The sequence below is a fragment of the Papio anubis genome, chromosome 1 (genome assembly GCF_008728515.1).
Source record: "Papio anubis isolate 15944 chromosome 1, Panubis1.0, whole genome shotgun sequence".
In the NCBI taxonomy this organism is placed as follows: domain Eukaryota; kingdom Metazoa; phylum Chordata; class Mammalia; order Primates; family Cercopithecidae; genus Papio; species Papio anubis.
In genome coordinates, this window is record NC_044976.1 from 118,741,058 (window position 1) to 118,885,236 (window position 144,179).

A 144,179-nucleotide genomic window follows, 5' to 3' on the forward strand; every position below is an offset into this window, starting at 1 on the left:
AAAATAAATAAGAATAGTACTTAGAGCATCATAAAAGTGGGAGGAACTATTTAATGCCTCCATTCTGTGTGCTATATTTTCACTTTCTTGATGGTGTCCTTTAAAGCACGTAAGTTTTTAATTTTGATAATGCCCAGTTTATTTTTTCTTTTGTTTTAACTTTTGGTGTCATATCTATGAAATATATATATATATATAGTTTTATACAATTGCTTTTTCAATCATTTAATAAAGGAGAAGAAATACACTGTCTTTTATAATTACATAATTACCTTCACTGGTACTCTTTGCTTTTTCATTTGAATCTGAATTACCATATAGGGTCAGTTGCTTTCAGTTTGGAGAACTTTCTTTAGCATGTCTCATAAGGCAGGTCTACTAGTGAAAAATTATCTCATCTTTCTTTATTCCACCTTCATTTCTGAAAGATACTTTTGCTGGATATAACTTCCTTATTGACAGATTTTTTTAATTTTGGTACTTTGAATATATCATCCACTGTTTTCTAATGTCTTTTTTTTTTTTTTTTGAGACAGGGTCTCACTCTGTCACCCAGACTGGAGTTCAGTGGTGTGATCACAGCTCACTGCAGGCTCAACATCCCAAGCTCAAGCAATCCTCTCACCTCAGGCTCTGGAATAGCTGGGACAACAGGTTGCACCACCACACTGGGCTAATTTTTTTATATTTCATAGAGACAAAGTCTCACTACGTTTCCCAGGGCAATCTCGAACTCCTGGGCTCAAGTGACCCTCGTGCCAAAGCCTCTGAAAATGCTGGGATTACAGGTGTGAGCCACCATGCCTGGCCAGTTATTTCTTGTAAGGAGTCATCTGCTGATCTTACTGAGGTTCTCTTGTATGTGATAAGTCATTTGCTCTTGCTACTTTCACAATTAATCTTTGTCTTTCAGCGTTTTTGCCACGATATATAAGTGTGCACCTCTTTGTTTTTATCCTACTTGGAATTCATTCCAAGTATATGAATGAATTCCATGAAGATCAATATTTTTCATTCAATTTGGGAAGCTTTCAGCTATTATTTCTTCAAACCTTTTTTTCTGTTCCTTTCTCTCTTCTCCATTTTTGTTTTTGTTATTGTTGTTGGTTGCTTGCTTGTTTGTTTGTTTTTAGATGGAGTCTTGCTTTGTTTCTTTGTTTGTTTTAGGATGGAGTCTTGCTCTGTTACCCAGGCAGGAGTGCAGTGGCACGATCTCATCTCACTGCAACCTCTGCTTCCCGGGTTCAAGCAATTCTCCTGCCTCAGCCTCCTGACTAGCTGGGACTACAGACATGCGCCACCATGCCTGGCTAATTTTTGTGTTTTTAGTAGAGACAGGGTTTCACCATGTTGGCCAGGCTAGCCTTGAACTCCTGACCTCAAATGATCCACCCGCCTCAGCCTCCCAAAGTGCTGGGATTACATGTGTGAGCCACTGCACCTGGCCATCTCTTCTCCTTTTGAAACTACCATCACTTAATGGTGACCCCACATTCTCTGAGGCTGTTCATTTTTTTATTCTTCTTTCTCTCTGTTCTTCAGATTGCATAATCTCTACTGATCTATCTTCAGGTTTGCTGATTCTTTCTCCTGCCAGTTTAGACTGTTATGCCCAGACCGTTTATTCCCCGAAGAAGACCACCAGAGTCCAGAGTCAAAGCTAAGCAGCAAGGATCTTTATTACAGGTTCAAACCTGGAACTCTCCCTCGCTCGCGAAACGAGACGGGCAGGAGAGCTCCCCCACTGAGCTCCGAGCAGTGTTATATAGTCTAAGAAAAGTGGGCATAGAGTTATCATACAAATCAGATATATGATTGGCTAGTGTTTGAACAAGGCGATTTGGCTAACTATGATTGGTTCCCGCCATTTCTGATATTTTGGTTCAACCTTTGAGGTGGGAGAGCAGGTTTATGGCAGCAAGAGTTTATCTTACTTAAACATGTCTTGTGACCTTGCCTCAGAACTTACAAAATCTCTGGTATGTGCAAAACAAAATCTCTGGTACGTGCAGAAAAACAGGTGCTCACAGAACTTACGAAATCTCTGGTATGTGCAAAGATTAGAGAGCAGAACAAAGGTGTAGCGGGGGGCGGGTACACATCTATCTTTGTGTCCTTTCATTTCCCCCTTCTCATAAGTAACTGGATGTCCAATCTTGGATTTCCAGAGTCTTATAATATAGCCTCACTTTCTGGGTGCAGGAGAGGCTGGTGATGGCTACGGAGGACCATTAGTTGGATGGTATCAAACCTTTCTCTGACAAATTGTAAAATTTTATTTACCACACAGGGGCCTATAGTGAATAGAAGCAGTAAAGACATTAGGGGGCCTAAAAGGGGTGCCAGAAGGGAAAACACTGAAGAGCTCCACCAATTGTTAGCGGCTGTAGTGAATTGTTGCTTTTTCATTTCTAAGCTTAGTTTGTGTAGGTGTTGGACTCTTTCCTCAACTAACCCTGACTCATTTATATAGAAACAGCATTCTTCTTTGAGGAACATACAGGTACCTCCTTTCTCAGCCGTGAGTAAGTCTAAGGCTCTGCGGTTTTGAAGGGTGACCTGTGCTAGGGAGGTGAGCTGCCGCTGAAGGGAGGCTAGGGAATAGGCGGAGTCTTCCATAGCAACAGAGAATTGTTGTAACAGCTTGTCGTTTTCTATCATGGAGTGTTGTAGGGCCCCTCCTGCTAACCCCACTGCGACGACAGAGGTGGTTAAGGATATTCCGGCAATTAGTGGTAGAAAAACTGCTCGTCTATGTCGCGCAGTTTTAGTTGGGGCGGTCCCTGCCCAGCCTATGAACTCTGCCGGGGTTAGCAGTGTCAGTCGGGGAACTAGGGTAACAGGGATACACAACTGTCCGTCAGAGATGCTTTTGGACAGAGTCTTTAACAGAGTCATATTACACCAGAAGAACACACCAGGGGGAGCATATATGGGACTATTAGGGTATGTAGCCGATTGGTTACAGAGGCTGTTGCTAAATGCCGAATAACAATAGGGGTATTTCTCTTGGTATGGGTCACGGTACAGGGCCACATCGGGTATCATGACTATTGACGAGTTAAAACCTGTATAGTTTGTGGGAGGGGAGGATAGAGGAACAGCCGTTAATGGTGGTCTTCCTAGGGTTGCACACATAAAGCAAGAGGACAGGTCGCCTAAACCGGTGAGGTTGGCGAATGCTAGCCCTTCCTGTAGTAGGGTTAGCCAGGAGAAGGGCTGCAAGTCTTGTGATAGCTTGGTTTCTTGCCTGTGGATTTGTGTATGGATTAAGGGTTGAATCTGGACTAGACTTCTCCACAGATATAAATGGCTACTGGGCCAGGTACTAGTTGATGAGTAATATACTCCCCCATGTTGTGGGGTTGTCCACCGAGAGTCCCATGGGTCTCTAATTATCCAAGTGTAAGTGACGGGAGACTCAGTTTGGTAAAAATACCACCCTTGTCGTTCTCTCCAGTATCGGACAGAGTGTGTCTTACAGTAGCTATATGGGCAACCTGCACTCTGGTGCCACCAATAATTTTTACAATTATATTCAGTTTGATCATATTCAAAACAGATCATGGGTATTGCTGGTTGGGCAATCTGGAACCTAGTGAAATTGAGGTAAACTATAGTATTACACCCTGAGGGGGGGCAGTCTGCACTAGCCAGCAGTTTACCCACCTGGGGGGTTTCCCCAGGATGAGTTTTGTTTTCATAGAGCCAGAACCTCCAGACATAGGGATTAGACGGCGCAGCAGTGAGGAGAGTCAGATGCATAAGGCATAAAAGCATAGGTGAGCTAAACATGGTTACGGCCATGGGGATGACGGCGCAGGGTTAGCTTTAAGGGATTGTTCTTAGCTTTGTCCACAGTCCATGTAACTGGTGCTCCAGACGGCTCGAGAAGGTCGGATGATGGGTCCACCGGTTTGACGTGTGTGTAGTGGATCCACGAAGTGATGCCTTCTACTTTGAGAGTGGTGGGAGTAGTCAGGAGTACTTGCAGTGGTCCTTTCCACCTGGGTTGGAGAGTTTCTTGCTGGTGGCGCTTGACCAGGACCCAGTCTCCTGGCTGGAATGGATGAGGCGTCGGCGGAGGTCCTGCCTCGTACAGTTCTCGTAGTCTGGGCCAAATTTCCTGGTGAATTTTCTGTAAGGCTTGTAAGGAGAACAAGAGCTCAGAGACATTTTCAGTTTCAGGTTTGAGTAAGTCATCTTTTAGACTGGGGACCAGGGGTGGGGGCCTGCCATACATGATTTCATATGGTGTGAGGCCCAGTCTGTAAGGGGTATTTTGGGCCCGGAACAGAGCGTAGGGGAGAAGTACTACCCAATTAGCGCCAGTCTCCATGGTCAATTTAGTTAAGGTCTCCTTTAGAGTCCGATTCATCCTTTCTACCTGTCCTGAGCTTTGGGGCCTATAAGCACAATGTAATTTCCAATTTGCCCCAAGAATGGAAGCCAAATCCTGACTTACCTTAGCAACGAAGGCTGGTCCATTGTCTGACCCTATTTGGACGGGAAAGCCATACCTGGGGAGGATTTCTTCCAAAATTTTCTTTGCTACAACCTGAGCAGTTTCTCTCTTAGTTGGGAACGCTTCTGTCCATCCTGAAAAAGTATCTACAAAGACAAGTAAGTACTGATACCCATATTTTCCAGGCTTTATCTCAGTAAAGTCTATTTCCCAATAGACACCAGGCCTAGTTCCTCTACACCTAATTCCTGCGGCGGTCTGGGTTTGGGGGCAAGCGTTGTTCAGTTGGCAGGCTTTGCAATTTGTTGTGACATCGCTGGCCAGTTCAGCTATGCGCCTGATTCTGAACTTGGCGTGCCTGATTAAGTCTATCATTCGCCGGGCACCCAGGTGGGTTGTCCGGTGGATATGTTCCAACACCTGCCGTCCTAATTTTTCTGGTAGGATGGTTTGGTCATTTACATCAGTCCACCACCCATTTTGAACCTGTTTTAGGGGAAGCGTGTCCATCCATTCGCGATCCTGTTCGGTATAGTCGGGAAAACTTGGCAAATTTCGCGGGCCAGGATCAGGGAGCTGGAGCGCGAGGAGCTGACTGGGAGCTTTTGCTATGCTCCTTGCGGTTTGGTCGGCTAAGAAGTTGCCTCGAGCAATTGGCGTAGTTGGTTTCTGGTGCCCAGGGCAATGTACGATAGCCAATTTCTTTGGTTTCCACAGAGCAGTTAATAGAGCTAGGATCTCTTGCTTGTTTTTTATTTCTTTGCCTTCAGCTGTTAATAGTCCCCTCTCTCTGTAGATGGCCCCATGTATGTGCGCAGTAGCGAAAGCATAGCGGCTATCCGTGTATACTGTCAGTTTTTTCTCTGCCCCTAGGGTGAGGGCCTGTGTGAGTGCTATCAGCTCGGCTCTTTGGGCCGATGTCCCTGGAGGCAAGGGTTCCGCCCAGATTACCTCAGTCTCTGACGTTACAGCCACTCCTGCATACTGCTGGCCTTGGTGGACGTAGCTGCTGCCATCAGTGAACCAGATGAGTTCTGTGTCGGGGAGCGGACGATCTTGCAGGTCCTCCCGCACCCCATGCACCTGAGCCAGTATCTCAGTGCACTCATGGGACGGGGCATCCAAGTCTGGATTTGGCAGCAGTGAAGCAGGGTTTAAAGAGGTTGGGGGCAGAAAAGTCATTCTGAGGGGGTTTAACAGCAGTCCTTGATAGTGGGTGAGCTGGGCGTTACTCATCCATCGGTCCGGCGGCTGCCGGAGGATGCCTTCAATGGCATGCGGGGTTATAACGCGCAACTCTTGCCCCATGATAAGTTTATCAGCGTCTCGGACCATTAGGGCGGTCGCCGCGATTATCCGGAGGCAGGGTGGCCAGCCAGCAGCCACTGAATCTAATTTTTTTGACAAATAGGCAACTGGCCTCTGCCAGGGGCCTAGGTACTGTGTTAACACGGCTTTTGCAACACCCTTACTTTCATCCACGTATAAGTGGAAGGGCTTGGAGACATCAGGGAGCCCCAGCGCGGGGGCTGATAATAAGGCAGTTTTGATTTGCTGAAAGGCCAGCTCAGCCTCTTCCGTCCAATTGAAGGGCTGCCGTTCCTTTGTTGCCTGGTATAGGGGCTTGGCTAACTCAGCAAATCCGGGTATCCATAACCTACAGAACCCTGCCAACCCCAGGAATTCTCTCACTTGCCGTGTCGACTGGGGTCTAGGGATGCGTAGGACTGTTTCCTTTCGGGCTTTGGTTAGCCAGCGTTGCCCCCCTTTTAATAGGTACCCCAGATAAGTTACCTCCGACTTGCAGATCTGAGCCTTTGTTGCGAGGCTCGGTAGCCTAGCTCCCCCAGAGTCTTCAAGAGGTCCTCAGTCCCTTGAACACAAGTTTCCGGGGACCTGGCCGCTATTAAGAGATCATCAACATATTGCAAAAGAGTTATTTCAGGGTGTTGCCACCGGTACTCACCTAGATCTTCATGAAGGGCTTCATCAAACAGGGTTGGCGAGTTCTTGAACCCTTGTGGCAGCCTGGTCCATGTTAGCTGACCGTTGATGCCCCTCTCAGGATCCGTCCATTGAAATGCAAAGAGCTCTTGACTTTTGGGAGCCAGAGGAAGGCTGAAGAAAGCATCTTTTAGATCAAGAATGGTATACCACTGTTTCTCGGGATGTAAAGCACTCAGAAGGGTGTATGGATTGGGCACAGTGGGATGTATGTCCATGACCCTTTTATTAACTTCTCTTAAATCCTGTACTGGCCTGTAGTCCGTACTATTGGGTTTACGAACAGGTAACAGTGGAGTATTCCAGGATGAGTGGCAAGCCCGTAGGACTCCCTGGTCTAGGAGTCGGCGGATATGGGGCGTAATTCCTTCTCTTGCCTCCAGGGGCATAGGATATTGCCGAACCCGAACCGGGTCCATCCCTGGCTTAACTTCCACAAATATGGCAGGTCGATGTTTAGCTAGCCCTAAGCCCCCAGTTTCTGCCCACGCTTCAGGGAAACGCTGGAGCCAAGAGTCAATTTCCTGATCGGGGGGCTTTTGCTCTTGATGGAGTCTGTACTCATCTTCTAAGGTGACAGTCAGGATAGATATTGGCCTATTTTGGGAATCAGTTATCTTGGGCCCTTCTGGCTCAAAGTGGATTTGGGCCCCCCTTTTTGTCAGCAAGTCCCTCCCTAGTAGAGGGCAGGGGCTCTCTGGGATGACTAGGAAGGAATGGGAGACTTTTCCCGTTCCTAAGTCTACAGTCCTCTGGGTTGTCCAGGGGTATTTTTTGATGCCTCTGGCCCCATGCACCCAGGATGTTTTCTTAGACATTTTTCCAATTGGTTTGGTTAGGACTGAGCGTTCCGCCCCAGTATCGACCAAGAAGCGAACTGGGGACCCCTCCACTTGCAAAGTTACCCTGGGTTCGGGGAGGGGGTCCGAACCCCATCCCCCCTAGTCAGAGTCCTGGGTAACGAGTGCGGAGGTAGGGTTAGCTGGTCTCCGTTTCTTTGGGCAGTCTTTAATCCAGTGACCACGTTCCTTGCAATAAGCACACTGATCCTTTTCTAATACTTGCCTAGAGCCTTGCTTTTTCTGCTTTCTGCTTTGGCCATTCCCTGCCTGGGGAAAAGCTGCTACTAAGACTTTGGTCATTTCTTTGGTTGCCTTGAACTGTTTTTCTTCTGGAGTATCCCTATTATTATAAACTCGCTGGGCCATCTGAAGGAGGTCCTGAATCTGCTTTCCCTCTAAACCTTCTAATTTCTGGAGTTTTCTTTTAATATCTGGTGTTGCCTGGTTTACAAAGGACATTACTACCGCTGCCTGATTTTCCGGTGCTTCTGGGTCCATAGGGGTAAACTGTCTGAAGGCTTCCATTAATCTCTCTAAATACACAGCAGGGCTTTCTGTCTTACCTTGTAACACAGAATATACTTTAGCCAAATTGGTGGGCTTGCGAGCTGCAGCCCGGAGACCTGCCATTAGAGTCTGGCGATAAATGAGCAGTCGTCCCCTACCTTCTGCCGTGTTGTAGTCCCATCTGGGCCGGGTCAAAGGAAAAGCCGCGTTAATGAGGTCAGGATTTGCAGTTGGCTGGCCGTCATCTCCTGGAACCAGCTTTCTGGCCTCAACTTGGATTCTTTCCCGCTCCTCCGTTGTGAACAGGATTCGGAGGAGCTGTTGACAGTCATCCCAGGTCGGCTGGTGAGTAAACATGACACTGTCTAACAACGAGGTTAGATCTTTGGGATTATCTGAGAACCGAGCATTTTGGGACTTCCAATTGTATAAATCACTGGTGGAAAAAGGCCAATACATGAGACGGGAGAGCCCGGTATCATCGAGCGATCCTATTTCTCTGAGAGGCAGGGCTACAGTGGAGTCAGGGAGTCGGGAAGCTTGGTCCCGCTGTACGCGGCCTCGCGTTCGGCCGGCCGGCCCCCCCGGGTTACTTTCGCTCTCGGCTGCTTCCGCTTCTCGGTTTCCCTCTATGGAAGCACCACCCTGGGGGACTGGGTCCTGCGGGATAAGGTGCGGATATGGTGGGGGTAATGTGGGTTCTAACGTTAGGGGGTCCTGGCTGTCCGGCAGCACAGGGGCCGAGGGAGCAGAGGGAGTCCTTTGTCTTGTAGGTCGCGTTACTAGGACCTTGCAAGGCTCAAGGATGAATGGAGTTATCCAGGGCGGTGGGTCTTCCACAAGATTTTGCCACACTAGAATATAAGGAATTTGATCAGGATGTCCTGACTGCCCTGGCAGGAAAATCTTAGTTTTTACCTTAGTAATAATAGAGAGACAGAAAGTTCCTTCGGAGGGCCACCCTACACCGAAAGAGGGCCACTCCGAACGGCAGAAAGTAACTAGCTTTCCCTTCTTTAGTTCTATGCTTAAGTTACGCCCCGGAGCCTTCACATCCTTAAAATTGGTAACAAGGAGTGAGAGCGGCGTGCTCTGGTTGTTGCCCATCTTTGGACTGCTCCTACAAAGAGAAGGAGGAATGAAAATGAGTGTGAAGCAGAGGGGAGTATCCGACAGGTCCGGTCCTGGAAGGGGAAGAAAAGGTTTTATGTTTCGTTTTGGACTTACACTTAACACTTAACAATAACGGACAGACAGTGAGAAACGATGAGCCTTCGCGAGCGCGTGTCGGACTTCCGACCTGAGTCAGATGGGGCAACCAAGGATGGAGGCCCCCAGATGGGCATTGGGGGATGTCTCCCACCATTCCCGAGTGGCTGTCTTTTAGCGCGTCCGCCAAGACCGTGCCACTTACAAAACAGACCAATACAGATTACAGATTACGGATTTCGCGAAATTTCAGGGAGACAGACAGAGACAAAGACAGAGACAGTGACAAAGCCGGCTTACCTACAGATTAAGATCCATTGACTTGGGGGTCTGGTGGGCTTGGGGGAAATCCCGGACGAGCCCCCATTTGTTCTGCCCAGACCGTTTATTCCCCGAAGAAGACCACCAGAGTCCAGAGTCAAAGCTAAGCAGCAAGGATCTTTATTACAGGTTCGAACCTGGAACTCTCACTCGCTAGCGAAACGAGACGGGCAGGAGAGCTCCCCCACTGAGCTCCGAGCAGTGTTATATAGTCTAAGAAAAGTGGGCATAGAGTTATTATACAAATCAGATATATGATTGGCTAGTGTTTGAACAAGGCGATTTGGCTAACTATGATTGGTTCCCACCATTTCTGATATTTCGGTTCAACCTTTGAGGTGGGAGAGCAGGTTTATGGCAGCAAGAGTTTATCTTACTTAAACACGTCTTGTGACCTTGCCTCAGAACTTACAAAATCTCTGGTATGTGCAAAACAAAATCTCTGGTACGTGCAGAAAAACAGGTGCTCACAGAACTTACGAAATCTCTGGTATGTGCAAAGATTAGAGAGCAGAACAAAGGTGTAGCGGGGGGGGGGGAGCGGGTACACATCTATCTTTGTGTCCTTTCATAACAGAACCCAGAACAGGTATGCTCATTTTTCAAACCTAAAACCCAGGCTTTGTAGGATTAGGGCAAAAAAAAATGGCTTTGGATTCTTGTCAATCAGAGGAAGAAGAAGGTCATAGAGAGTTCTTAGGGTCATAATTTTACATTGCCTAAAAATATTTTAGAGTAGGCTGAATCATGAGAAACATTTTGGCTTGATATGGTTATATTATGGAGACAACCTGTCCCCTACAAGGAAATATTGTCCCGGGATTCTTGGGGTGTTGCCTTGCCAGACAGAAACCTCTGTGGCCATTGGGGCACAAGTTTTGCTCGAGCCTGTTGGGCTTGTTGGGTCCATTCAGCCTGGCAGGCTGTACTTTGCTTGTGCTACCAGCCTGGATCTCATGCCTGCCAAGGGCCAGCCAGATGCAGAGCAGAGAGGGGTATTTGAGCAAACGTGGGGTCCAGCTACTGTGCACAGCCAGGCATGCCAGCTGTGGTAAGGTGGGCAGCTCCAGGTGCCAGTATGGGCACTGACTCCCTGTGAGGCTGCAGCTGGACCAGACGTACCATAAGCAGCTTTCATGGCTGGCACTGGGGAATGCAGTGGTGCCTGGAAGCTTGGAGATGCCAGGAGAACCCCAAAGAGGGTGTCACAGCCCTGGCTTGGTGAGTTCCTAGGTCTGGGCTTCCCAAAGGGCTGCAGCTCCTCTCTCCTCTCTTCTGTCCTTCTTGTTGCCCACAAGGTGGCAAACAATGGGCATGTTTCATCCCTGTTTGTGTTACAACTCTTTTCAGGTCCTGAGTTCTTGTCCTACGTCCAGGTAGAATGACGTAAGTGGACAAGTGGAGGGTGAGCAAGGTGAAGAAGAACTTTATTGAGTGACAGATGTGGGGAAAAGAAAGAAAGATCAGCCTGTTACTGTGTCTTATAGAAAGAAGTAGATATAAGAGACTCCATTTTGTTCTGTATTTGAGATGCTGTTAATCTGTGACCTACCCCCCAAATCTCAAGTCCCTGCAAGACATGTGCTGTGGTGACTCAAGGTTTAATGGATTTTGGCCAGCAGGATGTGTCTTTGTTAAACAAGTGCCTGAAGGCAGCTTGCCAAAAGTCATCACCATTCTCTGAATTTCAACTACCCAGGGATGCATACATGGCCAAAGGTCACAGGGACCTCTGCCCAGGCATTAGCTAGGTATTGTCCAAGGTTTCTCCCCATGTGATAGGCTGAAACAATGCTATGCTAAAGGTTTATGGATGATGCCTGCATATGCATCTTGCTAACAGCATTTTCTCTTTAAACTTATTCATGTCACAGAGGTTTTTTTGTGGTTCATATGTCTTATCACGATTTCTCCTCTACAATGATCCTATTGTCTCATCATACCCCTTTATCTTGGTGATGGTAAAGATAATTATCAATAAATACTAAGGGAACTCAGAGACCAGGGCCATGTATCCTCTGTGTTGAGCACCGTCCCCTGGGGCCCAATTTTCTTCTCTATACTTTGTCTCTATGTCTCATTTCTTTTCTCAAGTCTCTCTGTTCCACCTAATGAGAAACACCCACAGGTGGAGGGGCAGGCCACCTTATCTGGTGCCCAACGCGGGAAGCTCTACAGAAGGTACGCTGGAGTGTGTGGCTTCATTGAGTACAAGTCCACCAGAGACTCCTGGCACGCTCTAGAGTCAGCCTCATGTAAGCTTGTGTGCTCGAAGAACCTAGGTAACAATGGGCAAACTAAAAGTAACATGCCTCTTTATCTAGCTTTATTGCAATTCTTTAAAAAAGGGGAGTTAAACCACCAAAATCTAATTGATTATTTCAAACAATAGAACAGCGTTTTGTCTATGGCTCGAACAGGGAACTTTAGATCTAAAAGACTGGGAAAAAATTGGCAAAGAATTAAAACAAGCAAGTAGGGAAGGTAAAATCATTCCACTCACAGTATGGAATGATTGGGTCATTATTAAAGTAGCTTTAGAACCATTTCAAACAGAAGAAGATAGCGTTCCAATTTCTGATGTCCCTAAAAGCTGTGCAGTAGATTGTGAAAAAGAGGCAGGGATAGAATCCCGAAAAGGAAAAGAAAGTTCACACTGTAAATGTGTAGCAGAGCCGGTAATGGCTTAGTCAACGCAAAATGTTGACGATAATCAATTACAGGAGGTAGTATATCCTGAAACGTTAAAATTAGAAGAAAAAGGTCCAGAATTAGCAGAGCCATCAGAGTCTAAACCACGATGGCCAACTCCTTTTACAGCAGCTCAGATGCCTGTAACTTTACAACCTCAAATGCAGGTTAAACAAGTACAAACTCCAAAAGAAGATCAAATAGAAAAAGATAGAGTCTCTGTCATGGCAATGCCAATCCAAATACAGTGTCCACAATATCAGCCGGTAGAAGATAAGACCCAGCCGCCAGTAGCCTATCAATACTGGCCGCCAGCCGAACTGCAGTATCGGCAGCCCCCAGAAAATCCGCATGGACAGCCAGGAACATTTCCAGTGCCACAGGGCAGGGCGCCATATCCTCAGCTGCCCACCATGAGACTTAATCCTACAGCACTGCCTAGTACACAGGGTAGTGCGTTACGTAAAATTACTGATGAGGCAAGAAAACAAGGAGATATTGAGGCGTGGCAATTCCCAGTAATATTAGAAGCAAGACCACCTGGAGAAGGGGCCCAAGAGGGAGAGCTTCCCGTAGCTGAAGCCAGATATAAGTCTTTTTCTATAAAAATGCTAAAAGAAATGAAAGAGGGAGTAAAACAGTATGGACCCAACTCTCCTTACATGAGAACATTATTAGATTCCATTGCTCATGGACATAGACTCATTCCTTATGATTGGGAGTGTTTGGGTGAGGGAGAAGGGACAAGATGGAGGAAGGTGAACAAGATGGAGCAGTCCCTGTTGTTTCCGGGTTCTTCATCACAGATTTTCCCGTGCCCGGGAAAAATTCCCGTGCCCAGGAAAAGAACCAAATCAACTGAGCATGTGCAGAGTGACGTCAAGCCAGGGACACCGAAATTCAAGAAGCCACTCCTACACACACGCCCCAAACTCCTCCCCCTCCAGCTCCCAGGCATAAAAGTCCGCTGCCGGTAAGCACCAGTGTGACTTCTTCGGTCCCCGCATTCGTGGACTGGGGAACCTCACCCGAGAGCGCCGGCGCGACTTCCCTGGCCCCCCACACCTGAGGACCAGAGAACTTCACCCGAGAGTGTGTGTATATTTGCAATAAAAGACTGCCACTTTCTTATGTACTTTGGCCTCATGTTTAATTATTTACCTCTCCTAAATTAAATTAAATTAAACAAAACACAATTTTGATAAATTAAAGGAAATTATCGAACACCCAGATGAGAACCCAGCTTCCTTCCTAAATCGCCTTACAGAGGCACTGGCCCAATTTACTTGGCTAGACCCCACCTCCCCAACCAGAGCAGCTGTCCTAGCCTCCTATTTTATCTCCCAGTCAGCCTCAGATATTCGAAAAAAGCTAAAAAAGGTTGAAGATGGGCCTCAAACCCCCATACAGGACTTAGTAAAATCGGCCTTTAAAGTTTTTAACTCCAGAGAAGAAGCAGCTGAGGCCGCAGAGCTAGACAAGGAGAAAAGAAGGGCTGTGCTTCAGGCGCAAGCTCTAGTGGCTGCCCTCCAACCAGCATTGCCCACTCTGCTGGTAGGGAAGACACAGGGCAAGTCTCCCAAGGGCTCCTGCTATAAATGCAGAGACCCAGGACACTGGGCAAACCAGTGTCCCCAGGCCAAGCCGGTCACTCCATCTGGCCCATGCTTTAAGTGTGGCACAACTGGGCATTAGGCAAAACAGTGTCCAAATCCTCACCTGCCTACCACGCCGTGCCCAACCTGCCAACAGGAAGGACACTGGAAGTCTGATTGCCCCGCCAGCAGGGCAGGCATTGCGCCTCAACGTGGTGCCTCTCCTGAAAGGCCGGAAGGTTCCTTCCAGCTCCTACACCTGGATGACGACTGACGGTGCCCACACTCGGAGACCCCGGTCACCCTCGCCGAGCCTAGGGTAACTCTACAGATAGCGGGTAAGCCAATTTCTTTTCTCATCAATACAGAGGCTACCTATTCTGTTTTGCCAACCTATGGAGGTCCTAGCCAGCCATCCACTATCTCAGTAGTTAGGGTAGACGGTAAACCTCGCCAGACCCCAATGTTAAATTACTGCCTGGACTATGCATATTTTGCCCACTCTTTCCTCATCATGCCCTCTTGTCCCACCCCCTTCTTGGGACAAGACATCTTAACCTAACTCAAAACATCTATTCCCCTCCCCTTTCTCCAGGTGACCAGGTTCTACTCAAGGATCAACACCCTCCTCAAATTTTCCCGCTTCCTCACCATTCTTCATCTTAACTTAACTGACTTTTCCCTCATAAACCCCATAGACACCCTCCTTCCCGACCCATCCCCCAACCAGTAGGTTTCCCAACTTTTTACTCTCATAGAAGACCTGGCTTGGCAAGGTGCCCTTTGTGATTTCCTAATTCCCATACTAATCCTCTGCCTTATGTTATGTCTTGCTCCCATTCTAATAAAATTTCTCCGAGCCAGGGTCCAAGAGATCACCCGAGTCACCTTCAACCAAATGCTCCTGCATCCCTACACCCAACTGCCAACCTCAGACCCTAATTACGCCCCTTAACAGCATGAAGCAGCCAGCCAGACAACGGCGACCCAAATTCTTATAATCAATAAGAGGTTGGACTGTTTGGGTGAGGGAGAAGGGACAAGATGGAGGAAGGTGAACAAGTTGGAGCAGTCCCTGTTGTTTCCGGGTTCTTCATCACAGATTTTCCCGCGCCCGGGAAAAGAACCAAATCAACTGAGCATGCGCAGAGTGACATCAAGCCGGGGACACCGAAATTCAAGAAGCCACTCCTACACACACGCCCCAAACTCCTCCCCCTCCAGCTCCCAGGCATAAAAGTCCGCTGCTGGTAAGCGCCGGTGTGACTTCTTCGGCCCCCGCATTTGTGGACCAGGGAACCTCACCCGAGAGCGCCGGCGCGACTTCCCTGGCCCCCCACACCTGAGGACCAGAGAACTTCGCCCGAGAGTGTGTGTATATTTGCAATAAAAGACTGCCACTTTCTTATGTACTTTGGCCTCATGTTTAATTATTTACCTCTCCTAAATTAAATTAAATTAAACAAAACAGGGAGATTCCGACAAAATCATCACTCTCACCCTCTCAGTTTTTACAATTTAAGACTTGGTGGATTGATGGGGCACAAGAACAGGTCCGAAGAAATAGGACTGCCAATCCTCCTATTAACATAGATGCAGATCAACTATTAGGAATAGGTCAAAATTGGAGCACTGTTGACCAACAAGTAATAATGCCAAATGAGGCTATTGAGCAAATCAGGGCTATCTGCCTTAGGGCCTGGGAGAAAATCCAAGACCCAGGAACCGCCTGCCCCTCCTTTAATACAATAAGACAAGGCTCTAAAGAGCCCTACCCTGATTTTGTAGCAAGACTTCAAGATGCTGCTCAAAAGTCAATTACCTATGAAAATGCCCATAAGGTCATAGTGGAGTTGATGGCATATGAAAACGCCAATCCTGATTGTCAATCAGCCATTAAGCCATTAAAAGGAAGGGTTCCTGCAGGATCAGATGTAATCTCAGAGTACGTTAAAGTCTGCGATGGACTTGGAGGAGCTATGCATAAAGCTATGCTTATGGCTCAAGTAATCACAGGAGTTGCTTTAGGAGGACAAGTTAGAACATTTGGGGGAAGACGTTATAATTGTGGTCAAATTGGTCATCTAAAAAAGAATTGCCTAGTTTCAAATGAACAAAATGTAACAACTCAAGCTACTTCAACAACAGATAAAGAGCCACCTGGCCTATGTCCAAGATGTAAAAAGGGAAAACATTGGGGTCATCAATGTCATTCTAAATTTGATAAAAATGGGCAACCACTGTCGGGAAACGAGAGGTGGGGCCAGCCTCAGGCCCTGCAACAAACTGGGGCATTCCAAATACAGCCCTTTGTTCCTCAGGGTTTTCAGGAACAACAACCCCCACTGCCACAAGTGTCTCAGGGAATAAGCCATTTACCACAATACAGCAATTGTCCCCTCTCACAAGCGGCAGTGCAGCAGTAGATTTATGCACCATACAAGCAGTCTCTCTGCTTCCAGGGGAGCCCCCACAAAAAATCCCCACAGGGGTATACGGCCCACTGCCGGAGGGGACTGTAGGACCAATCTTAGGAAGATCAAGTTTAAATCTAAAGGGAGTTCAAATTCATACTGGTGTGGTTGATTCAGACTATAAAGGCGAAATTCAATTGGTTATTAGTTCCTCAATTCCTTGGAGTTCCAGTCCAGGAGACAGGATTGCTCAATTATTACTCTTACCTTATATTAAAGTTGGAAACAGTGGGATAAAAAGAACAGGAGGGTTCGGAAGCACTGATCCGGCAGGAAAGGCTGCATATTGGGCAAGTCAGGTCTCTAAGAGCAGACCTGTGTGTAAGGCCATTATTCAAGGAAAACAGTTTGAAGGGTTGGTAGACACTGGAGCAGATATCTCTGTCATTGCTTTAAATCAGTGGCCAAAAACTTGGCCTAAACAAAAGGCTGTTACAAGACTTGTCGGTGTAGGCACAGCTTCAGAAGTGTATGAAAGTACAATGATTTTACATTGTTTAGGACCAGATAATCAAGAAAGTACTGTTCAGCCAATGATTACTTCAATTCCTGTTAATCTATGGGGTCGAGATTTATTACAACAATGGGGTGTGGAAATCATTATGCCCGCTCCATTATACAGCCCCACAAGTCAAAAAATCATGATTAAGATGGGATATATACCAGGAAAGGGATTAGGAAAAAATGAAAATGGCATTAAAGTCCCAATTGAGACTGAGAAAAATCAAGAAAGAAAAGGAATAGGGTATTCTTTTTAAGGGCGGCCACTGTAGAGCCTCCTGAACCCATTCCATTAACTTGGAAAACAGAAAAACCGGTATAGGTAAATCAGTGGCCGCTACCGAAGCAAAAACTGGAGGCTTTACATTTATTAGCAAAAGAACAATTAGAAAAGGGACACACTGAGCCTTCATTCTCACCCTGGAATTCTCCTGTATTTGTAATTCAAAAAAAATCAGGCAAATGGCATACGTTAATGGACTTAAGAGCAGTAAATGCTGTAATTCAACCCATGGGGCCTCTTCAACCCGGATTGCCGTCTCCGGCCATGATCCCAAAAGACTGGCCTTTAATTATAATTGATCTTAAGGATTGCTTTTTTACCATTCCTCTGGCAGAGCAAGATGGTGAAAAATTTGCCTTTACTATACCAGCCATAAATAATAAAGAACCAGCCACCAGGTTTCAGTGGAAAGTGTTACCTCAGGGAATGCTTAATAGTCCAACTATTTGTCAAACTTTCGTAGGTCAAGTCCTTCAACCAGTTAAACAAAAAGAAGGGGGAGACAGTAAGGAGTATACCACTCCTCAGATGCAGCTTAATCTAGCACTCTATACTTTAAATTTTTTAAACATTTATAGAAATCAGAGTACTACTTCTGCAGAACAACATCTTACTGGTAAAAAGAACAGTCCACATGAAGGAAAACTGATTTGGTGGAAAGACAACAAAAATAAGACATGGGAAATAGGGAAGGTGATAACCTGGGGAAGAGGTTTTGCTTGTGTTTCACCAGGAGAAAATCAGCTTCCTGTTTGGATACCCACTAAACATTTGAAGTTCTACAATGAACCCATCGGAGATGCAAAGAAAAGCGCCTCCACGGAGACGGAAACACCGCAATCGAGCACCATTGACTCGCATGATGAACCAAGTGATGATATCAGAAGAACAGATGAAGTCACCACTCACCAAGAAGGCGGAGCTGCCGACCTGGGCACAGTTAAAGAAGCTGACACCGTTAGCTGGAAAAAGCCTAGCTAGCACAAAGGTGACACAAACCCCAGAAAAATGCTGCTTACAGCTTTAATGATTGTATCAACGGTGGTAAGTCTCCCCACGCCTGCAGGAGCAGCTGCAGCTAATTATACCTACTGGGCCTATGTGCCTTTCCCACCCTTAATTCGGGCAGTCACATGGATGGAGAATCCTATTGAAGTATATGTTAATAATGGTGTGTGGGTACCTGGTCCCACAGATGATTGTTGCCCTGCCAAACCGGAGGAAGAAGGAATGATGATAAATATTTCCACTGGGTATCGTTATCCTCCTATTTGCCTAGGGAGAGCACCAGGATGTTTAATGCCTGCTATTCAAAATTGGTTGGTAGAAGTACCTACTGTCAGTCCCACCAGTAGATTACTTATCACATGGTAAGAAGAGAAGATGATCTCACTTTAGACATTTCTAAATTACAAGAACAAATTTTTGAAGCCTCTCAAAGTCACTTAAATATTGTGCCTGGAGCTGAGGCGTTAGATCAAGTGGCAAAAAATCTTTATGGATTAAACCCCACGACTTGGATTAAGTCTATTGAGAACTCTACTGCAGTAAATTTTGGAATTATGTGTCTCTGTTTAATCGGCTTGGTTTTAGTGTGCCGGACCAGTCGAAGAATCCTGCGTCAAAATCGAGAGAATGAACAAGCCTTCATCGCCACGGCACATTTATATAGAGAAAAAGGGAGAAAGAATGTTGTGGGAAGTCAGGGACCTTGAACGCAGGGACCAGCTGAAGCCACAGCAGAAAAACATAAAATGTGAAGGTTTCATGGACATTTATTAGTTCTCCAAAATTAATACTTTTGTAATTTCTTATGTCTGTCTTTACTTTAATCTCTTAATCCCATCATCTTCTTTGTAAACTGAGGAGGATATATGTCACCTCAGGACCCTGTAATGATTGCCTTAACTGCACAAATTGTTTGTGGAGCATGTGTGTTTGAACAATATGAAATCTGGGCATCTTGAAGAAAGAATAAGATAACAGCAATGTTCAGGGAACAAGGGAGGCAACCTTGAACTGGCCGCCAGTGAGCCGGACGGAACAGAGCCATATTTCTTCTCTTTTCTTATGCAAATAGGAGAAATATCGCTGAATTCTTTTTCTCAGCAAGGAACATCCCTGAGAAAGAGAATGCGCTCTAAGGGTAGGCCTATAAACGACCCCCTTGGAAGCGTGCCGCCTTTTACGGTTGAAGCCGAAGGGAAGAAATAAGCCCCGGCCTCCTGTAGCGCTCCCAGGCTTATTAGGACGAGGAAATTCCCACCTAATAAATTTTGGTCAGACAGGTTGTCTGCTCTCAAACCCTGTTTCCTGATAAGATGTTATCAATGACAATGCATGCTCAAAATTTCATTTTTAATTTTAATTGTAACACCATCCTGTGATCTCATCCTGCCTCCACTTGCTTTGTGATATTCTATTACTTTGTGAAGTATGTAATCTCGGTGTCATGATGACAATGGTGGTTTTGTTGAAAAGAAAAGGGGGAAATGTGGGGAAAAGAAAGAAAGATCAGCCTGTTACTGTGTCTATATAGAAAGAAGTAGACATAAGAGACTCCATTTTGTTCTGTATTTGAGATGCTGTTAATCTGTGACCCTACCCCCAACCTTGTCCTTGCAAGAGACATGTGCTGTGGTGACTCAAGGTTTAATGGATTTTGGGCTGTGCAGGTGTCTTTGTTAAACAAGTGCCTGAGGGCAGCTTGCTGGTTAAAAGTCATCACCATTCTCTGAATTTCAACTACCCAGGGACACTTACACCGCCAAAGGTCGCAGGGACCTCTGCCTAGGAAATCTAGGTATTATCCAAGGTTTCTCCCCATGTGATACGCTGAAACAAAGCTGCTAAAAGGTTTATGGAGATGTTTGCATATGCATCTCAAGGCACAGCATTTTCCTTTAAACTTATTCATGTCACAGAGGTTTTTTTGTTCATATGTCTTACTGCTTCATTTCCTCCCTAATGATCCTATTGTCCTACTAATTCTTATCTTTAAGATGGTAAAGATAATTATCAATAAATACTACAGGAATCAGAGACCGGCCAGTGTGTGGGTCTGTAAGCTGAGTGCCGGTCCCCTGGGCCCACTTTCTTCTCTATACTTTGTCTCTATGTCTCATTTCTTTTCTCAAGTCTCTGCTCCACCTAATGAGAAACACCCACAGGTGTGGAGGGGCAGGCCACCCCTTCAACAGAACAGCTCAGAGGAGACCCACATTGGGTAGCTCCTCTCCACATGGTGGTTATCCCATTGAGTGTTCAGTTCTCAGCAAAGACGAGACCCTGGAGTGGATAGCTCCTCTCTGCAGCTGGTAGTCCCAGCGTCTACTCAGCTCTCACAGAGAGGAGACTGGAGTAAGCAGCTGCTTTCCTCAGCTGGTAGGTCATCATCATCTCCTCAGCTCTCAGCAGAGAGGAGACCCTGGGTTGGGTAGCTCCTCTCCGTGGCCGGTCATCCCATTGTCTCAAGTCTGACTGAGTCTGGGGCCTTTGCAGGCCTCAGAGGAGAGGAAGTGCACACCTACTGGTCCATAGGCACTCAGATAAAACACCACAAGTTCTCACTCTTGTCTTTGGGACCAGCATCCCAGCCTCCAGGTTTCAGGCCCCACCCAGCTTGAGGGTACATCTTCACCAGTGACCTGCTCCCTTCCTGCCTCCTGCTGCCATTCATGGCACCCAGACTGTTCGTGCAAAGGGGCACCTGCAGGCAAGCACAGAGGCTGAGCTGCCCTCAGCACCCCCTCGCCCTCCCTCCCATGCTGGCACCCAAAGTCCAGAGGGGGCTTAAGCCACATGTCAGTGCTGCCTGGATGGGCGCACACCCAGCCAGGCTGCGACAGCACCCAGCCTCAGCTCCAACCTTGCTCTGGGAATGGAGAGGGTGCTGGGAGCATGGAGAGGCCAGCAATGGGAGCAGACACCTCTTAGCCTGCAGGAACAGGAGGGGCCTTCCAGGGCCCCCAAGAGTGCAGAGATGACCAGGTCTGCAGCTGTGGCTTGAGCAGCTATAGCTGCACCCAGGAGGGTGGAGCTCCTGCCTGCTCCAGGACCCCAAAAGCACAGGGAGGCCCAGTTGGTGGACATGACTTGGGCAGCTGCAGCTGTGCCTGAGAGGGTAGGGCTCCTGCCTGCTCTCAGCCCCAAAGAGCACAGGGATGCCCAGGTCTGCAGCTGCAGCTGGGCAGCCACAGCTGCGCCTGGGGAGCAGGGAGCTCCTGCCCTGCCAGCTCAGAAGGAGGCAGGGCTTCCACCTGCTCCTGGCTCCCCCTGGCTCCATGGAGCTGGCAGCCCTGGTGTGCCACCCCCATTGCAGCTGGCTTCATGAGAGCAGTTGCTCTAGACAGGCCATCACTGCCATCAATATGTCACAAAAGTTAAATTTCCAGAGTTGGCAAACTCAAAAGCTTTCAGGGACTAGACAGGTAGATTGCATAAATGTTGTGCTGCTGGCTAGAGAACATAAAGAATGAAATTCTATGTGACCAATGTGATGGCACGGCATGACAGTCAAAAGGCATCTGGTTAAAAAGGGAAACACCATCCTTTCAAACAAAAAGACTGTGGGCAAATTTTGATGACTACAATTTCTAAACAATGTTCTCGAAGATTTACTTGATAATATTCCTGTTTTACAACCTTACCTTTGATAGTAAAAGGGAGTGGCAATTCTCTGAGGTGACTGGGCAAGAGTCCTATGAAACCAACTTACTTTTTTTCTATACTTCTATACTCTGGTATATTTTCCCTGGCTTTCTGGGTTCTAAATTTATTACATGTTATTTCATGACAAAGAGGTATACTGGCATTAAAAGTCAAAATACAGTTTTTCATTTCTTGCAAGAAAGAAAACCCAAGTGTTTTTCATCCCAGCACAAACATTTTCCACCCATGGGCACACTGATGTAATTCTAACATAAGCCCAAAGTTCCAAGTTCATTTACTCAAGAGGTCTGAATAAACGTTCACTTTGCTCACAGCTTTTATCCGATTTCCATATCTGACTCACTAGGTGCTTCCAACTGGTGCCCTGATGTTACCTAACAGAGCAAGGACATAACGAACAGCAAACATAACTTGTTTCTTAATCTGTGCTTAATCCATGTTTGTTTTGGTAATGTTTGCACATGCTAAGTTAGCATTAATCTCATGGAGTTGCTGTTGCCAAAGGACATATCCTTTCTGTGGAGGAATAAAACAAAGAATTAACAAAAACAGCATGATTGTATAACCTGAACAATGAATGAAAAATGAGTTGAGACTAAATTTTATTCTGGCAGTTAATGATGACTCATTAGAAAACACTGGACCAACTTCCTAAACTTCCTGTGCCTTGATTTGCCCATCTGTGAAATGCACTCTCTGTACCTCAAAGTTATAACAATCATATGCCCTAGACTTTAAAATTGTCCCACAGGCACCTCATTCAAACATTCAACAATATTTATTGAGTGCATACTATGTGCCCAACACTGTTGGTACAAATCCAACACACGCCACCAGTTGCTTGGGCCACATCCCTGAAACCAATCATTGCTCTTCCATTTCTACCAGACGCTCAATCAGTGAATCCTATAGGCTCTATCTTTTCAATATCTAGTATCAGACCACTACTCACCACCCCACTATCACCATGCTGGCCCCAAAACTATCAACTTGTTGCCCAGAGTACTGCAATAGTTTCCAAACTGCCTCCTTGCTTCTATCCTGATCATCTACAGATCTCTTCATGCAGTATTCAGAGCTAAACCTTTCTATGTGTCACCTCACTGGCAGACCTGGAGTCTCTCAGTTACCTTTCTTAGCTGTATTTTAGGTACCAGACTCAGTATACCAACAGTCTACTTAGCTTATAACTAGGACTGTATCATCTGGTATTCTGTTACAACAAACGTACTTTAAGTTAAAAATAATAAACAGGCTTGTATTTAAGTGGCAAGTGATTGATATGGCTGCTTTAGCAGATAAGTCTACTGGTAGAATCTAGAGGGGAGGAGATAAGTCAAACATGGAGACCAAGATGCAAAAACCACTCATGAGCAGCCGCATAGGACAGAGGTCCCTCTGGAGAAGCCACCAAAGGATATAAATCTGTCTTCAGGTTTGTTTTGAGAAAACACCCAAGCAGGAAAGCTGCTGTACAAAATTACTGTTGCCCCATTATGTGACTCTGTTTTACTTTTCTCTTAGCATTAATCCTACCTGATTTTTATTTATTGCTCTTCTCCTCCTTTTAAAATATAAGCTCCAGGAGATTAGTGGCCTCTATCTTCAGTACCATAAAGAGTGCTTGGCACATAGTACATGATTCAGACAGTATTTATGAATGACTCAAGACACAAAAACAGCTTCATAAAACAGTGCTTTGCTTGAGTTTTTATGAATAAACCAAACTGAAGTCATCCCTTTTGTAGCTCAGAACGAATTTCTCCCTTTTGTTTTAGGGGAAGATGAGAATAATGGAGGGTGCAACTTTAACATGAGTTTACTGAAGAAGGAAGCACTAAGATTAACCTAAATGAGAATACTATTCTAATGACATTAGCCAGAGAATAATATCATTCCTGTACCAGTACTGCCAATTACCATTACAAGTCACAATATCTTCATTTACAATGTGAGGACAATTATAACACCTAATTATTGGTTATTGTGAGGGTTAAATAAGAAAACATACTTAATGCCCTTAGGACACCACCTAGAACTTCATCAATAAATGCAGCTATTTTGTTATTATCATATTTATATTAGTGATGTAGTACATGATAAATCCACTCAAAGCTGATGTTGAGTCACTGAACACATTGTCTCAATCTGCTCGCCATAATGCACTCGACATACCCACTGCAACAATGACGTCTTTGGTGATTTTAATTTACTACTATTCAGAGGTTCCCAGTTTTGGCCTACAGGTCACAGGCAGTAAGAAATGGATTTCAGGGACTAAACCAACTTATCACTACGTAAACCGATCAAGGACAGTTTGATCTTGTCATGAATCACTGGAGGGCATGGAACAAGTCCTTCTCACTTCTACAACCCCCAGGGCCCAGCGGAGTATCTGACACATGATAGTCGATATTGATTAAATAATAAATGAATGAAGAGCATATGCCACCTCCTTGACGGGCAGTTCAGGCAACCAGACGCCCTGCGCGTGATCAGACGCCTAGCGCTTCAGAAGCATAACTAGTGAGAACTGGGCGGCCCTTCCACTCCGCACTGCAAAAACTGCCTAAGCCGGAGGGTAACTGCACAGCTCCGCTCCGGAAATCGTGGCAGGACGCGCCCTCTGGCGGCGCCTCGCTCGCAGGTGGACCCCAGCGCGCCGCCGCTCGCCCCCGCGCGTTGGGAGGTTGGGAGGGAACTGCACGCTGGGGCGCGCGGGGCGGGGCGTCTATTGGCTTGATGGAGCGCGCGGGCGCTGCCAGCCGCGGGGGCCAAGCGCCTGGCTTCTTAATGCGGCTTCAAGCTGAGGGCCGAGCCGAGGCGGCGCGGGCGCGGGTGCAGGAGCAGGACTTACGGCAATGGGGGCTGACAGGTGAGCGGGCTCCGGGCGGACTTCGCCCAGGCGGGCCAACCTGTTGGGACTGCCTCTTGCGGGCCGGAGGCGCAGCGGGTGGGCCGCCCGGTGGGCTGTTTACCCGCCGGCGCCAGGGCCTTCCTTCGCTCCTGCCGTGGGCGGAGAGAAACCGCGCCCGGGCCTGCTGGCCACGTCCCCCGCCTGCGCGGCGCGCGGGGCGGCGGACGCGGGATGAATGAGGTCGCAGTCCCGGGAGCCAGGCCCGGCCCCCGGCCTGTGGAGGGGAAACATGGTGAGATCAGCGCCACCTGCAGGCCTCCGATGAAGAGTTGGACGGCCTGGTGCACCAAGGATGTAGGCTTCCCGTTGCTGTTACAGTGGGTTTGGGTCCTGGCCTGGGGAGTTTATTGGTTGTTTCTGTAAAACGATCAACTCATCTCCCAGCTTCAGCTTCTCCGTTTACTGTGTGCGCGCAGTTATTGGAGAATTCGCCACTGATTAATTCTCCGAATCGAGTTACGTGCGGTAGTGAGCGGACAGACTCAAGCAAAGCACTGTTTTATGAAGCTATTTTTGTGTCTTGAGTCGTTCATAAATACTGACTGAACCACGCACTATATGCCAACTTAGCTTGTCCGCTCACTACCGCACGTAACTCGATTTATTGACACTAGCCCTTGCGGAGAGTCTGCAAAGCGCGAACCTTGCAGGCCCCGCAGCCCTGCAGCTGCACTGCTGACGGTACTTACTGCAGCCCCAGACCCCGCTCTCTTCCCAGGTCTGCGCTGACTCGCCGCTGAACCCCCAGCCTCGTTTTCCTTATTTACAAGTGGGGAACGTAGTGCGTGCTTTGTATTAACAGAATCGTGCATCAGTAATAATAATACAGTCGTTTATTCATTACTGATTAAATGCTACTGGGAGCGTATTCTTAGGCATTGGCTACAGAGATGAGCTAAACAAATATGGACCCTTCCTACCTAGAGTTTTAGACTAGTGAGAGTGCATTTAAAAGTATAAACAATAACTTAAGTGCTCAATACCATGAAAGAGTGAGGTTTGTCATTCTAGGAATGAAACAAAAGGTGCAGTTCTGTGTTCAGCTTAGAAGAGAGAAGGATGAAGTTGAATGGAGAGGATGCAGATGGGAAAGAGAAAGACCTCTCCTTGATTCCCTGAGTCTGTAAGAATTTGTGGCTGTAAGGAGTATGTATCCAGTTTAAGTACGAGCTTGTCGACTGGTCTTTTTATGTTTGACTTTATCTTAAGTTGATGTTTGTGGTGTTTGCCTATTTCCTTTCAAGTGTTGGGAATGGTTCTTTAAGAACTTGTGTGAGAGAGGGCTCAGAAAGGTGTGCCAGTTGATACTTAGCTGGGGATAATATGCCGGGAGAAACGTACATATGGGCAAGTGTTTTAGTGAAAATGAGGAGACAAGAGGTTGCAAGTTTGAGTGGATGGAATGGAGTGAGTAAATTCAGAATTAAGTAGGCAAATGTGGCAGCTTGGATAAATTGGTAGTGGAGAGAAGGAAAACAAAAAAGCAGGGTCAAAGGAATAGGTACTGAATATTATAACTTGAAATTTCTATTTCTATTTACCAGAATAAACTAGTATTATGAGAAACTATTCTTCATGAGTTGGTTAAAAAAATTCTTACTGCTTTTTTTTTCTTTTGGTTACAGAAGTAGTACATATTTTCAGTAAAACATTCAGGGAAATAGCCTATGCATAAAGAAATAAATATTATTCTCCATAATCTCCTTACTGTTAACATGTTCTCTATCCTGTATAATTTCCTTTACTTTCTGGTGGAGGGGGAAGGTGCAAAAATGGAGTTTGATGTACATGCTTTTGGGAAATCATAACTTTTTTTCTTTATCATTCAGTCTTCTTCAACGTCATTTTTAATGGTTACAGTGTTTCAGTATATGGAGGTACCATAGTTTAGACAGTCCTTCTTCTTGGTATTTATTTAGGTTCTTTTTTTTTTTTTTTTTGGCTATTGTAAGTAACACTAATAAATATCCTTGTAACCAAATATTTATTATAGCTATGGACGTTTAATTCCTGAAAAGTACTATTTCTAGAATAAAGAATATGCAAAATTTTTGCTTATTTCTCCATACTCTCAGTAACACTAGTATTTTCTAATTTCAGAAGTTAACATGTTATTGTATTGTTTAATTTAATGTTTATTTGGTTACCAATATTGATGGACATTTGGATATTCATCTTTGGATCATGAAATTACCTTAGGACCTTTTTGTTTCTGGAATATGCAGACCTGTTACTTCTTGCTGTTTTGCTTGCTGTTTCACTACTTGCCATCTCCCTGACAGAAGGGCAAAAGAATCTACATCTGGAGGTTAAAAAACTAAAGACTACCTTTCCCAAACCCCACCGTAGTTTGGTTGTAAATGTGACTTGGCTTTAGCCAGGCACATGACTGTGGGAGATTTGGAAGGGGAAAGTGAGGGAAAGGACCCAGAGGGGTTTGGGTTTTCTGCTTCCCTCTTGCCTACTACCTCATGGGTCTCTGGGTGGGTACAGAGCATTCATTTTGTTATCACGGTTGATAGGTTCCTGGAGCTGACGGTACGGTGGCCTCCTGGTTGGTTCCTGGCTTCCAGGTCATGGAGGTAGATACTTCCTTGGTGTGCCTGTTCTGTGGTGCTTGATTTAGCAGTTGCACCCAGAAGATCAGCCTGGATGTTACTCCTCCAGCCCTTTCGACAATTTTGTGGTTATCTAATTCCCTGTATTACATCCTTTTCTGCCTAACCTACCAAGAGTAATTTCTGTTTTTTTGCTGTTGACTCCTAAGTGTTAAGTATTGTTATCTTTGTGGATGTAATTCCATATTATTTTTGAAAATTCAACTTTTTTTTTTTTTGAGACAGGGTCTCACTCTGTCGCCCAGACTGGAGTGCCGTAGCCCACTGCAGCCTTGACCTGCTGGGCTTAAGTGATCTTCCCACCTCAGCCTTCTGAGTAGCTGGGACTACAGGCATGAGTCACCAGTTGTAAGAAATAATACAGAAAGATCCCATGTAACCTTTACCCAGTTTCCCCTCATGGTCACATCTTGCAGTGTGGTACACTATCACATTGTGTATGCTTGCACCGATGGTACGCTATCACAACAGGATATTGACATTGGGACAGTCAAATCCAGAACATTTTCCATCTCCACAAGGATCCCTCAACTTGCACTTTGATAGCTATACTCACCTCCCTTCTACCTCACCACTTACTTAACCCCTGGCAGCCGCTAATCTGTTCTCCATTTCTATAATTTTGTCATTTTGAAAATGATATGTGAGTAAAATCATACAACATGTAGCCTTTGGGGACTGGCTTTTTTCACTCAGCATAATTCTCTGGAGATTGATCCAGGTCGTTGCATGTATCAATAGTTTCTTTTTATTGCTGAGTAGTACTCCACAGCACAGTATACCACAGTTTGTTTTACCACTCACCCACTGAAGGATATCTGAGTTGTTTATAGTTTGTGACTATTGCCAAAAAAGAAAAGAAAGATACTGTAAACATTTGTGGATAGATTTTGTATGAAAATAAATCTTCATTTCTCTGTAATAAATGCCTAGGAGTTCTGTGAGTGGGTCATATGGTAGTTGCATGTTTAGGTTTTAAAGAAATTGCCAGACCTTTTCCAAAGTAGCTGTACTATTTTACATTCCCACCAGCAATGTATGAGTGATTGAGTTTAGATTCTCTGCATCCTTGCCAGCATTTGATATTGCCACTTTTTTATATTGACTATTCTAATATATGTGTAATGGTATCTCATTGTGGCTTAGATATGAATTTCCCTATTGGCTAATGAAATATGTAACCTCTTTGATAAAATGTCTTCTTCTGTCTTTTGCCCATTTTAAAATAGGATCCTTTGTTGTTGTTTTTTTTTCCACTGTTGAGTTTTGACACACTCTAGTCTTTATATACTCTAGATACTGGTATTTTCTCAGATATATGTCTTACAAAATATCAGGGGAAACCCCGCCCCTGATATTCAACATGGATTCTTTTCTATTTCCCTAAGCGTTGTCTGGTCTAAGAAATAAAGAGAAAGAGTACAAAAGGAGAAAATTTAAAGCTGGGTGACCGGGGGAGACATCACATGTCAGCAGGTTGCGTGATGCTCCCTGAGCCGTAAAACCAGCAAGTTTTTATTAGCAATTTTCAAAAGAGGAGGGAGTGTACGAATAGGGTGTGGGTCACAGAAATCACGTGCTTCACAAGGTAATATCACAAAGCAAATGGAGGCGGGGCGAGATCATAGGACCACAGGATGGGGTGAAATTAAAATTACTAATGAAGTTTTGGGCATGCATTGCCATTGATAACATCTTATCAGGAGACAGGGTTTGAGAGCAGACAACCTGTCTGACCAAAATTTATTAGGCGGGAATTTCCTGGTCCTAATAAGCCTGGGAGCGCTACAGGAGGCCAGGGCTTATTTCATCCCTTCGCCTTCGACCGTAAAAGGCAGCCACCCCTAAAGCAGCCATTTCTGAGGCCTACCCTCAGGGGCCATTCTCTTTCTCAGGGATGTTCCTTGCTGAGAAAAAGAATTCAACGATATTTCTCCTATTTGCTTTTGAAGGAAGAGAAATATGACTCTGTTCCGCCCAGCTCACCAGCAGTCAGAGTTTAAGGTTATCTCTCTTGTTCCCTGAACATTGCTGTTATCCTGTTCTTTTTTCAAGGTGCCCAGATTTCATATTGTTCAAACACACATGCTCTACAATTTGTGCAGTTCAGGCAATCATCACAGGGTCCTGAGGTGACATATATCCTTCTCAGCTTATGAAGATGACGGGATTAAGAGATTAAAGACAGGCATAGGAAATCACAAGGGTATCGACTGGGGAAGTGATAAGTGTCCATGAAATCTTCACAATTTATGTTCAGAGATTGCAGTAAAGACAGGCGTAAGAAATTATAAAAGTATTAATTTGGGGAACTAATAAATGTCCATGAAATCTTCACAATTTATGTTCTTCTGCCATGGCTTCAGCCGGTCCCTCCATTTGGGGTCCCTGAGTTCCTACAACAACAAAAGTTTTAAATTTTGGCTAAAAATTTATCAATTTATCAATTTTTTTCTCTTACGGATAGTTTTCTTGTGGTTTGGTGTCAAATATAAGAACTCATTGCCTACTCCTAGATCCTAAGGAGTTCTTCCCTAAAAGCTTTACAGTTTCTTATTTAAGTCCATGATCTACTTTGAGTTAATTTTTATTGCACAAATTTTGATATGTTGTATTTCCATTTTTATTTAGTTTAGTGTATTTATTTCCCTGGAGACTTCCTCTTTTGATGGACTGTTTAGAAAGAAGTGTGTTGTCTAGGTTCCAAGTGTTGGGAGATTTGCCTCTAATGTTTCTGTCCATGAATTCTAATTTTATTACATTGTGGTCAGAGAACATACACTCTACAGTTTCAGTTCTTTTAAATGTGTTAAGGTTTTCTGGCCCTCCTTTAGTTTGGATATGGATTACTTGTTCCCACCAAATATCATGTTGAAATTTGATCTCCAATGTTGGAGGTGGGGCCTAGTGAAAGGTGTTTAAGTCATGGGGGCAAATCCTCCCTGAATAGATTAATGCTGTCCCTGAGCGGGGAGCAGAGAGAGTGAGCAACTTCTTACTTTTTAGCTTCCAGAAAGCTGGTTGTTAAAAAGAGCCTGGCATTCCCCACCCCTTTCTTCCTCTCTCACCATGTGATCTCTGTACATGCCAGCCCCACTTCCCCTTCTGCCATTAGTGGAAACAGTCTGAAGCCCTCACCTGAAGCAGACGTTGGTGCCATGCTTCTTGTACAGTCTGTAGAGACATGAGCCAAATAAACCTCTTTTTATTTATAAATTATTGAACCTCAAGTATTCCATAGCAACACTAAATGGACTAAGACAGGCCCTGAATATGTTGTACGGTCCATGGCACTTGAAAAGAATGTGTATTCTCCTGTGTTTGGGTATCAGCAGAGCTTCATTCCTTTCTGGAGGCTCTAGGGGAGAATATATTTCGCAGCATCCAGAGGCTGCCCACATTACTTGACTCCTGGCCCCTTTCCTCCAACTTCAAAGCCAGCAACATTTCATCTCTTTGATCCTTCTCTAGCCAGCTTCCTCTCTAACCACAGCTGTTAAAGATTCTCCGAATGATGCATGTGATTAGATTGTATGTCCATTGCATTATCCGGGCCCACCTGGATAATTCAGAATACTCTTCCCATCTCAGGCCCCTTAGCCTTAATTATATGTTCAGAATGCCTTTTGCCATGTAAGGTAACATACTCACTGATGCCAGGGTCAGGGCTTGGACATCTTTGTGAGGGCCACTATTTTGTCTACCACTTCATCCTTTTATTTTTCACTTATTTAATTATTTTTGGGTTGAATTTCTTGTAGACAATTTATAATTGGGTTATGTTTAAAATCCACTCTGGAAGTCTTTGTCTTTTTTTTGTTTTTGTTTTTTTTTGAGATGGAGTTTCGCTCTTGTTGCCCAGGCTGTACTACAATGGCGTGATCTCGGCTCACCGTAACCTCCTGCCTCCCAGGTTCAAGTGATTCTCCTGCCTCAGCTTCCTAAGTAGCTGGGATTACAGGCATGCGCCACCACACCCGGCTAATTTTGTATTTTTAGTATAGAGACAGGGTTTCTCTATGTTGGCCAGGCTGGTCTTGAACTCCCTACCTCAGGTGATCCTCTCGCGTCAGACTCCCAAAGTGCTGGGATGACAGGTGTGAGCCACTGTGCCCAGCCAAGTCTTTGTCTTTTAATTGGTATACTTATACCATTTATGTTTCATGTAATTATTACTGTGAGCTTAACTCTGCCATCTTATTTTTATTGTTTTTAATTTATCTGTTTTTGTTTTCTTTTTCTTGCCTTCTTGTGAATTATTTGAACATTTTTTAGAATTTTAGTTTTATTTACAGTGTTTTTTAGTTTATCTCTTTGTATAGCTTTTTAGTGGTCGTTACAGGTATTGTATATAAATGTATGTGTGTGTGTATAAAATCACAGACTACTAATACTGTCATTTTACCTATTTGAGTAAAGTACGGAAACATAACTTCCCTTTATATAAACATTACTTCCCTAAATATTTATCTTCCCTTTATATTTTTAGCTTTACCTTCTGTTTATAATTGTCTTAAATATTTCCTTTATATACCTTTAGAACCACGTCAGACACTGTTATAATCTTTGCTTCAGCTGTCAAACATAATTTTAAAAACTCAAGAAAAAGAAAGCCTGTTGTATTTACACATATTTTTGAATGCTGCATTCTCACATTCTTCCTGATGTTCCAAGGTTCCATCTTTTATCATATCCTTTTTTTTCCAAGGGCTTCCTTTAGCCATTCTTTGAGGGTAGGTTTGTTGATGATAAATTCTCTTTGTTTTCCTTCATCTGAGAATTTCCTCTTCATTCCTGAATACTATTTTTCTTGATTACAGGAGTCTGGATTGGAGGTACTTTTCTTTCAGTATTTGAAACATGTTGTGCCATTTCTTTCTGGCCTTTAAGATTTCTGACAAGAAATCTGCTTGCATTTGAATAGTTTTTCCTCTTTAAGTAAGGTGGTGTTTGGTTTTTTGTTTTGGCTGCATCTAAGATGTTTTCTTTGTCTTTTGTTTTCAGCATTTTAATAATTACATACCTCGGTGTGTATTTCTTTGGAATTTTTTTTTTTTTTTGAGACAGAGACTCTCCTTGTCACCATGCTGGAGTGCAGTGGCACTGTCTTGGCTCACTGCAACCTCTGCCTCCTGGATTCAAGCGATTTTCCTGCCTCAGCCTCCTGAGTAGCTGGGATTACAGGCACCCACCACCACACCCAGCTAATTTTTGTATTTTTAGTAGAGACGGGGTTTCACCATGTTGGCCAGGCTGGTCTCAATCTCTTGACCTCATGATCTGCTTGCCTCGGCCTCCCAAAGTGCTGGCATTACAGGGGTGAGTCACCACGCCTGGCAGGATTTTGTTATGTTTGCAGTTTACTCAGTTTCTTGAAACTGTAAGTCTTTAGCCAGATTCAGGAAGTTTTCAGCTATTATTTGTTTAAGTACTTTTTCAGCCCTATCCTCCTTCACCATTTTTTACTGGACACCATTGAACAAATGTAAGATCTTTTGTGGTAGTCCTGAAGGTCCCTGAGGTTCATTTGTTTTCAGTCTGCTTTCTCTCTCTTCTGATTGTAATCTCTCTCTAACTTCTGTTCTGTAGAGTTCACTGATTCTTTCCTCACTTCCTTCCATTCTGCTGTTGATGCCATCAACAGCATCAGTAGCCTTTTATTTTGGTTAGCGTATTTTTCAGTTTTAAAACTTCCACTTGGTCTTTCTTTATATCTTTTATTTCTTTGCCGAGATTTCTGTTTCTTACCCGAGGTTTTCTGTTTTTTCAATTGCTCAAGTGCATCCATAACTACTTGTTGAAGCATTTTATCATTACTGCTTTAAGGTCTTTGTCAGATAATTCTACCGTCTGTGTCATCTGGGTGTTGGCACCTATTATCTTTTTCGTTCAGTTTAAAATCTTCCCAGTTCTTGATATAATGAATGATTTTTATAATAATTAGAGCCAGGCGTGTTTTGTTTTTTTTTTTTTTAAATCATGTTCAAACCTCCTGTTTGACTGTCTTTGATGCTGCTCTGGCAGGGGAAGAGGGTCTGCTGCCTTGTTATTGCCAGGTGGGGATAGAAGTCCAGGCTCCCCCTTCAGACTCTGTCCACATCTGGGGATTGGGAAGGGGCTCCTCCTTCCTGCTGGGCGAGGGTGGGAGTTGTGGCTCCCTCCCGAGTCTCTACTGATCCTGCAGGTGAAGGCCAAGGGGTAGGGCCTTGTTACTGGTTGGTGGGGATAAAAATCCCAGCTCCCTACTTGGCCTTCTCTTATACCATCCTGGCTGGGGTGCTGGGGCACTCGTTATAGCTATAGGTGAGAAGTCTATGCTTTCCACTTGGCCTTTGCTGGTGGGGACCACAGGTTTATTCCTGTGCTGTTTACTAGAATAGAGCAGTTATTATCTAAAAGTTTCCTGTCTTGCTAGGCTGCCATTTTCTAGCAGGAGCAGGCTTGTGAGGGGTGGGGGTGGGATGGTTTGGCTGTGTCCCCAACCAAATCTCACCTTGAATTGTAATAATCTCCACATGTCAAAGGTGGTGCCAGGTGGAGATATTTGAATCATGGGGTCAGTTCCCCCATATTATTCTCGTGGTAGTGAAGAAATCTCACAAGATCTGATGGTTTTATAAATGGGAGTTCCCTGCACAAGCTCTCTTGTCTGCTGCCATGTAAGATGTGGCTTTGCCCCTCATTTGCCTTCCACCATGATTGTGAGGCCTCTCCATCCATGTGGAACTGAGAGTCAATTAAACTTCTTTCCTTTATAAATTACCCAGTCTCAGGTATTATTAGCAGCATGAGAAGAGACTAATATGGGGGGGGTTGTTTGATTTTGGTTTTGGTCTACATCAGTTGGTGTTTCCGGTTTGCTGATTTCTTGACCTGTCAGACTGGGATATATAAAACAAAAATAAATTCCAGGGAACTTACTACCCTGTCCTTCCTCAGGTCTCAAGGTCCCTAGCGAGTCTGCTTCTTCACTGCAGCTTTCAGAGTTTTTTTTTTTTTTTTTTTTTTTGAGATGGAGTCTTGCTCTGTTGCCCAGGCTGAGTGCAGTGGTGCAATCTCGGCTCACTGCAAGCTCCGCCTCCTGGATTCACGCCATTCTCCTGCCTCAGCCTCCCGAGTAGCTGGGACTACAGGCGCCCGCCACCACGCCCGGCTAATTTTTTTGTATTTTTAGTAGAGACGGGGTTTCACCGTGTTAGCCAGGATGGTCTTGATCTCCTGACCTCGTGATCTGCCTGCCTCGGGCTCCCAAAGTGCTGGGATTACAGGCGTGAGCCACTGCGTCCGGCAGCTTTCAGAGTTTTGTGCTTGCTTTCTGTAGCATGTCTAGGGTTTTTATTTGTAGTTAGCAAGAGGAATAAGGGAAAATAAGTATACTCCCATCAGAAATAGAAATCTCTGAATTTTCTAATTTATAAAACGGGGATAATACCTACTCCATAGAATCATTATAAGCATTAAATGAGATACTGTAATTTATTTATTATTATTATTTTTTGAGACAGAGTCTCTGTTGCCGAGGCTGTAGTGCAGTGGCGCGATCTCAGCTCACTACAACCTCTGCCTCCTGGATTCAAGCAATTCCCCCTGCCCCAGCCTCCCAAGTAGCTAGGATTACAGGCGTGCACCACCACGCCCAGCTAATTTTTGTATTATTTAGTAGAGACAGGGTTTCATCATGTTGGCTAGGCTGGTCTTAATCTCCTGACCTCAGGTGATCTGCCCGCCTCAGCCTCCCAAAATGCTGGGATCACAGGCATGAGCCTCCGCACCTGGCCTGAGATACTGTAATTTATGTAAAGTGTTTACTGCTCCTTTGGTATTTGTAAGTGCCTAAGAAAAAATAACTTATTTTTAAAATTTTGTACAATTAATATATATTTTGAAGATTTTTTTTTTAAAGGTATAAGTTCAACCAGAAAGTTATGTTTTTGCTAATAGTTCTTATATAAAGTATGTTTAGGGTTTTTCACCTTCCCAAGATATGGCTATTCTTTGAAATCGGATTTTTTTCACCAAGGGAAAGAGAAAAGAGAGTCAGTAAGCTCCATATTAATTTCACACGTTTTCTGCCATCCCTGTACACAGTTAAGCACCCTTTGTGAAACATCATTTCCATTTTTAAAAACAGCGCTTCTGTGTTGAAGCGCTATTCAATGTAGTCCTAAGTTTTTTCCTTTAGCATTGATGACATATTTAAATGGGTGCAATTAAGCAAGCAGACACATGTACAATCCATGTGTTGTTGCTCTTTGTTCGGTTGTATCAGTAATGCCTCATTTCCCAGAATGGACACTGGTGTGAGTCTCAGGCAGTATAGAGGCCAGATCCCAGGTTGACTTTCTCATCTATCAAGTGAATCAGGTAACAATGACGGGCTACTTTGGGGCTTTGAATATAAAGGTGAATAAGTCTGCTCAAAAAGTAGTTTGGAAGTCAGCAGATGTTTAGATATCCATAACTCCTCAGCAAAAGATATGGCCAGTGAGGTTTAGAGTTACGTGAATTTAGGCTGTGTTCCTCATTCAAACTCTTAGAACATTGCCTGTGCATGTGCTGAAATGTCTGCTCTTCGGATTTGCTTTATTTTTTGTTTCTAGGGATTCACCTACGCTCTTATCAACTGGAGGGAGTAAACTGGCTCGCCCAGCGCTTCCATTGTCAGAATGGCTGTATCCTGGGAGATGAGATGGGCCTGGGGAAGACATGCCAGGTGTGTTACGATGCGACGAGTACTGCACACCGCCACTGCGGTACCTCCTTATAACTCATTCTGGACCTGAGAGCTCTGGAGCTAAAACAAAGCTCAGTTTCACAGATGTCCCTGGGATCCAGGCTAACTGGCTCTTGCACCGGGAAAGGGCCTTCCCTGTAGTCTTCTCTGCCTCAGTCATTGCAGTTGCCCTGTTGACTTTATTCAGGGCCAGCAAATGCTACTTGTCCTTTCCTCAGATGTTCACATAGCTCTGCTTTAAGCTCTCTAAAAAGATACCACCTCCAAATTTGTTTTGCTCAAATTTTGTTTAGACTTTTTGCATCTATGTTCATGAAAGACATTGGTCTGTAATTTTCTTGTAGTGTCATTATCTAATTTTAGTATTGGGGTAAAACTGGCCTTGTAGAATGAGTTGAGAAGTATGCCCTTCTCTTCCATTTTCTGGAAGAGTTTATGTAGAATTGCTGTAATTTCTTCCTTAAATTCTTGCTAGAATTCATTAGTGACTCCACACTTGTTTTGTAGACATACCTGGATTATAGAATAAAAGATAAACTTTCTCGAAATTGCATCCTTAGGAAAAGCTAGACTGAATGGTTTTAATTCATTAAGTCACTTATTAAAGAATGGTTCCAGGCACAGTTTGGGCTGAGAAAACATAGATAATTTAAAAAGAAAATTATTTCTGTTATAAAAACTACCACCCTGTAATGTAAGCACTCTAACCATAACCATGAATTGCAATGAATGTTTTGCATGATTGAACTTTTGTTTTTGAGACAAGGTCTTGCTCTGTCACCCAGGCTGGAATTCAGTGGCATGATCTTGGCTTACTGCAACCTCTGCCTCCCAGGCTCAAGGAATCCTCGGTCTCCTGAGTAGCTGGGACTACAGGCGCAGGCCACCACGCACAGCTTATTTTTAATTTTTTTTTGTAGAGATGAGGTCTCACCGTGTTGCCCAGGCTGGCCTTGAACTTACGGGCTCAAGTGATCCTCCTGCCTCAGCCTCCCAAAGTGCTGGGATTACAGGTGTGAGCCACTGCACCCAGCCCGTGGTTGAAATTATAGTGCATATATAGTTTGTATTTTGTTAATCTAACAGTGTCACTATAATGTTTTACTTTGTTATATTCTTCACAATCATTATCAACATTGCATAATATTCCATCAAGAGAATTTATAATTTACTTAAATGTTCTACAGATGAGAAACGATGATTCCTCCTCTTTTTGTGCTGTTTAATCTTGATGGAACATCCTTGTGCTTGTAGCTTTCTCAGGATTTTGAATTATACCCTTAGGACAGATTTTTCTCAGAAATAGCTCAGCATTTGAAGATGGAGTCTGTTGACACATTTTTGTTTTAAAATAGGTTATTTTCTCTGTATATTACAGCAACATTCAAGTCATAAGGTGTACTAGAATCTTCTGAAGTATGCTCATTTGCCTTTACCAGTATTTCCATTTTATACCCTTCCTTAAGCTTAGGAAGATCATGTATTGTCTGTTTTCCCCGTTAGAATGTGTCCTCCAGGACGGCTGGGGATTTTGTCTGTTTTGTTCACTGTTGTATCACTGGCATATAGAACAGTGCCTAACAAATAGAAGACACCCTGTAAATACATATGGAAGAAAGGAAAACAGTAGGGGAAGGTGGGAGGAAGTGAGAGAGGAAGGAAAGCATCCTCCCTCGGGAAAGCCTGGCAGGCAGCAGAGGGCCACCATGCGATTGGTGGTTTTTACAGTCATATCTTCGCACTTCTTGCTTAATATTTTCAGAGTATTGCAGATCTTGGTCATCAGTTGGATTTTCATTGATTTTTATTGTCTTTCCTGACTTTTTCTTTACAGTAGAGGTTCAATTACCTAAACATTGAGCCTCATTGCTTGTTAACTACTGAAGTAATTGAGTTCCATAAATTTCCGTGGCAAGTATATTGAGGCTTACATGATTTCGCTCTACGAATGGATTACTCTCCTAATGTGCGGAAGATTGTACGATATTTCTTTGTAAAACAAGTCTTACACAAGAGTGTGTGTTCCCTACAGGGTTGTGGGAACTTCATGGTTGTTTCTCATGGAGAAATGTGATCAAAACTGCCTTCTTTTTCTGTGTTCCAGACTATTGCTCTCTTAATTTATTTGGCAGGAAGATTAAATGATGAAGGACCATTTCTGATTCTTTGCCCCTTGTCTGTTTTGAGCAACTGGAAAGAAGAAATGCAAAGGTACAGAGTAGATGTAGCTGAAATTTTATTGTTTATCTTCATTAAGATTTTTTTTTCTGGATGATGTATAAAATATGATAAAACAACCTATTGTTGTAATTAGTAAGTTTATTCCAGAAAACTTTGAACTTATGCAGTGTAGGTAGACACTGAGGATATAATAGGGGAAGAGTAATTGGCAATTTAAAGGTCAGTAATCGTTTATAGTAAGTATTGAACTTAGAAGCCATTTTTTGTTTTGTTTTTGTTTTTTTGTTTGTTTTTTTCTTTTGAGATGGAGTTTCACTCTTGTTGCCCAGGCTGGCGCGCAACGGCATGATCTTGGCTTACCGCCACCTCCACCTCCTGCGTTCACATGATTCTCCTGCCTCAGCCTCCCAAGTAGCTGAAATTACAGGCATGCATCACCTCACCCAGCTAATTTTGTATTTTTAGTAGAGATGGAGTTTCTCCATGTTGGTCAGGCTGGTCTCGAACTCCCGACCTCATGTGATCCGCCTGCCTCAGCTTCCCAAAGTGTCGGGATGACAGGTGTGAGCCACCGTGCCCAGCCTATTTTTCATAGTGACATAGCAAGTAACTAATGTGGAAGAGATCATTTTATTTTTAGAGTCAGCACAAGACCTTTTTAGATCTGATCCCTTTACCTGTTCACATAGGAACTTGCTCTGAGGTTCAACCATTACTTTAGATGAGATTCAGAGCCCTAAGACTCTGGTTGTAGGACCTCATGAGGTCGGCACATTGCAATCCTCCCATGAAATGTAATTTTCCAGATATGTACATGCTGTCATATGGATCTAGTGTTTATGTTCATCTACTTCTTTTCTTGGATTCAGATTTGCTCCAGGTCTTTCCTGTGTAACATATGCAGGCGACAAGGAGGAAAGAGCCTGCCTTCAGCAAGACCTGAAACAGGAGTCACATTTTCATGTGCTACTGACTACCTACGAGGTATTCATTCGTTTCTCTATAGCAAGAACTCCTAACCTATGACCTTAGAATTTGTAGAGTCTGCTGAAATTATATTTAAGTTTTGTTGAGAGCACACAGTTTTCTGGGCAGGGAGTCTGCCTTCATCAGAGTCTCAAAAGAGGGCTGTGACCAAAAGAAGTGAAGGATCATTGCGCTTCAAATTAGTTCAATCTTTTCCTTTCTTGGTGGATCAAGGGGGAAGGCTTCTCAAGGAGGCGGCAGTTGAACTGCCTCTTGGTTGATGAACAGAAGTCAGGCAGGCAGGCAGGCAGGGGAAAGGGTTTTGTGGACTGAGGAATCAGGTCTGTTATTGGAGGATAGGAATGGAAGACTGCTTCGGCCACCTTATTTTAAATCCTCGTTCTTCAGTCTAAGTGTGTGCCGCTGACCTTCCTTTTTTTTTTTTTTTTTTTAGACGGAGTCTCGCTCTGCCGCCCAGGCTGGAGTGCAGTGGCCTGATCTCAGCTCACTGCAAGCTCCGCCTCCCGGGTTCACGCCATTCTCCTGCCTCAGCCTCCCGAGTAGTTGGGACTACAGGCGCCCGCCACCGCGCCCGGCTAGTTTTTTGTATTTTTTAGTAGAGACGGGGTTTCACCGTGTTAGCCAGAATGGTCTCGATTTCCTGACCTCGTGATCCGCCCGTCTCGGCCTCCCAAAGTGCTGGGATTACAGGCTTGAGCCACCGCGCCCGGCCGACCTTCCTTAATCAGGCTTTTTTTCTCTTTGTTTTTAAGACGGCGCTACTTAGAACTTATTTTCAGAACATTTTTTGCTTAATGAACAAATGAGACTTAGATAAATCCTGTAGTTTAAGAGAGTTCACAGAAAACTAGCTTATCAATATCAGAATTTATCAATTTCAGCCTTTATAATGTGTCTTCCTAATTTTTCAGATTTGCTTGAAAGATGCATCGTTTCTAAAATCGTGAGTAGGTTGCACTATTTAAGAACTTGCGTTGAATGTATCGTGAATGTCATGTCTTTCCTTCACGTTTTAGTACTTTGCCTCTCCTGGCATGTCTGGTATGTCTTAGTTCTCTTTATGGGTAGGCAGCATGGCGGGAGTCCCCATGTTACAGTCCTCTACTCATTAGCTGTGTGTCCTTGGGTTAGTTATTTAATCTCCATGAACTTCAGCTTCTTCATCTGTAAAATGGGGATAATTGTTTCTTACCTCAAATAGCTGTTATGAAAATTAAATGAGATTAAATATACTTTGTATGGTTAATAGATATTAGGCTCTTTACATGAAACTTGCATAGACCCCTTTCAGTACTACCATTTGAAGATCTTACTGTAATATAGGAGACTCATTTGAGCTGTTTGCTGGAAATAACCTAAAGTAGCAATCAGTGCTATGGAATTAACTTTTTAAAAAGGGAGTTTTAAGTGTACCTCTAATTAGTTAACTTTTAGACTTCATGTTGGCCCATGAAATTGGAAACTCAGATTTAACTCTCAATACCACTTGATAATGGGAATGATAGGGTCATGTCAAGATAACAGTTAAAATGCAAATTAAACAAGGGCTAGAGTTTAGATAAGAAAGATATGTTGACAGGGTTTCATTCTGTATAACCTCTGTAGTTATGACATGGTTAGGTGGATATTCTGTATTTTAATATTCAAAAATTTTTGTTTTAAAAGTATTTTATCAATATTTTAAATGTTATTTCTCATCCAGGTTCCTGTGAGTTGGATTTCTATTTTCGTGTTATTTTGAAATACTAGGGGCTAGGTCATAGATTCACGACTTCTATCCAGTATTTCATTTAAGTGAGCATATTATCTTACTTTTCTTTTTTTTTTTTTTTGTTGAGACGGAGTCTCGCTTTGTCACCCAGGCTGGAGTGCAGTGGCTGGATCTCGGCTCACTGCAAGCTCCGCCTCCCGGATTTGCGCCATTCTCCTGCCTCAGCCTCCCGAGTAGCTGGGACTACAGGCGCCCGCCACCTCGCCCGGCTAGTTTTTTGTATTTTTTTTTAGTAGAGACGGGGTTTCACCGTGTTAGCCAGGATGGTCTCGATCTCCTAACCTCGTGATCCGCCCGTCTCGGCCTCCCAAAGTGCTGGGATTACAGGCTTGAGCCACCGCGCCCGGCCATTATCTTACTTTTCTTAAGAAGATATACATTCCCTCTCTTTTTGTTATTAATATTCAACTTAATATTTGTTGAAAGTCACTCACTGGAAAGACATTGTTCTGAGAGTTATTGGCACTCTCGGGAAAGTAAATCATAGAGCTACCCTAAGAAGACATAAACTCCAGTGGAGGGATAAGAAGTGTACAGATATCCATAATACATAGCAATATATGGGAAGTCTCAAAAGACAGTAAAATTGGGACATAAATGTTGTTGGGTACTTTACATAAATTATCCCATTTAATCTTCATGAAAACCCTACGAGGCAGCTATTATCATCCATTTTACGGGTGAGGAAAGTAAGAGATTTGGTAACCCATCCAAGGTTACGTTGCTGATGATAAATAGCAAAGCAGACATTTAAACCCAGCATTTGGTGCTGTGGAGCCTCTTTTTAAGAGAACTTCTCAAAATAGCTAGTTGTACTGGAGTTCTACATTATTCAGCAGAAATAGAATCTTTCTATTTCAGATCATTTGTTTTCAATGCATTTTCAGGTAGATTTAAGAACCTAAGTAACAGAGGGATATTTATAATGCTGTCTTGTAGTATGAATCCCAACAACTATATTCTTTCAATATATTTGGAAGGTTATATTGCTTATTACCATATTGTACATTCTGAGAATAGCAGGGAAGTGTAATATCATCTCTGCCCTAAAAAGATTTATTATGAAGAGTTAAGGCTGTGCATGTTACAAATATGAAAAATTTGAAATGTTTTGGACAATAGACTTGTGAAACTCTTTGGATCAAGAGGATTAGAATTTACCTCATCAGACTTTCCATTCAGTGCTGGAATTCCCCCCATCTTTTCCTCTTCAGGGAGCATCCTTTAGAGTATCCTTTGATGAGAGATTTGACCCACTTCCTTTCATGAGCCAAAATCCACCTCTCTATAGCCTGTTTCACTGAACAAGCATTTTTTGGACACCTAAATGTCTAGTTCTTCACTGGGGAATAGAACCTAATCTGTTTTGAAAGCTAATTCAAACAGAGCCAGGCACCATCCTAGAGAAATTTCTGTACCTTATCTCATGACCACTGTGCAACTTCATCTGGGCCGTTGTTTCTTACCATCCTTAAATGCATCCTCTGCTCCTGCCACCCAGCCTTCTCCTTCGACTTCCTGCAGTCTCTTTGGACCTTCCGTCCTCCCTCTACTCACTCCTCTTAGTAGGTGACTGGTAGTGTAGTAGGCACCTCTGTTCCTCCGCCTGTCCTCTGGAGTTTCTCTGTAGCCTCAGGAAGAGGGCCTCCTCCTTTTAAGGTGAACCTCTGCTCAAGATCTTTCTCTAATTTTGGGGGAATTTTCCTTTCCATACCTACTGTTTTTCTAATATTCTGTTTTACCGGTATATACATTTAGTTTTTTAAATATGAAAATAAAGTAGGGGGATTCCAGAATGTTTATAAAATAAAAAGTAAGCATCCTATAATTTCCACTTTATTATCTTTTGCATGACTTTTACATTTGTAAAAGAGAATATATGATATTTGTATCTTTTTATTATTCTATAGGCCTTCTAAATTGCAACATAATCATATTTATTATTTAAAATGCCATGTAATATTTTACCATCTATTATTGGACATTTAGGTTATTTTTCCATTTTTTGCTGTTTTAAATAATACAACTTGAAAAATTCCCACATAAATCTTCTGTATTTTGAATGTTTTAAAAATAGCTTCCCAGTAGTGTTTGTCAAAGTATTTACTTTTATGACTGAAACTTCTTGAGAAATTGCTGATGTGACCCACTATGCTATAAGATGTGCTCTGGCAGCAGCCACTAATAACTTCCATGTCAACAAATTCAGTGGATGTATCTTCCTAGACATCTCTGTGAGATTTGACTCTGTTCACCACTTCCCCATTTTAAAGTCACATTTCTTTTTTTTTTTTTTTTTTGAGACGGAGTCTTACTGTGTCGCCCAGGCTGGAGTGCAGTGGCCGGATCTCAGCTCACTGCAAGCTCCGCCTCCCGGGTTCACGCCATTCTCCTGCCTCAGCCTCCCAAGTAGCTGGGACTACAGGCGCCCGCCACCTCGCCCGGCTAGTGTTTTTTTTTTGTATTTTTTAGTAGAGACGGGGTTTCACCGTGTTAGCCAGGATGGTCTCGATCTCCTGACCTCGTGATCCGCCCGTCTCGGCCTCCCAAAGTGCTGGGATTACAGGCTTGAGCCACCGCGCCCGGCCTAAAGTCACATTTCTTAAGTTCCTGCAGCACCACTGTCTCTTGATTTTTTTCTTCTGTGTTTGAACGTCAGCTCTGTCTTTATGACCTCCACCAAGTCACCTAACCTTTCTGAGCTTTAGTGTCTTTGTTAGTAAAATGAGCACAATTGTCTGCCTGCTATATTCTTTTGGACTAAATAACACATAAAGCCCTGAGGTCAGTGTCTGGCACAAAGTAATAGATCATAAATGTTTCCTTTTCCTTTCTGTCTCTGGCTTCTTCCCTTCTTCATAGGTCTTCCCCATTTTGTTAAAAAAAAATCCCTTAGTTTTACTGCCTTACCCAGATACTGTATTATGCACATGGTAGCCTCTCAGATAGGAAGGTAATTTGGTAGCATTTGTAATAGAAGAGGCTTACTGTTAGTCTTTTTAATAACAGGCACAGTTTTGTAGTAAGACTTTTGATTGTGAAATATGTGTTTAAATTACACAAAACTGAAAGCTTGGGTTTTCTCTCACAGATTCCCTTGGAGTGTTCTTGTTGTGGATGAAGCTCACAGGTTGAAAAACCAAAGCTCCCTGCTGCATAAGACCTTGTCAGAGGTAAACTTACAGTGTAGCCTTAGTTTTTATATAACCTCTTCTTTTAAAATAGACATTATATTTTAGAGTAATTTTAGATTCACAACAAAATTGAACAGAAACTACAGATGTTTCCCATGCATATGTCCCCACACATGTACAGCTCTCCCCTGTCCCCACACATGTACTGCTTCCCCCGTTGTCAACATACCCCACCAGAGTGGCACAGTTGTTGCAACTGATGAACCTACATTGATACATCACTATCTCCCAAACTCCATAGTTTACATTCGGGTTCACTCTTGGTGGTGTGCATTCTGTAGGTTTGGACAAATGTACAATACCATGATAGCTACTGTTACAGTATCATACAGAGTAGTTTCACTGCCCTAAAAATTCTCTGTGCTCCACATATTCATCTTTTCTTCGTAACTCCCTTAAAAAAATACTAGTTTAGGCCTATATAGAGTCAATTAAATTGAAACCTTTTTTCGAGTTTGATTTCCGCAGGGCTAAATAAACATTTTATGGAAGACAGAAGTAGTACTGAATATGGCCTAACTTCTTCTTTCTTTTATATAGGAGATAGGTTTACTAATATCTGGTGAATAAGAACCCTACCCCAGTAAAATGCATTTTATTTCAGAAATGTTTCAACTCTCTTTTGAACATCTTCAAAGGGACAATTTCTTTTAAAAAATCTTATGATTCTTCTCTGTGCAATAGTAGATATATCAAGACATGTACCCCTCCCCTCAATTCACCTGTTGAAAAAATTTGATAGTTCACCTGGGGTCATAAAGAGACCAATTACATGCTATTGAATATTACCTCCAGTTTCTTGTCTTTGTCCTACTTTTGAGCATGATACACTTGCTTTCATTCCTTTCTCTGGATCTCTTGCATCATTCTGGCAAAGTAGATGAGAAATATCATTGTAGCCTAGATTGGTCCTTTTTTCTGAGGAGTCAGTGCAATGTGAAATACCCTTCTTCTTACTGACTTGGTAAAGGTTTGTTCATTGATGAGACCTTATATGTTAATTTCTGTGATGATAATTGAAGTTTGTTCCTTGTCCTATAATAAACCAATTGATAAATTTAAAGGTCATTTGGAGGAAAGTCTTAGATACGAATTCTATATTTACTGGCCTAAAAGTTGCAGTTTTTAGAGTCTTAATGTAGATATGATCACTGTGTATTATTAGCCCAGTCTCAAAGGTTACTGTCCCCTGGTGGGGCCCCCTCTATCCCTGGTGTCCTTTGCCTTCTTTGTAGGGACTTTTAACAGTATCTCCTTCTGAGAGCTTGTCTTGGTCTGTTTTTCACAGAGTGGGTAATTCATATGAGCAGAAATTTACTTTTCACCATTCTAGAGGCTGGGAAGTCCAAAATCAAGGTGCCAACATTTGGCAAGAACCTTCTTAACTGCATCCTCACGTGACAGAAGGTGAACGGGCAAGAGGGAGCAGAAGAGCAAGCTATCCAAATGCTGCATGACACTTTTTTTTTTTTTTTAAATTAAGGTCTGAATCTTATTCATGAGGGAAAAGCTCTCATGAACTAACCACCTCTTAAAGGCACTACCTCTTAATACTATCACATTGGCAACACCTGAATTTTGGAGGAAACACATTCAATCCATAGCAGTTGTCATATCCTGGCATCTAACCTTATAAAAGATGACTTCATAAACTACTGTGCCAGTTTACTAATTTACAATGGGAGGAGAGAAGCACGCATAGTAAAAGAACCTGGACATTGAGCGGGGAAGCTAAGCTCTGTTGCTGGCCCCAGAGCCTTTTCTTGTTATTCATAAGGAAACTAAGGCTCAAAGGGATTAAGTGAAGAAATGGTTCTGGGTCATCTAAGCATTCCTTTTTAGATGAGGCTTGGGTTGCAGATAACTAGTTGGTTGGAAAGAAAATACATTTATTTATTGGACTGAGAGATGGGGAGGGGGATACTGCTGTTGGTTGTTTTTTTTTTTCCCCCCTAATATTGTTTTCAGTTTATAAAAGTTGGAAGCAACCTAAATGTGAAATATAGGGAATTGGTTGTACAATTTATGCCACATTCACCCAGTGCATTTGCAAAAGGTAAGGGTACCAAGAACAATTATGTAGAAGAATATTTAATAACATGGAAAATGTTTGCAAAGTATTTTATACACACAGAAAAAAGCTTACAAAATACTATTTACAAATAGAGATAGTCTCTTAATCTTTACCCAGTTATAATTTTGATCCCAAAATGGACCTAACTGAATCAAAATGTTAATTTGTGTCATAGGTTAAGTTACCTGTAGTGACTAGCAGCCTTGGTTTCCTTTGTGACCTCACAGCCTTCATTTACTTCAGCTCTTTTTTTTTTTTTTTTTTTTTTGAGACGGAGTCTTGCTCTGTCGCCCAGGGTGGAGTGCAGTGGCCGGATCTCAGCTCACTGCAAGCTCCGCCTCCCGGGTTCACGCCATTCTCCTGCCTCAGCCTCCCGAGTAGCTAGGACTACAGGCGTCCGCCACATCGCCCGGCTAGTTTTTTGTTATTTTTTAGTAGAGACGGAGTTTCACCATGTTAGCCAGAATGGTCTCGATCTCCTGACCTCGTGATCCACCCGTCTCGGCCTCCCAAAGTGCTGGGATTACAGGCTTGAGCCACCGCGCCCGGCCTACTTCAGCTCTTTACTTGGTGAACATATATTGTAAGAATGTGAATTGATTTTTGGAAACATTTCTTTTGACAAGTTCCCATACTTGGAATACTACAAAAACATCACCTAACAAGCAGAACAAGCATGAATGGGTAGACATTGATTAGACATTTAAAAAGAAACAAAAAAGGGAGATGGCAAAAAAAAATTGTTTACGTATGTTTTCATTGATTGTGTTACTCATTTATCATTTTTTATATTATAAAAGCAGTGTCTTCTATGACCCCCTCCAAATCAAAATATAGAAAGACAAGAAGAAAAGGAAAATATTCCAGTAATCCTACTCCTACATTAACACTTTAATGGTGTATATGCTGCCATAATCTTTGCTGTGTGTATACACCCAAAAAGTAGTGTATATATGCGTATAATATTTAAGAAGTCAAAATGTATATTATTTTAAATATCAAAATACAGTACACTTGTGTATGTACATGTGTGTGTATATATGTGTGTATATATACACATTTACATACTATGTTTTGACATTTAAAACAGGCTGGGTGTTATGGCTCACACCTGTAATCCCAGCACTTTGGAAGGCCGGGGCAGGAAGATCACTTGAGCCCAGGAGTTCAAGAGCAGTCTGGGCAACATAGTGAGACCTTGTCTCTACAAAAAAATTAAGAAATTAGCTGAGTGTGGTGGTAAGTGCCTGTTAGCTCCAGCTACTGCAGAGACTGAAGTGGGAGGATCACTTGAACTGGGAGGAGGAGGTTACAGTGAGCCAAGATCATGCCACTGTACTTCAGCCTGGGTGATAGAGCAAGACCCTGTCTCAACAAAAGAAAAAAAATGATATACATACTCAAGATGTCAAGATGTGGCTTCCCCCTTTTGATGTATTATTTAATTCTACTGGTATAAGTTCTTGTGAATGTCAGCTTAGAGAATATCTTTTGCTTGATCGAATATCTTTTCTTCTTTTTCCTAACCTACTTCATCTGTCTCTTATTCTTGATGTTCTTCTCTGTTGTTCAAAATTTAAGAAAATTTTTTCTCCATTTGAGATTCTCTGTCGTCCTATGTCCAGAAACATCCAGAAATCTTGACATCTTGCATCTGACACACCATTAAATTTTATAAAAGGACAGCCTCCTATTATAAATCTTACTTCTTGCTTTCAGTGGTGGGGCCTGATGCTGTAGTGTTGGGTTTTCAAACTGCATGAGCATGTGCATTGTGTCTCAGATACCTCAGTAGACTCCCCCACACAGGTAGTAACACATAGTTTGAATCCCCACATAAATTGAATAATAACAGCCATATTAAATCCTCATGCAGTACTTTAGAATTCACAAAGCGTTATTACCTCCTCATTGACAGTATTTTCTTCACAGGATTATTATCCCCTTCTTATAGTTGAAACTGAAGAGGTATTATTTCCTGCATCAAACAGCTAGTATGCAGCTTGAACCTGAGCCATCTGATTTCATGTCCCCTTGGTCATTCCATTAAATCATGCCTCTCTCTGTGTGGGTAAAGGTTGTGATGGGGTAACTCAGCCTTGCATTCCAGTGTTACAGAATTTTTATTGTATTTATTTGTGTATTTGAGTTCTCAGTGGTCTTCAGTCTCCTGTTGACTGGAACTCCCATCCAGAACAGCCTCCAAGAGCTCTACTCCCTCCTCAGTTTTGTGGAGCCTGATCTCTTTTCCAAGGAAGAGGTGGGAGATTTTGTTCAACGCTACCAGGATATTGAGAAAGAGTCTGAGTCAGGCAAGTTCCTTTCCAACAAATCATCCCCAAGAAGTCTTGGCACAGAAACCATCCTCATGCATAATGGTTATAGGTAGAAAAGAAGGAGAATTGATGACCAGAGGACACCTTCCAGGGAGACAGAGAGCTACAGATATTAGGGAGACGTTAGATCACACATGTTGTTCCCAGTTGTCTGCTATTCATGACTCTCTTAATTGTTTGCTATGGGATTTTGCAGTAGAGCTTCTTTAGTTCATTTTTGGAAGACATAGAAAGTGCCTGCTGATTTGTAGACTTTTTTTCCCCAACTTGTAATTTCTATAAAGACTTTGTTAACTTTATATGTCACTTCCTGAGGGAGAAGAGTATGTGGGTGCTGTAGTCCCAAACTACTGTTCAGCATTCTACAGCGCTGGTATTTCTTTTAATGCTGCACCAAAACCAGAATTGTGGGATGGGAACCCTTCCTCATTCATACAGCCAAGAGTTGTAGTCTTCTGTTCTTGTATCTTTGCCCCTCTGTGTTGGAGGATTATCTGTATATCCCTGTGATACTATCCTGGGATGATTTTTCAAAACAGATGGGAGGTATGCCAACTAGTGAGTTTGTATGTACTAGGTAAGTGTGAATTTGAGGGGGCTTCTCACAGCAAAAATCCCCAGACCACAGACTGAAGATTACCTGGTGAACCTGCTCTGATTACTCCCATGTTTTGGGTTACTTGATAAAATATAAGACTTCTAGTCAAATGCATGACATACTTGTATTACATGGGACACACTTGTGTTAAAAAGTTGTTCATTATTTATTTGAAATTCAGATTTAACTGGGCACCTGTATTTCCATTTGCATATCTGGCAATCCTAAAGGTAGTGTAATTCTAATTTAGAATAATTTTTGAAATTCAAGACACCTGGGGAAAGAATAAGGGATTTTTAAGTCAACCAAATTTGAATGCTGGCCACATTCACATCCAGCTGTGTGACTTTGGATACGTTGCCTAATTTCTGAGCCTCACTTAGCTATCAAAATGGGGACAGTATTTCTCACTTGAAATTTCTAAGCTGTTTTGCTGATTAATGAGATTAAATGCAAAAATACTCTGGAAACAAAAGAGCTTTGTGCAAACGAGATAAGTAAGAATCAAGTTATTTTGAGTGTTCCTAGATCTTGGGCTAAGAACCAGTCCTGATTCCAGAAAAAAGAAGATCCTAATGAAGGAAGAAATACTATAAAAAATGACCATACTGGCCTAGAATGCAGAATAAGTGTGAAATGAGAAACAAAAATAAATTCCTTTAAGTTCTCTAGTAGTTCATTGCCTTGGTTCTACTTTTGTCCGACACTTCTTGTATTTTTGTTTTTCTTATGTAGCAAGTGAACTGCACAAACTCTTGCAGCCGTTTCTGCTGAGGCGAGTGAAAGCTGACGTAGCTACAGAGCTTCCCAAGAAGACAGAAGTAGTGATATACCATGGCATGTCAGCATTGCAGAAGAAATACTACAAGGCCATTTTGATGAAAGACCTAGGTAATCAGAGGGCACTTGTCAATTTAGAAACTAAATGAGGATGTGATTTCATGTAGTAAAATATTTTATAATCACACTCATTTGTATGATCCCAAGAATATGGGATGGAATTTTGTATTCTGAATAATTACGGTCAGCTACAGTGGGACGGTGGCGGAGCATCTTAAATGTTAACTCAGCCTCGGTTGTTGCAGTTGTGAAATTTCCTTTTCTCCCCTCACTCAGTTTTTCTTAGTGCCTGTAATTAAGCAAACATTCCAGGTGTCCCAGTCATGCCTTTCATCCTCCTACCCTGTGAGATAGGGTAGTCTGCCTTCATTTTCAGTTTTGCTTTCCAAGGTTTCAGTTCTGCACTGAACTGCAGTCTGAAAATATTAAATGGAAGATTCCAAAAATAATTCATAAATTTTAAATCAAACTCTGTTGCTAGTAGCATGAGGAAATCTCATTCTGTTCCACCCAGGACACGAATCCTCCTTTTGTTCTGCGGATCCGTGCCGTCAGCGTTAGTAGCCTGCTCTGTCATCAGTCTGATAGTCATGGTATCACAGTGCTTTTGTTCAGGTGACCTTTATTTTACTTACAAATGGCCCCAAAGCACATGAGTAGTGATGCCTGCATTTTGGATATGCTAAAGAAGCCATAAAGTGCTTCCTTTAAGCAAAAACGGTTAAAGTTCTCAATAAAAAAATGAAAAACAATTATATGCTGAGATTGCTAAGAACAACTCTTCTGTTTGTAACATTGTGAATAGTGGTATATTGTTACAATTGTTGTATTTGATTATGAGTCATTGTTAATCTTTTACTGTGCCAAATTAAACTTTTTCATAGGTATGTATGTATGGGTAAAAAACACAGAATACATACAGGGTTTGGTACTATCCGTGGTTTCTAATATCCACTGACGGCTTTGGAACATATTCTCCATGGATGAGGGGGAACTGCTGTATTTAAGAGAGTGCAAAACTTTTTTGTTGAATCAAACTCACTGGGAGGAATTGGAAGTGGCAAAGGAGAGATAGAAATGAAATAATTTCTCAATTTGCATTTTTTGTCCCTTGACACCACAACAACAGTTAAAGAACGTTTAGAATTTGCTAAAGAGTAACAGAGTACTCCTGAGTTCAATTTATAGTGGAGGGTCTTTCTTAAAACAAAATGGTTAAGAAAATTTTATGTGAACATGCTGTTAATTCTCCATACAATTCAGTGAAATTTGGGAGGTTAGTATAGGTTCAAGGGATATAATTGAAATGATTAAGGTTATTTATAAAAACCCAGGGTTTTGGTTGTTTTTTTTTGTTCAGTAGGCCATCTGTCTCTTTTCCCTCTCTCTCTTTTTAAATTTCAGATGCATTTGAAAATGAGACGGCAAAGAAAGTTAAACTACAGAACATCTTGTCCCAGCTTCGAAAGTGTGTGGATCACCCATATTTGTTTGATGGTGAGGCACTGTCTTTTCCCCCCACATTATTCTTTGGTAATGTTTCTGTGGCCAAATCATACCAAAATTCTTCAAAATAATTGCATATACTTTCTTTGTCTACTTTGTTTATTCTCAATTTCTCTGTATTGGTGTTAACTCGTATATTGTTCATGTTCAGATATCTTCAGTTGTCCCAGTAATATCCCTTCTGGGTATGTTTTTATTTTTTTTGTTAAATCCATGATCCAGTCCTAGACCCTGCAGACCCTGCATTGCATTTGCCATGTCTCTTTTTTCTTCTATGGTCTGGAAACATTCTTCAGTGTTTTTTTCCCCCCCTTTTTTTCTTTCATGACATGAAGAGTCAAGACCAGTGGTTTTGTGGAATGCATGATAATCTAGGTTTTTAAAAATCATTTCTTCATGATTAGATTTCCCATTGTCTTGAACTGACTCAGTCAGCCTTTCCTCACCACTATTCCAGGTTCACTAATGATCTCCCTGTTGCCCAACCAATGGTTATTTGTCAGTTCACATTTCAGTTACCCTCTCAGAAGCCTTTGGCACAGTTGATCATTTCTTTCTTGAAGCACTTTCCTCCCTCAGCTTCTGCGATATACTTTATCTTTTCCATCGGCTCCTTCTCAGTCTCCTTTGTTGCTTCCACTTCATCATACAGACCTCTGTACATTTTCCCCTGAGCACTGCTTTAGCTGCATCCTAGGAATTTTGATGTGTGGTGTTTTTGTTTTTCTTCAGACTGGGGCTTTTTTGATTCCCTGATTGGTAGCCCTTGGAGCAGGCACTCCTGTGGCCGCTGAGACTCTAGATAGGATCAGTACAGAGGGCTTGCTGCAGTCATTTTAAGGGAATCTCTGCCAAGTAGTGCTACGAACTGTTTAAAGCTTGTACAAAATCTCACGTAGGTGCGTATGAGAACTTTTTTAAGAGGAGGGGGTGTTGGAACACATAGGTTTTGAAAGAAGCCCTCCAGGTTATTCTGACTGCCATTTTGACTTATACAGTGAGTCTCAAGATTTCAGTTTTGGGTCTCCTTGACCTTTAGCATCTTCCTATGCCTCAGTTTCCTGAAGAGTGGTTTTATTCCTTAGATAGATGTTTATTAGGCTTGTTGGATGTGCCAGGCTCTGTAATTGGTGTTAAACAGGACTGAGATCATCATGCAAACAACTACTTACATGAGGAGCTTTTGGCTTTTCTTCCTGTAGCCTAGCTATTGGCTTCTGCCCTTACTGAGGGCACATTACTGGGAGTGGGTTCTTTCTTTTCTAGGTGTGGAGCCGGAGCCTTTTGAAGTTGGAGACCACCTGATTGAGGCCAGTGGGAAGCTTCACCTGCTGGATAAGCTACTAGCATTCCTGTATTCTGGGTAGGTTCACATTTGCTGCTCTGAGCTAATGACTGTTAAGACCTGACTATTGAGGAACTCACTGAGTTGTTCAGGCCAATTCCAGTTTTCTTTTTTTTTCTTAACGCTGAATCAGGTTCTGCCTTCTCTATGACTACACTCCCACCCCATTCTATCCCACCCCACCTTACCCCTTCCACAATCATTCTTTCCTTTCCTGAATTCCTACAGCACTTTGATCCTAATCCAGCACTTGGCAATGTGCTGCCTTAATCTGCTGTCTGGTTAATTGGCGTATGTTTACCGTATCACTCCAACTATATATTGTTTGGCTCCACAAGGACAGAGACAACACTGAGCATTTCTTTTATAGTTGCCTGCTAGTAACTTGCATTGAATTGACACATAATGAAGGCTCAGTAAACATTCATTTTTGTTAACCTGTGGGGTTTGATTTAAACTCAAGAGGAACTTGAAGGACTTTCTCAGAGACATGAGTTGCTCATTAGAAGACCAGGTTTAGAGCCAGGTGCTGTGGCTCACACCTGTAATCCCAGCACTTTGGGAGGCCTAGGTGGGCGGATCATGAGGTCAAGAGATCGAGACCATCTTGGCCAACATAGTGAAACCCCATCTCTACTAAAAATATAAAAACTAGCTGAGCATGGTGGCTTGTGCCTGTAGTCCCAGCTACTTGGGAGGCTGAGGCAGGAGAATCGCTTAAACCCGGGAGGCGGAGGTTGTAGTAAGCCGAGATCACGCCACTGCACTCCAGCCTGGTGACAGAGTGAGACACCATCTCAAAAAAAAAAAAAAAAAAAAAAAGACCAGGTTTAGTTAGTGTTCAGCAGCCATGTCTTCAGCTGATGCCTAATCCTCCTAGTCACCAGAGTTCTGTCTTTCTAGAGGAGTCTAGGAAAAGCCCAGATTCCCATGGGTTTCAGAATTATCCCTTTGGGATGACTGTCTTAGGTATGGGCTGAACTAATTATAAAACTTTGGATTTGGCAAAATTGCTCAACTTTAGGAATGTGCAAGTTAAATAATTTAATGTCTTACTGTATTTAATTGGTTCTCATATATCTGCCATTTAAGTATGTTAGAGTTGGAGAAGGACCTATAAATGCCTTCTGGCCAGTTTTTTATTTCACAGACCCAAAAAGGTTATATGACTTGCCCAAGGTCACACAGCCAACAAATGGCAGAAATGAGATTAGAATTGAGGTTTTCAGGTTCAATGCTTTCTCTACCCATTTGGGGCTTGAATCTTGAAAGAGTTTCCCATAATTGTTCCTCTTACACTTGTTGCAAGCTCAGATTAAATAAGTTTTTATAATGAGAATGTTGTTTTGACAGTGCTGTGCTTCTTTGTTTATGCACATTTAAAATAACAGCAAGTAACAAGGGACTCTAAGCCTGACTTTGTTCTTGACTTACTCCATCATTTTGCCTCCTCCTTTCTTCTCTCCGTTCACTATATAAAAATTTTCTCAGGTATTATGAAAGATGAGACGTCACTTACCCCTTGCTTCTCTAAAGTAATGCTTCTCAGACTTTTCAACCCATATAGCTGTAGATGAGAGGATAGTAACGTTACACCCCCGACAGGGAAGGGTTGTAGATGACTAACCACAGCTTTCTTCAGAGTCTCCAGTTTTTCTTTCTTTTTTTTTTTTTTTGTGCGTTTGAATTTTGCATTTTACTCTTCACATATCTGTATTTATTTTGCTACTAAAGTGAAAGCTTATATTTCTTTCCACTGAGCAAAGTGACATTCCAGAAAGAGGCACCTTTGTTTATTCTAGGGCTTATATCCCCTGTTGCATTGACATGTCCCCTGGGAATAATCTCCACTCTAGTTTGAGGACGACTGCTCTGAGGGATACAGCTACCTGTGGAGGTGCACTCTCATAGAAAACATTTGGAGTTTCTGAGGCAGTCTATAAGTCATATGCCATTTATATTTCTACTTTGGTATTTATTTATAAACTTGTATTCTTTGGTAAATTTTGCCTGAGGGAAATTGACCTTAAATACCACTAGACTTGGCAGTATTTCCTTTTCTTTTTCTTGCCAGGGGCCATCGGGTTTTACTTTTCTCCCAAATGACCCAGATGTTGGATATTCTCCAAGACTATATGGATTACAGAGGTGACACCTTTTGGCCACTACATTACCTAAGGCTCTTGTAGACTTAATAGTCCAGATAGGTTCATGAAGAAGAATATGGGATATGAGAATATTACAAAGGAAAGCAGGGTGAGAACACTACTCAGAACCAAAAAATCAAAAGTAAGGCGAGAGGAGAGTGATGTGTGAAGGCAAGAATGGACAGCAGAGAAGAGGCACGTGGGCAGAAGTAAACACCCACTTTCCCGTCAGTCACGTGGTTTAAAATTATGGACTGTAGAGCAAATGTTGTGGAAATGTCGTGTTTTTGAAAATGTGTGATAAAGTTTTGGTGACTAGAGCTTTTAGTGTCTTGTAACATTCACCTCAACAGTTGGGCACTTATTCATGATCAGTGAAAAGGCGAAGATTGAAATTATAGAGATACCAGATAAGCCAGGGGAAAAGTAAGAGCAACTTTTTCTATATAGACAATAAAGAATGTTGGTTATTACCTGGGAAGTCTGTTTAATATGTAATAAGATTTGTGTGAGATGATGAGAAAAGCCTCTAATATGAGTTGATCTTGAGCCCAGTGTTGAATAAGTATCAGCTCCAGACCTTACAATTTAGAAAAGTAGTTCAGACCGGGTGTCTTGAGTTCCGCAGTATACCTGGTCCAGTGGACACTTGCAGAAATGCCGTTGGCACATGCCACTGGCTATTGAGGGGCCCCCAGATGCACAGACAGCCTGAGCTTGTAGCTCCCCTTCCACACATGGATGCACAGAGACAGGTGGTGAACTCTTAAAGCGTCTTTGAAAGGCAGATTGCTGGGCGGTTAGAAGGGCTCACTCACCTGCCTCCAAGCACTTGTCTTCTGTTTGCATAAGAATTACGTCTCAGCAAAATTGTAACTACCATAAGGATAGATGCTCAGGGTTGCTTGAGAATAGTCAAAACTGAGTATTAATTCCGTAAATGCCAACGACTTCAACTGCATGTACTTAAAAAATCCAGAGGAGTATGTTTTGGTGAGTTCTTTTGTAAAATGATAATTGTCCCTGTTAGTTTAAATTTTTCCCATGGGATTTGCTTAAAGTAGGGTCATGCCTGTATATGCAAAGGGACAAAATTGGCCTTTGGTTTTGGGCTTAATTTTTTATTCCCCAAAGACTACTTGAAAAGGGTTAAGATTTCTGTTTTTCTTTCTCTCTGAAAAGGCTACAGCTATGAGCGTGTGGACGGTTCTGTGAGAGGAGAAGAGAGACACTTGGCCATTAAGAACTTTGGACAGCAGCCCATTTTCGTTTTTCTCCTGAGTACTAGGGCAGGTAGGCTGCAAAGGCATTGATTGAAACAGACAAATGAGGGATAATAGAGTACTATTATATCCCAACTGTTAGTACACTTTTTTCCTTAATTCTCTGAAAGGTGAAGTTATTATTGAATGTAAAACAAGGTACTGGACTTCAAGCATGGTGCTCTTTTCTATCCACCCTGTCCAAACTGTCATCTCATCAAAGAAGCAAGGCTGAAACCTGGGGTTATTGGAAAGTAATTTTAATCTGCTTTGACCATTGACCTGGGAATGTTCTGAAAGGTTTCTGTAATTTTGTGGAATGTTTCATTTACATTCAGTGGAAGTAGCTCTTCTTCCCAACCGTGAATTTGTCTGCTAGTTGTCCTTCCTCTGGACTATTCCTCTGGAATAGTGTTGAAAAGCTTAACAAAAATCTAGTTGTTTAAAAATGTGATTATGTTGAAACTACCAACTTTTTAGAATTATTTATGACATTGTCCATATGTGACTTAAATCATGAATATTATGACATTTGTAATGCTTTACTAGTTAGAGTGCTTTCATAATATGTTACATAATTTGAAATCAGCTCTTGGAGATGAAATGATTCTCTAAGTCACTGTGGTGTCTGAGAAAAAAAAGAAAGAGGCCAGCATGGTGGCCCATGCCTGTAATCCCAGCACTTTGGGAGGCCGAGGTGGGTGGATCACTGGAAGTCGGGAGTTTGAGACCAGCCTGACCAACATGGTGAAACCCTGTCTCTACTAAAAAAAAAATACAAAACTTAGCTGGATGTGGTGGTGCGTGCCTGTAATCCCAACCACTAGGGAGGCTGAGGCAAGAGAATCGTTGGAATTCAGGAGGCGGAGGTTGCAGCGAGCTAAGAGTGCACCACTGCACTCCAGGGTGGGTGACAGAATGAGACTCTATCTTAAAAATAAAATAAGAAATTATTCTCATGTCCTGGAGCAAGCTGACCTTAGTTTTGAACTCATAGGATCCTAGTTTCATTATCTTAGTTTTGTAGACATAAATCTGGATGGAGTACATGCAGGAACATGAAAGGGATGTGTGTCTACTATTAAAGGCAGATTGATATTTTTCTAAAAAGAGAGTTCAGTCTTATTTAGAAAGCTTTATAAATGCCTAGTACTATAAGGGTATGTGAAAGAAGTGTTAGATACAATTTTTGATTATAAGGAGATTATTTCATCTGTGTTTATCTCACTAATAAAATTAATAACATATTCATTTGGCCTCAGTCTTCCAAGGTCATAGACTGCACGCAGAATCTCAGCCATTTTCTCATGTGATCAGTTGCCTCGGGGTTAGTCTCAGGAGAAACTGAAAGAATCAGGCAGTGCATCATCACTGTCAGGAAGACAGTTTTATTTATGCTTTAATGATGTCATCATCAGAGAGCAGCATTATGTCTGAAATGTCTAAAATTAGGAAAAAAGACATCTCTGCTTTTCAGTTAATCTCCTTGGAGGACTCAGAGTAGATCTTCTGGGGGCTGAAGCTGTCCTGGATATTAGCCTTTTCCAAACACTGACTGTTGTGTTTGCTATCACAGTTTTGCTGTAGTTTTGCGGTATTTTCATGTATTTAACAGGTTTCCTTCCAACTTTGAAGTATTTCTGCGATTGAATCATATTGCCACCAGATGGCAGTGATAGCTCATGAATATGTTCCTATTCATGGGTGTGGGTGGAGCTTATTTATAAAAATCTCACCCCTCAGTGAAGAAGAGCTGCACTTAGACAACATGAATTCAAGGAGATAATTTTATGGAACACATTTTAAAATGAAATAAGCGCTTGAAAAGTATTACAGTACAGTGGATAAAAGCACGGGCTCTGGACCCAGACTGCAAGGGAATGAATCCTGGCTCTTTCACCTTCTAGCCTTGCAACTTCAGAGAAGTCCCTTACCCTCCCTTTCAACATCTATAAAGTGGGGATAATCGTAGCAACTACTCAACTTCCTGACAGAGTTGTTGTGAGGGTTAAAGGAGTTAATACAGAGAGAGTGCTTAGAATAATGCCTGGCAAGTAGTAAGCACAGCATAAGTGACATTATCATCATTATTAGGCATAATTTAGCATCTCTCAGTAATCGGTCATGATTACCTCCTTGTTCCAACTTCAACTTGATACGAAGACTTCAATTAGAAGATTCCTCCCTGATTTGTCTGGAGATCCAGCTTATGGTCAGTAGTCCTTCTCAAAAGTTAGTCCTTAATTCAGGTTCATGGAACAAGCCCTTTCAGGCTTGCTTGTTTCAGCAACAAGCTCTAACGACCCTGGCAAGAGGGAGTCGGTTTTGTACTTGTTTCCACATTAATCAAAGAGAAGGCTGCAATGTACCTTCATGGTCCTCTTAATGAATTCCTGTAACTCAAGGTACCTCCTCAGCTCTCTTCCTGCAGCACTGAAGACAGACCAGCGAGTTGTTCCGTGGAGGGTTCTTGTCTTGCCGCTGGTTTTGTTACTTTCTCTTTGATTAATGTGGAAACAAGTACAAAAAAGACTCACTGGAGTGTTCCCTCATCAGAGGGAGGTGGTTTCCCACTCTGCTCAGGAGGAGAATATCATCCCCTCTTCTCATTCATTAACTTTTTGTCAGAGATCTTTCTTCCTAGTTGTAACTTGCAAGAGACATTTGGCGCTCTTCTCTTGACAGTGCACACTGCAGTCCTTTTCCTCAGACTACTCTGATCAAAACCTAATCAAGGTTTTTCAGCAGAAGAGAAAAAGTGGCTCCATGGCACTGACTTAAGTATCCACTTTTGCCAGTTGCCCCTGCTCTGCTCATTCTGTTTCATTCAGTCATAAAAATTTTCCCTTCAGGCAGTAAGAGGTCAGGTAGCACTTCTCACTGCTAGAACAAGGCTCTGGAGTTGGGGGTGTGGGTCCATTTGAAGGCTGAAGCCAATTGTTTTGACCGATTTCAGTGTATCAGTCTGACCCACTCTAGCCTCGTGCTTATTTTCTAGCTCCTCTTCTGTGTGCTGCTGATGATGTTCCTTTTTGCATTGTTTTCAGGTGGAGTTGGCATGAACTTAACAGCGGCAGATACTGTGATTTTTGTTGACAGTGACTTTAATCCTCAGAATGACTTGCAAGCAGCTGCCAGGGCTCATCGAATTGGCCAAAACAAGTAAGTGATTTTTTTCTGCTTCCTTGGCTTGCCCAGCGGCAGTTCCGGGTTGTGAGAAAGGTGAAGAATATAGTCCTGGCGACAGTCCCACACTGGAAGCCGAAAGACCACCAGGTTTTAGCCCGTCTGTGCTATTGACTCCTAGGGTAGTATTGGGTGGGTCACATTATCAGTCCAGACTGACTTTATTGGAAAGAGCAAAATCAAACCGTGAAAGAATTAGAAGGAAACTTTAGAAGTCATTTAACTCATCCTTCTTGAGTCAGGTCTAACTCAGTTAAAAAACGGGGTTATGGGGCTATGGAGCGAAGCTAAAAAATAAAAAATAAATGTTGCCCTTTGAGGATAATTTGATCTTCCAGAGATTTTGCTTGGCCACAGATAAGGAATCCCAGTCATGGTTACCCCATCATTCTTTCCTTGACTCTCTTGAAATGGTTCAGAGAGAATTTTGGGCAAGTTCCTCTAACAAGTGCTCAGGTCCAGATGAACCAATCTCCCTTTCATTGTACCCTGAATATGGTATTTGGTTTTGTTTGCTTTTAGATGTATTTACCTTGCATACTTTTGCCCAGCTTTGCAGACCTTTATAGCACACTACCCTCATTTGACTTATGTCCAGGTCTGTTAAAGTTATTCGACTGATTGGCCGAGACACTGTGGAAGAAATAGTGTCTAGGAAAGCAGCCTCCAAACTGCAGCTCACCAACATGATCATAGAAGGAGGCCATTTTACTCTGGGAGCCCAGAAACCCTCTGCCGATGCTGACCTCCAGGTATGATATGATATATTGTTCTTCACTTTGGAATTTCCCAGTACCCTTTGTAGAGAAGCATGTGAATGAAAAGAACCAGCACTCACCAGCCACTCTCCCCAGCTACACATTTGTTCTTGGCCTGCCTCACACCTGCCACAGTGCTGGCTGTGTGCAGGGTCTGTAGGAACTAAGAATTCAGATCCAAGCCTCATCACTTCTTGGCTGTTTGGGTTTGAGCAGCTTTCTTAACCTCTTGGATCTACTCTTTTTGCATTTCTAAAAATAAAGACACCACGGGTTACATCAGAGGGCTATTAAGAGAATTAGTTAAAATGAAGAACTCAGCATAGTCAATAACAATTAATTCTGTACTTCCTTCTTAATCCCAGACCCTTTGATCAGTGACTTACATTACTTCATACTAACAAGAGGGCGAATGAGATCAGGAATTCAAAATTGTGCCATAGAAAAAAATGGGTGCAAGAACTAGAGGTAATTTGCTTAAAGAAGGGAATACTGGATGGGAGACAGACACTGGATTGGAAAATTTTAGAGCTCTCTTTTGGAAGAGGACTTAGAGTTATTCTGTAGCAGCCCTTGGGTTAAAGTTAGAACTCATAATATTTCCTGGATCCTTTGTTTTTGCCCTAAGGATGAGGGGCTGGATGCAAAGAGACCAACTCCCAGGATACTAGAAAGATGCAGGTATGAAGGGAGTAATAAATGTCTGTCAAGGGCAGCATCAGTGGGAGAGTCTGGTGTGAGAAACATTGCAAAAGAAGGAAGGACAGGAGCTGGCTACTGTTTAGAGGTGGGTCTCAACAGTAGGGAGATAGAAAACTCAAAGATGTCTGTGAGGTTTTAAGGCCCTATGATGAGGAGAGTAGAAAGGAAAATAAGAGGTAGGGCAGAGTTTTAGGAAGATAAGGATAATTTAGGCTTTAGTCAGAGTGTGCAGTAACAATACAATATAAACATAAACCATTGTTAGAGGCAGACTCAGACAAAAGGAAAGAATTTTATTTGCAAAAGTTTGCAAGATAGAGTAGGCTTGGAAAGGACTAGTCTATCAAAAAATAGAAGTGTTTAAGAGAGAAAAAATTACACAATATTAGAAGCAGTTACTAAGTTTGTAATTAGTCTGAGCATGGGTTTAAAAACAGCAGTTTTCTCACATGGTTACCATATCTGCAAAGGCCAATGCATATCTCTACATATCAGTGTTGCAAAAGTCAGGGATCCTGTTGTTTTTGTTAGGGAGTCAGCAATTACAGGAAAGGCTCAAGGTTTTATTAATTTTGGGACTAGAACTAGAAAGAGTAACCCTGGGTTTTATTTATTTGTTTGTTCTTTGTTTATCTTAGGGGGTAAATGTGGCTTTTTTCTTTTTCTGACTTTCCTTTTGTTGCTGACTCTATGTCACATGCATGCTTAATTAACCATAATGGTGATAGGGCAGGCTGTACGTTTTGTTTTCACATTGTCTGAGAGACAATTGCAAATGTGAGATGAAAGCTTGAGAGAGAGGTAGAGGTATGCTGTAGATACCCTTAAATGCAGTTTTCCACAGAACAGTTCTTCATAGAACCTTAAGAGAGAGAAGGGCACTGCTGGGCATGGTGAAGGGATAACTGACAGAGCCTCAGAAGGCCCACATTCTCTTGTTAGAGGAGGAAGGATGTCTTAGGTTGTTTGCACTCTCCCAGTGGAGGGAGCTCCAGGGGTCCAGTGCGGGGTATCTTGTGATGTGGACACATCACTGTGAAAGGTGTAGACATACTTCCACCCCATGGGGCCACATACTAGTGGGAACATGGACTGTTGGCTGAGAGGGACTCTATTGGACTTACTGCCCAGCTCATGGTTATCGGAAAGTTACTTTCTGACTCTAATGTCTGATTTATCTCTTCCCCAAGCAGATGCTATGAGTTATTTGTGGTTGCCAAAAGCAAAGGTGATAACCTGATGCCCTTGTCTAGAAGGAAAGCAGGGGATTTTTTTTTTTTTTTTGCAATGGAGTCTTGCTCTGTCTCCAGGCTGGAGTGCAGTGGCGCGATCTCAGCTCACTGCAACCTCCGCCTCCCAGGTTCAAGCAGTTCTGCCTCAGCCTCCTGAGTAGCTGGGACTACAGGCATGCACCACCACACCTAGCTAATTTTTGCATTTTTAGTAGAGACGGGGTTTCACCATGTTGGCCAGAATGGTCTTGATCTCCTGACCTTGTGATCCGTCCGCCTTGGCCTCCCAAAGTGCTGGGATTACAGGCATGAGCCACTGCGCCTGGTGGATTTTTTTTTTTTTTTTTTTTTAATACCAGAAAACCAAAAGTAAAAGATGTGGTTCTGATTTGGTAAATCTAAGCAGTAGGTATGGAGTTCTGAAGGCCTGAAAGAAGGAAACAGGTTTTTTATCCTGCAGGGAGGACACAGTAGAAACAGGCAGGCAGATGCAGGTATAGTGAACACTTACTGGATGCTGTGTGCTGAGTGTTGTCTGAAGTGCTCTTTTCCAGTTGTTTCAGTAAATAAGAATAATAGCAGGATGAGATAGACACTATCTTTATCCCCATCTTAAGTAATTTGCCCAAGGTTATTCAGATTTAGGATTCCTATCCAAGCACTCTGTAACCTCCCAGCACATGACCTTAATTACTGTAATATACAGCTTCTCATAAAAATACATGTAATTTCCTTAATGACTAAGACACATTGCAAGTGAGCAATAACAAGGGAGAGCCAGGAGGTGAGCATAAGTACAAGGGGGTTGAAGGAAGAGTCCCAGTATAGACTAATTCTTATCATAAATAGTTGATTTCCTACTATTCTTGGTACCAGCTGCCAAAGCCAGTCATCCTGGTTATGTATATGGAGGGTAAATATAAATATATCTAGGTACATTCATACTTAAGTGAGCTGTGTATTGTTTTTTCAAGCGATTACAGAATACCTTAAGATTTCCAAGTTACTCACGAAATAGACGATCTAGAGATAATTAACCCAGTCTAAAAGGGCAAGATGAGAACAAGGGCCCAAGGTTGGAATCCACCTTGGGTCAGGATCTCAGCGTTAGTACTTAGGGAGGTGCAAAGTTGGAAGTAGCAAGTGAAAGCCAGGAAAAATGATCTATGCTTTCTGTGTGGTTCCTACAGCCATAGGCAATAGGCTGACAGTACTCCAGAGAGGGACGAGAGAAGAGAAATAGGATAGTGCAATGCCAGAGGAACATCCAGAAAAATTCAAACAGAGAAAAGGCCTTTGGGTCTGGTGGTTAGAAGTTGTTACTGGTCTTTGCCAAGGTGTTTTCCATAGACCACTGTGTTAGGAAAACAAATTGCCAAAGAAAAGGAGTCAGTTCATGGTAGAGGTAAAGTTCCCAGTGTAACCTTCCCTTTCTAAGGAGTCTGGCAGTGGAGAGGTCGGAAAGTAGCTAACAGGGTCTCTGACCTCAGGTGGCTGCTGGGAATGCTTATGAAAAAGAGTCAGGGAGAGGTGCTGTAGAAAATGCAGAAAATTACTGTTATTCTTCAAAAAAATTGGAGGCTTATATATATTTTTTTGTTTTTATGCAGAATTGTCAAAGTCAGTACCTCCGATAATCATTTATCACCTCTCTGCTTACCCATCCTCCCAACTATAAAATGTCCCTGGTTGTTACCATCTATGATGGGGACAGCAGAAGGCTGCCTGTTCATTAGAGAAGGACTGTGCCTGGTGTCGTTAATCCACTTAGCCAATCACTGATATCCTAATGTTTCTTTTCATGAGAACTTACTGGACTTTTTTGTTTCCTCTATTCAAGTTGAGTGAGATACTCAAATTCGGTTTGGATAAACTGCTTGCCTCTGAGGGGAGTACCATGGATGAAATAGACCTGGAGTCCATCCTGGGAGAAACAAAAGATGGCCAGTGGGTCTCTGATGCCTTGCCTGCAGCAGAAGGAGGGATAAGAGAGCAAGAGGAAGGAAGTAAGTCGGAGATTAGAGCAGAGCAAATGGCACAACCACCCCAAGCTAGAGCTCACGTCCCCATGGAAAGTTTTGGATGCTGCTCTCTGGGACATCTTTTTTCTACCCTACCCTATTGTCATCTTGGGCACACTGTTTAAGACTTGCTTGATACAAGAACTGTACCCATACTAACTGGAACTATGTGTGGCTCTTCCCTTGTAGCTGAACTGTGAACCAAAATCATAGTATTAATGTTTGTGATAGTATCAATCTTAAGGCTTTGAATTTGTCGCTTTCCTCCCTTGGTTGCAAGCATCTTCTCCTTTGTTTATTAGTGAAGCCTCTACCATCCTTGGTATGATGCTCTGCACATAGTCATTCCTCTTCTAAACAGGAGAATTACTTGTTTGTTACATTGCAGCTAACATTGAGCATTTACTTTGTGTTCATCAATAGTGTGGACTTTGTCATGTGCTTTCTCCATTTAATTTTCACAATACGCCATGAGATGTAGGAGATGGTTGCCTTTCTCTTAAATTTTCTTTTCTCAATTTGGTCAGCATTTGTCATTTTCTTCTTTTCTATTCTGAGTATTTAAATTTCTGACTTGAAGTAATTTTTCACATGGTAACTTTGTAAAGGCATTCTCTGGCATCTTGTAGTTATTTTGAAATGACTTATTTTTCTGGACCAGCTGCAGCAGAGATTCAATATGGACTGGGGTGAGAGGTTTGGGAGTCTTACTAGGCTTCTTAATTCACCAGTGCTTTCTTTCAATAATAGAGAGTAGTGCTGTTTCTTTACTAGATGGTAGCTCCTTTTCATGTTGGGTAGCGGTAGTGGCATGATTTCTGGTTTTGCAGTTCTCTTTTGTTTCTATAGGACTGTGAATTTCCATCACTTGCTTTCTCTTTCTTTTTGCCACAAACTTGTCAAAGGATGTCTCCCCACTTCTAAGTTGTCTCTCTCTTCCTGCCAGAAGCAATGCCTCCCCAAATTCCTGGCTGCATGTGTTTCTATACCTTCCCTTCCGTTCAGTTCCTTAGTAGCCACTTCTCTGATCCACCAGGTCTCAGACCTATCCTCATTATCTTGCCACTTGGATAGTGACCCTCTTTTGCGGGTAAATTTTATCTCTGACCTTTCCGGAACCCCCCTGCCCTCTCCTCTGCATAGTCTCTGCCTGACTGTCTACTTTAGTGTGGGCTTTGGAGCTGGCTCAGCTGGTTTTGGGGGTTCATTTCTCTTACTTCCATAAGTTGAAGTGTGTAGTATTTTCTGACTCCTAGTGTAGTAGGCATGGATTGGGGCGGCTTTGTTCTCCTTGTTGATCTGTATAGTTTTTGTAGGATAGGTGGAAAAGTTGGAATTTGGGCAGCTGGCATTGTTTTACAGGAAACTGCTTTTTGACTTTTTTTATGTTTTACTTTAAAATTCTTTATAAAAATATCTTGTTCGTATTCTTCAAGAACTCTTTCTTGTTCTCTGCTTATTGTTTTAATTGTACTCTGTTCTCATTTCAAGGACATACTGTCTTCTCTGGGGACATTTATTATGGCTTTTTAATATGTATTCCAGGGAGGATATTTATTATATCTTTTTAAAAAGTATTTCTCTTCCCACTGCATTGACTTTTACTTCTCCTTTTTTTTTAAAAAAAACCACATATATATATTTGTTTATTTATCTATTCATTGAAATTTGCAGATAAAATTGTGTTTATCATGTACAACATGATTTCTTGAAGCACACGTACATTGTGGAATCGTTAAATCTAGTTAATGAACATACATCACTTCATATGGTAATATATTTGTGGTGAGAACACTTAACATCCACCCTCCTAGTATTTCTCAGGAATACAGTATGTCATCATTAGCTGTAGTCACCATGGTACCTCTTTTTCTAAAAAAGAAAACTTGTTTGGGGGTCTCTTGTTCTCATTGATAGTTTCCCCAACTGTCTGGTATTCCCTGGCTGTCTGATCACATGTGCTGATGAAGTGCCACAAAGCTGATGGCAGCTCTGGCATGGGCAGGGGCATGGGCCTTGGGGCCTTATTCCTGGTTGGCGAGTCAGCTTTTACGTGGTGGAGGGCAGCTTCCCTGATCCATATTTGACATCTTTTCACTGGGCAGCCCATTTTCTCCTGAGACTAATCCTCTAGTATTTTCCCTGGGAGAGGTGAGAATGGAGTTCATCTGGTTGCTCAAACTGAAAAGGCAGGGTGAGTCAAGGGCTCATAGCACTCCTGCTCCTTGGGGTGCACATCTTCTCTCAGTTCCCCCCTTTGCAGTACTCTGTACTTATAAGTCCTAAGCTCTTCGGAGATTGAGAGGGTCTCTAGACTCCTAATGAGCCCTTGGCCAGGCACCTGTGTTTTGTTTCCATGGCTCTTCTTAATCTGCCATTATCCCTCCAGCTACTTTGCATTTTCCAAAAGGTTATTGAACTTTTTCATCCACCATTGCCTCATATATCTTTTTAAAAATTCCTTTAACTGTCGCTTGGTGGTTTCAAGTGAGAGAAGAAATAGATGCATGTGATCATATTTTTAAGTTATAATTGATTATATTAAATAGCAACACTTACACTCAGTTCTGTACTGATCCAGATAATTTCAGCTTATTTTCCTAACGTTTACTAGAACAAAATAAAGTCACACTCTTTTCCAGAAAGATAATTATATTTCTCAGTCAATCCAACTGCCTAAAATAATTTTACTTTTTTTAGACAGTCCAACTGCCAGGAAAAATCCCCAGTTGTATTAAACTTTGGATTTTTCTCTTTGATGAATGGGTATGGGTCTGCTCTGTGGTAAATGATTATCCTGGTAGGACAGAGATGCGCGTCTAGGCTTGTGATGGCAGAGTGAAGATAGGGAGCATGATTACTAAGAATGTAAGTGGATAGGAAAGACTGGTAATTAACGTGGCCCCAGTCAGAATTAAATAAAAAACAGGGTTGCTTTATCTTGAATGCCAGGGTTTTTTTTTTTTTAAAAAGCATGTTTGGAAGTTGAGACTCACATGCAGTATGAAGCTACATATGTTGATCATATTTGACACTTCTCAGCTCTATTTTTTTCTGCTTGTTGATAGAGTGCCTCATTGAAAGCCCCCTGCTGATTTAATTAGCAAATGCCAATTAGAATTACAGCTGGTTAGATCTGGGTACAAGTGTGAAGCAATTGATCTCTTGAGAATGAAAATGTTTTGCTTTCATACTCTCTAGGGAAAACATACTTATAGCGGATTTCACAAATGTTGTGAAAATACATTATTTGGTAACATGTGCTACTAAAGATGCTTCCCTATTGAATCATTATCTTACCTATCTGTGGTTGCTAGTCTTGGCTGGTCCTAACTTTTCTTAATCACTTGATTCATGATGTTGGCAGATCACTCCACCTCATTGAGCCTTTGTGTTCTCATCTGTAAAATGGTCCTATTAATGCCTGCTTTACTCTTTTACACAGTTGGAGCAATCAGACACGATAATAGTTGTGAAAGTGATCTGACAGCATGAAGTACTATTCAAGATGACACTATTGTCTTCACTGCTATTGTTATTACCACAATTATTATTTGCTAGCCTGTTATCTCTCCACCCTTCTACAGACACAATTATATACTGAAAAGAGCACACTGGCCTTAGAATCAGAAGATCCCGCCTTTTCTAGTGAGAATTGCAGAGTCCCTTAATTTCTGCCTGAGCAGAAAGTTTTCCCTTTCAAAAGTAGGATTAGTTATAGCAGGATTGTGGTGAGGATCATGATGAAGATGCTTGCCAAGATCTGTAAAGAATATTGTAAATCCAAGGGATTATTCTTGTGATTCTTCATTCTCTCATAGATTTGCCAAGTTGAATATTAAAAGTGTGTTTGGAATAAAAAAGTATAGATTTTATTAGATGATCTTAATGTCAGTGAGATTTGTGCTGAGGAATAGTTGGGAATGAATGAATGAGCAATGAATGGAGGAATCCAGCAGAGATTCACAAACCATCTAGGGATGAACGAAAGGGCTTGAAGCCATGCTTTCCCCTTGGAAAAATAAACACATGGGATCCCCTTGTAGAACCCACATTCTTCAGTGTCAGTGGGATGGGAAATGAAATAACCTTCATCCAGACTTAGCCCATTTAGAAGATAGGCTGTTCTCTTGTCCACTCTAGTTATTGTTTTGAATAGCATTAATCTATTTTTCCTTGGTATCTAACATTTCTCTCTTTGTGTTTTATGTTGTTAGAAAATCATATGTACTTATTTGAAGGTAAAGATTATTCTAAAGAGCCCAGTAAGGAAGACAGAAAATCATTTGAACAACTGGTAAACCTTCAGAAAACCCTTTTGGAGAAAACTAGTCAAGAGGGCCGATCACTCCGAAATAAAGGCAGTGTAAGAACTGTTAATTTATTTAAAAGTTGTTCTTCCAAACTCTCATTCTAAAAAAACAAAACAAACCAAAAAATGATGCTGGCGTCATTTTGTTCTCTTAGGATGATTTGTCAAGAAATAAGTATGTGTTTGTTGAAATGTTAATATAATAACTATACCCCAGTATAAAAACTATGTAAGAAAGTCAGCATAAAAAACATTACGAAGGAGAGAATATATTGTACGATTTAATGCAGGGGAAAGCAGCGTTGTCCATCTAAGTCACCCCTAAAGGCATCCCTATAGTATACCAAAATACCATATCCTGCTGTTGGTAATGATGACCCTATGGCAATAAGAGGATGGCAATCATAAATGATACATGTAGTGTTCACAGTGTTTGGCAGTTCATATGTGTTCATTAAATGCCAGCTATCACTAAGATAATCATGATGTTGAAATACAGTCTTAAAAAAGCTATATAATACGTTGCAGAAAGATTTCCATTAAAAATGGGTGAAGTGGCATCCTGCAGGGTATGCTTTTAGTCAAGGAAAAAAGTTACTTTTCTGAAGTACCTTATTCCTAATGAAATGAATCAAAATGACTGTTTCAACCATGCCAATGCTGTGGCTGAGTTTACAGCATGGTATCCTGACCACTGTGCCTGTGAAGTGTGTAGTATGAACAGTGCCCCCAAGTGCTTTGGCTTCAGTTCCCACAATGCAGGGTGGGTGGAAATGCAGTGTTCTGTGGAATATTAAGCATGTTGCTAATGTACAGTGTGCATTAGAGATAATGAAACTTAGGGAGGAATCTTCTTGACCCTGGTGATGGATCTTGTTCCTCCTCTAGGTTCTCATCCCAGGCCTTGTGGAGGGATCCACCAAAAGGAAGCAGGTCCTGAGTCCAGAAGAGCTGGAGGACAGACAGAAGAAAAGACAAGAAGCTGCTGCCAAGAGAAGGAGACTGATAGAGGAGAAGAAGAGGCAAAAGGAAGAGGCTGAACATAAGAAAAAGTATGTCTGCATTAACCAAGCTGGGGACCACAGTTGAAGGAGTCACTATTGTATAGTTAGACCACAGCTGAACATCACTTTAAAAATACAGAAAATTTCTTTTAAGGTGGTTCCTATTGGTAACAGAGTACTTTTTAAAAACATTTCCTCTACGTAAGTGAAAAGTCTCAGTGCGTAAGGCAGAGAAGATGCATTCCATTGAACCCAGAAATTTTTTTTTTTGAGATGGGTTCTTGCTCTGTCACCCAGCCTGGAGTACGGTGGTATGGTCACAGCTCACTGCAGCCTCAATCTCCCATGCTCAGTGATCTCCCCACTATAACCTCCCTAGTAGCTGGGAACACAGGTGTGTGCCACCATGCCTGGCTAATTTTTTTTTTATTATTTGTAGAGACAGAGTTTCACTGTGTTGCCCAGGCTGGTCTCAAGATCCTGGGCCCAAGCTGTCTTTCTGCCTTGGCCTCCAAAGTGCTGGGATTACAGGCATGAGCTACTCTGCCTGGCCAAAACCAGAAAATTTTAAGATTTTATTGTAGCTGTCTGACAACGAGTAGTTTACTTGAACAATCTCTTTTAGTCATGTTCTTAAAAACAGGAACATTCAGTGAGTGCTCATTATTGAACTGTAGTCAGGAAGCAGTTAGCCTAATCAGTAAGACTTGTTTATTTACAAATAAGTAGAAAACTTCAATCCGAGTGAGTTTCTAATTGCATTTCTACTTGGCAGATATTGTTTGTGAACAGCAGTATAAAATGTGCTCCAAGGGAAATTGTGATTGTCTGGGTTAATTTCCTTTTCTTTCTGGCCTACTAAAGGATGGCCTGGTGGGAATCCAACCATTATCAGTCCTTCTGCCTGCCCTCTGAGGAGAGCGAGCCAGAGGACCTTGAGAATGGGGAAGATGAGAGCTCTGCTGAGCTGGATTACCAAGACCCAGATGCTACCTCCCTCAAGTACGTTAGTGGTGATGTGACCCACCCTCAGGCTGGGGCCGAGGATGCTCTCATCGTGCACTGCGTAGGTACGAGAAGTGGTATGGGCTGAGGATGGGGGCCTCAATCCTTATGGTGCCAAGAGCTGGGGAGGATGGAGCAGAACCCTGACCCAGGGGTGGTGGTCCCAGTGTAGTATTGCGCGGTCAAAAGAGTGTGAATTTTAAAGTCAGGAGACATTCCAGAATCATTTCACTCTTGGCGCTCTCGTTTACCTGGTTTAGTTACCCAGTCTCTCAACTTCCACTTCCTTATCCATAGACTGGGACAATATCTGCCTTATCCTCTGCACACGGTTTTTAAGAGGGTGAAGTGAAGCAGCATTGACAAGACAAACAAATCCTTTGAGAAAAAGCAAACTTTCAAGCTCGTTCCCTTGCTTGACCTTTGTACTTTTTACTTCATCTGCCTAAAACCGTTTCTTCCCAAATAACCACATCAAATGTTGTTCAAATGTCTGTTTCTCAGAGCGGTCTTCTGTGATTACCTCATATAAAACAGGCCCCATCCTCCCTCTGTTATTCTCTGTTCCTTCTCCCATATTTTCCTTTATCACACCTGTCCCACCTGACATATTACCTACATATTTGTTTATTTGACTGTTGCATTGCATTAAAAATACACTTCATGGAAGCAGGGGTTTTTTCTTGTTTGCTGCTGTGACTCTGGTGCCTAGAACAATGCCTTACATGTACTACATGCTACCCAACGTTTGTAGTGTGAATGAATGCCTATAAATGCTAAGATACTAAGCAGCTTTGTTAGTACCAGCTTGAATAAGTCATTTAACCTTTCCTGTGTGCTGTTTTATAACCTTGCCTGTGTGCTGTTGCATAACCATTGCTTCTACTCTCTCTGTAATGTTCCATCTACTCTCTGTCCTTCCGCAGTCATCTCCCAGGAATCACAGATGCACCACAGAGATTTTGCTCATTGAGAACACTAATTTTTGAGATGCTTTCCTATTATGATGGCCCCAGCTATATCTTCCAGAAAACATAAACATATTTGGAAAGTCCAACCTGTGATATTCCTAGGAGATAAGATATTTTGTTTCTTCCCTTTGAAAAATCATTCTTCCACAAGTCCCTTTTGTGTGCCTTTGTTTTTCTAAATTGGGGACTGGACTTTACCTCCCATAGATGAAAATCTTCTCTTTCTTCAATCAGATGACTCTGGCCACTGGGGCAGAGGTGGTTTGTTTACAGCTCTGGAAAAACGATCTGCTGAGCCAAGAAAAATATATGAGCTGGCGGGGAAAATGAAAGGTAAGAAGCAAAGCAGAGGGAAAGGTTACGGGTGGAATAAGAGAGGAGAGGACACCTAAGACTGTATCGTGAGGGTTACATAGCACTGGATAAGGAATCAGAATAACTGATTGGGAACTGAATTCTGTCATAAATTAGCTACTTGTTCTGTGACTTCAGGACTTTCCCTTACCTTTTCTGTACCTGTTTCCTCATCTGTGATTTGTGAATAATACTTGTTCTACTTACTTCATGGAACTGTAGTGAGCATAATGAATGTGTGTATTCTGAAAAATGTCAATCCCTGCATACATGTTAAAGTATTGGAATGGGCTGGACACAGTGGCCCATGCCTGTAATCCCAGACTTTGGAAGGCTGAGGCAGGAGGATTGCTTGAGGCCAGGAGTTTGAGACCAGCTTGGGCAACATAGTGAGATCCTGTCTCTCTCAAAAATTAAAAAATTGGCTGGATGTGGTGGTGCACACCTGTAGTCGCAGCTACTCGGGAGGCCAAGGTGGGAGGATCACTTGAGCCTAAGAGGTTGAAGTTGCAGTGAGCTGTGATTGCACCACTGTACTACAGCCTGAGTGAGAGTGGAGACCCTGTCTCATAAAAAAAAAGTATTGGAATAAAGATGAAGGAATATGTCATGGAAACATCAAAGACCTATGGGAAGCTGGGTGTGGTGGCTCACACCTGTAATCTCAGCCCTTTGGAAGGCTGAGACGAGGCAAGGAATTCAAAACCAGCCTCTCCAACATGGCAAAACCCTGTCTCTACCAAAAAAATACAGAATTAGCCAGGCGTGGTGGCACATGCCTGTAATCCCGGCTACTCAGGAATAGGCTGAGGCAGAAGAATCACTTGAACCTGGGAGGTGGAGGTTGCAATGAGCTGAGATATGCCATTGCACTCTGGCCTGGGTGACTGAGCAAGACTGTCTCAAGAAAAAGACCTGTGGGAGAGAAATCAGACATACCATTAAAATACTGACAAGAGCTTTGGTTTGGTGCTGAGGGGAATGAAGAGGTTTTACGAGGTCAGCACAACCTGGGGTATAACGCTCCCTGGAGACAGAAATAAAGCTGTTTGGTGCCAGGGGAACTTAGAAGCCTGAACAATGTTGTCCCTTGGCATGGAGAAGGGAAAAAGGCACCTCCTTTTACACCCAGAAATAACAAAGTGGCAAGAGGAATAAAATCATTGTTGTGGTTATTTTCTGGAGATTGAAGGACCTTGTCTGATAGAGGAGGGCCCTCCAGATTCCTTAGATTGTTTTTTCCTAATTCTTGCCAGTTCTCTATGGTGGAAAGGGATATAAGAACTTAGTATGACTACTTTTTCTAGTAAAACAAGTTACTGAAAGAAGGGTTAATGTGTGTTGAAATAGTCAATCCAGATCTAGATGCTAATTGGGCAGCTGGCAAAGCAACACCCAGGAAAGGTCAGACCTGGAGGTGCAGATTGAGGAGTCCCTGTTTAGGGTCTGTGTTTGAAACCATGTGGGAGAGAGGATGGAGAAATGAGAGGCGTAGAACAGACCTGAAAAACACCTCCACTTAGGACTTGAGACAAGAAGATGGAATTTCTGACAGAAGGAATTGTCAGAAAATTAGGGAACTTGTGCAGTATTTTGAGGTACAAGGGAGGAAAGTATGTCAAGAAGGCAAAGAAGTTCATGGTGTCAGACATTGAAGTGAGGATGAATTGGGAAAAGGCCATGGATTTGACCCAAGGTTGCTCACCTTGGAGCACTTTGAGTGGGGAGCTCGGACTTAAGGCCTGAGTGCTCAGTAAGGAAATGGAGATGGGAGTGTGCGGTTTTCTCTGGAGAAGGATTGAAGCAGGGTGCAGCAAAGTAGATGAAACTGTAGACTAGAATTCCCAGGGAAGGCTTCATGAAGGTCCTGGGCCTGGAAAGGGGGGTCGAATTTGAGTAGGTGGAGTGAAATGGCAAGAGGGTTCCCAACTGCTCATTACCACACCTAGTATTCCTCGTGTGTGGATATTGAAGGACCCCGGCAGTTACCCCGTTCCTTTGTGTGGAGGATGGCGTACAGGCCAGGCGGACCAGAGTGGAGGGTTGAGGCAGAAGAATAGAGGAGAGTTTTGTTTTCACCGGAGGCTTGGGCCTGAAGACCTTATATGATTTGTCCAGGGAGATGCCATTCTGAGCAGAACCTTATCTAATGGAATGGGTAATGGCTGGTCGTTTTTGGGGGATTTGATCAAAAGGATGGCGTAGCACAACCAGTATTTTAGAATGACTGAACAACACGTTCAAACTGCTATCAACCTAACCAATAGACAGTGTCTGTAAAATAAAACGAACAAAGGTTTTTTGTTGTTTTGTTTTGTTTTTGTTTTTGAGATGGAGTCTCACTGTCTGGAGTGCAGTGGCACGATCTTGGCTCACTGCAATTTCCACCTCCCAGGCTCAGGCGATCCTCCTGCTTCAGCCTCCCAAGTAGCTTGTCCCACAGGCGCACACCACCACACCTGGCCACTCTTCTGAATTTTTGGTAGAGACAGGGTTTTGCCATGTTGCCCAGGCTGGCCTTGAACTCCAGAGCTCAAGTGATCCACCTCTCTCAGCCTCGCCAAGTGCTAGGATTACGCACATAAGCCACTGCACCCAGCCTGAGGTTTTTAAGGAGAAATGAGGAAGATTACATACTTTTTTTGAATCAGTTATCCTTGGCTACAAGGATTAGTAACAAGGGTGGCACCAGGCTGTGGTTGGGCAGGAAGTTGATGAGCAGATGTCTTTGCAGAAGTATATTTTTATGTAAGGTTGCCAAGGCCCTTGTTCAAGGTTGTGGTTTTTGTAAAATCTGTTGTGATAGTTCTTGTATTCAGACATTCGTGCATTACAACCTTCCCTTCATGGCCTTCCCTGGCTATCTTTGTCAGAGTTTTGTTTTATTTTTTGAGATAGGGTCTTACCCTGTCACCCAGGCTGGAGTGCATTGGCGTGATCATAGCTCATCGCAGCCTTGAACTCCTTTGCTCAAGAGATCCTCCCGCCTCAGCCTCTTAAGTAGCTAAGACTACAGGTTCACAACACCAAACCTAACTAATTTTTTCTTAATTTTTGTAGAGACTGGGTCTTGCCTTGTTGTCCAGGTTAGTCTGGAACCCCTGGCTTCCAGCAGTCCTCCCACCTCAGCCTCCCAGAGCACTGGGATTATAGTCGTGAGTCACTGTGCCCAGCCATATTTGTTAGAGTTTTTAACACAAGTATCTGTATTTTGATTCTAACTGCTTTCACATCAGCTTATGTAAAGCCATAGAATTAAATTAGCGCATTTTTCTTCACTATCAGTTTTATTTGATTTGGATAGAGTAGGAAAATATACAAACAGATACAGATAAAGTAGAATGTAATAATTTGAATGATTTCAGACAAGCACAAAACTACCAAAGGAGTTTCAAGCTCATAATGCTCCCTCCCCAAAGCCCCCCCAGCTACCTCTGGGTTTTGTATTCACTTTCTGATGTCTATAGGGGTACTTTGTTGTTAACGTTTGAGGAGCATTAAATTAGGAGATCATAAAAATTCAGGAGTGAAGCAGGTGAGTACCCAGCTAAGAGGTTGACTGAGGCCAGGAAAGTGAGAAAGGGCTATGTAGGAAGGTGGGTCCTGAAACTCAACTGAATTTGAAGAAGGCGAGATACAAGGAGGATTCATTCCTTAGTGAACTTGGTGTTCTTTATGTTTCTCCTTTCTGTTTTACCTCAGACTTGAGTTTGGGAGGTGTCCTTTTATTTCCTGTTGATGATAAAGAATCAAGAAACAAAGGGCAAGATTTGGTAAGTAAAACTCATCTCTTTTCAGAACTAAAAGTGGACTCACATCAACTTCTCTTGAAGTGTCCCCTGCCCCCATTGGTCTCTCTACTAGTGTATTAGTTTGTTAGGGCTGCCATAACAAAAAGCCACAGACTAGGTAGCTTAAACAGCAGAAATGTATTTCCTCACAATTCTGGAGGCTGAAAGTCCAAGATCAAGGTGTCGGCAGGTTTGGTTTCTCCCAAGGATTCTCTCCTTGGCTTGCAGATGGCGGTTGTCTTGCTGTGCATGCACAGCCCTGGTGTCTGTGTGTCCAGATTTCCTTTCTTATAAGGATAGCACTCACAGTGGATCAGGCCCCACCCTAAACCCTTGTTTTAACTTCACTGCCCCTTTAAAGACCCTGTCTCTAAATACAGTCAACATGAGGTACCACAGGTTAGGGCTTCAATGTATGAATTTGGTGAGGACACAGTTCAGCCCATAACAAACAGGTTGGGCTATAGCCTTCACTGCACTTCCAGTGTCCCCAGGCTTCCATCCATCCGTCCCCAGAGCACTGTCCAGACAGTAGACCCCAACTAAGTACAGGGTTTCTATTTGTGTTTTTATCTTCAGTACCCTACATAGTACTAGCTCGTAAGAAATGCTCCATAAACATTTACTGCGTGAGTAAGAAGGCATGACTCAGAACTCTGAGGGTTTCATTTCTTATTATGTGAAAATTTCTGTGAAAGATTGTGTTTTCTAGTCAGCCATAATAAAGCAGGGGAGAGGAACTAATACATGTATCCTGTGCCCACCTCAGAATCCTTTTGCATCTTAGGCATCTTGGGATGCCTATAGTGAGTTTGATTTACCCCACCCAACTGGCTTTCTCCAAGGCCTGAATTCACATTCAAATTTTAAGCCAGAATTAAGAAGAGATTTCAAAACCAGGCCAAAAAGAGAGACTCATCCTCTTGAAGTTGCTGTCTGTGTGACTGTGTTAGGCTGTTTTTGCATTGTGATAAAAGAATTCCCTGAGACTGGGTAATTTATAAAGAAAAGAGATTCATTTGCTCATGGTTCTGATGCTGTACAGGAAGCGTGGTACTGACATCTGCTCCTGGTGGAGGCTTCAGGAAGCTCACAGTCATGGTTGAAGGCAAAGGGGGAGCTAGTGTATCACACACGGCAAGAGCAGGATCAAGAGAGGGTGGGAGAAGGTGCCACACTGCTTTACATAACTAGATCTCATGTGAACTACCAGAGTGGGAACTCATCACCAAGGGTATGGCACTAAGCCATCCATGAGGGATCCACCCTATGATCCAATACCTCCCACTTGGCCCCACCTCCAACACTGGGAATTACATCTCAACATGAGATTTGGAGGGGGACACACATCCAAACTACACAGTGACTAACAGCAAAGTGGTTCCTGTAGAGTCATTCCTTCAGTAACTTCTAAAATGCTAAAAAAGGAGAAAAGTAAAGCGTCTGTGCATGAGAAACTCAGAATCCAGTGATTCAGGAAAATTGTTTACAGTGAGTAGAGTGCCATGTCTATGATATGACTGTGATGATGTTATCCCGGAAGCTCCCTTGACACTCTCCAGCTCTGCCCACTTAGGTTAGGATGGTTGAGAGATACTTGGCATTTTGTCCTCATGGGAATTGTTCAAACAGAGATGGAATGACTGCTTGTCCTGGGGGTTGTGGAGCTGACTCAGGCATCAAAGGGCTGGGATGCAGGAGCCTCTAAGATCTTTTCCATGCCTACAATTCAGAAAAATTCTTTTTTTTTTTTTTTTTTACCCTTGAGAACTTTTGGAAAGTATATGCTTTGGACTCATTCTCTGGTTTTAACATACTTTAAAAAGAAGAAGAAAAGCCTGTATAAAGTGACCACCAAGTGAGAATTATGATGGCATGTGAAGTCACACACACAGTTAGGACATTGCTGTTCAGACACAGCATCTGAAAGAGATGGAGCCAAGGCCCAGTGACCCATCAAGGGCTGTGCCGCCTCCATGGGCGGTCACTTGGTTGATGGTGTGGCTGTCTCATGTCGGGTTGGTCATCTGATGGAGGTTTTTTCCAGTTGGCCTTGATTGTGGCTCAGCATCGTGATCGCTCCAATGTCCTGTCTGGCATTAAGATGGCAGCACTAGAAGAGGGCCTGAAGAAGATATTTTTAGCAGCAAAGAAGAAGAAAGGTAAGCTCTTCCACCTGTGCTCAAGAGTAGATGAATTTGTTTCTAGGCATGTGATACGACTTTTGATAGGACTTTTCAAGACCCCACTTAATATGCATGGTAAAGGCAAACCACAGAAGTGATCACCCCACCATCTTGTAGTCAGATAGCCGTCCTTTCCAAAACACTTTTAATGTTAGTTATCTCTGTAGGCCGTCTCCATTCCCTGGGTATTTTTATCATGATTTTACAGATGAGGAGGCAGAGGACTAGACACGAAGCAACTTGGTCATATGTAGTTGGTAAATGCTGTTTATTTAATCACAGTTCCCAGTAACAGACAGTTCTTCAACAAAAATTGAGTTTAGTTTTGTTTCCAAACCTAGTGTGTCTCAGAGCTTATTGAATTGATTGGCTTGTTAGAGAATCTTTGCTTATTTTAATTTTGCCTCCACCAATCGTAATCTGTTTCCATTGTATGTATTTCTAGAACATGTGGGTCCTTGTGTTCAACAGAATAATTTAATTTTTCTTATTACAATTCTTCCCGCAGAATATTTTTGACATTGTAATTACGTGCTTTGAGTGAGATAGTCAATAATTATTTTCTCCCATGTATATTTTATACCCATCAATCAATTTTTGATGAGTGAAGACATCTGTTCTTCTCTTCATAATAGCAAGTGTTCATCTTCCACGTATTGGACATGCCACGAAAGGTTTTAACTGGTATGGTACTGAGCGACTTATTCGGAAACATCTGGCTGCAAGAGGCATCCCGACTTACATGTATCCTTTTGTGATCTTAATTGTGTGTTCTCCCAAACCAAGAGGGAAAATGTGTTCATTTTCTGGTGTCACTACTTAATCCAAGGCCAGTTTCTTCTTGCCACAGTCTTTACTCTCCCCCTCTTCAGTGAGACAAAGTAAGAAGCGCTTTCTAACTTGTGTATATCAAATACGTATACCCAACAAGATCAACACATCCAAGCATTGCTGGATGCTAGCAGATAAAAGATACATGAAGGGGAGAATTAATTGAGCAATTGTTAATTTGGTAACATTGAGTCACATGACTTCTCTAGAGATCCTTCAGGTCTGTGGAACAAGGCGTAATTCTAAGAACTTCACACTGTTCATTTTAATGAACAGTTAAGCAAACAAATAAGTGAATACAGTAGTATTCCTGAACTTTTTTGATGTATTATTAAAAGGCAGTATGACATTTATTTTAACCATGAAGTCATGATCTACTTTAGTTAGACTAGTGTTTTCTTCTAGTGACCTCCTTGCTATATAAGTTAGCATATTTTGAACTATTTTACTGAGTCCCAAAACTACTAGAGAAAGCAGAATTGACCCCCAAATGCTATAATCACACACAGAAACTCCATCTTTTTACTTAGATATTTGACTGAAATTCACTCAGTGATGGTTTTCAAGATACTTAAATCACTATAAAAACTTAGTAGAGAAGCCAGCTTTTATGTGCTTGCACAATTCGAGCAGTATGTAAAGAGTTTTAGTACCCCGAAAACAATAGCAGCAATAAGTACTAACAATATTGAAAGTACTTATGATATCGTGAAAGAGAACTAAAGCATACTACTTCTAGAACAGTTATTTCAGTGATTACTAGAGAACTAGTCGTTTTGGTAAAGTTAGTTTTAAAGTGATGACATGTATCTTCCTTGACCATCCTTGTCAGATATTATTTTCCTAGAAGCAAGTCTAGTGTCCTTCATTCACAGTCCTCATCTTCCTCCTCAAGACAGCTGGTGCCTTAACAATTGGCCCAGCCTCAGATCCTGTCTTTAGCAACCAGCTAATATTTACCCAGAGCTACTGCAATAGAATATTTCAAAATGGAATCAGGATCTGGTGGGCCTCAAAAATTGTCTCTTTTCTGAGTTTCAGTGTGGTTCTCCTGGATGTTTTGTTCTGTTTTGGCACCTGTAATATAGGGAAACACAACTTTTTTGGGAAAGCCCTTTGACCCCAGCTTGCTAGTTGCATAATAATAAATTATCTATTCCTAATGGTTTTATTGCTTTCTTTCCCCCTATATTTAGTTTTCTTCTCCTCTACCAGAATGATTACTTTATAGAGGGAAAGGCCGTATGGATTAAGGAGACATGAAAGGTCACAGAACAGAGTGGCTCTGGGAGCCGGAAGCACCTTCAGCCAGTTCATGCCTTCAAAAAGAAAGGACCCAGGAAGAGAGACTGAGAATTGAGATTCTTTATCCAGACAAATAGTGTACCTCCTTCTCCTTTTTGCACTGCACAACATCAAGATCTGGAAAAAATACATTGATCTAGAGCTTGTCAAATGTGACTTCAGAAAAACCATAGGATCTTTTTTCTCCTAGCCACCAAATCCAATTCAGCTTCAAGGAATAAGGGAATTGTGAAAAGGGTACAATCCCATCACAGCATGACTGATGATACTGGGGAGGGTAGGAGACCAAGAACCAACAGAGAAGGAGTCATGGAGGGAAGACTCTTAAGTCGTGGCTTTTCACACTTGGGTGTGTCTCAGTCTTGGCTGAGTATCCTCACCCAGCATCATTTCTGCTGACTTGAGGCCATCAACACCTAGAGTGCTATGGAGACCTCATGAGAAGTCTCAGTCCTGGGCTTTGATATGGGGAACCCTGGCTTTTGGACTCAGAGCCAGGACCATGGTCTTCTAAGGAAGGTGGTACTTGCATTTTCCTATTCTGACTCTCTTCTCACATATTCACCCTTAGGTAATATAGCATCATGCTGAAGACCTGTTTCATCGAAAATTCAGCATTCCTTAAATTTTTTTCTCCCAAAACTTGCATCGATTTTAACTGCCTCCTATCCACTACTCTTTCCACCATCCTTAACATGTAGATTATTATAACAACTTTAAGATTTTATCTTAAGATTTGTATCTTTACAAAGATACAAATCTTTAAGATTTGTATCTTAAGTCTTGCCTACAACTGGAAGCAAGATTAGAACTCCCCCTATTCTGTCTACCATGCTCCAGTCATGTGGGATTTTTCTCTGGATGTAGTCCCTGACCCATGAACCTTGGTCTTTTGGTAAGCTGGGCATAAACAATATGGAGGAAGATCAGAAAACCCGTGTAGCACATTCTCCCTTCAGTATGGGGTCACTTCTCAGTGGCAGTGCCCTGATTTGCTTGCCCACCTCTCTTAACTCTTCAGAGTCAAAAACACCGTCCTACTACGTATTCAGAAATCTGCCCTATTTTTTATAATCCATTCTTTCTATCAAAGAGGTATCATTCTCTGGGAACGTAGAATGAGAGCAGCTATCTATTCTATTTACCCCAAGGGCTTGTTCTCTTTCTTCCACACCATATCTTGATGCCATCTCACTGTCCCCTCTGAGGATGGAGCCAGGAGGATGATACCAGATTTTATTCACCGTTGAGCTTTTGTAGACTAAACATCAGCTTTTGTGCATCCTAACCGTGAGTATAAAAATCCCACTTATTGAGACAGTGAGGACCTTAAGTCTGCTGAAATTCTTCTATAAGTATAGGCTCGTATTTTCTTGACTTTTAATACATTTGTCTTATAACAAGCCTACAACTTCATTTTTTGCCCCATAAAAACTGTATTAATTAACCCTTTAAAAATACAGCTTGGATCAGCCATTTTTGAGCCCTAAACTATTTCTACGTCTGTGTTTTCTGTTTTCCCATCGACTAACTGAAGCAGTTGTCCCTCAGTATCCATGGCGGATTGGTTCCAGGACCTCCCATGGATACCAAGATCTGGGGATGCTCAGATCCTAAATACAAAATGGCATAGTATTTGCATATAACCTCACATCCCCCTGTATACTTTAAATCATCTCTAGATTACTTATAATACCTAATAAGATATAAATGCTATGTAAATAGTTGTCATACTATATTGTTTAGGAAATAATGACAAGGAAAACAGTCTGTACATGGTCAACACAGATGTAATTTTTAAAAAATATTTTTCATCCACAGTTGGTTTAATCCATAGATGTAGATGCCACGGATACAGAGGGCTGACTGTGTAAACTCACTCTAGCATTACTTACTTTTCACCACAGTCTGCCTTCTTGTTTCCAAAAGACATCTGCAGTTTCTCACTTGGGCTCATGCTGGTGTGTCTCCTTATGCTGGTGCCTCTTCCTCGACTGCCTTACTCCTCTAAATTATTTTCCCAGCATCCATCATCCCCTATCAAATCTAGTCTTTAATAACCCAGAAAAAGGCATTTTCTACATTCCCACTAAATTGTAATCTCGCAGGGCTACCAATGATAGCTGGGTTTATAGCACTTACATAGCTCCCTATGTTCTCATCAGTGTATTTACTTAACCCTCGCCTAGACAGCGAGGTCTTTGAGCAAAAAGGACGGATTCAAGCTATATTTTTAAAGGGTTAATTAACTTAATAGAAAATAGTTTTTTGGGGGCAAAAAAATAAAAGAAGTTGTAGGCTTGTTACAAGGTAAAGAAAAATGTATTAAAAGTCAAGAAAATATGAGCCTATACTTAGAAAAATTTCAAACCAGTAAGCTGACAATCAAATCTTTGTTGAGTTGAAATTTTATGGAAATAACTAGCTATCAATTTGGGGACTATAATAAACTAATTAATCTTAATTATAGTTTAAATCTTAAAATGAGAATATGGAAAAAAACGTTATTTTCATGGTGTCAGACTAGCAGTTGCACCCTTAATTTTTTTGAGATGGAGTCTCACTCTGTCACCAGGCTGGAGTGCAGTGGTGCGATCTCGGCTCACTGCAACCTCCGCCTCCCAGGTTTGAGCAATTGTCCTGCCTCAGCCTTCCAAGTAGCTGGGACTACAGGCGCATGCCATCATCCCCAGCTAATTTCTGTATTTTTAGTATAGACAGGGTTTTACCATGTTGGTCAGGATAGTCTCTATATCTTGACCTCATGATCCACCCGCCTTGGCCTCCCAAACTGCTGGGATTACAAGCATGAGCCACCACGCCTGCCCCCTCCCCCACCTTTTTTTTTGAGATAGAGTCTCACTCTGTTTCCCAGGCTGGAATGAAATAAAGAGGAATGAATTTCTTGAGACAAATGAAAATGAACACACACTAAAACCCATGGAATACAGCAAAAGCAGTTCTTAGTGGGACGTTTATAGCAGTAAGTGCCTAATCACAAAAGAAGGAAGATCTCCAGCAATGTATTATAACTCAAGGAACTAGAAAAAAGAACAAAGTAAAAAAAAAATAGTAGAAGAAAGGAAATAATAAAGATCAGAGCAGAAATAAATGGAATAGAGACTTAAAAAATTACAAAAGATTGGCTGGGTGCGGTGGCTCATGCCTGTAATCCCAGCACTTTGGGAGGCCAAGGCAGGTGGATCACGAGGTCAGGAGATTGAGACCATCCTGACTAACACAGTGAAACCCTGTCTCTACTAAAAATACAAAAAATTAGCCAGGTGTGGTGGCAGGTGCCTGTAGTCCCAGCTACTTGGGAGGCTGAGGCAGGAGAATGGCTTGAACCCAGGAGGTGGAGCTTGCAGTGAGCCAAGATTGCCTGGGTGACAGAGCAAGACTCCATCTCAAAAAAATAAAAACAAAATTACAAAAGATCAACAAGATGAAGAGTTGGTTTTTGAAAAGATAAATCTTTAGCTGGACTAAGAAAAAAGACTCCAAATCAGAGATGAAGGAGACGTTGCAACTGATTCTACAGAAATATAAGGGATCAGGCTGGGTGTGGTGGCTCATGCCTATAGTCCCAACCCTTTGGGAGGCTGAGGCAGGCAGATCCGCTTGAGGTCAGGAGTTCAAGAACAGCCTGGCCAACATGCTGAAACCCCATCTCTACTAAAAATAGAGGTCGGCCCCTGTAATCCCACCTACTTGGGAGGCTGAGGCAGAAGAATTGCTTGAACCTGGGAGGCAGAGGTTGCAGTGAGCCGAGATTGCACCACTGTACTCCAACCTGGGCAACAGAGCAAAACTCAATCTCAAAAAAAAAAAAAAAAAGATCATAAGAAACTATTATGAATAATTATATGCCAATGAAGAAATAGGCAAATTCTTGGACACATCCAATCTACCAAAACTGAATTATAAAGAAACAAAAAATCTGAATAGAGGCCAGGTGTAGTGGTTCACACCTGTAATCTGAGCATTTTTGAGGTGGGTGGATCACTTGAGCCTAGAAGTGAGAGACTGGCCTGGACAACAGAGTAAGACCCTGTTTCTGCTAAAAATAAAATGAAAAATTAGTTGGGTGTGGTGGTTCACACCTGTGGTGCCAGCTACTTAGGAGGCTGAGGGAGGACTGCTTGAGCCCAGGAGTTTGAGGCTGCAGTGAGCTATGATCACACCAGAACACTCCAGCCTGGGCAACAGAGCAAGACACTGTCTCAAAAAAAAAAAAAAAAATCTGAACAGACCAATAAAGAAGGAGATTAAACCAGTAATAAAAAGCCTCCCAGGAAAGAAAAGCCCAGGAACAGATGGCTTCACTCCTGAATTCTAACAAATATTTTTAAAGAATTAGTACCAAAAAATTAAGAAAATGGAATACTTCCAAACTTATCCTACAAGGTCAGCATTATCCCAATACCAAAAGTCAAACATACCAAAACAAAACAAGGATATAACCAAAAAAAAAGAGAACTACAGGCCAATATCCCTGATGAACATAGACGTAAAAATCTTCAACAACAACAAAATTCAGCAAACCAAATTCAACAACCCATGAAAAAGGTCACCCATCATGATCAAGTGCAATTCATCCCAGGAATTTGAGGGTGGTTCCATTCACACAAATCAATAAATGATACACAGTGTTAACAGAATGACAAAAACCTTATAATCATTTCAATAGATGTAGAAAAGGCATTTGACAAAATTCAAAATTCCTTTATGATAAAAACTCTAAACAAATTATGTATAGAAGGATTGTACCTCAAAACAATAAAGACCGTATATGACAAACCCACAGCTAACATCATACCGAATGGGGAAAAGTTGAAACCCTTTATGCTAAGATCTGGAACAAGACAAGTATGCTCACGTTGGCCACTTCTATTCAACATGGTACTAAAAGTGCTAGCAAGAGAAAGAAAAGTAATTGAAATTGGAAAGGAAGAAGTTAAATTGTCCCTGTTTGCAGAGACATGATCTTATATAAGAAACCCTAAACCCTCCATCAAAAAAACTGTTAGAACTAATAAATTCAGTAAACGTGAGGGATACAAAAATCAATAGAATTTCTATGCAGTAACAGCAAACTATCTAAAAAATTAAGAAAACAATCCATTTGCAATAGCTACCAAAAAACAAAATAGGAAGAAATTTAACCAAGGAGGTGAAAGATTTCTATACTAAAGACTGTAAAACATTCATAAATTAAAGAAAATACAATAAAGATAGTCTTTGTTTACAGATTTGAAAAATGAATATTGTTATAAAATGTCTATACTACCCAAAGCAATCTATATATAGATTGAATACAATCCCTATCAAAGTGAAATAGAAAAAAATGCTAAATTTGTATTGAACCACAGAAGATCCTGAATAGCCAAAGCAGTCTTGAGCATAAAGAACAAAGCTGGAAATACCACATTCTCTGACTTCAAAATGTACTACAAAGCTGTAGTAACTCAAACAGCATGGTACTGGCATAAGAACAGACACAGATCAATGAAACAGAATAGAGAGACGAAAAATTCACGCATTTACAGTAAAGATTCTTTACAAAGGCACCAAGAATACACAATGAGGAAAGGACATGTCTTCAATAAATGATGCTGGAAAAACTGGATACCAGATGCAGAAGAATGAAATTAAATTCTTCTCATCTTTTATAAGAAAAAAAAAATCAATTCAAAATGGATTAAAGACCAGAAACTGTGAAACTCCTAAAAGAAAACGTAGGGGGAGAGCTTCATGACATTGGTCCAGGCAATGATATGACCTAAATAGCATAAGTAACAAAAGCAAAAATAGATAAACGGAATTACATCACACTGCAAACCTTCTGCACAGCAAGCAATCAACAGAGTGAAGACATACCCTACAAAATGGGAGAAAATGTTTGCGAAGTATGTATCTGATAAGGGATTAATATCCAAAATATATAAGGAACTGAAATAATGCAATAGAAAGAAACAAATAACTGGATATTTTAGATGGGCCAAAGATCTCAATAGACATTTCTCAAAGAAGACATACAAATGACCAACAGGTATATGAAATAAATGCTCAACATCACTAATCATAAGGGAAATACATATCAAAACTACAATGAAATATCACCTCCTGTTATAATTGCTGTTATCAAAAAAAAGATAAGTGTTGGCAAGGATATGAAGTAAAGGGAACCCTTACACACCATTAAGTAGGAATATAAATTAGTACAGCCATTATGGAAAACAGTATGGAAGTGCCTTGGAAAATTAAAAACGAAACTACCATATGACAACATATGATTGAGCAATCCCACTACTGGGTCTGTATCCAAAGAAAATGAAATCAGTATGCTGAAGATATCTGTTCTCCCTTGTTCACTGCAACATTATGCACAATAGCTAAGATATGGAAGCTAAGTGTTCATCAGTGGCTAAATAGATAAAGAAAATATATGTATACACAATGGAATACTTACTATTCAGCCTGTAATTTGTGACAACACAGATGAACATGGAGGATGTATGTTTAGCAAAATAAACCAGACACAGAAAAATACCATGTGATTTCCCATATATATGGAATCTTAAGAAGCTGATCTCCAAAGTAGAGACAGAATGGTGGTTACCAGAGGCTTGGGTGGTTAGTGGGCTTGGGGAGTTGGGGAGATGTTGGCAATGAGTACATATTTACAATTAGGAGAAATAAGTTCAAGACATCTAAGGTACAGCATTATCTTGCTAATGTACAGTAAGATGACATTAATGATATATTGAAAAATGTTTAGAATGGATGTTGTGTTGTCATCAAAAATATATGAGATAATGCATTTGTTAATTAGCTAGATTTAACCATTCTGCAATGTATATATACTTAAGAACATCATGTTGTACATGATAAATACAATTTTATATGTCAAGTTAAATTTGAAAAGGAAAATAAAAAATGCATATATAGGAGGATAGACATGACAACATCTGGATAATAGCATTATACAGGACAGAAAGATTAAAATGGAGATGAAAAATTATTAGAATAAATATTGGAGACAAATTTCTCATTAAAGAAAGATAAACTGCTTCAAATTGACAGTGTTCAGAGAGTACTAAGTAGAAGAGATGAGAACCCATACCTAGACATATAATGACATCTCCAAAAGTCTCAGCGGTTTTGCCACAAAGGACTCATTTTAAAAACATTTTTGGAGGAACTATTTAAATAAGAGAAATAGAACCAGCAGATGCTGGCCTGGACCACTTTACTACCTTGCTAACATGTCTCACTCCATCACTGCACTTTAGGAACTTAGTGTAGCTCAGAATCTTTTTACTATTTATACACATTTGAATAAATTATTGGCTAAATATAAAATTCGTTTCAAAGTTATTTTCCAGCTATCCTGAGCAAAAAGAACAAAACTGTGGTACTAAAACAGAGATATAGACCAATAGAACAGAACAGAACCCTCAGAAATAATACCACACATCTACAGCCATCTGATCTTTGACAAACCTGAGAAAAACAAGAAATGGGGAAAGGATTCCCTATTTAATAAATGGTGCTGGGAAAATTGGCTAGCCATAAGTAGAAAGCTGAAACTAGATCCTTTCCTTACTCCTTATACGAAAATTAATTCAAGGTGGATTAGAGACTTAAATGTTAGATCTAATACCATAAAAACCCTAGAAGAAAACCTAGGTAATACCATTCAGGACATAGGCATGGGCAAGGACTTCATGTCTAAAACACCAAAAGCAACGGCAACAAAAGCCAAAATTGACAAATGGGATCTAATTAAACTAAAGAGCTTCTGCACAGCAAAAGAAACTACCATCAGAGTTTATAGGCAACCTACAGAATGGGAGAACATTTTTGCAATCTACTCATCTGACAAAGGGCTAATATCCGGAACCTACAAAGAACTCAAACAAATTTACAAGAAAAAAACAACCCCATCAAAAAGTAGGCAAGGGATATGAACAGACATTTCTCAAAAGAAGACATTCATACAGGCAACAGACACATGAAAAAATGCTCATCATCACTGGCCATCAGAGAAATGCAAATCAAAACCACAATGAGATACCATCTCACACCAGTTAGAATGGCGATTATTAAAAAGTCAGGAAACAACAGGTGCTGGAGAGGATGTGGAGAAATAGGAACACTTTTACACTGTTGGTGGGATTGTAAACTAGTTCAACCATTGTGGAAGACAGTGTGGCGATTCCTCAAGGATCTAGAACTAGAAATACCATATGACCCAGCCATCCCATTACTGGGTTTATACCCAAAGGATTATAAATCATGCTGCTATAAAGACACATGCACACGTATGTTTATTGCAGCACTATTCACAATAGCAAAGACTTGGAGTCAACCCAAATGTCCATCAGTGACAGACTGGATTAAGAAAATGTGGCAGATATATGCCATGGAATACTATGCAGCCATAAAAAAGGATGAGTTCGTGTCCTTTGTAGGGACATGGATGCAGCTGGAAACCATCATTCTCAGCAAACTATCCCAAGAACAGAAAACCAAACACCGCGTGTTCTCACTCATAGGTGGGAATTGAACTTGGACACGGGAAGGGGAACATCACACACTGGGGCCTATTGTGGGGAGGAGGCGGGGGGAGGGATGGCATTGGGAGTTATACCTGATGTAAAGGACGAGTTGATGGGTGCTGACAAGTTGATGGGTGTAGCACACCAACATGGCACATGTAGATATGTAACAAACCTGCACATTGTGCACATGTACTCTAGAACTTAAAGTATAATTTAAAAAAAAAAAGAACAAAACTGGAGACATCACATAACCTGACTTCAAAATATATTACAAAGCTATAGTAACCAAAACAGCATGGTATTAGTATAAAAATAAACACATAGACCAGTGGAGCAGAATAGAGGATCCAGACATAAAGCCACGCATTTGCAGCCAGCTGATCTTCAACAAAGCCAACAAGACCTTACACTGGGGAAGAAACACTATCTTCAACAAATAGTGCTGGGAAAATTGGATAGCCACCTGTAGAAGAATGAAACTGGACCCCTTACCTCTCACCATACATAAAGTAAATTCAAAATGCATTAAAGACTGTAAAATAAGACCCAAAACTATAAAAATACTAGAAGCAATTTTAGGGAAAACTCTCTTGGATATTGTTCTAGGCAAAGAATGTATGACTTAAGACCTCAAAAGCACAGGCAACAAAACCAAAAACAAAAATGGGACTTGATTAAACTAAAAAGCTTCTTTATAGCAAAACAAATAACAGAGTGAAGAGACAACCTATTAAATGGGAGAAAATATTTGCAAACTATTCATTTGACAAGTGACTAATATCCAGAATACACAAGGACCTTGAACAACTCAACAGTTAAGAAAAGAATAAAAAAGTGGGCGAAGGACATAATAGACAACTCTCAAGAAGACATACAAATGGCCAAGAGGTGAAAAAAAAAAAAAAGCTTAACATCACTAATCATCAGGTAAATGCAAATCAAAACCACAATGAGATAATATCTTACCCTATGCAGAATGTCTACCATTAAAAAGACAAAAAAAAAAAAGATACTGGCAAGAATGCAAAGGGAACTCTTATTCACTATGGGTGGGAATGTAAACTAGTACAACCACTGTGGAAAACAGTATGGAGATTTCTCAAAAAACTCAAATAGAATTACCATTTAATCTAGCAGTCCCACTACTAGGTATCTACTAAAAGGAAAATAAAGCAATATATCAAAGGAAAACCTGCATTCACATGTTTATTACAGCAGTATTCACAATAAGGCTCATACCCCTCTGGGATGAAGCTTTGAGAGGAAGGAACAGGCAGCAATCTTTGCTGTTCTGCAGGCTCTGCTGGTGATACCCAGGTAAACAGGGTCTGGAATGGGCCTCTAGCAAACTCCAGCAGACCTGCAGAAGAGGGGCCTGACTGTTAGAAGGAAAACTATGAAACAGAAAGCAATAATACCAACATCAACAAAAAAGATGCCCATGCAAAAACCCCATCCAAAGGTCCTCAGCATCAAACATCAAAGGTAGATAAATCCATGAAGATAAGGAAAAACCGGTGCAGAAATGCTGAAAATTCCAAAAACCAGATGCCTTTTCTCTTTGAAAGGATCACAACTCCTCACGAGCAAGGGAACAAAACTGGATAGAGAATGAGTTTGATAAATTGAGAGAAGTAGGCTTCAGAAGGTGGGTAATAACAAACTCCTCTGAGCTAAAGGAGCATGTTCTAATCCAATGCAAGGAAGCTAAGAAACCTTGATAAAAGGTTACAGGAAATGCTAACTAGAATAACTAGTTTAGAGAAGAATGTAAATGACCCGATGGAACTGAAAAACACAGCATGAGAGTTTTGTGAAGCATACACAAGTATCAATAGCTGAATTGATCAAGCGGAAGAAAGGATATCAGAGATTGAAGATCAACTTAGTTAAATAAAGTGTGAAAACAAGATTAGAGAAAAAAAAATGAAAAGGAACGAACAAAGCCTCCAAGACATATGAGACTATGTGAAAAGACCAAATCTACAATTGATTGGTGTACCTGAAAGTGACAGGGAGAATGGAACCAAGTTGGAAAACACTTCAGGATATTATCCAGGAGAACTTCCGCAAACTAGAGAGACAGGCCAACATTCAAATTCAGGAAATACAAAGTACACCACAAAGATACTCCTCGACACATAATTGTGAGATTCACCAAGGTTGAAGTGAAGAAAAAATGTTAAGGGCAGCCAGAGAGAAGGGTCAGGTTACCCACAAAGGGAAGCCCATCAACTAACAGCGGATCTCTCTGTGGAGACCCTACAAGCCAGAAGAGAGTGGGGGCCAATATTCAACATTCTTAAAGAAAATAACTTTCAATGCAGAATTTCTTATCCAGCCAAACTAAACTTCATAAGTGAAGGAGAAATAAAATCCTTTCCAGACAAACAAATGCTGAGGGATTTTGTCACCACCAGGCCTGCCTTACAAGAGCTCCTGAAGGAAGCACTAAATATGGAAAGGAAAAATCAGTACCAGCCACTGCAAAAACATGCCAAAATATAAAGACCAATGACACTATGAAGAAACTGCATCAACTAATATGCAAAATAACCAGTTAACCTCATGACAACAGGATCAGATTCACACATAACAATATTAACCTTAAATGTAAATGGGCTAAATGCCCCAATTGAAAGACACAGACTGGCAAATTGGATAAAGAATCAAGACCCATCAGTGTGCCATATTCAGGAGACCCATCTCATGTGCAAAGACGCATGGGCTCAAAATAAAGGGATGAGGGAATATTTGCCAATCAAATAGAAAGCAAAAGAAGCAGGGATTGCAATCCTAGTCTCTGATAAAACATACTTTAAACCAACAAAGATCAAAAAAGACAAAGAAGGGCATTACATAATGGTAAAGAGATCAATGCAACAAGAAGAGCTAACTATCCTAAATATATACAATACAGGAGCACCCAGATTCATAAAGCAAGTTCTTAGAGATCTACAGAGACGTAGACTCCTACACAATAATAATGGGAGACTTTAACACCCCACTGTCAATATTAGACAGATCAGCAAGACAGAAAATTAACAAGGATATCTGGGACTTGAACTCAGCTCTGGACCAAGTGGACCTAATAGATATCTACAGAACTGTCCACCCCAAATCAACAGAATATACATTCTTCTCAGCACCACATCATACTTATTCTAAAATTGACCACATAATTGGAAGTAAAATACTCCTCAGCAAATGCAAAAGAATGGAAATCATAACAGTCTCTGAGACCACAGTGCAATCAAATTAGAACTCAGGATTAAGAAACTCACTCAAAACTGCACAACTACATGAAAACTGAACAACCTGTTGCTGAGTGACTACTGGGGAAATGATGATATTAAGGCAGAAATAAATAAGTTCTTTGAAACCAATGAGAACAAAGACACAACATAACAGAATCTCTGGGACACAGCTAAAGCAGTGTTTAGAGGAAAATTTACAGCACTAAATGCCCACAGGAGAAAGTGGGAAAGCTCTAAAATAGACACCCTAACGTCACAATGAAAAGAACTACAGAAGCAAGAGCAAACACATTCAAAAGCTAGCAGAAGACAAGAAATAACTAAGATCAAAGCAGAACTGAAGGAGAGAGAGACATGAAAAACCCTTCAAAAAAATCAGTGAATCCAGGAGCTGGTTTCTTGGAAAGATTAACAAAATAGACCACTAGCCAGACTAATAAAGAAGGAAAGAGAGAAGAATCAAATAGACACAATAAAAAATGATAAAGGGGAGATCACCACTGATCCCACAGAAATACAAACTACCATCAGAGAAAACTATAAACACCTCTATGCAAATAAACTAGAAAATCTAGAAGAAATGGATAAATTCCTGGATGTATATACCCTCCCAAGACTAAACCAGGAAGAAGTCAAATCCCCAAACAGACCAATAACAATTTCTGAAATTGAGGCAGTAATTAATAGCCTACCAACCAAAAAAGGCCCAGGTCCAGATGGATTCACAGCCGAATTCTACCAGAGGTACAAAGAGGAGCTGATACCATTCCTTCTGTAACTATTCCAAACAATAGAAAAAGAGGGACTTCTCCCTCTCATTTTATGAGGCCAGCATCATGCTGATATCAAAACCTGGCAGAGACACAACAACAAAAGAAAATTTCAGGCCAATATCCCTGATGAACATCAATGCGAATATCCTCAATAAAATACTGGCAAACCGAATCCAGCAGCACATTAAAAAGCTTATCCACTATGATCAAGTCAGCTTCATCCCTAGGATGGAAGGCTAGTTCAACATACACAAATCAGTCATTGTAATCCATCACATAAACAGAACCAATGACAAAAACCACATGATTATCTCAATAGAAGAAAAGGCCTTTGATAAAATTCAACACCCCTTCATGCTAAAAACACTCAATAAACTAGGTATTGATGGAACATATCTCAAAATAATAAGATCTATTTATGAGAAACCCACAGCCAATAAATATCATACTGAATAGGCAAAAGCTGGAAGCATTCCCTTTGAAAACCAGCACAAGACAAGGATGTCCTCTCTCACCACTCCTATTCAACATAGTATTGGAAGTTCTGGACAGGGCAATTAGGCAAGAGAAAAAAATAAAGGGTATTCAAATCGGAAGGAAGGAAGTCAAATTGTCTTTGTTTGCAGTTGACATGATTGTATATTTAGAAAACCCCATTGTCAGCTAGATGCAGTGGCTCACGCCTGTAATCCCCAGCACTTTGAGAGGCTGAGGTGGGTGGATCACAAGGTCAAGAGATTAAGAACATCCTGGCCAACATGGTGAAACCCTATCTCTACTAAAAATACAAAAATTAGCTGGCTGTGGTAGTGTGTGCCTGTAGTCCCAGCTACTCGGGAGGCTGAGGCAGGAGAATCACTTGAACCCAGGAGGTGGAGGTTGCAGTGGGCCGAGATTGTGCCACTGCACTCCAGCCTGATGACAGAGCGAGACTCCGTCTCAAAGGAAAAAAAAAAAAAAAAGAAAACCTCATTGTCGCAGCCCCAGAACTCCTTAAGCTGATAAACCACTTCGGCAAAGTCTCAGGATACAAAATCAATGTGCAAAAATCACAAGCATTTCTATACACCAATAATAGACAAACAGAGAGCCAAATCATGAGGGAATGTCCATTCACATTTGCTACAAAAAGAATTAAATATGCAGCAGTACAACTTACAAGATATGCGAAGGACCTCTTCAAGGAGAACTACAAACCACTGCTCAAGGCAGTAAGAGAGAACACAAACAAATGGAAAAACATTCCATCCTCATGGATAGGAAGAATCAATATCGTGCAAATGGCCATACTGCTCAAAGTAATTTATAGATTCAATACTATCCTGTATCCTGTATAGCCAAGACAACCCTAAGCAAAAAGAACAAAGCTGGAGGCATCATGCTACCTGACTTCAAACTATACTACAAGACTACAGTAACCAAAACGGCATAGTACTGGTATCAAAACAGATATATACCAATATATAGTACCAAAACAGATATATACCAATAGAACAGAAGAGAGGCCTCAGAAATAACACCACACATCTACAACCATTTGATCTTTGACAAACCTGACAAAAACAAGCAATGGGGAAAGGCTTCCCGATTTAATAAATGGTGTTGGGAAAATTGGCTAGCCATATCCTGAAAACCAAAACTGGACCCCTTCATTACACCTTATATGAAAATTAACTCAAAATGGATTAAAGACTTAAATGTAAGACCTAAAGCCATAAAAACCCTAAAAGAAAACCTAGGCAATACCATTCAGAACATAGGCATGGGCAAAGACTTCATGACTAAAACACCAAAAGCAATGGCAACAAAAGCCAGAATTCACAAATGGGATCTATTTAAAGAGCTTCTGAACAGCAAAATAAACTATCATCAGAATGAACAGGCAACCTACAGAATGGGAGAAAATTTTTGCAATCTATCCATCTAACAAAGGGCTAATATCCAGAATCTACAAAGAACTTAAATAAATTTACAAGAAAAAAAAACCATTAAAAAGTGGGTGAAGGATATGAACAGACACTTCTCAAAAGAGGACATTTATGTGGCCAAAAAACATGAAAAAAACTCATCATCACTGGTCATTAGAGAAATGCAAATCAAAACCACAATGAGATACCACTCATGCCAGTTAGAATGGCAATAATTAAAAAGTCAGGAAACAGCAGATGCTGGAGAGGATGTGGAGAAATAGGAACGCTTTTACACTGCTGGTGGGAGCATAAGGAGAGGATGTGGAGAAATAGGAATGCTTTTACACTGTTGGTGGTAGTGTAAATTAGTTCAAACAGTGTCGAAGACGGTGTGGTGATTCCTCAAGGATCTAGAACCAAAAATACCATTTGATCCAGCAACCCCATTACTGGGTATATACCCCAATTATTATAAATCATTCTATAAAGACTCATGCACATGTATGCTTATTGCAGCACTGTTCACAATAGCAAAGACTTGGAACCAACCCAAATGCCCATCAATGATAGACTGGATTTAGAAAATGTGGCACACATACACCATGGAATACTGCATCCAAAATAAAATGGATGAGTTCATGTCCTTTGCAGGGACATGGATGAAGCTGGAAACCATCATTCTCAGCAAACTAACACAGGAACAGAAAATCAAACACCGCATGTTCTCACTCCCATAAGTGGGAGTTCAACAGTAAGAACACATGGACACATGGAAGGGAACATCATACACCAGGGCCTGTCGGGGGTTACTGGGCCAGGGGAGGGATAGCATTACGAGAAATATCTAATGTAGATGACGGGTTGACGGGTGCAGCAAATCACTATGGCATGTGTATACCTATGTAACAAACCTGCACATTCTGCACATGTATCCTAGAACTTAAAATGTATTTAAAAAAAAAAAAGTCTTTTAGAATTAGCTACAGCTAATGGATAAAGAAGAACTTGGAGAAATTGAGCAATACAATAAAATTTGGTTTAAGAGATAATATATAGAACTTAACATACCTTAAAAAAGAATATACAAGTTTTTTATATACCATGAGACATTTATAAAAATTGATTATGTAATTGACTCCAGAGGGAGCCATAAACTTTTTTTTTTGTAAGTATCCTTTTTATTTTCCTCTACCCTCTTATTACCAACAAAATTACAATGGATGACCCAAACAATTGCACCAGCTTTAACCTATGACTTCTATTATTCCCTGGCACATCCATATGTACATTTACAGTTTAAGAAACAAGTCAATAAATGAATCTCTTTTGATGGAAAAAAATATATACTGGGTTGTGATACTAAATTACTGAGAGCTGACACTTACCTTGCCCTTTCCTTAGAAACATATCCACTGCTAGGAGAAAGATGCCCTGAGAGGCAGGGAGGTAATTGCTGGCTATTTTGGATGAGATCAGCAAATTTCAAAATAGGAATATCACTACCATACATCTTGTAAGAAGAGGAAACTGAAATTTATACCCAATGTCTGGTCTTCTTTTGAAATGAAAGAAAATGATAACAGAGTCTCAGATAAAGGGAGTATGACACAATCAACTTTTTTTTTGCATTTAAATTTTCAAAGATTTAATGATGTGGCATAATATTCACATTATATTACTAAGCAAAATAAAAGGAAGTAATGAAATAGTATACAGAAAAATATTATTTTCATGGAAAATATTACATAGTCACACTTATACATGGATTTTACATGTCCTGTTATCAAAATCTATGTGTATGAAATTTCTTTTAATGCTCAAATAAACTGTATTTAACTTAATTACCGTAGTTTAATTTATATGAAATGGCATTTCCACCAGCATGATTTTTGTTTCTTGGCACTGCCACCACTTCTTACTTTCGGATGGTCCCTTAGGATGACTTACTCCAGCTTGCCATCCACCATGTTCACTACATTAACCCTGTGGTCTCTGCCATGATGCTTTTGCTAGTCACCTTCTGTGACTGATGCCTACCCCTCAGAGGCTGCCTGAAGGACTCTCTGAGAAGACACTGCTAATAGTGTCCCTCATTAAACCCCAACTCCATGACAAGTGTTCTCGTCTGAACTCTCTTAAATCTGCCATGCTTAGGAGAGAGGGCAGTGCTGGACTGCATGTAGTGCTTACTGGATCAGACCTTTCCACACCACCCTGCCACAAATTGTCACTTGGGTTTCTAAGCAACACTCGTCATTTCCATTGCCTACCAAATTCATAAAAGCAAAACTTTCAACTTTTCCTTTTCAGTCTTGACTATAGTGTCAACAAAGCAAAAACAAACAAAAAATTAAAAAAACTAAAAAATATACAAAAATGCATTGTCTAGTTAAACATGGAACTGTTTAGGTACAGAGCTGTGCATTTATATTCTGTTTAGACATTTGGTTATTTTTGTCTCCCAATAGCCACCCAAGAAAAAATAATTTTTGAAATCAAAATATTATTCTAAGTCTTAGAATGTAATCTAACAAGTATCAATATCAGTTTTCTTTTTTTAAATTTTTTTATTATCATAATACTTTAAGTTCTAGGGTACATGTGCATAACGTGCAGGTTTGTTACATATGTATACTTGTGCCATGTTGGTATGCTGCACCCATCAACTTGTCAGCACCCATCAACTCGTCCTTTACATCAGGTATAACTACCAATGCAATGCCTCCCCCCTTCTCCTTCCCCCCTCCTCATAATAGGCCCCAGTGTGTGATGTTCCCCTTCCCAAGTCCAAGTGATCTCATTGTTCAGTTCCCATCTATGAGTGAGAACATGCGGTGTTTGGTTTTCTGTTCTTGGGATAGTTTGCTGAGAATGATGGTTTCCAGCTGCATCCATGTCCCTACAAAGGACACAAACTCATCCTTTTTTATGGCTGCATAGTATTCCATGGTGTATATGTGCCACATTTTCTTAATCCAGTCTGTCACTGATGGACATTTGGGTTGATTCCAAGTCTTTGCTATTGTGAATAGTCTGCAATGAACATATGTGTGCATGTGTCTTTATAGCAGCATGATTTATAATCCTTTGGGTCTAAACCCAGTAATGGGATGGCTGGGTCATATGGTACTTCTAGTTCTAGATCCTTGAGGAATTGCCATACTGTTTTCCATAATGGTTGAACTAGTTTACAATCCCACCAACAGTGTAAAAGTATTCCTGTTTCTCCACATCCTCTCCAGCACCTGTTGTTTCCTGACTTTTTAATGATTGCCATTCTAACTGGTGTGAGATGGTATCTCATTGTGGTTTTGATTTGCATTTCTCTGATGGCCAGTGATGATGAGAATTTTTTCATGTGTCTGTTGGCTGTATGAATGTCTTCTTTTGAGAAATGTCTGTTCATATCCCTTGCCCACTTTTTGATGGGGTTTTTTTCCTGTAAATTTGTTTGAGTTCTTTGTAGGTTCTGGATATTAGCCCTTTGTCAGATGAGTAGATTGCAAAAATGTTCTCCCATTCTGTAGGTTGCCTGTAAACTCTGATGGTAGTTTCTTTTGCTGTGCAGAAGCTCTTGAGTTTAATTAGATCCCATTTGTCAATTTTGGCTTTTGTTGCCGTTGCTTTTGGTGTTTTAGACATGAAGTCCTTGCCCATGCCTATGTCCTGAATGGTATTACCTAGGTTTTCTTCTAGGGTTTTTATGGTTTTAGGTCTAATATTTAAGTCTCTAATCCATCTTGAATTAATTTTCGTATAAGGAGTAAGGAAAGGATCCAGTTTCAGCTTTCTACTTATGGCTAGCCAATTTTCCCAGCACCATTTATTAAATAGGGAATCCTTTCCCCAATTCTTGTTTTTGTCAGGTTTGTCAAAGATCAGATGGCTGTAGATGTATGGTATTATTTCTGAGGACTCTGTTCTGTTCCATTGGTCTATATCTCTGTTTTGGTACCGGTACCATGCTGTTTTGGTTACTGTAGGCTTGTAGTATAGTTTGAAGTCAGGTAGCGTGATGCCTCCAGCTTTGTTCTTTTGACTTAGGATTGTCTTGGCAATGTGGGCTCTTTTTTGGTTCCATATGAACTTTAAAGCAGTTTTTTCCAATTCTGTGAAGAAACTCATTGGTAGCTTGATGGAGATGGCATTGAATCTATAAATTACCTTGGGCAGTATGGCCATTTTCACAATATTGATTCTTCCTATCCATGAGCATGGTATGTTCTTCCATTTGTTTGTGTCCTCTTTTATTTCACTGAGCAGTGGTTTGTAGTTCTCCTTGAAGAGGTCCTTTACATCCCTTGTAAGTTGGATTCCTAGGTATTTTATTCTCTTTGAAGCAATTGTGAATGGGAGTTCATTCATGATTTGGCTCTCTGTTTGTCTGTTACTGGTGTATAAGAATGCTTGTGATTTTTGGACATTGATTTTGTATCCTGAGACTTTGCTGAAGTTGCTTATCAGCTTAAGGAGATTTTGGGCTGAGACAATGGGGTTTTCTAAATATACAATCATGTCATCTGCAAAGAGGGACAATTTGACTTCTTCTTTTCCTAACTGAATACCCTTGATTTCTTTCTCTTGCCTGATTGCCCTAGCCAGAACTTCCAACACCATGTTGAATAGGAGTGGTGAGAGAGGGCATCCCTGCCTTGTGCCAGTTTTCAAAGGGAATGCTTCCAGTTTTTGCCCATTCAGTATGATATTGGCTGTGGGTTTGTCATAAATAGCTCTTATTATTTTGAGATACGTCTCACCAAGACCTAATTTATTGAGAATTTTTAGCATGAAGGGCTGCTGAATTTTGTCAAAGGCCTTTTCTGCATCTATTGAGATAATCATGTGGTTTTTGTCTTTGGTTCTGTTTATATGCTGGATTACGTTTATTGATTTGCGTATGTTGAACCAACCTTGCATCCCAGGGACGAAGCCCACTTGATCATGGTGGATAAGCTTTTTTGATGTGCTGCTGGATTCAGTTTGCCAGTATTTTATTGAGGATTTTTGCATCGATGTTCATCAGGGATATTGGTCTAAAATTCTCTTTTTTTGTTGTGTCTCTGCCAGGCTTTGGTATCAGGATGATGTTGGCCTCGTAAAATGAGTTAGGGAGGATTCCTTCTTTTTCTATTGATTGGAATAGTTTCAGAGGGAATGGTACCAGCTCCTCCTTGTACCTCTGGTAGAATTCAGCTGTGTATCCATCTGGTCCTGGACTTTTTTTGTTTGGTAGGCTATTTATTATTGCCTCAATTTCAGAACCTGCTATTGGCCTATTCAGGGATTCAACTTCTTCCTGGTTTAGTCTTGGGAGAGTGTAAGTGTCCAGGAAATTATCCATTTCTTGTAGATTTTCTAGTTTATTTGCATAGAGGTGTTTATAGTATTCTCTGATGGTAGTTTGTATTTCTGTGGGTTGGTGGTGATAACCCCTTTATCATTTTTTATTGCGTCTATTTGATCTTCTCTCTTTTCTTCTTTGTTAGTCTTGCTAGTGGTCTATCAATTTTGTTGAACTTTTCGAAAAACCAACTCCTGGATTGATTGATTTTTTGGAGGGTTTTTTGTGTCTCTATCTTCTTCAGTTCTGCTCTGATCTTAGTTATTTCTTGCCTTCTGCTAGCTTTTGAATATGTTTGCTCTTGCTTCTCTAGTTCTTTTAATTGTGATGTTAGAGTGTCAATTTTAGATCTTTCCTGCTTTCTCTTGTGGGCATTTAGTGCTATAAATTTCCCTCTACACACGGCTTTAAATGTGTCCCAGAGATTCTGGTATGTTGTATCTTTGTTCTCATTGGTTTCAAAGAACATCTTTATTTCTGCCTTCATATCGTTATGTACCCAGTAGTCATTCAGGAGCAGGTTGTTCAGTTTCCATGTAGTTGAGTGGTTTTGATTGAGTTTCTTAATCCTGAGTTCTAGTTTAATTGCACTCTGGTCTGAGAGACAGTTTGTTATAATTTCTGTTCTTGTACATTTGCTGAGGAGTGCTTTACTTCCAATTATGTGGTCAATTTTGGAATAAGTGCGATGTGGTGCTGAGAAGAATGTATATTCTGTTGATTTTGGGGTGGAAAGTTCTGTAGATGTCTATTAGGTCCGCTTGGTGCAGAGATGAGTTCAATTCCTGGATATCCTTGTTAACTTTCTGTCTCATTGATCTGTCTAATATTGACAGTGGGGTGTTGAAGTCTCCCATTATTATTGTATGGGAGTCTAAGTCTCTTTGTAAGTCTCTAAGGACTTGCTTTATGAATCTGGGTGCTCCTGTATTGGGTGCATATATATTTAGGATAGTTAGATCTTCCTGATGAATTGATCCCTTTACCATTATGTAATGGCCATCTTTGTCTCTTTTGATCTTTGACGGTTTAAAGTCTGTTTTATCAGAGACTAGGATTGCAACCCCTGCTTTTTTTTGTTTTCCATTTGCTTGGTAGATCTTCCTCCATCCCTTTATTTTGAGCCTATGTGTGTCTCTGCATGTGAGATGGGTCTCCTGAATACAGCAAACTGATGGTTCTTGACTCTTTATCCAGTTTGCCAGTCTGTGTCTTTTAATTGGAGCATTTAGTCCATTTACATTTAAAGTTAATATTGTTACGTGTGAACTTGATCCTGTCATTATGATATTAACTGGTTATTTTGCTCGTTAGTTGATGCAGTTTCTTCCTAGCATCGATGGTCTTTACATTTGGCATTTCTTTGCAATGGCTGGTACCGGTTGTTCCTTTCCATGTTTTGTGCTTCCTTCAGGATCTCTTGTAGGGCAGGCCTGGTGGTGACAAAATCTCTAAGCATTTGCTTGTCTGTACAGGATTTTATTTCTCCTTCACTTATGAAACTTAGTTTGGCTGGATATGAAATTCTGGGTTGACAATCCTTTTCTTTAAGAATGTTGAATATTGGCCCCCACTCTCTTCTGGCTTGGAGGGCTTCTGCCAAGAGATCTGCTGTTAGTCTGATGGGCTTCCCTTTGTGGTTAACCCGACCTTTCTCTCTGGCTGCCCTTAACATTTTTTCCTTCATTTCAACTTTGGTGAATCTGACAATTATGTGTCTTGGAGTTACTCTTCTTGAGGAGTATCTTTGTGGCGTTCTCTGTATTTCCTGAATTTGAATGTTGGCCTGCCTCACTATATTGGGGAAGTTCTCCTGGATGATATCCTGCAGAGTGTTTTCCAACTTGGTTCCATTTTGCCCCTCACTTTCAGGCACCCCAATCAGACATAGATTTGGTCTTTTCACATAATCCCATATTTCTTGAAGGCTTTGTTCATTTCTTTTTCCTCTTTTTTCTTTAGACTTCTCTTCTCACTTCATTTCATTCATTTGATCCTCAATCACTGATACTCTTTCTTCCAGTTGATCGAGTTGGTTACTGAAGCTTGTGCATTTGTCACGTATTTCTCATGTCATGGTTTTTATCTCTGTCAGTTCGTTTATGGCCTTCTCTGCATTGATTATTCTAGTTATCCATTCTTCCTTTCTTTTTTCAAGATTTTTAGTTTCTTTGCGCTGGGTATGTAATTCCTCCTTTAGTTCTGAGAAGTTTGATGGACTGAAGCCTTCTTCTCTCAACTCGTCAAAGTCATTCTCCATCCAGCTTTGATCCGTTGCTGGCGATGAGCTGCGTTCCTCAGTTGAAAATGCAGAGATCACCCATCTTCTGTGTCGCTGGCACTGGGAGCTGGAGACTGGAGCTGTTCATATTCAGCCATCTTGCTCCACCCATCGCCATAAACTTTAAAAAACAGAGAGAGAGAGAGCCAAAAGGAGCAGAAAGGGAGGAGAGAGTAGAAAGAGCTAATATATAAACAGTCGCTATGCTTCATTTGCAGTGAAGGATGCATATTAAAGTAACAATGTACACTTCTCACCTTTAAACTGACAAAATTTAGAGTGACAAAAATCTGTTGACAGTGATAGGCTACTTTCATACATTTTTGGTAGAAATATAAGCTATTACAGCCTTTTAAAAAAGCCATCTGACAGTATTTGTTAAAATTTAAACTACACATACCCTTCCACCACATGTTCCCAATTCTGGAAATCTATCACATAGATATAAAAGCAGAAGTATGTACATGATATGCTTAGACAGATGTATGCACAGCTGATTTTCATTACCAAATACCAGACTGACCATACCATTTGTTACAGATGGTAAACATTTGTCCTATTTGAACCAGCAAAACTTCTGGTTGGTTGAGTTCCACGTCATACTGCTTACTGGTATTTTTAATATCGCTCCAGTATGTAATAGATATATATGTCTATGTACGTATGAGTGTATGGTTTGTAGTGGCAAAATAAATAAATAAATAAAACTTTAGACAAGTTAAATGTTCATTGACAGAGAATAAATGGTTAAATAAATGATACATCCATATTACATAAACCATTTTGTAGCCATTTAGAAGTTTGATTGTAATGGATAAAAACAAGATAAACAAAGTTGTAGCAGAAAGTGCTAGTTGCCAGCATGGTATCTATTCTTCCCCAGTATGAAACAAGACCCTGATGTTTGTTAGTGTGTGTAATGTATCCAGTTAAACAATGACACATTCCAGCTATGTTTGCTGCTAACAGTGGCCATGTCACTAAGTTATAGCTAATGATGGGTAGGTGAAAATTGTTGGGTGGGCTTTATGAGAAATAGCTTGCAGATTGTAAAGCGTCTTCTGCTTCTGGACATGAGGAAGTAATTGAGTCCAGAATTATGCTTCCACTATAGACTATTAGAAAACTGGACCAATAAAACAAACAACAAGGAAAAAAAGAACAACGCTTTTAAGCATTGGAAAATGGAAAGCTCAGAACTATAACACCTGAAAGAAGTGAAATAAACAAAGTGAGCCTTAGGCACGAAAGCTTTATTCTCACAGACAATTTTTGGACTGTGGCACCGGCAGGGAACCCAAACAAATCATGACAAACTGTTGAGTTAAGTAAAGGAGAGACCACAGTTCAAGGGGGCTTGGATTTTGGCATAGAGTAACCAAGAGGAGGGAGAAAGAGAGGAAGACTCAGATATATCTATGGTTGTCTCTATGAATCAATAACAACAGAAATCTGTGAATGGTAGGGTAAACCTCCATGAGGCTGGGCAAGAACAGCTTCTTGGAAAAAAAAAAAAACAGCTGCTAGAAAGGAGACAAAAATATTCCTAGATATCACACTGAGCTAGAGATTATTATAGTTCCCAGCAGCCAGACTGGAAAGATAAACAGACCACATTGAGTATACAGAGCATTTAGTAGAGAACCCAGGAAGGCCATGCCTTGGAAGTGGGGCCAAGTTAGCCCTAGAATAAAGACTATAGACTTACCCTGAAAGAACTTAAAAACAACTTTCAAAAGAATAAAACAACACAAGTAATTTAACTGCTGGAGAGAACAAACTCCAACAATCTTTTATTTTTTTTAATGCAAAAAAAAAATCCAGCAACCAGCCATATATAATTTACAATGTCCAGCTTCTAATAAAAAGTGTTAAACATCAGGCAGAAAAATAAGGCCCATAACCAGGTGTATTAGTCCGTTTTCACACTGCTGATAAAGACATACCCGAGACTGGGCAATTTAGAAAAGAAAGAGGTTTATTGGACTTACAGTCTCCCTTGGCTTTGGAGGCCTCACAATCATGGTGGAAGGTGAAAGGCACATCTCACATGGTAACAGTCAAGAGAAGAGTGCTTGTGCAGGGAAACTTCTGTTTTTAAAACCATCAGATCTCGTGAGATTTATTCACTATCATGAGAACAGCACAGGAAAGACCCACCCCCATGATTCAGTGACTTCCCACCAGGCTCCTCCTATGACATGTGGGAATTGTGAGAGTTACAATTCAAGATGAGATTTGGATAGGGACACAGCCAAACCGTGTCACCCAGAGAACGTGCAGACAATAGAAACAGACTCAGAAATGAAAAAGATGATAGAACTAGTGGATAAGGATGTTAAAACAGGTACTATAAACATGATCATATGTTCAAAAATATAAAATAAACATGAACATAATGAGATAAATGGAAGATATAAATATGGACACAGTAGAACTCCCAGAGGTAACAAAACACCAGGATAAAAAATTTACTGGATAAGACTAATGGCATGTCAGAGACTGTAGAAGAAAATACTAAAGACATAGCAATAGAATATATCCAAAATGCATCAAAGAGAAAAAGAAGACTGATAAAGTCTCAGTGACTTGTGGGGATATTAAAGCACATGATATATACATATTTGGTGTCTCAGAAAGAGATGAGACAGACTGGGGCAGAAAAATAATGGCTCAACAGTTTCTAATTTTTTTGAAAGCTATAAAAACAGAGAATAAAAAATTCTAATCTTCAAGAAAGAGACACACATACACACATACCCCAAACCACTCCACCATACAACAATCAAGTTATTGAAAACTAGAAAACTGGTTGACTAAAAAAAGATACTTTACATATATCGGAACAACTAGAAAAAGACATTGCACACACATAGGAAAAAGATTAGTATGGATTTCTTATAAGAAATTACTTAAATATAAAAACAATGGGACAGTGACTTTTAAGTACTGATAACAAAACAGAACAACCCCCCGCAAAACAACAACAACAAAACAAAACAAAAAAAACCCTTGTCTACCCACAATTTTCTATCCAGTGAAATTATCCCTCAGAAATGAATACTAAGTTGGGGGACAAGATGGCCAACTAGAAGCAGCAGCGATCAGAGGCTCCCAACGAAAGAACCATAATAGCGTGTGAATCCTGCACCAGCAAACAAGGTATACAGGATCTCTCACCAGAACTAAGCAGCTGGCGTGATCCATGGGGAGGAAGGAAGAGCAGTGTGGTATGACTGCACACCCGAGAGCCACACGGGGCAGGGGAGACCCCACGCCCCAAGCCAAGGGCGGCGATAAGTGAGAGTGCTACCCGGCTGGGGAAACTGCTTTTTCCATGGAACAGTGCAATCCATGGATTGGAAGATCCCACTCGCAAACCCACACCACTGGGGCCTGGGGTCCCTCTCAGCTAGAATCTGCGTAAGCCTGCCAAGTTACAGGGAAGAGGGGTGACCAGCACCACAGTTGCAGCTGCCTGCTGTCTACACCATTTGAGCTCCTTGGGGAAGGGGCAGCAGCCAGCACTGGGACTCATAACTGCTTATCACACTAAGTTCCCTGGGTGGCAGAAGGGCAGCATCCATCTCTATAGCTCCAGGCTGCACTTTTCCACTGCTGGAGCCAGTGAGGCAGGACAGCTTGGTCCCAAGAGGTGTTTCCCACAGCTCAACACACTGGGTGTGGCAGGCTGTGGCCAGAGTGCCTCTTCAGGCCTGGGTGGGGTCCCCCTGCAGGAACTCTAACAACTCCAGCCAGAGACTCCAGGACAGGACCCTGATCTCCCTGGGCCTTTCCTCCTGGTAGTTCTGAGTAATCCTGGCAGCCCGGATGAGTGGGTTTCCCCCAGCAAAGCACACCCTCTCCACCAAGGGACAAAGTGCTTGGTTAAACAGGTCTTGTTCCCTGTGCCACCCAACGAGGTGAGACCCTCAAACAGGGGTTGTCAGACATCCGATACAGGAGTGATCCTACTGGCATCAGGCTGGTGCCCCTTGAGGTCAGAGGTCCCAGAATAAGGAGGAGGCACTTATCTTCGCTGTTCTCCAGCCTTCTTGAGTGACATCTGCAGGCACAGGAGCGAACCAGAGGAATATGGTCTGAAGTGAAACCCCAGCAAACTGCAGCTGCCCTACAGAAGAGGGACCTTACCACTGAAAGAAAAACAAAAGCAACAACAACAGCATCAACAACAAAAAAAAAGTCCCCACAGAAACCCCATCCAAGAGTCAGCAGCTTCAAAGATCGAAACTAGACAAACTCATGGTGATAAGAAAAAAATCAATGAAAAAATGCTGAAAACCCGAAAGGCCAATGTGCCTCTTCTCCTTCAAATGACCGCAACGCCTCTCTAGCAAGGGCACAGAATTGGACAGAGGATGAGATGGACGAATTGATAGAAGTAGGTTTCAGAAGATGGGTAATAAAAAAACCTCTGCTGAGCTAAAGGACCATGATCTAAGCCAATGCAAAGAAGCGAAAAACCTTTATAAAAGATTAGAGGACCTGCTAACTACAATAACCAGTTTAAAAAGGAACATAAATGACCTGATGTCGCTGAAAAACACAGCATGAGAACTTCGTGAAGCATAGACAAGAATCAACAGCCAAATTGACCAAGTTGAAGAAAGGATATCAGAGTTTGAAGACCACCTTGCTGAAATAAGGCATGCAGAAAAGATTAGAGAAAGAAAGAATGAAAAGGAGCACATGAAGCCTCCAAGAAATATGGGACTATGTAAAAAGACCAAGCCTATGATTGACTGGAGTACCTGAAGGAGATGGGGAGAATGGAAACAAACTGGAAAACACACTTCAGGATATCATCCAGGAGAACTTCCCCAACCTAGCAAGACAGGCCAACATGAAATTCAGAAAATACAGAGAACACCACTAAGATACTCCATGAGAAGATCAACCCCAAGACACATAACTGTCAGATTCACCAAGGTGAAACGAAGGAAAAATTGTTAAGGCCAGCCAGAGAGAAAGGTCAGGTCACCTACAAAGGGAAGCCCATCAGACTAACAGCAGACCTTTCAGCAGAAACCCTATAAGCCAGAAGAGATTGGGAGCCAATATCAAACATTCTTAAAGAAAAGAATTTCCAACCCAGAGTTTCATAGCTGGCCAAACTAAGCTTCGTAAGCGAAGGAGAAATAAAATCCTTTCCAGACAAGCAAATGCTGGGGATTTTGTCACCACCAGGCCTGCCTTGCAGGAGCTCCTGAAGGAGACACTAAATATGGAAAGGAAAAACTAGTACCAGTCACTGCAAAAAACACACCAAAATATAAAGACCAATGACACTATGAAGAAACTGCATCAACTAGTGTGCAAAATAAGCAGCTAGCATCACGATGACAGTATCAAATTCACACATAACAATACTAACCTTGGCCGGGAGCTGTGGCTCACACCTATAATCCCAGCACTTTGGGAGGCCAAGGCAGGTGGATCACCTGAGGTCAGGAGTTTGAGAGCAGCCAGGCCAACATGATGAAAGCCATCTCTACTAAAAATACAAAAATTAGCTGGACATGGTGGCGGGCACCTGTAAGCCCAGCTACTTGGGAGGCTTAGGCAGGAGAATTGCTTGAACCCAGGAAGCAGAGGTTACAGTGAGCCGAGATCACGCCATTGCACTCCAGCCTGGACAACAAGAGTGAAACCTTGTCCAAAACAAAACAAAGAAATGAACCTTAAATGCAAATGGGCTAAATGCTCCAACTAAAAGACACAGACTGGCAAACTGGATAAAGAGTCAAAACCCATCAGTGTGCTGTATTTAGGAGACCCATCTCACATGCAAAGACACACATTGGCTCAAAATAAAAGGATGGAGTAAAATTTACCAACCAAATGGAAAGATTAAAAAAAAAAAAAAAAAAAAAAAAGGAGGGGTCGCAATCCTAGTCTCTGACAAAACAGACTTTAAACTAACAAAGATCAAAAAAGACAAAGAAGGCAGTCCCAGCCGCCATCCCCAGACAGTGGGATCCTCGGGCTCCTGAGCTTCAGGATGGTTCGTGCTAAGAGATGGACCCTAAAGAAGTACTTTGTTGGCAATCCTACTAATGGTGACTTTGAGTTGAAGATCGCTGAGCTCTCACCCTTAAAAATAGAGAGGTCCTGCTTGAAGCTTTGTTCCTCACTGTGGACCCTTACATGAGAGTGGCAGCCAAAAGACTGAAGGTGATACAATGATGGGTCAGCAAGTGGCCAGATTTGTGGAAAGTGAAAATGCAGCCTTACCAACAGGAACATTGTACTGGCTCCTTCAGGGTGAACAGCACACTCCATTTCTGATGGAAAAGATCTGGAAAAGCTGCCAACAGAGTGGCCTGACACACTATCACTGTCTCTGGCTCTGGGGACAGTTAGCATGACAGGCCTGACTGCCTACTTTGGCCTACTTGACATCTGTGGTGTGAAAGGTGGAGAAACAGTGATGGTTAATGCAGCAGCTGGAGCTGTGGGCTCTGTTTTGGGGCAGATTGCAAAGCTCAAGGGCTGCAAAGTTGTTGGAGCAGTAGGGTCTGACGAAAAGATTGCCTACCTTAAAAAGCTTGGATTTGATGTTGTCTTTAACTACAAGACAGTAGAGTCTTTGAAGAAACTTTGAAGAAAGCCTCTCCTGATGGTTACAATTGTTATTTTGATAACGTAAGTGGAAAATTTTCAAACACTGTTATCTCCCAGATGAAGAAATTTGGAAGAATTGCCATATATAGAGCTATCTCTACATATAACATATACATATCTACATATAATGCCTGTAATCCCAGCACTTTGGGAGGCTGAGGCAGGTGGATCACCTGAGGTCAGGAGTTTGAGACCAGCCTGGCCAACATGGTGAAACCCCCTTCTCTACTAAAAATACAAAAATGAGCCAGGCATGGTGGCACCAGCCCACTTCCCCCAGGCCCAACCCCAGAGATTATTATCTATCAGGAGCTTCACATGGAAGGGTTCATCGTGACCTGTTGGCAAGGAGATGCCCACCAAAAAGCTCTAAAGGACTTGCTGAAATGGGTCTCAGAGGGGAAAATCCAGTACCAGGAATATATCATTGAAGGATTTGAAAACATGCCAGCTGCATTTATGGGAATGCTGAAAGGAAATAATTTGGGGAAAACAATAGTGAAAACATGAAAAAAATGACACATGGAATCTGAAGGCCATTCAGGTGATTACTTAATTTTTCACCATTTAGCAAAACTGTATACTACTTTAAATGTCTAAGAAATAGTACTTGTAATGGGTTTGACCTACCTAATAAAATGTATTTAAGTGGTATGTAATTAGTGATGGAAGATGAAAATTTCACAGTCAACAACAAGAAGCCACTTCACTGTTCACTATAGCTTCTTCTGAGTTGTGGTAGAAAATAATGGCTTTGGAGTTTGAAAGTTTACTTTCAACACTGCATGTTCTCACTCATAAGTGGGAGCTGAACAATGAGAAAACATGGACACAGGGAAGGGAACAACCCATACTGGAGCCTATGGGGGGTGGGAGAAAGGAGAGCATCAGGATAAATAGCTAACGCATGTGCAGCTTAATACCTAGGTGATGGGTTGATAGGTGCAGCAAACCACCATGGCATATGTTTACTATGAAAAAAAGCTACACATTCTGCACATGTATCCCGGAATGTGAAATAAAATAAAATTTAAAAAAAAGACAAAAAAGGGCACTACATAATGGTAAAAGGATCAATTCAACAAGAAGAGCTAACTATCCTAAATATATATTCACCCAATACAGGAGCACCCGGATTCATAAAACAAGTTCTTGGAGACCTACAAAGAGACTTAGACTCTCACACAATAATAGTGGGAGACTTTAACACCCCACTGTCGATATTAGATCAATGTGACAGAAAATGAACAAGGATATTCAGGACTTGAACTCAGCTCCGGATCAAGTGAACCTAACAGACATCTACAGAACTCTCCACCCCAAATCAACAGAATATACATTCTTCTCAGCACCACGTAGCACTTACTCTAAAACAGATCACATAATTAGAAGTAAAACACTCCTCAGCAAATGGAAAAACTGAAATCATAACAAAAGTCTCTTAGACCGTAGTGCAATCTATTTAGAACTCAGGATTAAGAAATTAACTCAAAACCACAAAATTACATGGAAATTGAACAACCTTCTCCTGAATGACTCCTGGGTAAATAATGAAATTAAGGCAGAAATCCAGAAGTTCTTTGAAACCAATGAGAACAAAGAGAGAATGTACCAGAATCTCTAGGATGCAGCTACAGCACTGTTAAGAGGGAGATTTATAGCACTAAATGTCCATATCAGAAAGCTAGAAATCTCAAATTGACAACCTAACTTCATCATTAAAAGAGCTAGAGAAACAAGAGCAAATTAATTAAAAAACCAGCAGAATACAAGAAATAACTAACATCAGAGCAGAAATGAAGGAGATAGAAACACGAAAAGCCCTCCAAAAAAATCAATGAATCCAGGAGCTGTTTTTTTTTTTTGAAAAAATTAACAAAATAGACCACTAACTCGACTGATAAATAAGAAAAGACAGAAGAATCAAATAGACAATAAAAAATGATAAAGGTGATATCACCACTGACCCCGCAGAAATACAAACTACCATCAGAGAATACCATAAACACCTCTACACAAATAAACTAGAAAATCTAGAAGAAATGGAGAAATTCCTGGACACATACACCCTCCCAAGAATAAACCAGGAAGAGGTAAAATCCTTGAATAGATCAATAACAAGTTAAGAAATTGAGGCAGTAATTAATAGCCTGCCAACCAAAAAAAGCCCAGGACCAGATGGATTCACAGCCAAATTCTACCAGAGGTTCAAATAGGAGCTGGTACCTTTTCTTCTGAAACTATTCCAAACAATTGAAAAGGAGGGACTCCTCCCTAATTCATTTTATGAGGCCAGCATCATCCTGATACCAAAGCCTGGCAGAGACACAACAAAAAAAGAAAACTTCAGGCCAATATTCCTGATGAATATCGATGCAAAAATCTTCAATAAAATACTGACAAACCAAATCGAGTAGCACATCAAAAAACATATCCACCACGAACAAGTCAGCTTCATTGCTGAGATGCAAGGCTGGTTCAACATACACAAATCAATAAATGTAATCCATCACATAAACAGACCCAAAGACAAAAACCACATGATTATCTCAATGGATGCAGAAAAGGCATTTGATAAAATTCAACATTCCTTTATGTTTACAACTCTCAATAAACTAGGTATTGAAGAAACATGTCCCAAAATACTAAGAGCTATTTATGACAAACTCACAGCCAATATCATACTGAATGTGCAAAAGGTGGAAGCATTCCCTTTGAAAACTGAAACAAGACAAGGACAAGAAAATCTAGGCAATACCATTCAGGACATAGGCATGGTCAAAGATTTTATGATGAAATAACTAAAAGCAATTGCAACAAAAGCTAAAATTGACAAATGGGATCCAATTGAACTACAGTTTCTGCACAGCAAAAGAAACTATCACCAGAGTGAACAGGCAACCTACAGAATGGTTGAAGTTTTTTGCAACCTACCCATCTGATGAAGGGCTAATATCCAGAATTTACAAGGAACTTAAACAAATTTACAAGAAAGAAACAAACAACTCCATCAAAAACTAGGTCAAGTACATGAACAGATACTTCTCAAAAGAAAACATTTACAGGGCCAACACACATACGAAAAAAAGTTCAACATCTCTGATCATTAGAGTAATGCAAGTCAAAACCACAATGAGATACCATCTCATGCCAGTCAGAATGAGGATTATTAAAAAGTCAACAAACAATAGATGCTGGTGAGGCTGTGGAGAAATAGGAACACGTTTACACTCTTGGCGGGAATGTAAATAGTTCAACCATTGTGGAAGACAGTAAGGAAATTCCTCAAGGATCTAGAACCAGAAATACCATTTGACCCAGCAATTCCATTACTGGGTATATACCCAAAGGAATATAAATCATTCTGCTATAAAGACACATGCACACATATGTTTATTACAGCACTATTTATAATAGCAAAGTCATGGAACTCCCAAATGCCCATCAATGATAGACTGAATAAAGAAAATGTGGTACATATACACTGTGGAATAGTATACAGTTATAAAAAGGAATGAGATCATGTCCTTTGCAGTGACATGGATGAGGCTGGAAGCCATCATCCTCAGCAAACTAACACAGGAACAGAAAACCAAACACTGCATGTTCTCACTCAGAAGTGGGAGTTGAACAATGAGAACAGATGGACACAGGGAGGGGAACAACACACACCAGGGCCTGTTGGGGGTTGGGAGGCGAGGGGAGGGAACTTAGAGGACAGGTCAATAGGTGCAGCAAACTACCATGGCACAGGTATACCTGTGTAACAAATCTGCATGTTCTGTACATATTCCCAGAACTTAAAGTAAAATAAAAATCAAAATAAAAGAAAAAAAATGAATACTAAATCAAAACTTTTTTTTCAGATAAACAAAAGCTGAGAAAATTAAGCAGAAGCAGGTCTACATTACAAGAAATGTTAAATGAAGTTCTCCAGACATAAGGAAAATGGTGTAACTTGCAAACTTCTATCTACACAAACGAATGAAGAGTACTGCAAATCATATATATGTGGGTACATAAAAAAGACGATACCCCTCATTTTTAAGATCTTTAATGGATAATTTAATTCTAAGATCAAAATAGTGTGTGGTTCATAACATGCAGAAATAAAATATATGACAACAATAGCACAAGGGACAGAATGGGGAATAAAATACTACTTTAAGCGTTTCAAATTATATGTGAAATATCATTACAACATTTAAAAGTAGATTATAATAAATCAAAGATACATATTTTAAACCATAGAGTAGTGTAGACAAATGGAAAAATGTGAGCCAAATGTGTAATTTCAAATTTTCTAGTAGCCACATTAAAAATTAAAAAGAAACAGGTAAAATTAATTTTAATGATTTCATTTAACCCAACAAGAAAACACTGACACAACAAGAAAAAAGCTGAACAAATTAAAAATCACCAACTGAGATCTCCCAGAGAATTGAGGTCACAGGGCAAACCACCACTCTGAAAACCAGAGAGATGGGCAGATACAGTGAATCACAACTTACCAGGAGCGGAAACTGTTGAAGTCAGTAACTGATAGGAACACTTAAATAGTAATTGACAAATCGCTACAAACTGATTGCAAATTAGCTTGAGAATTAAAAACTCCTGGTGACCCAGCGTAGGGTTCCCCACACTTATGATTTTACTTCTAAAAGCCCAACCAAGGGTCTCACAGTGAAAAGGAAAGAAAACATCTCCTTGTGCTTTGGGCAGGGGAAAACGGGAAAGCAGTCCTTTTGAAATTGGCCGAGTGTTCTATTCTTCATAACAAAGACCTGCGCTCAACCCAAACTACTTTACCAGGGCCTTATCTGATCAAACATAGGGACAATTAGACAGCTCTAGTGCACTCTACCCATCTTGTCTCACATAAAGAAGGGGAAAAAAGGCTAAGAAATTATTCTGGAAGTTGCAGCCCAGGGACTTTGCTCATTTGAAAAAAAAGAGAGAGAGAGAGAGAGAGAGAGAGATTTAAGCAGATGATTATAGAATGTCTCCCTTCCTCCCCTCCCCAATACTTCATTATTATAATAGGGCTCCAGTATAACAAAAGTGGATTATAACTGAGAGAGTTAGATACAGAGTCTAATTAAGAAGCCATTTCTAGGGAAACCCAAAAACCACAAGGGAGACAAAAACAAGGACACTAGAGGAAATTTAAGGCTCTGACACCTATAGCTACAGCAAATACTAAATATTGCATAACTCCTAGCCAGATAAACATAAAACCTTACACGAAAGCCCTATTTACCTCAGTTCCTATTACTTAATATATACCACATACAGCTTTCAAAATAAAATAAAATAAAAACTCAAGTCATCTTAAAATGCAGGAAAAGGCCAGGTGCGGTGGCTCATGCCTGTAATCCCAGCACTTTGGGAGGCCGAGGCAGGCGGATCACAAGGTCAGGAGTTGGAGACCAGCCTGAACAACATGGTGAAATCCCGTCTCTACTAAAAATACAAAAAATTAAAAAATTAGCCAGGCATGGTGGCACATGTCTATAATCCCAGCTACTCAGGAGGCTGAGGCAGGAGAATCGCTTGAACCCACGAGGTGGAGATTGCAGTGAGCCAAGATCTCGTCATTGCACTCCAGCCTGGGCGACAGAGCGAGACTCTGTCAAAAAAAAAAAAAAAAAAGCAATCTAAAAAGACAATATAAGCATTATAACCAGACCTAGCTATGATACAAATTGTTTTTTTCTAGGCTGGAAATTTAAATAACTATGACCTGTTAAGGGCTCTAAAGAAAATGGTGGACAACATGAAAGACCAGATTGGTAATGTAAACAGAGAGATGAAAACGCTAAGAAAGAATCAAAAACAGTGTGACAGAAATAAAGAATATCTTTGATGGTCTCAATAGACTGAATATGGCTGAAGAAAGAATCCATGAACTTGAAGATGAATTAATAGAAACTCCCATAACATAAATGTAAAGACCAAATAGAGTGAAACAATTACAATACAACATCCAAGAACTGTGAAACAATTTCGGTAAGTGTAACGTGCACAACTGAAATACCAGGAGAAGAAAAAGAATGGAGCAGAAGATACATTTGAAATAAAAATGTCCAAGACTTTTCTAAAATAATGACAGACACGAAACGGCAGTTTCAGTTAGCTCAGAGAACACCAAGCAGGATAAATGTCAAAACAAAACAAAACAACAAAAACCAAAAAAACACTATGCGTAGGTATATCATATTCAAACTTGAGAAAGACAAAGAGAAATCCTTCAAAAAAGCCAGAGGAAAGAACAACTTACTTATAGAGAAACAAGGAAAAGTATTATAGATGACTTCTCATCAGAAACCACACAAGCAGGAAGAGAATGGAGTGAAATATTTAAAGTGTTGAGACAAATAAACCCACTAACCTAGAGTTCTATATCTAGTGAATTTATTCTTCAAAACTGAAGAAGAACTAAAGACTTTTTCACAGAAACCAACATTGAGAGAAGTCGTTGTCAGCACACCTTGCCCTGTAAGAAAAACTAAAGTCGTTCTTCATGGAGCAGGAAGATGATCTAGGTCAGAAACTTGGATCCACATAAAGAAAGGAAAATTGTCAGGGAATGAAGAAGTAAAAGTAAAGTAAAATGTTTTGTTTGTCTTATTCTTAATTGATTGAAAAGATAATTATTTAAGGTAATAACAGTAACAATGTATTGGTGATTGTATTCAAATGGACCAATAAAATGAATGACAGTAATGTCGTAAGAGACGAGAGGGAAAAATTGGAAATACTCTGTTATAGGGTACTTTCACAGCACAGGAAGAGGAAGAAATATTAACTGTACATGTATGTGTATGGCAAACCATAGGGCAACTACTTAAAAAATTGAAAAGAGAGTAACTGATATGCTAAAAGAAGAGATAAAATTGAATCATATAAAACCAGAAAATGCAGAAAAAGAGATTTTAAAAAAGAACAAGTACAATGAATAGAAAACAGTTACAAACGGTAAATATTGACTCAACAATATCAATAATCACTTTAAGTGAGAACGGTCTAAATGTACCAATTAAAAGATTGTCAGAGTGGCTAAAAAACAAGATTCGACTGTTGTATTTGAATATAGATGTGATTCCCAGTCTACTTTCAGGCAAGTTGTCAACACTCTTTGTTATTTGGTTTCCTGTCATTAAAAAAAGTTGACTAACTTCCCTACTAACTAGTATACCCAGACAGTAAAGAGCTTAAAGGAGAGGGGCTTTGAGCAGAATGGTGGCATACTGATATACGAGAGTAACAGCAGGGAGCTAGGAGATGCACGAAACTGCAGCAAAGTAACCTCAGCCTCTGAATTCAAGTGCCCTTCAAGGAACTGAACTCATTTAACCATACTATCATATTTGGGAAGCAGAGAGTATTACTTCCATTTCACACTTTGTGAAAACTGTTAAGTATCTTCTGTGTACTCTAGACAAGACATCCGGGCTCCAGACCTCTCTTACATAGTCCAGCACTTATTTCATGGAATCCTCTCTACTTTGCCCTTCTGTATTCACTAGTGCCCACTCCCTTGTCCTCTGCCAATACCATCGTGGTTCTATAGGAAAATGGGGTGTCTGTCATTCTCTGCAGCTGTGAACTTTGCATCTTTCTTTGACTTTAAAATATCTGGCCTGTAATGATAAGGATCCAGCAAGCCACTGAAAAGCAATGGCACTTAAGAAAATCTCCGGTAACTCTGTCTTTTCCTCTTGCTTTCTCGGTCCTGCTCAAAGTTGTCTTGTTGGCAGGCAGCCACCTGTGAAATGTGCACATTTCAAAGCAAATGGCTCCAGGAGCTCATAATTGCTGCCAAACGTGTGTGGATTTTAATAGCCCATTTTCATTAGCCTTGTGTGAAATCACCTGTCTCTGTGTTGTTACCCAACTTAATTGTCAATTATGGTGATTAAGCTTGGCTTTCACTACCATGGCTGGTAATCATTAGTATTATCTCTGAGGCTGAACGAAGGGAAAAAAATCATGCCAGAAAAAAATATAATTTTGTAGGTGAAGGTGAATATTTTGGTGTCAGTGAATGAGAAGAATGGCATTTTTTTTTTTTTTTAAAGTTTGGGCTGAACCAAACTTGAGTCTACCTGTTATTTCCAAGCTGCCTTTTAGATGTTTTAGGACAAATCGCTTCTCTTTTGTCACTTGCTTTTCTGTCACCAAAGAAGGGTTCCTGATACCTATCCCTTTGCAATTTTCCTGAGATGTGCATAGGTAATTAAGACAGTAAGTTAGATAATTAATGCCTTTAACATGCTTTCAGCAATGTCGGTGATTCCCAGTATAATAGGTGGAGACCTAGAAAAACTTGGGAGATAGCACAGAAAGTGCTGCCAATGTACAACTTGAGATTTTGATTGATGTTGTTCTTTTTGCTTTCATCAGTCTTGTTAAATTTTAAGCACCTTACCTTGCTTTCTTGACTATGCAGTCATCTAATTTTGCATCTTGACTAATATTTTACTTTTTCGTGGAATTTGCAATGAACAATAATGAAAGTCAACGACATTATCATTATCATCCTTTTCCTCCTTCTTTACAAATTTTAATTCAGTAAAATCCCAAACTCATTTCTGTTATGCTTTTATGGGATTTCAGGACATGGCAAAATAATGAAAGATATTTTTGAAAATGGTATCATTAGACATCATCTCTAGTATTTGAGTGCCATGTGTGTCCCCAAGGTTTATGACACTCTTAAGACTTGACAGTTTCCTTTATCTTTCCAAAACCCTTGGAGGAAACTAATAAGAGTTTTTTTTTTTTTATTCTAATTTAATGGGAAGAAAGAAATTAAGTCATGCAAGCTTAAGGGATATGAAGAGTGAATCAGTGACTATTGCCTTCTGGGGTACAGGAGGAATGAGGCTCTATTCCAGACAGTCTTTAATGAAAACACCTAAAATCCATAACCTAGCAAAGATCCTCTGGCAAGTCTAGACTGAGGCTGGCAAGAGTTACAAAGGAATTAGCTTCCTGGACAGTTTCCCTCTCTTCCCACTTTCCCAATCCCAGTTAGTGTTCTTTACAGTGTTTTGTTTTTAAAGGCCTGATTATAACAAATGCTGTCTTCATCACTTGGTTTCTAAAACCCCTGTACTCAGGATTACAGAGTGTCCTCAGAAGCTTCACGGTTGCTCATCTGTGAAGAGTGGACTGGAATTCAAACTTTTATGGTGCTTTTCTAATTTCTGTATATATTTCTCTTGCAATTAAAAAATGTATTTTTTTAATTTCCAAAAAGGAGAATATAATTTATCACTTAGGAATACAGGAGGAAGACAAATTACAGCTGAAACATTTTCTCTTTCATGAAGCTTTAACTAACTCTTCCTCTTCCAAGTCCCTAGGACAAAATAAAATGCCCTTTTTCCTGTGTTTCCCACTCTTCTTTATTCTTGTGTGGATTACAGAGGGACCACATTTTATTATAGTTATTTGTTGTATAATCCCACATTTTTAATCCTCAAATTTTGGTCAAGAGAGGTCTTCTTTCTCAGCTGCTGTGTAATTAAGTTTTAGGGTGACAAAGGAAAGAGAAAATTCAAACACCCAAGAACTGAGAAGGATGAGCCTTTTAAAGGAGAGCTTATTGCCTTACGGTGAACTAATTCAAACGCTTTGGTAACTTGGATGTGCTATAAGGGCTGAGCGGTTTCTTTATCAAACAGCATTCTGCAAATTCATGGAGTTCCCAGGTAGACTTGCAAATGCTTGTGCTTTATGACAGACATGTCTCTGGAAGAGCTGACTTTGGTCTAATTGTAAACTTTTCCATTTTTCTTAGTGTGTATGTATCTCCCATTAGGACAGATACAGATTGTATATTGTGTTCATTCTTTTCCATATCCTAGCACAATGTCTGACACAAAGAGAAGAGCAACAAATGTTTGCTAAATGGGCTTACAGTATCCCATGCTACCCCCGTAACTCCACAAGTCAATTTGAAATTAAAGGAGAAATAATGTTAGATATTCATTTTCTTCCTTTAAAGTCTGCACCTCCAATATACATTGGAAACAATGAAACAAGACATAATGATGTCTTTTGATATCAGGACCTCGAACTCCAGCTGATCCCCACCTCTTTTTGTTTTCACAGAACCTATGACTTCCCTCAAGAAGCTAGCAGACAAGAAATTGCTGTTTCTAGACCCACCCTTTGCTTCTCCTTTGTGCTTATGGATCTGTTATTTTCTGGTTATTTAAATTTAAAGCTGCCTTTGAAATTTCAGCCCTCAGTATCAAGAGCTCCCAAAATTTTCCTGCAAAAATTCCTCGATTCAGCCATCTCTACCAGTTGGGGTTTCTGAGGAAATGAACCAAAGCCGGCAGCGGTTGCTATGGTGACTGAGTGTCCCTTGTGTGAAGTCAGGGGAGCATCCATTTGAAGGAACGGGGGAGCTAAATTCTAGTAGAATGACCATCTGCTAAGAATGAAGTGATCCTGGAGAAGGAGTGGGGTTAGGGGAGTCTTAAAGAATATGGAAAAAATTGGAATAGATACTATGAGAGATGCATCAGCAACTCAACAAGAGATGAGTAAAGTGATTGCCTGAACAGCAGTGAGAGTCCAGCCTAGGGAAGATTGCATGTTATCAGAGTGGACCCTAGGAGCACGGCTTTGTGGTTATTCACAGAAATTCTCAGCAGCCTGGGAGTGGCACCAGAGAAAAGGACAGAAGAAGTGACCAGAGCTTGGTATTGGCAAAGAAGAAACATGAAATATGTGTAGATCATGCACACTTGTCAGACGTAAATACACTTCAGCTTATAAAGAACTGCATTCACATAAGTTTTTGTTTAAAACAGTTTGCCAAAGAATGAACAGAAGTTTGTGTGAAACTGAAGTGTGATGGAAAGCAAAACCTCTTATTATTTGAGCAATAATCCCCAAATCACAGAGTTACTATGAGGGTACATTTTATGATTTATTAGTAGAGATATAGTACCTATTACATAGTCGAGCTCAGTAAATTCTTGTCTTGATATTTAAAAAATTATTTTCTCTTACCCAGGCTAGTGTGCAGTGGCACAATCAGCTCACTGCAGCCTTGAACTCTTGAGCTCGAGAGATTCTCCCACTTCAGCCTCCCAGGTAGCTGGGACTACAGGTGTGTGCCACCACACCTGGATAATTTTTTTTATAGAGTCAGGGTCTTGCTATGCTGCCCAGGCTGGTCTTGAACTCTTGGGCTCCAGCGATCCTCCAGCCTCAGACTCCCAAAATGGTGGAATTACAGTTTTAAACCACTGTGCCTGGCCATTTATTTATTTATTTATTGAGATGGAGTCTCCCTCTTCACCCAGGCTGGAGTGCAGTGGCACGATCTTGGCTCACTGCAACCTCTGCCTCCTGGGTTCAAGTGATTCTCCTGCCTCAGCCTCCCGAGTACCTGTGATTACTGGTGTGTGCCACCAAGCTGGGCTAATTTTTTGTGTTTTTAGTAGAGATGGGGTTTCACCATGTTAGCCTGGGTGGTCTCGATCTCCTGACCTCGTGATCTGCCCGCCGCTGCCTCCCAAAGGTATTTATTTTATTATTATTATTTTTTTAATCCTGTCCTGATTATTTATTTATTTTGCAAAAAAAAGTGTTAACGTGGAATATTAACATACAACTCAAAAACAGTCAAATGCAAAGTGGTTCAGAAAGGGGTTGCTCTGGTCTTTTTTTTTTTTTAAGTGACACTAAACATTGTTGATTTTTAATTATCTCTCAGAATGACTATTAGATACCCTTCCCTACTACATTTTGATTTTTGCTTTAGCATAGCTGGTGAGTTTTGGAATCAGAGAGACTGAGCTCTGATTTGTACTAGCTAGGAATATTAGACAAGCCACTTCTTTAAGTCTCAGTTCCTTTGTTTATATAATGGGAATAATATTAATATCTGACTTGCAGGATTGTTTGTAAAGATTGAAAGCAGCATATTTAATTGTGCTTTCGTGGTTCTGGGCACAAAATAGGCACCTGAGTGTAGGGACCCCTGAACTTGAAAGTTCATTCCTTTCATGGTAATTCTTCCTTTGAAATATATAGTCTGGGAACATTTGTTTCTAGACCTTCTTGTTTCAAGTTTTTTTTAAATTATACTTTAAGTTCTAGGGTACATGTGCACAACGTACAGGTTTGTTACATATGTATACAGATGCCATGTTGGTATGCTGCACCCATTAACTTGTCATTTACATCAGGTATATCTCCTAATGCTATCCCTGCTCCCTTCCACCTGCCCACAATAGGACCCGGTGTGTGATGTTCCCCTTCCTGTGTCCAAGTGTTCTCATTGTTCAATTCCCACCTGTGAGTGAGAACATGCAGTATTTGGTTTTCTGTTCTTGTGATAGTTTGCTGAGAATGATGGTTTCCAGCTGCATCCATGTCCCTACAAAGGACACGAACTCATCCTTTTTTATGGCTGCATAGTATTCCATGGTGTGTATGTGCCACATTTTCTTAATCCAGTCTGTCACTGATGGACATTTGGGTTGATTCCAAGTCTTTGCTACTATGAATAGTGCCACAATAAACATACGTGTGCATGTGTCTTTATAGCAGCATGACTTATAATCCTTTGGGTATATCCCCAGTAATGAGATGGCTGGGTTGAATGGTATTTCTAGTTCTAGATCCTTGAGGAATCGCCACACTGTTTTCCACAATGGTTGAACTAGTTTACAGTCCCACCAACAGTGTAAAAGTGTCCCTATTTCTCCACATCCTCTCCAGCACCTGTTGTTTCCTGATTTTTTAATGATTGCCATTCTAGCTGGTGTGAGATGGTATCTCATTGTGGTTTTGATTTGCATTTCACTGATGGCAAGTAATGGTGAACATTTTTTCATGTGTCTGTTGGCTGTATGAATGTCTTCTTTTGAGAAGTGTCTGTTCATATCCTTTGCCCACTTTTTGATGGGATTGTTTGTTTTTTTCTTGTAAATTTGTTTGAGTTCTTTATAGGTTCTGGATATTAGCCCTTTGTCAGATGAGTAGATTGCAAAAATGTTCTCCCATTCTGTAGGCTGCCTGTTCACTCTGATGGTAGTTTCTTTTGCTGTGCAGAAGCTCTTGAGTTTAATTAGATCCCATTTGTCAATTTTGGCTTTTGTTGCCGTTGCTTTTGGTGTTTTAGACATGAAGTCCTTGCCCATGCCTATGTCCTGAATGGTATTACCTAGGTTTTCTTCTAGGGTTTTTATGGTATTAGGTCTAACATTTAAGTCTCTAATCCATCTTGAATTAATTTTCATATAAGGAGTAAGGAAAGGACCTGGTTTCAGCTTTCTACTTATGGCTAGCCAATTTTCCCAGCACCATTTACTAAATAGGGAATCCTTTCCCCATTTCTTGTTTTTGTCAGGTTTGTCAAAGATCAAATGGTTGTAGATGTGTGGTGTTATTTCTGAGGGCTCTGTTCTGTTCCATTGGTCTATATCTCTGTTTTGGTACCAGTACCATGCTGTTTTGGTTGCTGAAGCCTTGTAGTATAGTTTGAAGTCAGGTAGCGTGATGCCTCCAGCTTTGTTCTTTTGGCTTAGGATTGTCTTGGCAATGCGGGCTCTTTTTTGGTTCCATATGAACTTTAAAGCAGTTTTTTCCAATTCTGTGAAGAAAGTCATTGGTAGCTTGATGGGGATGGCATTGAATCTATAAATTACCTTGGGCACTATGGCCATTTTCACGATATTGATTCTTCCTATCCATGAGCATGGTATATTCTTCCATTTGTTTGGGTCCTCTTTTATTTCACTGAGCAGTGGTTTGTAGTTCTCCTTGAAGAGGTCTTTACATCCCTTGTAAGTTGGATTTCTAGGTATTTTATTCTCTTTGAAGCTATTGTGAATGGGAGTTCATTCATGATTTGGTTCTCTGTTTGTCTGTTACTGGTGTATAAGAATGCTTGTGATTTTTGCACATTGATTTAGTATCCTGAGACTCTGCTGAAGTTGCTTATCAGCTTAAGGAGATTTTGGGCTGAGACAATGGGGTTTTCTAAATATACAATCATGTCATCTGCAAACAGGGACAATTTGACTTCTTCAGTATTCTAACTGAATACCCTTGATTTCTTTCTCTTGCCTGATTGCCCTAGCCAGAACTTCCAACACTATGTTGAATAGGAGTGGTGAGAGAGGGCATCCCTGCCTTGTGCCAGTTTTCAAAGGGAATGCTTCCAGTTTTTGCCCATTCAGTATGATACTGGCTGTGGGTTTGTCATAAATAGCTCTTATTATTTTGAGATACATTCCATCAATACCAAATTTATTGAGAGTTTTTAGCATGAAGGGCTGTTGAATTTTGTCAAAGGCCTTTTCTGCATCTATTGAGATAATCATGTGGTTTTTGTCTTTGGTTCTGTTTATATGCTGGATTACGTTTATTGATTTGCATATATTGAACCAGCCTTGCATCCCAGGGATGAAGCCCACTTGATCATGGTGGATAAGCTTTTTGATGTGCTGCCGGATTCGATTTGCCAGTATTTTATTGCGGATTTTTGCATCGATGTTCATCAGGGATATTGGTCTAAAATTCTCTTTTTTTGTTGTGTCTCTATCAGGGTTTGTTATCAGGATGATGTTGGCCTCATAAAAAGAGTTAGGGAGGATTCCCTCTTTTTCTATTGATTGGAATAGTTTCAAAAGGAATGGTACCAACTCCTCCCTGTACCTCTGGTAGAATTCGGCTGTGAATCCGTCTGTTCCTGGACTTTTTTTGGTTGATAGGCTATTAATTATTGCCTCCATTTCAGAGTCTGCTACTGGTCTATTCAGCGATTCAACTTCTTCCTGGTTTAGTCTTGGGAGAGTGTAAGTGTCCAGGAAATTATCCATTTCTTCTAGGTTTTCTAGTTTATTTGCGTAGAGGTGTTTAGAGTATTCTCTGATGGTAGTTTGTATTTCTGTGGGGTCGGTGGTGATATCCCCTTTATCATTTTTTATTGCATGTATTTTATTCTTCTCTCTTTTCTTCTTTGTTAGTCTTGCTAGTGGTCTATCAATTTTGTTGAACTTTTCGAAAAACCAACTCCTGGATTCATTTATTTTTTGGAGGTTTTTTTGTGTCTCTGTCTCCTTCAGTTCTGCTCTGATCTTAGTTATTTCTTGCCTTCTGCTAGCTTTTGAAGTGTTTGCTCTTGCTTCTCTAGTTCTTTTAATTGTGATGTTAGGGTGTCAATTTTAGATCTTTCCAGCTTTCTCTTGTGGGCATTTAGTGCTATAAATTTCCCTCTCCACACTACTTTAAATGTGTCCCAGAGATTCTGGTATGTTGTATCTTTGTTCTCATTGGTTTCAAAGAACATCTTTATTTCTGCCTTCATTTTGTTATGTACCCAGTAGTCAGTCAGGAGCAGGTTGTTCAGTTTCTATGTAGTTGAGCAGTTTTGATTGAGGTTCTTAGTCATGAGTTCTACTTTAATTGCACTGAGGTCTGAGAGACAGTTTGTTATAATTTCTGTTCTTGTACATTTTCTGAGGAGTGCTTTACTTCCAACTATGTGGTCAATTTTGGAATAAGTGCGATGTGGTGCTGAGAAGAATGTGTATTCTGTTGATTTGGGGTGGAGAGTTCTGTCAATGTCTATTAGGTCCACTTAGTGCAGAGTAGAGTTCAATTCCTGGATATCCTTGTTAACTTTCTGTCTCATTGATCTGTCTAATGTTGTCAGTGGGGTGTTAATGTCTCCCATTATTATTGTATGGGAGCCTAAGTCTCTTTGTAAGTCTCTAAGGACTTGCTTTATGAATCTGGGTGCTCCTGTATTGGGTGCATATATATTTAGGATAGTTAGCTCTTCCTGATGAATTGATCCCTTTACCATTATGTAATAGCCTTCTTTGTCTCTTTTGATCTTTGATGATTTAAAGTCTGTTTTATCAGAGACTAGGATTGCAACTCCTGCTTCTTTTCTGTTTTCCATTTGGTTGTTAGATCTTCCTCCATCCCTTTATTTTGAGCCTATGTGTGTCTCTGCATGTGAGATGCGTCCCCTGAATACAGCAAACTGATGGGTGTTGACTCTTTATCCAATTTGCCAGTCTGTGTCTTTTAATTGGACCATTTAGTCCATTTACATTTAAGGTTAATATTGTTATGTGTGAACTTGATCCTGTCATTATGATATTAGCTGGTTATTTTGCTCACCAGTTGATGCAGTTTCTTCCTAGCATCGATGGACTTTACATTTTGACATGTTTTTGCAATGGCTGGTACCAGTTGTTCCTTTCCATGTTTAGTGCTTCCTTAGGATCTCTTGTAGGGCAGGCCTGGTGGTGACAAAATCTCTAAGCATTTGCTGGTCTGTAAAGGATTTTATTTCTCCTTCACTTATGAAACTTAGTTTGGCTGGATATGAAATTGTGGGTTGAAAATTCTTTTCTTTAAGAATGTTGAATATTGGCCCCCACTGTCTTCTGGCTTGGAGAGTTTCTGCCGAGAGATCTGCTGTTAGTCTGATGGGCTTCCCTTTATGTGTAACCCTACCTTTCTCTCTGGCTGCCCTTAACATTTTTTCCTTCATTTCAACTTTGGTGAATCTGACAATTATGTGTCTTGGAGTTGCTCTTCTCAGGGAGTATCATTGTGGCATTCTCTGTACTTCCTGAATTTGAATGTTGGCCTGCCTTACTAGGTTGGGGAAGTTCTCCTGGATGATATCCTGCAGAGTGTTTTCCAACTTGATTCCATTTTCCCCATCACTTTCAGGCACACCAATCAGACGTAGATTTGGTCTTTTCACATAATCCCATACTTCTTGGAGGCTTTGTTCATTTCTTTTTACTCTTTTTTCTCCATGCTTCTCTTCTCGCTTCGTTTCATTCATTTGATCTTCAATTGCTGATACTCTTTCTTCCAGTTGATTGAGTCAGTTACTGAATTTGTGCATTTATCACGTAGTTCTCGTGTTATGGTTTTCATCTCTATCAGTTCTTTTAAGGTCTTCTCTGCACTGATTATTCTAGTTATCCATTCATACATTCTTTTTTCAAGGTTTTTAATTTCTTTGCACTGGTTACGTAGTTCCTCCTTTAGCTCTAAGAAGTTTGATCGACTGAAGCTTTCTTCTCTCAACTCATCAAAGTCATTCTCCATCCAGCTTTGTTCCGTTGCTGGTGATGAGCTACGTTCCTTTGGAGTGCGAGATGTGCTGTGATTTTTTGAATTTCCAGCTTTTCTGCACTGCTTTTTCCCCGTCTTTGTGGTTTTATCTGCCTTTGGTCTTTGATGATGGTGATGTACTGATGGGGTTTTGGTGTGGGTGTCCTTTCTGTTTGTTAGTTTTCCTTCTAACAGTCAGGACCCTCAGCTGTAGGTCTGTTGGAATTTGCTTGAGGTCCACTCCAGACCCTGTTTGCCTGGGTATCAGCAGTGGAGGCTGCAGAAGATAGAATATTGCTGAACAGTGAGTGTTGTTGTCTGATTCTTGCTCTGGAAGCTTCATCTTAGGGGTGTACCCTCCCGTGTGAGGTGTGAGGTGTAGGTCTGCACCTAGTGGGGGATGTCTCCCAGTTAGGCTACTCAGGGGTCAGGGACCCACTTGAGCAGCAGTCTGTCTGTTCTCAGGTCTCAACCTCCGTGCTGGGAGATCCACTGCTCTCTTCAAAGCTATCAGACAGGGGCATTTACCTCTGCTGAGGTTTCTGCTGCTTTTTGTTTAGCTATGCCCTGTCCCCAGAGGAGGAGTCTACAGAGGCAGGCTGGCCTCCTTGAGCTGCAGTGGGCTCCACCCAGTTAGAGCTTCCAGGCGGCTTTGTTTACCTACTTAAGCCTCAGCAATGGTGGGTGCCCCTCCCCTAGCCTCACTGCCACCTTGCAGTTAGATCTCTGACTGCTGTGCTAGCAATGAGGGAGGCTCCATGGGCGTGGGACCCTCCCGGCCAGGTGTGGGATATAATCTCCTGGTGTGCCATTTGCTAAGACCCTTGGTAAAGCACAGTATTAGGGTGGGAGTTACCCGATTTTCCATGTGTTGTGTGTCTCAGTTTCCCTTGGCTAGAAAAGGGATTCCCTTCCCCCTTGCGCTTCCCAGATGAGGCAATGCCTCGCCCTGCTTTAGCTCTCCCTGGTCAGGCTGCACCAGCTGACCAGCACCGATTGTCTGGCATTCCCCAGTGAGATGAACCTGGTATCTCAGTTGAAAATGCAGGAATCACCCGTCTTTGTGTCACTCACGCTGCGAGCTGGAGGCTGGAGCTGTTCCTCTTCAGCCATCTTGGGCGCGCTTGCTCAGTATTTATTTTGTAACCTGTTTATCCACTAGCTGGTAAGTCATTTGAAGGCAGTAATTATGCCTTATTCATTTTTTTTTGTCCTTCAATGCATTGATATAGGATCTCTTGCATAGTAGTTTCCTAATACCTGTTTGTTGCCCCAGAATAACAAATTCTCAAAGTTGGAAAGGAACTCGAAAGATCATAAGACACCATCCCATATCCAGGAATGAATTTCCTCCCAAACCTCCAGGGTAAATGGCACTCCACCTCTCCATGGTGCTTCCACTGATAGGGAGACTGCTGCCTCCCACAGCAGCCCACCCCATGGTTGGACAGCTGGTATTGCTGGAAAGTGTTCCTTTGTACTGTGTTGAGATTTCAGCCAGCCTAGTGTGATAGCTCAAGACTCTAATCCCAGCTACTCAGGAAGCTGAGGTGGGAGGATGCCTGAGGCCCAGAGTTTAAGATCAGCTGGAGCAGCACAGCAACACTATGTCTCAAAAAATAAAAATAAAAATAAAATAAGAAAAGAAAGAAAGAAAGAAAGTTGCTTTCCTGTGACGTCTACTTATAGTGCCTTTTGCTGCTCTCAGAGCCACACATAGTTCCTTCATGAGTCCATCTTACAGCCCTTCAAGTATTTGAAGCAGGTTTCACATTATTTGGGATCTAATATTCTCTATTCCTTTATGTGTTCTTCAAATAAATGTATTTCAAGATCCTCCATCTCTCCTCTAGGGGTCTGCTTAGCCAAAATTTCTCATAACATGCAGAGCCTGGATGAACCCCACACAACAGTGAGGCAAAACCAACAGGGAGTAGAGCTGGATAAGGCTTCTGTTCATATACTTCTGAACACTTAACTTTTCTGGCAGTGGTCCTCTAACACCAATGTAACTAATAGTCAACTGAAGCACCCATGTTGTCTCCTGTAAACCACTGTGCAGTCCAATCTTATTCATTCCAGGCTTGTACAGCTGGGTTTAGAAACCAGGTAAATGGCTTTATATTTATCCTTCTTAGTTGGTTGTCCTCATTTATCAAGCCTGTTGAGATGCTTTTAAAAGCCTGGTTCCTTGAGGAATAATGTTCCTTCCCTCTGGTGTTATTGTGAGGATTGCGTGAATCAATGCATGCAAAGCACCTAAAATACCATGCACATAGTAGGTACTCAATAAATAGTAGTTCATGTGATTATGGTCAACCAAATTTGAATTAAATAATGAATTCTAAATTCTCTGACACCTCTAGTATTCTCGGATACCAGAAACAAATATTATTTTTTAGGGCAAACAAGTAATTTGGGACACCTGATTCTGTTTCATTACTCAACCTAACATTTTTATTTGTTGCATGTTTTAAAAACTTTGCCTGTAACTAAAAAGGAGTAGAAATAACTTAGGTCACAAAGCAAAACATTCCTTATCCTTACTCAACAAGCATGTTATCCAAGTGATGTAAACAGTAAGATCATCAGATGAATGACTGTCAAAAGGAAAAGGGTTGCTGAGAAAATATAGTCAGAAGCATCCACCAAAAATGGATGAAGTGGCAATTTCAACACTGGGAGTGAGACTGATAAATATAAACAAAACATGATGCCAAAAAAGATATGGTTTTGTATTTAGTGCAGATTTGATGTAACAAATGAAATAATTTGATATATGTAGGCATATCATATGAGTTTTATATAGCTATAAGGAGTGACTTTTAGCTGATTGCATTATTAGGGCCCTGAAGTTATCGAGCCTGTAATGTCAAATTTCCCAAAGTGTAGTTCAAGGACTTTATGCATCAGAATCACCTGGGTGCTTGTTTAAAATGATTACTAGATATTGTCCTAAACCACTAAATCATAATCACTAAAGACTGGGCCCAGGAATCTGAACATTAACAAGCTTTCCAATTGATTCTGATGTCCACAAAAGGTTGAGAACCTCTGCAGTATAGTGTAAACTGGAGAGCAAAGGGTAGTTACTGCTTGGAGGAAAGAGAGAGAATCTCACCACCCCTACTGCAGGAACATGAATCTACTATATGCCTTATCACTCCCTTAGAAGCTATTAACTTGAAAGCTAAATCTCTCCCTTGATCTGTCTCACTCATTCTGGATCATAGTACAGATCATATAGAAAAACTGAGGTCTCCACAGCCATGAAACCTCTGAAATGACTCAGCAAGATAACCTTCCCAGGGGGAAGCTAATTCCTGAGAGATCAGAGAACAACCCTGTGGCCCTCTCAAGAGGAGGCTGTTCTTTTCATACACTTGATAATACAGCAATCATTGCTCTCCTGAGATTTCTAAAACTGGTTAGGCCAATCATGACTTATTCTGTACGCTAGGTAGAGGCTCTCTTCCCTGAGGTTAAGAAACATCTACTGCGTGTTTATCTGGGAAGAAGTAAGAGACTGGCTACTGGGTTGGCAATGGTTTATGTCTGACATGTCTCCTGCTACCTCCTTCTCCCAATCACATACACTCATGTGCATGTGTGCATACATGCACACACACACACACACACACATACACACACAGGCACACATACTCCATTCTCCAGCCACACTGGCGTTTCTTTCATCTTTGGATTTTTCCATATGCTGTTCCCGCTGTCTGATAATCTTTTCACCTTCTTCTTCACCAGACTAATACCTGTACACTTTTTAGGTCTCCCTAAAATGTCTCTTGCCCTAGGAAGTATTCCCTGACAAACCCTCCTGAGTCAAGTACCCTTGCTGTGTTCTTTCATTACAGTGCATGTCCCTTATCTTCACGTTTATCTACCTTACAATAGTACTGGTTTAAGTATCAGTCTTTTCTACAGCATCTTTCTCAGCACACATGGTAGAAAGAGGACATGCTGCCTTCCTTATCTTTGCATTCCCAGTAGCTGTAACAGTACCAGGTCCATCATGGCATTTGTTGGGTAAATGAACAGTCTCCTTCTGAGCTGGGCTTAGATTTTATTAACCACCAGGTTTTCATAGTTTGAGGACACATTCGAAATCCTGAGAGATAAATAAAGAGACCTCAGATAGATGCCAAAATAGGTATGAGGAGTTTTGCAGCTACAGAAGAATAATGCATCATTTGACAACGAGCTGATTGTAGAAATTAGGCAATTTCCTGGGTGAGAGTCTGCCTTCTGACCTGAGGTACTGACAGACCCAGCCAATGTCCAGGCAGTGTGACAGAAGCTAGCATGGTTGTGTTTCTCTGGGCCACCCAGACTGATGAGCCTCCCTCCTTGCTTTTCTCTACTCTTCCTCCTGTGTGGATCTTCATGTCTGGGGCCGGGGAATGCAGACAGCACGTCTCTCTGGTCTTTTTAGTTTTGTCATCTAGTCTTAATACCCTTCCTCTTTTCCTTCCTCATTTCTCACTACTTACGCCAGGTCAAACACTAGTGGCTTTTCTTTCTTTTGTGTATAGTAGACAAGAAATTAAGCGTAGTTGAAACAGGAAGCTTTAGGTTAGATACTACCTTAGAATACTATGAAAAATGGAATAATAAGGGGCAAATAAGAAATAAGAGATAATTAAGATAATAAGAGGCAAATATCTAAGATTGTCTAGAGAGTGTTGAGAATCAAAGTTGGCCTTTTTCGGAGAGAAAACAGTCAGTTGCTTTCTTAAACTTTCCTTTATACTAATATTTAATAATTATCTGTCTTATGCTGCAAGCAGCCAGGTAACCTGAAAGAGAAAGGTTGCCATGATATCTGTTGCATTATTCTTCATTTTTAAAGCAAAAGCAAAGTTCCTTATTTAAATAGCCAACATTAAACACAGCCATTTAAAATGATGTAACAAATGTACGAAACATACAAGATTCAAAGAAGTCACTTAGGTAAAATCAGCAATCTTTCTCACATTGTTATTTATGAATGTTCAATCCAACCCTGATTTATATCCTCAGGTTTTTGCAAAGGTTCCTTTCTAACTTATCTTGAGTTCTTATATTATTTACCCTCCCTAAACATCTTATTGAGACAAATCAGGGATTTCAGGCTATCTTAATATGAAAAACTTTACCCATCTGCCACAACTTCCTTTGGTCACAGGCACACGTATTCTTTACCCTGCTTAACTATTAGGACTAAATCTAGAACCTGGATTGCCTTCCCTTTGGCTCAACTGCTGCTGCTGCTGCTGCTTTTACTTATTTTCAACATAAACAGAAAAGGAACAATTTGTCATGTTAGCTGTCTGTGACAGTAGCATGAACCTCTGTGACTTTTTCATGACAAGGGAGTCATATTTTTTCCTCCTCAGAAAAAGAATAGTAGCTATTCCTCTACTAAAACAGCTTTTCCTCACTGGGAAACCCTTAAGTTTGCATAAAAACAAAGAGTTTTTAAAGTTATGCTTTACACATAGCAGTTGCTCTACAAGGTTGTTGATGAAACAAAGTTCTTCCAGTTAAAGAAACCATGTGCCTGGCATATAACACAAGCATCAAACACACACACACATACACACACACACACGTGCAAATTGAAAATTCAGCAATGCTTTACAAGGATACTCAGTAACTCCCTTTTACCACAATCCCCCCTGAAAAAAGTCAGATGAACACTCATGTGCCATGATCACATAACCTCATTTCTTTTGGTGTCTAATGTTATTTTTCTCCCTAAACCCCAAACTGCAGAAATACCACAGGCTGCCGGCAAAAGAACTAGTTGATCCGCTAAATCAATGAATCCTGGATCCACTCTTGGAAACCTGTGATTAGCTTTCTCTGCAATCAGGATCATTCAGGGGAGCAGAGTAACCACACAGAAAGCCACCTTCTTCCCACTCTCCTACACTGAACAATTTATTCTTGGTGTCCTTACTTCCTATGTGTATCACAGGATGAGGCAGTGGAATAGTTAGCTGATCCCCAGATTTTCCTGTCACCTGTACCTGCCTTGTGGGTTGTTACGCTGAGCCAAATTATTCCAGAGGAGGTGAATTCCAGAAAGAAATTTCTTTTCAACAGTTCAGTAGAGTTTCATATTTTCAGAATACAGTCCCAAATTATAGGTAAAGTCATTCTTTTTCTAGTGATTTATATTTACATTTGATATTCTAAACTAGTAACCAAATATCTCCCCTCTTACATGTATATAGAGGGAATATTTAGGCAAGGAGAGAGGGATATCAGCAACAGCTTAATATGTACTGACTACTCCATGTCCAAAGCTCTATTTATTGCCTCATTTAATCCTCAGACACTCCTGTAGATTAGATACTATAATTATCTCCACTGTACAGATAAGGAAGCTGAGGTTTAAAAAGTCAGTAATGTGCCCAAGATCAAATAGTTATCAGAACTGGGATATAAACCTGGAATCTGACCCTTACTTCATTGCCACTAAGCTCTTTCAAAGCTCCTGGCTGGTACAACCAAAGAGGATATGGCCAGAGGTAGGGTGGGAATCCTGGTTCTGTTCCATCATATTTAGGCTCTACTGGATGGGGAGGAGACTTATTGGCCACTGAGAGAAGCCGAGAGTTCTGTCCTTTTATCTAAAGAATAAAAAGAAATAAGAATATAGAAAGGTTTTTTACCTACATACCCAAGGCCCATAGTTTTAGTGACATCTTGTAACTTCACTCACTCCTGGGGAGTTGTGGTGGTAAAAGTTTATTGTTAATTTTGTGAGGTTTTGTTTCTGTTTGTTTGTTTTGCAGAAATCTTATGCATGGCACTCTGTTCTTCATGACACAAGATCTGCTCTTAAATCCCCTTCTTCGAATGAGCAGTTCAAAGGAGTGTAGTGATTATTTACATTCATAATTCATATTAGTGACAGAAGTGATATGAAAATTACCCAATCCTAAATCCTTACAGAAATAGTCTTTTCTCTCACTTTGTGGCTTGTGATAAGCTAGTACAATATGGAGGGCAAGGTAGAAAAGTGTGTTTCAACTCCATACACCCTGCTGCAGAGAAGCAAATGCCCTGCCAATGGTACTGATTCACCGCCAAGTCGCAATATTCTGAAAGGAATCAATTGAGTTATCCTGGGTGCAATCTTTAACCAGTCCCTCTTCCTTTCATGCATACATATTCATCACTTTAATCAGAAAATAATCCATTCTGGAGTGGCAGCTGCTTTCTAAATAAATTGCTGTTCCTTAGCAGCTGAATCCAACAGGCTGTTTTTCTCACTTCAGTGAATTTGTTCTGACAACACTGCACGCCAGTCATTTGCTCTTTTCCTTTCATGATTTGGTTTTATTATTAATCTATTCATTATGTTTATTGGCTCTGTCCATTATTTAAGAGCCTCAGTGCATATTTACAAGTACAATGAAAAGAGACAGCCTCAGCTATTGTAGCATACAGGCTAACAGGCAGTCAAGACATAAAATGATCCTTCTCTCTTCACCTCTGACTAAAGCTATGTGGGGCTGTTGGGCTGACAAACCGAATCAACGAGCTAGGACAACATGATTCAGTCAAACAGCCAGATGATGCAATCAAGCAATTGGTTTGCTTTATTTTTGCTCCACTTAATCCAAATTTAAGGTTTAAATGTTCTTTTTAAAAAATTGTTTGTATATAATCCACATACCATAAAATTCACCCTTTAAAGTGTGCAATTCAGTGGTTTTTAGTATATTCACAAAGTTATGTAGTTATCACTACTACATAATTCCAGAACATTTTCATCACCCCTAAAAGAAATCCATACCTATTAGCAGTCACTTGCCTTCTCCCTTCCTCCTGGCCCCTAACGACCATTAATGTACTTTCTATCTCTCTGGATTTGCTTATTCTGGACATTTTACATAAATAAAATCATATAATACGTGGCCTTTTATGTCTGGCTTCTTTCACATAGCACAATGTTTTCAAGGTTCATCCATGTTTTGGCATGTATCAGTACTTTAATCATTTTTATGGCTGAATAATATCCCTTGGTGTAGATGTGCCACATTTTATACATTCATCAGTTAATGGACATTTGGGTTGTTTCCACTTTTGGACTATTACGAATAATTCTGCTAGAAACACTTGTGTACAAGATTTTGTGTGAACATATGTTTCATTTCTCTTGAGTATATTCATAGGAGTGGAATTTCTGGGTCATAACTCTATATTTAACATTTTGAGGAACTGCCAAACTGTTTGTTCCAAAGTGGCTGCACCATTTTACCTTCCCAACAGTAATGTACAAGAGTTGTAATTTCTCCACATCTTCACCAACACTTGTTATTATCTTGTTTATTATAGCCATCCTAGTAGATGTGATGTGATATCTCACTGACCGTATTCATAATTACTTTTTTCCTGATGGCTAATGATGTACCAATTTACATATGCTTATTGCCCATCTATATATCTTCTTTAGAGAAATATTTATTCAGCTATTTTGTCCATTTTTAAATTGGGTTATTTGTTCTTTTATTGTGAATTTTAAGGTATGTATTTATTCTTATCACATATATGATTGGAAAATATTTTCTCCAGTCCTGTGGGTTGTCTTCTTGCTTCTTAATAGTGTCCTTTGAAACACAAAAGCTTTTAATTTTTAGGAAGTCTGATTTATGCATTTTTTTCTTGATTGCTTGTGCTTTGCTTTTGATGTTATATTTGAGAATTCATTGTATAATCCAAGGCCATGATGATTTACATCTATATTTTATTCTAAGAGTTTTATAGTTTTCTTATATCTAGGTCCATTTTAAATTAATTTTTTGTATCTTATATGAAATTTGATCCATTTTAAATTAATTTTTGTATATTCTGTGAAATAGGTGTCAAATTTCATTCTTTTGCATGTGACTATTCAGTTGTTCCAGCAACATTTGTTGAAAACACTATTCTTTCCTCCTTTGAATTGCCTTAGTACCCTTGTTGAAAGTCAACTGATCATAAATGTATGAACTTATTTCTGGATTCTCAATCCTATTCCATGGATTGATTGATTGATTGATTTTTGAACAAGGTCTTGCTCTGTCACCCAGGCTGGAATGCAGTGGTGCAATCACAGCTCATTGCAGCCTCAAACTCCTGGACTCAGGCGATCCTCCTGCCCCAACCTAGGACTAGTAGCTAGGACTACAAGCACACACCCCCATGCACTGCTAACATTGATTTAAATGGCTTGCTTACTGTAGCTTTGTAATCAGTTTTGGAATCACAAAGTGTGAGCTTTCCAATTTGTTCTTCTTTTTCAATATCATGTTGGGTCCTTTGCTTTTTCATGTAAATTTTAGGATCAGCTTGTCAATTTCTGCAAAAAAGGAAAGCAGCTGGTATTTTAATAAAGGTGTTAAATCTGTAGATCAATTTGGTGAATATTGCCATCTTAACAATATTAATTATTCCAATCCATGAACACAGAATGTCTTTCCATTTATTTATGTCTTTTCAAATTTATTTCAGTGACATTCAAGAACAATCCAATAATTGTTCTTTATTGAAATAAACAGGTGGTTCAGAGGCCTAGAGAGACATAGAATGAATTAATCTCCCCCTCTCTCATTTTCCCTGTCTTTCATTGTTTCTCTTGCCCTCTCACTCTCATTTTCTCTCTTGGCTTCATTATAAAGCAGCAGAAAAACACATTTTAAAAATATTGGAAAGAAATCTTATTATTAACACCACATTTAAAGAAATAAGCACAATCCCAGTAGTAGTCCCAGCACTGGTTATTTCCACCAGAGACACAAACAACACACATTCTGTTTCTTGTATAGCAATTCCACTTCACTATAGAAATACAAACCATTCTACGGGTCAGTATAGTCTAATGGCAACATTTCATGTTACAATTGTTGAGCACTAGGGCACAGCTAGCAGATGATCTGCAGCTTTTCTCTCAAATTCACCCAAATATGGAGTCTATTTACTCAATGTATTCTTGATTTATAGAATTCCGTGAATGTAAAACACACACACACACACACACACACGGCTTAGCCCTACTAAAACAGATGTTTACAAAAACAGAATCTGTTCCCTCAAGAAGGTAACAGGCTGGGCAAGGTGGCTTGCACCTGTAATCCCAGTTGTTTGGAAGGCCAAGGCCGGAGGATTGCTTGAGGTTAGGAGTTTGAGACCAGCATGGGCAACAGTGAGACTCATCTCTACAAATAATAAAAAAATTAGCCAAGTGTGATAGTGTGTGCCTGTTGTCCCAGTTACTCAAGAGGCTGAGGTGGAGGACTGCTTGAGCCCCGGAGTTTGAGGTTGCAGTGAACTATGATCATGCCACTGCACTCCAGCCTGAGTAACAGGGCAACAGAGTGAGACCCTGTCTCTAAAACAAACAACAACAACAAAACAACAGTTTGTTTAGAAAGAGACCATGCACATATGAAACCATTTGGTAGTGGTGTAGCAGGGCCCATAGTAATAATATCAAATGGATGGCTAAGGAAGACCACAAATGAGAGATAAGACAAGGAAAGGATGACACAGGGATACTTGTGTGGTCCCTGCCTACCACACGCTTTCCATCTCGTGCAAAAATGTCCATCTGAGTGTCTCTAAGAAAGACATTTTAGGCATCGTGCAAATGCTCTCTTCCCACTTGGTCTTCCTAGGGATTGCTCTTTCCCTTCTGGGTCTTCATGATCATTGTTTCAATGATGCCCTTCCCAGCATGTTCCACCACCACTTTCACCATGGTGGTGAAATATCTAGCCCTTCATTATTCATTATCCAGCCCTTCGTCATCCCCACCATCCAACTTCTCAGCTCCTTATCATGGTTTGTCGGGGCCTCTTGGAGTTATGAAATCCAACCGGATTCCTGTTGATTCATATTAGTAATACCTCGTTGAGGTACATGTCCCCATAAAAATTACTTCATATTTTTACCCTATGTCTTCACTCTTAATGAATAATATGTTCTCCCACTTCAGACAGAGATCATAAGCATGAATATTTCTACCTAAATAGATTTCCCACAAGCAGTTTCTCATCATCCAGTTTCAGAGTAACCATTTTACTTTCTCAAGCACTAACCCCTCAATTTGTAACTCTCCTAGGAGCTTTATCAGGAAGCTAGTTGCAATAAACACATTCCTACTCTCTTAATATCTTTCATCTCTCACTTTCTCTCTCTCTACCCCCATGGCGGCTCATTTCTTTTCATCTCCAAACAAAACAAAAGAAAAACAACAAACAACTTTCTTTCACTCAGGTACCCATTTTGGTCATTGCCTCCTTTTCTTCCTCTTTCCGTGCAAAATTTTTTTTTTTTTGTATACAATTTGGCTTCCCTTTATTCTCTGTTTACCCATTTACTTCTCAATATCATGTAATCTGGCATCAACTCTTAACATTAAATCTCTCCTCATCCTTTTTGTCAAACCACATCCCATGCTCCTTCTCTGCCTTTCTTTCTGCTAGAGGTTAGCACAGGGTCCTGTGCTTTTAAGATTTACAGAGAAATTGCCTCTCTGGACTGCTTCTGCCCCACACAGAAGTATGGCACTCTGAACCCCTTCACATCTTCAGCTTTCCTGAAATTTTCAACGAATTCTATAATAAACACTTTTCTGAAATGTTTCCTATTTTCACGTATTTTCCTCTCTGTGTCCTTATCTGATTCCCCTTTGTCTCCATAGTGCATGGACTGGACATTTATCGTTCAGCACGTCCAGCATCAATTAAAAGGACTTTTCTCTTGACTTTTGTTTGATGATGTCTTTCTGATTGTCACCACTACTATTGCGACAAGTGCATAGAAATTTATCTGAAACCTAGTAAAGCTGGAAAACTATGTCTATCTATTTTGGATTGCCTATCTTTAAAGAGATTTATTACAATATTTTCTTAAATTTACTTATTTTTTTTTCAGTTATACTTAAGTTCTAGGGTACATGTGCACAACTAGCAGGTTTGTTACATATGTATACATGTGCCATGTTGGTGTGCTGCACCCATTAACTCATCATTTACATTAGGTATATCACCTAATGCTATCCCTCCCTCCTCCCTACAATAGGCCCTGGTGTGTGGTGTTCCCCTTCCTGTGTCCAAGTGATCTCATTGTTCAATTCCCACCTATGAGTAAGAACATGTGGTATTTGGTTTTCTGTTCTTGCCATAGTTTGCTGAGAATGATGGTTTCCAGCTGCATCCATGTCCCTACAAAGGACACGAACTCATCCTTTTTTATGGCTGCATAGTATTCCATGGTATATGTGCCACATTGTCTTAATCCAGTCTCTCACTGATGGATATTTGGGTTTATTCCAAGTCTTTGCTATTGTGAACAGTGCTGCAATAAACATACGTGTGCATGAATCTTTATAGCAGGATGATTTATAATCCTTTGGGTATATCCCCAGTAATGGGATGGCTGGGTCAAATGGTATTTCTAGTTCTAGATCCTGGAGGAATTGCCACACTATCTTCCACAATGGTTGAACTAGTTTACAGTCCCACCAACAGTGTAAAAATGTTCCTATTTCTCCACATCCTCTCCAGCACCTGTTGTTTCCTGACTTTTTAATGATTGCCATTCTAACTGGTGTGAGATGGTATCTCATTGTGGTTTTGATTTGCATTTCTCTGATGGTGAGTAATGATGAGCATTTTTTCATGTGTCTGTTGGCTGTATGAATGTCTTCTTTTGAGAAGTGTCTGTTCATATCCTTTGCCCACTTTCTGATGGGGTTGTTTTTTCTTGTAAATTTGTTTGAGTTCTTTGTAGATTCTGGATATTAGCCCTTTGTGAGATGAGTAGATTGCAAAAATTTTCTCCCATTCTGTAGGTTGCCTGTTCACTCTGATGGTAGTTTCTTTTGCTGTGCAGAAGCTCTATGGTTTAATTAGATCCCATTTGTCAATTTTAGCTTCTGTGGCCATTGCTTTTGATGTTTTAGATATGAAGTCCTTGCCCATGCCTATGTCTTCAATGGTATTACCTAGGTTTTCTTCTAGGGTTTTTATGGTTTTAGGTCTAACATTTAAGTGTCTGATCCATCGTGAATTAATTTTCATATAAGGAGTAAGGAAAGGACCTGGTTTCAGCTTTCTACTTACGGCTAGCCAATTTTCCCAGCACCATTTACTAAATAGGGAATCCTATCCTTTCCCCATTTCTTGTTTTTGTCAGGTTTATCAAAGATCAGATGGCTGTAGATGTGTGGTATTATTTCTGAGGGCTCTGTTCTGTTCCATTAGTCTACATCTCTGTTTTGGTACTGGTACCATGCTGTTTTGGTTACTGTAGCCTTGTAGTATAGTTTGAAGTCAGGTAGCGTGATGCCTCCAGCTTTGTTCTTTTGGCTTAGGATTTTCTTGCCAATGCAGGCTTTATTTTGGTTCCATATGAACTTTAAAGCAGTTTTTTCCAATTCTGTGAAGAAAGTCATTGGTAGCTTAATGGGGATGGCATTGAATCTATAAATTACCTTGGGCACTATGGCCATTTTCATGAGATTGATTCTTCCTATCCATAAGCACAGTATGTTCTTCCATTTGTTTGTGTCCTCTTTGATTTCACTGAGCAGTGGTTTGTAGTTCTCCTTAAAGAGGTCCTTCACATCCCTTGTAAGTTGGATTCCTAGGTATTTTATTCTCTTTGAAGCAATTGTGAATGGGAGTCCATTCATGATTTGGCTCTCTGTTTGTCTGTTATTGGTGTATAAGAATGCTTGTGATTTTTGCACATTGATTTTGTATCCTGAGACTTTGCTGAAGTTGCTTATCAGCTTAAGGAGATTTTGGGCTGAGACGATGGGGTTTTCTAAATATATAATCATGTCATCTGCAAAGAGGGACAATTTGACTTCTTCTTTTCCTAACTGAATACCCTTGATTTCTTTCTCTTGCCTGATTGCCCTAGCCAGAACTTCCAACACTATGTTGAATAGGAGTGGTGAGAGAGGGCATCCCTGTCTTGTGCCAGTTTTCAAAAGGGAATGCTTCTAGTTTTTGCCCATTCAGTATGATATTGGCTGTGGGTTTGTCATAAATAGCTCTTATTATTTTGAGACATGTCCCACCAAGACCTAATTTATTGAGAGTTTTTAGCATGAAGGGCTGTTGAATTTTGTCAAAGGTCTTTTCTGCATCTATTGAGATAATCATGTGGTTTTTGTCTTTGGTTCTGTTTATATGCTGGATTACGTTTATTGATTTGCGTATGTTGAACCAGCCTTGCATCCCAGGGATGAAGCCCACTTGATCATGGTGGATAAGCTTTTTGATGTGCTGCTGGATTCGGTTTGCCAGTATTTTACTGAGGAGTCTTGCATCGATGTTCATCAGGGATATTGGTCTAAAAATCTGTTTTTTTATTGCATCTCTGCCAGGCTTTGGTATCAGGATGATGTTGGCCTCATAAGATGAGTTAGGGAGGATTCCCTCTTTTTCTATTGATTGGAATAGTTTCAGAAGGAATGGTACCAGCTCCTCCTTGTACCTCTGGTAGAATTCAGCTGTGAATCTGTCTGTTCCTGGACTTTTTTTGGTTGGTAGGCTATTAATTATTGCCTCCATCCATTTCTAAGCCTGCTATTGGTCTAATCAGGGATTCGACTTCTTCCTGGTTTAGTCTTGGGAGAGTGTATGTGTCTAGGAATTTATCCATTTCTTCTAGGTTTTCTAGTTTATTTGCGTAGAGGTGTTCAGAGTATTCTCTGATGGTAGTTTGTATTTCTGTTGGGCCGATGGTGATATCCCCTTTATCATTTTTTATTGTGTCTATTTGATTCTTCTCTCTTTTCTTCTCTTGCTAGCGGTCTATCAATCTTGTTGATCTTTTCAAAAAACCAGTCCCTGGATTCATTGATTTTTTTGAAGGGTTTTTTGTGTCTCTCTCTCCTTCAGTTTCTGCTCTGATCTTAGTTATTTCTTACCTTCTGCTAGCTTTCAAATGTGTTTGCTCTTGCTTCTCTAGTTCTTTTAATTGGGATGTTAGGGCGTCAATTTTAGATCTTTCCTGCTTTCTCTTGTGGGCATTTAGTGCTATAAATTTCCCTCTACACACTGCTTTAAATGTGTCCCAGAGATTCTGGTATGTTGTATCTTTGTTCTCATTGGTTTCAAAGAACATCTTTATTTCTGCCTTCATATCGTTATGTACCCAGTAGTCATTCAGGAGCAGGTTGTTCAGTTTCCATGTAGTTGAGCGGTGTTGATTGAGTTTCTTAGTCCTGAGTTCTACTTTAATTGCACTGTGGTCTGAGAGACAGTTTGTTATAATTTCTGTTCTTTTACATTTTCTGAGGAGTGCTTTACTTCCTACTATGTGGTCAATTTTGGAATAAGTGCGATGTGGTGCTGAGAAGAATGTATATTCTGTTGATTTGGGGTGGAGAGTTCTGTAGATGTCTATTAGGTCTGCTTGGTGCAGCGTTCAGTTCAATTCCTGGATATCCTTGTTAACTTTCTGTCTCATTGATCTGTCTAATGTTGACAGTGGCGTGTTAAAGTCTCTCATTATTATTGTATGGGAGTCTAAGTCTCTTTGTAAGTCTCTAAGGACTTGCTTTATGAATCTGGATGCTCCTGTATTGGGTGCATATATATTTAGGATAGTTAGCTCTTCCTGATGAATTGATCCCTTTACCATTATGTAATAGCCTTCTTTGTCTCTTTTGATCTTTGATGGTTTAAAGTCTGTTTTATCAGAGACTAGGATTGCAACCCCTGCCTTTTTTTTTTTGTTTTCCATTTGGTTGTTAGATCTTCCTCCATCCCTTTATTTTGAGCCTATGTGTGTCTCTGAATGTGAGATGGGTCTCCTGAATACAGCAAACTGATGGGTGTTGACTCTTTATCCAATTTGCCAGTCTGTGTCTTTTATTGGACCATTTAGTCCATTTACATTTAAAGTTAATATTGTTATGTGTGAACTTGATCCTGTCATTATGATATTAGCTGGTTATTTTGCTCACCAGTTGATGCAGTTTCTTCCTAGCACTGATGGTCTTTACATTTTGGCATGTTTTTGCAATGGTTGGTACCGGTTGTTCCTTTCCATGTTTAGTGCTTCCTTCAGGACCTCTTGTAGCACAGACCTGGTGGTGACAAAATCTCTAAGCATCTGCTTGTCTGTAAAGGATTTTATTTCTCCTTCACTTATGAAACTTAGTTTGGCTGGATATGAAATTCTGGGTTGAAAATTCTTTTCTTTAAGAATGTTAAATATTGGCCCCCACTCACTTCTGGCTTGTATAGTTTCTGCTGAGAGATCTGCTGTTAGTCCGATGGGCTTCCCTTTGTGGGTAACCTCACTTTTCTCTCTGGCTGCCCTTAACATTTTTTCCTTCATTTCAACTTTGGTGAATCTGACAATTATGTGTCTTGGAGTTGCTCTTCTCAAGGAGTATCTTTGTGGCATTCTCTATATTTCCTGAATTTGAATATTGGCCTGCCTTGCTACGTTGGGGAAGTTCTCCTGGATAATATCCTGCAGAGTGTTTTCCAACTTGGTTACATTCTCCCTGTCACTTTCAGGCACACCAATCAGATGTAGATTTGGTCTTTTCACATAATCCCATATTTCTTGGAGCCTTTGTTCATTTCTTTTTTCTTTTTTTTTTCTTTAATCATATGTGGTTTTTAAAATTATTATTATTATGTTCATTTCTTTTTACTCTTTTTTCTCTAAGCTTCTCTTCTCACTTCATTTCATTCATTTGGTCTTCAATCACTGACACTATTTCTTCCAGTTGATTGAGTTGGTTACTGTAGCTTGTGCGTTTGTCACATAGTTCTCATGTCATGGTTTTCATCTCTCTCTGTTCGTTTATGGACTTCTCTGCAGTGGTTATTCTAGTTATCCATTTTTCCATTCTTTTTTCAGGGATTTTAGTTTCTTTGCGCTGGGTACATAGTTCCTCCTTTAGCTTTGAGAAGTTTGATTGACTGAAGCCTTCTTCTCTCAACTTGTCAAAGTCATTCTCCGTCCAGCTTTGTTCCATTGCTGGCAATGAGCTGTGTTCCTTTGGAGGGGGAGATGCGCTGTGATTTTTTGAATTTCCAGCTTTTCTGCACTGCTTTTTCCCCATCTTTGTGGTTTTATCTGCCTTTGGTCTTTGATGATGTTGATGTGCTGATGGGTTTTTGGTGTGGGTGTCCTGTTTGTTAGTTTTCCTTCTAACAGTCAGGACCCTCAGCTTCAGGTCTATTGGAGTTTGCTTGAGGTTCACTCCAGACCCTGTTTGCCTGGGTATCAGCAGCGGAGGCTGCGGAAGATAGAATATTGCTGAACAGCAAGTGTTGTTGTCTGATTATTGCTCTGGAAGCTTCATCTCAGAGGTGTACCCAGCTGTGTGAGGTGTGAGGTGTCAGTCTGCACCTAGTGGGGGATGTCTCCCAGTTAAGCTACTCAGGGTTCAGGGACCCACTTGATCAGGCAGTCTGTCCATTCTCAGATCTCAATCTCCATGCTGGGAGAACCACTGCTCTCTTCTAAGCTGTCAGACAGGGACATTTACATCTGCAGAGGTTTCTGCTGCTTTTTGTTTAGCTATGCCCTGTCCCCAGAGGTGGAGTCTCTAGAGGCAGGCAGGCCTCCTTGAGCTGCAGAGGGCTCCACCCAGTTTGAGCTTCCCAGTGGCTTTGTTTACCTACTTAAGCCTCAGCAATGGCGGGCGCCCCTCCCCTAGCCTTGCTGCACCTTGCAATTAGATCTCAGACTGCTGTGCTAGCAATGAGGGAGGCTCTGTGGGCGTGGGACCCTCCAGGCCAGGCATGGGATATAATCTCCTGGTGTGCCGTTTGCTAAGACCCTTGGTAAAGCGCAGTATTAGGGTGGGAGTTACCCGATTTTCCATGTGTTGTGTGTCTCAGTTTCCCTTGGCTAGGAAAAGGAATTCCCTTCCCCCTTGTACTTCACCAGGTGAAGCGATGCCTCACCCTCCTTCAGCTCTCCTGGTTGGGCTACACCCACTGACCAGCACCAACTGTCTCACATGCCCCAGTGAGATGAACCTGGTGCCTCAGTTGAAAATGCAGAAATCATCCTTCTTCTGTGTCACTCACGCTGGGAGCTGGAGGCTGGAGCTGCTCCTATTTGGCCATCTTTGGCAACCCCCCTTAAATTTACTTATTTCAACTTATGAGGCTCCAATAGAGACCAAATTGAGATGCAAATAGAGAAGTTCCTTGTCATTTTTTAGAAATTAAAGTGTTACTATAGCTTCTTGAGTTTCATAGGTTGACTTCTCTTTGACCCTAAACCAAATTAAAAGTATATATTAAAAATCATTTTAACATTCTCCTTAAGTTCTTACTCTCAAGACTTATTTAGTAAAAGTGCACATCAGTGACATCAGAAGTTTCTTCAATTTCTTTGAATAAAGTCATTGCTGAACAAGTGGGGGTTGTCCACATTTCTCGTTTATAATCTTGCTTTTTGTTTTTGGTAGAGATGGGGTTTTACCATGTTGCCCAGGTTGGTCTCAAACTTCTGGGCTTAAGTGATCCTCCAACATAGGCTTCCCAAAGTGCTGGGATGACAGGCA

At 40.9% G+C, this 144,179-nt stretch overlaps 1 protein-coding gene and 1 pseudogene across 7 annotated transcripts; both read left to right on the plus strand.

Annotated features, from left to right (window-relative positions):
• The first annotated feature begins 24,105 nt into the window (after positions 1-24,105).
• On the plus strand, positions 24,106-79,589 carry CHD1L (chromodomain helicase DNA binding protein 1 like). Of its 7 annotated transcripts, none has more exons than XM_031655719.1 (23): positions 24,106-24,210; positions 35,699-35,811; positions 37,937-38,043; positions 38,883-38,997; positions 39,912-39,943; positions 43,863-43,944; positions 48,189-48,351; positions 49,709-49,864; positions 51,218-51,310; positions 52,586-52,682; positions 54,739-54,812; positions 55,994-56,104; positions 59,121-59,235; positions 59,858-60,011; positions 63,792-63,957; positions 68,190-68,338; positions 69,173-69,336; positions 70,153-70,358; positions 71,499-71,597; positions 75,321-75,391; positions 77,457-77,571; positions 78,231-78,339; positions 79,259-79,589. In XM_031655719.1, the coding sequence occupies exons 2-23, from the start codon at positions 35,788-35,790 to the stop codon at positions 79,335-79,337; spliced, it is 2,481 nt and encodes an 826-aa protein (XP_031511579.1). In that variant the 5' UTR covers positions 24,106-24,210; positions 35,699-35,787; the 3' UTR covers positions 79,338-79,589. The 7 variants fall into 7 exon arrangements, 6 of the variants coding, with proteins under 6 accessions (XP_031511579.1, XP_031511553.1, XP_031511586.1 ...); XR_004178597.1 differs by lacking the exon at positions 24,106-24,210 and adding an exon at positions 24,249-24,438 and having other exon boundaries at positions 78,206-78,339; XM_031655693.1 differs by lacking the exon at positions 24,106-24,210 and adding an exon at positions 24,249-24,438.
• A 28,153-nt stretch (positions 79,590-107,742) lies between these two features.
• On the plus strand, positions 107,743-109,458 carry LOC101016237 (annotated as a pseudogene).
• Positions 109,459-144,179: the final 34,721 nt, after the last annotated feature.

Bases quoted from the DNA above. Each gene is read 5' to 3' on its own strand.
- CHD1L (XM_031655693.1), top strand. From the start codon at position 24,306: ATGGAGCGCGCGGGCGCTGCCAGCCGCGGGGGCCAAGCGCCTGGCTTC. The intron at 48,352-49,708 runs GCAAGTTCCTTT...TTTCTTATGTAG, and splicing joins TGAGAAAGAGTCTGAGTCAG to CAAGTGAACTGCACAAACTC. The intron at 78,340-79,258 runs GTATCCTTTTGT...CATCCTTGTCAG, and splicing joins AGAGGCATCCCGACTTACAT to ATATTATTTTCCTAGAAGCA.